The sequence below is a fragment of the Schistocerca piceifrons genome, chromosome 2 (assembly GCF_021461385.2).
Source record: "Schistocerca piceifrons isolate TAMUIC-IGC-003096 chromosome 2, iqSchPice1.1, whole genome shotgun sequence".
Classification (NCBI taxonomy): Eukaryota; Metazoa; Arthropoda; class Insecta; order Orthoptera; family Acrididae; genus Schistocerca; species Schistocerca piceifrons.
The window spans coordinates 1,054,035,643-1,054,179,821 of record NC_060139.1 but is presented as its reverse complement, the minus strand read 5'-3'; the positions used below and the strand labels follow the sequence as shown (position 1 = coordinate 1,054,179,821).

At 44.4% G+C, this 144,179-nt stretch overlaps 1 protein-coding gene across 1 annotated transcript; it reads right to left on the bottom strand.

Moving 5' to 3' along the window:
• Positions 1-32,624: 32,624 nt before the first annotated feature.
• LOC124776114 lies at positions 32,625-141,618 on the bottom strand. The gene is made up of 3 exons (XM_047250956.1): positions 141,426-141,618; positions 115,848-116,008; positions 32,625-32,861 (listed from the first exon to the last, which is right to left on the bottom strand). Exons 1-3 carry the CDS (start codon positions 141,616-141,618, stop codon positions 32,625-32,627), a joined length of 591 nt encoding a protein of 196 aa, XP_047106912.1.
• Positions 141,619-144,179: the final 2,561 nt, after the last annotated feature.

Genomic DNA, 144,179 nt, shown 5'->3' with positions numbered 1-144,179 from the left:
CCGCGTCGTTTGCACCGAAATCCTTTCGAGAATCGTGCCACCTTGTATCTACGTCTTCCAACACAGCTGACTCCACCGGCCAACGTCAACTGCCCATGCGGGGGCCGTGATAACAATCTGTCGACTGAACACTAGATGCGTCACCACCGCAGAGCCACCACGGTGCCGTCCAGCCAATGCGCTACAGCGCAGCATCGCTTCGCCATGGCCTGCGAATCTGCCGGCTGACCACGCCCGTGGTTGCAGTAACAAAGAGTTTACATGCACACCGTCTGTTTTGCGGCAGCTCCTTCATCTCCAACGGACTCCCGTGGCCTTTGCCAACCAGTCAAACAGACGATTCTGAGGCGGGAAAGCCATCGCCGTCCTGACCACCAGAAGAACGGCTCTTCTACCCACTCAACATAGAGGTCAGCATACTTCAATCTCTATACACGTAACTCTCAAAATCATTCTGTAGCACCAGAAATCAAATGCTTCGATTCACTCCCAGAGTCCTTGATTTACTACCACGGAATGCTGAGCTTCATGCATAAACCAGCCGCTGTGGACGAGCGGTTCTTATTCTAAAAGAGGTAATTACCAGCAGGATAACAAACAAAAGTCAAACGAAAAGAGAAATGAAGCACTTCGAAGACCTTCAGGTCGCGCCGAATTGGATGGCCGGCGAGATGGGTTCGGCTGTCTCATCAGAGCTCGACATGCAGTCTCGGATGACAGACATGCTGTCTGCCACGGTCTTAATCAGTTAAGACTTATTATCAATCTCTGGTTTGTAAATATGAGAGCTTTAGCAGCAGTCTCGGAGGACAGACATGTTGTCTGCCATGGTCGGCATTCGTTAAGATCTTAAATAGGAGTCTCTGGTTTTTTGGACATGTTACGGAGAACTAATCTTATAGTAATTGCATAAACACGCCTTTCATTATTTTGTTTATTCTCTGTGAAAGTGTGAAGAATGGATATTATTTGTGATTATAAAGTGGGCTATAATTATGAAGTCTCTCGTATTGTGCTAATAAAAAGTAAGGGGCATCCAGTTTAAGCAATGTAGTTCAAAATTTAAGTATCTGTACAATAACAGTTCCTCGCCAGCAGCATATTACATCTCCGAGGTAGCGATGAAGTGGAGATTTTCCCGTTACACCATTTCACTAGTGTACCGTGAATACTAGGAATCCGGTAAAACATACAATGTCCGACATCGATGCGGCCGGACAAAGATCCTGCAAGGACGGGACCAACGACAATTGAAGAGAATCGTGTTCAGTGTGACAGAAGTGCTATCCTTCCGCAAATTGCTTCAGATTTCAATGCTGGGAAAATGTCAGCGTGCGAACCATTCAACGAAACATCATCGATGTGGGCTTTCGGAGCCGAAGCCCCATTCTTCTACCCTTGATGAGTGCACGACAGAATGCTTAACTTCCAGAGTAGCTACAGAATGGCTCCAGGAACACTCTTCTGAGTTTAAACACTTCTGCTGGCCACCAAACTCCCCACATATGAACATTATTGAGCATATCTGGGATGCCTTGCAACGTGCTGTTCAGAAGAGATCTGCTCCCCGTCGTACTCTTACGGATTTATGGACAGCTCTGCAGGATTCATGGTGTCAGTTCCCGAAAGTACTACTTCAGACATAAGTCGAGTCGATGCCACGTCATGTTGCGCCACTTCTGCGTGCCCGCGGGTGCCCTGTATGATATTAGGCAGGTGTAGCAGTTTCTTTGGCTCTTCAGTATATGTTTTCCTTGCTTTGTCCGTAGTGTACTATTTTGATACCAAGGTAAGAGAATATGTGCTCGGTAGTAGTAACAGGAGAGGAGACAAACCAATTGAGTTATGCAACAAATTTCAGTCAGTAACAGCGAATACTCTGTCCATAAACCACAAGGGCAGGAGGTGCCATTGAAAAAGGATCGTAGACGTGTGAAGATATCGATATAAGGATTTGGATTGAAATGCGTTTTCTGAAGTTTAAGGAAACGATCCGAAAGATCAATGTGGAAAGAAGTGTGATACTGAAGTAACAAGGAATGAGAGGTGTATATTAAGTTCTCTAAGGCTATAGAAACTTGCTTTACTGATTACTACAATTGACAGCTCTGTAGACCAGGAATGGGCATTTTTAAAAAGGGTAACCACGGTGACTGGACAGACATGTATGGACACAGGTAAAGTAATTTTGAAGAAACCTCGGGTAAATGAAGAAGTGTTTCAGTTGCCCGATGAGAGAATTAAGTATCAAAAGCTTAGAGAAATCAAGGAGTCAAGCTCTATAAGTCACTTACGAATGAAACAGATGCTAAGTGCAAGAAAGCCAGGATGAAATGGTTGCAGGGAGAATGGAAAAAATCGAAAGAGACATGATCATCAAGAAAACTGAACTGGAATAGAGCAAGGTAAAAACAACCTTTAGGTGAGAAGGGGAACAGGAGGAGAGGAGGAGGAGGAGGAAGAGGAGGAGGAGGAGAGGAGACGAGGAGAGGTAGAGAGAGAAAGAGAGGAGGAGAAGAGGAGAGGAGAGTAGCTGGGGAGGAGAGTTGGTGGGAGTAGGACAAAGGAGAACAGGAGAAGAGAGGTGGAGAAGAGCTGGAAAGGAAACGAAGTGAGGATGTTAGGACGAGAGGAGGAGGATGAGGAGGTCAGGACGTTAGGAGGTTAGGAGGAGAGATTGAGGCGAAGAGGAAGAAAGGAAATGGAGATGAGCAAAGGGGTTGGAAAGGAGGAGAGATGGAAGAATGAAGGTTGAGAGGAGGAGAGCGCAGAGGAGGAGAGTGGAGGAGAAAACAAGAGGGAAAGAGAGGAGCAGAGGAAGGAAGGTGAAGACGAGGTGGAAAGGAGGAAAGAAGATGAGGAGAGCGAGCCTGTATGTGTAAGATGAGGATTAGGAAGAGGAGGAGGAATGGGACTTCGGACCTTGAAGGAATTTGAGTGGTAAGAGGATGTCAAGACGATACGTCCCTTGTTTGTCGTTCGATTTTTTTGGCATAGAATTACTACAGCAACACACCATACATAACCATAGCAGTAATGTGGACACTACTAGCCATTAAAATTGCTACACCAAGAACAAACGCACATGATAAACTGGTATTCATTGGACAAATATATTATGCTAGAACTGACATGTGATCACATTTTCACACAATTTGCGTGCATAGATCCTGAGAAATCAGTACCCAGAACAACCACCTCTGGCCGTAATAACGGCCTTGATACGCCTGGGCATTGAGTCAAACAGAGCTTGGATGGCGTGTACCGGTACAGCTGCCCATGCAACTTCACACGATACCACAGTACATCAAGAGTAGTGACTGGCGTATTGTGACGAGCCCGCTGCTCGGCCACCATTGACCAGACGTTTTCCACTGGTGAGAGCTGGAGAATGTGCTGGCCAGAGCAGTAGTCGAACATTTTCTGTATCCAGAAAGGCCCGTACAGGACCTGCAACATGCGGTCGTGCATTATCCTGCTGAAATGTAGGGTTTCGCAGGTATCGAATGAAGGTAGAGCCACGGATCGTAACACATCTGAAATGTAACGTCCACTGTTCAAAGTACCGTCAATGCGAACAAGAGGTGACCAAGGCGTATAACCAATCGCACCCCATTCCATCACGCCGGGTAATACGCCAGTATGACGATGACGAATACACGCTTCCAATGTGCGATGTCGCCAAACACGGATGCGACCATCATGATGCTGTAAACAGAACCTGTATTCATCCGAAAAAATGATGTTTTGCCATTCGTGCACCCAGGTTCGTCGTTGAGTACACCATCGCAGGCGCTCCTGTCTGTGATGCAGCGTCAAGGGTAACCGCAGCCATGGACTCCGAGCTGATAGTCAATGCTGCTGCAAACGTCATCCAACTGTTCGTGCAGATGGTTGTTGTCTTGCAAACGTCCCCATCTGTTGACTCAGGGATCGAGACGTGGCTGCACGATCCGTTACAGGCATGCGGATAACATGCCTGTCATCTCGACTGCTAGTGATACGAGGCCGTTGGGACCTAGCACGGCGTTCCGTATTACGCTCCTGAACCCACCGATTCCATATTCTGCTAACAGTCATAGGATCTCGACCAACGCGAGCAGAAATGTCACGATACGATAAACCGCAATCGCTACAATCCGACCTTTATCAAAGTCGGAAACGTGATGGTACGCATTTCTCCTCCTTACACGAGGCATCACAACAGCGTTTCACCAGGCAACGCCGGTCAGCTGCTGTTTGTGTATGAGAAAGCGGTCGGAAACTTTCCTCTTGGCAGCACGTTGTAGGTGTCGCCACCGGCGCCAACCTTGTGTGAATGCTCTGAAAAGCTAATAATTTGCATATGACAGCGTCTTCTTCCTGTCGGTTAAATTTCGCGTCTGTAGCACGTCATCTTCGTGGTGTAGCAATTTTAATGATCAGTAGTGTATAAAACGTTCTCGGATTTTCCGCGTCAGTTAGGGTAAAATCTCTAACTTTCGACTATTAACGCCTATGTCTTCGTAAGGAACAAATTTTCTGGTTCTGTGGTGGCCCAATGATCCCCTGTCTGACACTGTAGTTTTTAAAGTCAGATGATGCATTGGTCATGGGTGAGGCTACGAGAAAAACTTGCTTCCTTAATGTTACTATATTTACAGCTGACGTAGTGAGTCACTTGGGAATACTCGACAGTTCCGTCATTTACACTTGCACCTGCTTATCAACTCACAAGCGTTGCTCACAAGACAGCATCCCTCGTCAGCAGATGGCAGAGACCGCAGGCGGTGTTGACGGTGCCTAACAGCTAGGCGTTGTGTAACAACAATCCGGGTGGGCCAAATTAATTCTGTGCCTAATGATGCAGAGAAGTGTAAGACGTGCGCTGGGAGCTGTATTTGTGTGGCCGCGAACATGGCGTTGGTCGCACCAGAAATCACGGCTAAAGCCTGCCTGATTAGCTATTCAATAAATTAAAAGCTGTTTGGACTCCGCTGGTAACGAGTCGAGCATGCTGCATCACACGTCGGATTACGCTGGAAAACTGGGTGATCGCTGTATAGTTTACGCAGTAGACATCGGAATTTATTGAGGCCTCACGTTGACCTAGACAATGAATTTAAACATTTTTCTTCGTCTGCTTTGCAAATGGTTGGATTTATCTAATTTTATGACACTTAATTCACTGGTAAAGTCAGATTTTCCTCTTGCATCACATTTCCAAGATACACACCAGAATCAAAATCAGTACTGGTGAATATTAACAGAAAAAAATAAAGAAGAAACTCATATTCAGAACTTGGAACCCAATGCTATTTAATATGTATGTACACACGTGACGTCAATAGAAGGTCTAGCGTAGTTCACAAAATATTTTCAACTTGAATCTTCTTTGGTATTCGAAAAACGCTACAAAGATGTTCCTCTTTCATTCGCGTTTGATCATACTCCCTAACAACACCACGTCAATAGTTGCCCACCATCGAAATGTTTCAACGACCTTGACAATTACGTTCCATCGTAAGGATCTCTTGCTGAGAGCGGTCACCCTGCTCATCGCTGACGGCCCCAAAATTTTCCGGAAGGAAACCTAGGTAGGACTGTAAAAGGCGAATTTTAGGCAACATTCTCCACCCCATAATCTCTTAGCTGCCTAACAAATCATTCACAATGGATACATGGTTATCATCTCTTCGCTTGTCCAAAATGCTCTTCAGAGCCCATAAGCACAAAAAACAACAGCCTTTAATGAACACATCCTCTAAACCAGCAAGAACTTTAGCAACTCTTAAAACAGATCAAAGGCGCCATTCACGATGAGTAAAGTTTAGACTACCACATCTATCATCTATTGACGATTAGTAGATTTTCTACCACTATTGTACCAAAATAATTAAAAGACTAGGGATATGAAAAAAGAACAATAAACATTGTGGTAAGTAAAGATCAAACAAAAAGCTTAAAAACTCAAAAATCCTACGTGCCAGAAAATTTTGAAAGATAGATCCGGTTTCCACACACCAAAACACAAACGTATTCGTATGTCACATCCCAGATGCAAAATGGTTGTTTGAATAGTGTTATTCGGCACTGAAATACCTATAGATTAAGTTTTTGCTTCACTGTAGACGATGATGAAACTACTTTGTATTGCATCAAACCTTCAATTGATTTCCATGAAAAAATTGCGTGGGAACTCAACCGTAAATCTGCCCAGTAGCTCAGTATATTACGTTTACTCCACTCCGAGAATAGAATGCAATGATTATTTCAATTTCTTTTCCCTACGCCAGCCGGAGTGACTGAGCGGTTCTAGGCGCTACAGTCTGTAACCGCGCGACCGCTACGGTCGCAGGTTCGAATCCTGCCTCGGGAATGGATGTGTGTGTTGTTCTTAGGTTAGTTAGGTTTAAGTAGTTCTAAGTTCTAGGGGACTGATGACCTCAGAAGTTAAGTCCCGTAGTGCTCAGAGCCATTTGAACCATATCTTTTCCTCACGCCTTCACCAGTAAAACAGTCTAGGGACTGACAAATGAATTTATAGAAGGCAGTAACCGTATTTACTGAGAATGTGCGAGAATTTTGCGTCATAGACTGGAGAGCTTAAGAAACTGGTACACCTGCCTAGTATCATGTAGGGACACCGCGGGGACGGAGAAGTGCCGCAACACGACGTGGCATGCACTCGATGAAAGTCTGAAGTAATACTCGAGGGAACTGACACCACTAATCCTGCAGGTCTGTCCATAAATCCGTCAGAGTACGAGGGGGTGGAGATATCTTCTGAACATCTCGTTATAAGGAATCCCAGATAGCTCAATAACGTTCATATCTGGGGAGTTTGGTGGCCAGCGGAAGTGTTCAAACTCAGAAGACTGTTTCGGGAGCCACACTCTAGCATTTCTGGACGTTTGGAGTGTCGCATTGTCTTGCTGGAATTGCGAAGTCCGTCGGAATGTACAATGGACGTGAATGAATGTTGGTGCTCAGGCAGGATGCTTACATGCGTATCATCCGCCAAAGTTGTATATATACGTATCAGGGGTCCCAAATAACTCCAACTACATACGTCCCATACCATTATAAGTCCTCTACCAAGTTGGACGGTCCCCTGCTGACATGCAGGGTCCATGGATTCATGAGGTTGTCTCCATACCCGTACACGTCCGTCCGATCGATACAGTTGAAACGTACTTACACCAGTGGGCCTTCGGCTCCGAAGACCATATCGATGATGTTTCGTTGAAAGCTGCCATGCTGACACTTGTTGATGGCCTTGCATTGACATCTGCAGCAATTTGCGGCAGGGTTGCATTTCTGTCACGATGAACGATTCTCGTCAGTCGTCGTTGGTCCCGTTCTTTCAGGGTCTTTTTCCGGCCGCAGCGATGTGGGAGATTTGATGTTTTACCGGGTTCCTGATATTCACGGTACGCACGTGGTCATACGAGAGAATCCCTAATTCATCGCTACCTCGGAGATGTGGCCCATCGCTCGTGCGCCGACTATAACACCACATTCAAATTCACTTAAACCTTAATAAATTGCCATTGCAACAGTAACCGATCTAACTATTGTGTCAGACACTTGTTGCCTTATAGAGGCGTTGAAGAACGCAGCGCCCTATTCTGTCTATTTAAATATCTCTGTATTTGAATACGCATGCCTGTACCAGACTCTTTGGCGCTTCAGTGTATTGTGGCCCTTCGTCTACGTCACATCTTTGCAGTTCAGTGAAGATATACTGTAGACAGAAGTTTTTATGTAAAATAGCGAACCCGACAGTGCTTCGCAAATGCTTTGTATGTGATGGAAGTGGGTATACGTTCTAATACCCTTCTCGCCTCACTCTGTCGACCTCCTATTCTCCCCCCCCCCCCCCCCTCTCAATACCCAACTGCTCTCTCCTCTCTCTGTTCATCACCTCCTACTCCTTTCTCTCTGAAGTCGCCTAAGTGGGGTAGGACGTTAAACGGGCCGACTTGGAGGAGGAGAGGCACCATAGCACATTTTACTTTCCACTGTCTATACTTTTACAAATAAATTCATAGCACTTTGTCAGCATGACCAGCGAGGATTCAGGATTCACACTCATATCAGTGGAATTTTAAAAACATAACAAAATAAATTTTTTTACATGTGGAATGTCATTGCTTTCTCACGTACTATTGGCTGCATTTGTTGCTATAGGTACACTTTTCTTCATAAGCAAGAGCGATTCTTCGATGAATTTTGCGCAGCGTACAAACCATACTTACAGTTGTATGAAACTCTAGAATTTATATAATGTATGAAAAAGTGAATGAGGTGCTGCATTTTAAACTTCATGTTTAAAAAACTCAAATTTTATAGTCAATAATCTCAATTTTTACCACAGCTTTTAATAGATTTGGAATATTCTAGAGTTTTGCATTAAGGAGTTTGTGTTTAATATGCATACCAAGTTTTGAAAGTAAAGGATATTTATTTTTTATGTTACATGTACCTAAGTACCGAAATTTGTGTTTTGCGGAAAATGACCGTTAAAGTTTCTGCTTGTATTTGGCATTCTCTTAGAACTGTTCAGCACCATAAGCACGTTCTTTTTCATTTTCAGTTTTCTTCCGTTTCACATTCCTATGATGCACTCTTCTTGATTTTATCTCCTCCAAAAATGATTTGTCTGCTTTCACTACACGCTTTCTGTCTATTGCATACAAAGCTTTGATGCAGTTCACTCTTGGCTTGATTCCCGTTTTCTCTAAAACATATTTCCTGCTTTGCACACCATCACTAAAACATGAAACTGCGTCATAAACACCAATAGCAAGTGCATTTCTCCCCACAAAAGTGGTTTACGACAATCTTTCCCATACACTTTGGTAAAAATTTTAATTTGGGTTTTGGGTACCGCTATGAAGGCATTTCTCCAAATAAATCGGTATGAATAGTCCTTTGTTTCACGTATGACAATGTCTGCCGCAAGTATACACATTCGAATTCTACAGAGCGAAATACACTTACGTATGACAGAAGAATGCTGTGCAAAGGGGTGGGGCTTTGCATCTTGGTACACTTAAGACCAAATACAGTGCCTTATAATCTCTTAAATCGTATGTTTTATATATCAAACTATTCAGGAAGAAGTGCGCTACAAATCAGGCATATTTGTAAAGCGAGTGAGTAAATCAGTTGCCATGATTGGTACATGGGATTCGAGAGAACCTCTCCAGCTGCTGGACCTGTGAGGATAGCAGCGTCGATGTCAATCTTTCGTTTAGTTTTAATCTGCAACCGGGTAGGATTACAAAGTTGCGGACGATTCAGATTCTATAGTACTATTCTAATCGTAAGCTGATAAGCCATAACTACAACTTTTCCTTTTTCTGTTAAAACCGACTGTCCGGAAGAAACCAAAACACCACATTGTTGAGTATACAATTCTTGTTTAAAATTATATATAAGAAGAAAGGATACATATAGGTGCAACCACTTGTCTGTTCGTTTAAATGCCCTACTACAGCATTTAAGAATGAAAGCAACAAAAAGAAAACCGCAAATTTTGACAGCACAGCATAGCATTTTCTTTCTCGCAGTCAGCTTTAACAGGAAACTTCTGCTTTGTTGATTAAGTTTTTGTCTCGCGAATTTTGTGAAGAAAAAGTATTAAGTTACTTAAATTAGATGCATACGATTTCGTAAGCATTTTTACATCCATTTTTTGTAGATGTATGTGGCCACGTGAGGACTTTTGCACCTATTTTATTTTTCAACATGCAATATGTTGCCTTTAAGTATCGTTGCTCACAAAAGGCACATGAGTGCTACAATATAATTACTACAACGATTTTCTTGTGCCTGAAAAGCTGGTTGCGTTTTTTGCTATTTCATGTGTAATGTCTCAAAACAGTCTGTTTCTGGTACAAAGCAGAGAACAGTTATCTCTGAAGGCCAACTCCAACTCTTCCTATTTGGCCCATACTCTGGCCGATTGTAACGTGGGTCATGTCATTTTGATTTCTGAATGCTATCGATCTGCATGGCAAAGAGAGAGCAAGTCACGTCACTGTTAAACAATCTTTGGGCCTGTCGAGGCACACTCTTTGCCTCTGCGCTGTCCGATACATTCTTAGTTGAAGTATGGCAGGTGATGGACGTATTCTGTAGTGCTGTGTTGACTTGTGATTGTATCTGTTAGAGGAAGAAACATGTGTTGTAAAGGGTAGCAAGAATGAATATATATTGAAAGGCGAAAGGAATATAAACTTTGAATAATGATATTTTGTGAAGAGAAGAAGTTTGAGGTAAGACTGCATCACTGCGCACCTAATTTGTGGTAATGATTATTAGCAGCTAATGAACTTTGTTCACTTTTTCAGAGCTGAGAGAATTTCCACCCCACTTCCCTGAGCCTTGCATTAAGATATTAACTGATTAAGCTGTTCGATTTTTATATAAATTCTCTGTTAACATTGTACCCTTTTTAAATCATTGTTCACTTTGTTAAGCATAGTATTGTTCAGACCAATGTTATGTGTGAAGGTCACACGTAGTATTACTCTGTATTTCTGAATATATATTTCATTATAAAATCGTTGTCTTGGAATATCAATTCATAGGAACAGTTATTCTCCTCACCCCACTGTCTATTATTACGCATTACCACTTTACACCATGTGGTATACAACAGCTTGAATATTGATTTACAAAAGGAAACCTACCTTAGCCGCCGCCTGCTTGTTTGCTATTGTGGTCCGAGAAATCTGCAACAATGTTGTCAGGACGTGAGGTAAGGGATATTAGGGCCAGATAATTGTTTTACTTCACTTGAGCCTTTAGAATAAAGGCAAGTTGTATTCAGATCAGTTACAGTATAATTCAAATTAGGTTCTGTTTAGTCAAAGGTTAGGATACGAGTTCAAGTTGGACAGCAGTTTGTGGGTATTGGTCAGCCAAGGGTGAAACTCGAAACGTATTGCAGAAAACAGCATAAAATTTTGATGTTGCTGAGAGCAACATTGGCAAATAAAGGGTTAAAAATATATATACCCTATGCCCGTCTGGATGTTGCTTCAGAGTAGCGTGTAAAAAGTTGAAGTAGATAGATCTTTTCGAAGTTATTGCCAGCAATGTGTTTATTAGAGCATCGTGCAAAAATTTGAAGAAAATCGGTCTAGAACTTTTCGAGGTTTTTTAATATCAATGTTAAACAACGTCTTGTCTTTATATCACAGTGTAGGTAAGCAGATACCAATGAGTGCGAAAGCATTACCAGTCTTAAAAACTGGCTGTCGCCTTCGGTTAGGACACGCCCCAGCATTCACTTGAAGTTCTTTGGGAGAACTATGACAACGTTAATATAGATGAATACGTCACTATAAATGAAATTGGTGGCAGACCATGATGCGACGACGAACCTCTTGCCTCTTGTATGGTGTCACCCTGAACGCTAGATTATCTGGCCACGTCCTCGAGCTCGACACAAATTTTGATTCACGCTACTGTTTCCTTCTTCCAGACACTACGATTAGAGGTTTCGCCAATGTATACGTGGAGGTAGCGGTAGTCGCATCACTGGATGAACTGATATAGTGAGGGAACATGACCTGTCCACAGGTACCAGAAAAACATGTAAAAGAAATCTTCGTAGAAGAAAACCGACCGTTGCGACGAACCGGTGACGGTGGGGATCATTAAGACTAAGATCAGCAATGGAAGTGTGAACACACACATGTGCACAGTCTGTTTCAATTGAAGTTAGCTTTGAGTAAGTTGGGATAATTAACAGATATGGCAAGGCAAAATACATATAATCAAATGATTTTATTAGCAAAGCCTAAGTGAGATATCCGAGAGCCATTGACCTATGAACTTCTTTACTTCCGTACTGGATTTCGTGAAATCTGTGGCTGGCAAACTGGTAACAGGTCCAAAAATAACAGACGTGAAGTGGCTGGTGGCTGTGTCGCAAGCATGAGCCTTAATTCAGTATTACAGGTGGAATGGGAATGCGCATTTCTTTCTCTTACCCGAGTGTACTTTCACTGTGTGTCGCAGAGTCAAATTCTAGTGAGTAGAAATCATCTCTACCACAATGTGTCACTGGCATCGGAAAGAGGTTGTTCCAGCCGGATGAGGTAACTTTTAATACTTCTGCAGAATCTATACACCCTATTTTTAATCCTCGACGTTGGATTATACGCTGCTCAAAGTCGAAATTCAAATGTGTCTTGAAATTTTTACTCAAGAAATAAGGGTGATTTTTCTGTTCACAGCACAGCAGAGTAAAGTAACCGTAAAATTCATTATGCCTGCCTTTAGAAAAAAGTGTGTTTTGCTGTGACACATTAGAATGTGAATGTGAGTTTCGGTATACTACATTTCAGCAATACAGGATATAATTGCCAGATGATTTCACATGAACTCTTATTTTTTTACACGTATGTTTAGCCGCCGGTGGTCGAATAAGCATATACAGGGCGTTACACAATTCCTATTACATATTTCTGGAGGTTGTAGTAGAGTTTAGGGGGCTAAACTCTTACGTGGAAATACATTCCCGGAAACCGTCTGTATCAATGTAACAAGAAAAACAAAATCGAATCAGAGCTTTAAATCTCGTTTTTTTTTTTTTTTTTTTTGAGATGAATACAAAAGCAGCCCAATGCGATGATGACCGACTTGTTCTTTGCACAAAAGTACCTGCTCAGAGTGTTCTAATACATTGGATCACCGGATCATCATTAACAATTGGTGTGCAAGGAAACATTTTTGCCGCACCTCTCATCAGTATCACCAAACTTTCTTACGGTTGCATACAGCTCTCTTAACCGTTATGCTTCATGTAGTGGCAAGCAAAAATTTATAGAAGCCAATCCTGGGACTTGACGACTAAGTATGTAGTCCTCTTCCTCCCCCTCTTCATTACTCTTCGAATTTTGCGTCTACATGTCTCTGACTAGCATTGAAGCATGCTCTGGTGCGTGGTCATGCTTGATTGGGATTGTTTCCGCAGTTGTTTTCACATATAGTTTGTTTTCGACGCTGTTTTCACATATGTTCTCTGCCACATTTTCTAAAAACCTGCCAGTACTTCTTCTAGAAAAACTTTTTACATCTGGAGGAAGATTTCCCATCCAAACCAATCCATCATAGCATCAGCTTATAAACGGAGACGTCATCTGTTATCAGGTTATCGTATCATGCAAGGACACAATGTGGATAGTATATCAGACATAAGAACTAAGTAAGAAATTTCGATATTACGATGAGAGTTAAAGGTATGTATTTTTTTAGCTTTTAACATGAAAGCTTGTCGTTTCGCTACGTACAATTCTACATGTAAAATATTATCTAGTAACACTTACTGCACTGTGCAATAGGAATAGTCTAATATCCTGTTTATGAACTGGAGGCGCAGATTCAGATTTTTTTTTTAATTGACTCATTAAAACATTTGCATTTCACTGTGAGGTGCAGCTGGACAGAGCAAAGGTCAACAATTCAAAACCACGAAATTAAACACTAACAACCAAATGAGGCAATGGACACAAGTGCGGTTAATCATGCGCTACTGTGACGTTAATTTCCGTTTGTGTCACGGAGCCACATCGCTCCAAGCGAGGTAAGCCAGAACAATGCTGTCGACTCAGCAAAGTCATCAAGAACAGAATCCATCAGCGTCGGCGGTTTGTTTTCCAAGAGAGTCGGTTAGCTGAAGACGCAAGCAGGCTCGCTACCTCAGCTGGGATCCTTATCGCAACATCTTTGGGATTATTAATCTCCTCTGGTGCAGCTAACTATGACGCAGATGGCCCGCGGAGATAAAAGGGACAAGATGTATGCGCAGCTGGATGGATTCTCCCTGTTTCTTGTCATCTCTTCGTGAAATGAGTGTACTGTGAACGTTGAATGGTCGCAAAGGTACTAATTAATGGCTTTAAAATGATCATCACAGAACAGCAGCAACAGACGCATTTCGGCATTTTTATGTTTACTCATTTCGTCATCATGAGATTGAATGTTGAAACTGAGGAATACTCCCGTATACTGGATTTTTAGGTTTTTGTTATATATTCTTCCTGAGGTATTTTAGATGTGACTACACCTGCGAATGCTGCGTATTGTCAGGGCGATATTGTCATGTAAAGCGGAAACACGTCAGTTGTCTAGTACAAACGAAGAATAAATAGTAGAAAACTATTAACGTAGCACTCATTTTTGCCAGCTGAACCGGAAATAAAGAATGACTTAGGGTGGAAAGGAGACTGGTTTTGTTGATTCCATGAGTATTATAAAAATATATGCACATGTGTGTGTGTGTGTGTGTGTGTGTGTGTGTGTGTGTGTGTGTACGTATGTTCCACGTCTGCTAAATCAAAGGACCGATTTCAATCAAACTTGGTACACATATCACTTACTCTCTGAAAAGGATCGTTGTGTGAGTAAGGACTGCCTACCTATCAAAGAGGTTGGTGTGGGTTTAAAACAGAAGTTAGTCCACGACTCACGAATGTCCATATTTTAGTCATCCTGTGGTTAAGAAAGAGGGCACTTACAGACTTGCAACCAACTCTACACACAATTTAAAACCCTCATGAAACTTTTCTGGCTGAAGACCATCACAAAATGATGAAAGGATATCAGTTTATTCCTTACTATGTTTTCTGCCTTTTTGCGGTCAAAGTGCCGCGTGAAGAAAGACCTTTTAGTTTATTACTCCTTTATTACTCACATATATCACCAGAAGAATTACATCATTGTACAGTATATAGTTCTCGACATATGACGTCATAAACACTGAGTTGTGTGAAAAACTTCCGCATCATGCGTGACGCTTTAATTTATTACTTCTTTACTAGTAATTCTACTCACGACACATTTTACTGAATTTACCTGCAAAATTATATCATTGTACAGCTTATAGTTCTGGAGGTACAGTGTCATAAACTTGAACTGCGTGAAAATTAAAATGCAAGGTAAATGCTCTAGAGATACAGGTGACATATGTGTAGTGTACAATAAAATAAGTTAAATTTATGTTACATATATTTGATATGTGTGTACGTGTGCAAATCCATGGGTAAAAAGGTCAGCCTAAACTCTTGAAACGATTTCAACCTAATTTGAGTTACATATTAGTTACAATCTGGAAGTAAGTACTGTGGGGGTAAGAACCACACGCCTTATATTGAGATGAGCTTGATAACGCGGAGAGAGAAGGCAGAAGGTGGCGATGGACAGACAGCGAGAAGGAAAGAGGAGATGGGAATAAATAGGTGGGAGGAGGAATTGGACATACTAAGAGGAGGGGAAATGAGCAGTGTGGGGAGAGGAAGAAATGGACACAGAAAGAGGAGTGGATGACAGGGAGAGAGAGAGGAGGAAACAGGCAGAGAGAGTGGAGAGGAGGGATGGACAAGGCGTGGTGGAGGAGGAGATGGAATTAGAGGGGGAGGATGAGATGCACAGTGATGGAAGGAACAAATAGAGGGGAAGGAGCAGATTGACAGAGAGGGGAAGGATGAGGTGGACATAGAGACAGGCAGAATGAGATGGAGAGGGAGGGGGGTGGAGATGGACAGAGATTGGGGATGAAGGAGATATACAGAGAGTAGGGGGGGAAGAGGTGGGCAGAGAGAGAGACTGGAGAAGATGGACAGAGAGTGGTTGTAGAAGGAGATGGACAGAGAGAGGGGGAATGAGGAAGTGTACTTATAGAAGATTGGAATAAATACGTACCTGGGCAACGGCCAGGACTCAGCTGGTGACAACATAAAAGCATCGATAGTGGATGACAAAGCAGATGATTTCCTCAGAACAATTCAGGTAATAAAAGCACTCATCACGATGATTACCAAAACTTTGAGACAGGGGCTGGCAAACAGCAAAAATGCAATGGATGCAAGGAGTGAAAAACTGGTTTCACTTATACACTCCTGGAAATTGAAATAAGAACACCGTGAATTCATTGTCCCAGGAAGGGGAAACTTTAAACTTTATTGACACATTCCTGGGGTCAGATACATCACATGATCACACTGACAGAACCACAGGCACATAGACACAGGCAACAGAGCATGCACAATGTCGGCACTAGTACAGTGTATATCTACCTTTCACAGCAATGCAGGCTGCTATTCTCCCATGGAGACGATCGTAGAGATGCTGGATGTAGTCCTGTGGAACGCCTTGCCATGCCATTTCCACCTGGCGCCTCAGTTGGACCAGCGTTCGTGCTGGATTTGCAGACCGCGTGAGACGACGCTTCATCCAGTCCCAAACATGCTCAATGGGGGACAGATCCGGAGATCTTGCTGGCCAGGGTAGTTGACTTACACCTTCTAGAGCACGTTGGGTGGCACGGGATACATGCGGACGTGCATTGTCCTGTTGGAACAGCAAGTTCCCTTGCCAGTCTAGGAATGGTAGAACGATGGGTTCGATGACGGTTTGGATGTACCGTGCACTATTCAGTGTCCCCTCGACGATCACCAGTGGTGTACGGCCAGTGTAGGAGATCGCTCCCCACACCATGATGCCGGGTGTTGGCCCTGTGTGCCTCGGTCGTATGCAGTCCTGATTGTGGCGCTCACCTGCACGGCGCCAAACACGCATACGACCATCATTGGCACCAAGGCAGAAGCGACTCTCATCGCTGAAGACGACACGTCTCCATTCGTCCCTCCATTCACGCCTGTCGCGACACCACTGGAGGCGGGCTGCACGATGTTGGGGCGTGAGCGGAAGACGGCCTAACGGTGTGCGGGACTGTAGCCCAGCTTCATGGAGACGGTTGCGAATGGTCCTCGCCGATACCCCAGGAGCAACAGTGTCCCTAATTTGCTGGGAAGTGGCGGTGCGGTCCCCTACGGCACTGCGTAGGATCCTAGGGTCTTGGCGTGCATCCGTGCGTCGCTGCGGTCCGGTCCCAGGTCGACGGGCACGTGCACCTTCCGCCGACCACTGGCGACAACATCGATGTACTGTGGAGACCTCACGCCCCACGTGTTGAGCAATTCGGCGGTACGTCCACCCGGCCTCCCGCATGCCCACTATACGCCCTCGCTCAAAGTCCGTCAACTGCACATACGGTTCACGTCCACGCTGTCGCGGCATGCTACCAGTGTTAAAGACTGCGATGGAGCTCCGTATGCCACGGCAAACTGGCTGACACTGACGGCGGCGGTGCACAAATGCTGCGCAGCTAGCGCCATTCGACGGCCAACACCGCGGTTCCTGGTGTGTCCGCTGTGCCGTGCGTGTGATCATTGCTTGTACAGCCCTCTCGCAGTGTCCGGAGCAAGTATGGTGGGTCTGACACACCGGTGTCAATGTGTTCTTTTTTCCATTTCCAGGAGTGTAGAAGTCCCTTTCCTCTTTATTGTAAACTGCAAGTTGCAGTGTTCTCATTCCATGCACTATATCAATGCAGACAGATCAGTGTTTATTGTGTCTTTCCACATAAATTGCCCAATTCCTTCATAAATGGAGTAGTGAAAGAGTGTCAAGGTATTCGGTATGAACTGAATTCATTACATCCTCCCGCATAGCTGTTATTTTCTGCAGCTTCTCTGTATCAGTTTATAGCATTGCCTGGATCTTGGCTCTGAGCACTATGGGACTTAACTACTGAGGTCATCAGTCCCCTAGAACTTAGAACTACTTAAACCTAACTAACCTAAGGACATCACACACATCCATGCCCGAGGCAGAATTCGAACCTGCGACCGTAGCGGTCACGCGGTTCCAAACTGACGCGCTTAGAACCGCACGGCCACACCGGCCGGCGCCTGAATCTTCCTTCAACATTTGGAGCTCCTTCCTTCTTCTACAAAGACCTTGCCGTTGACAGTCCCTGAACGCTTAAACATATCATCGCAGTTCTGTATGTGTACCTTTAGTGGTCGAATTTAACTGTTGCCGAATTTACCCACACGATCTCTGAAATAACGTAAATAACATATGGCCAATAATTGTGATCATTTTCCTGCTTTACTCCATGGAAATTCTTCGGCAAGAGTTTTATGAGTTTTGTAGGTGCTGCGCGCATATTTTAATGACCAGCGTTCTAAAACAAAAGACCATTAAAAATAACATATAAGAAAGTAAGTTTATTCTTGGAACCACGAAACTTAGCTGCAGCGGCTTCCATTTCTTCATCATCCACGCCTCCTGGGAATGCAAGTACAGCCTACAATCCTAACGTCAATGGAAATACTCAAATCACTTTCTATGGAAGTCGCTCTTTCTATGAAAGCATTTGCACAACATGTTCTCCGTGATAAAAAGAAAGCAGTAAACGTGACGGACTGTAGGAGATGTCTCCCGTTACTTACGTTATTCACTCTATTTAGTTGTATGAAACACTGTCTATATCTTAAACTTGGAGTTCGACCCAACTTCACACTTTTAAGACATTTACATCTAACTTTTGGAATATTTTCTGTCTCTTATTTATCTCAAACTCTACAAATTATTTAAGTTTCTAATGTCTTCTGGACAACCTGTACTACAGCACATTTTTGCGATACAAATAAGGATTAAGCTTTCGTTTATGAATAAAATGAATTGCTTTGGAGCTCTTGGACATAAAATGTAAAAAGAGAAATCTGTTGTAGTTGCTGCACAACAAATACTTTTAGGGAAGTTTCGTAACTATTGTTCTAACCTGATCTCGATGCATCGACCACAACCGAGCGAGGTGGCACAGTGGTTAGACACTGGACTCGCATTCGGGAGGACGACGGTTCAATCCCGCGTTCGGCCATCCTGATTTAGGTTTTCCGTGATTTCCCTAAATCGCTCCAGGCAAATGCCGGGATGGTTCCTTTCAAAGGGCACGGCCGACTTCCATCCCCGTCCTTCCCTAATCCGATGAGACCGATGACCTCGCTGTCTGGTCTCCTTCCCCGAAACAACCAACCAACCAACCATCGACCACAGTGCAGTATGAGCTGGACAACGACCACAGTCGTGTCGTGCTGGATCTCGCCACTGTCGAAGACGATGCCGGGAGGCTGGCAAACACACATGCGTTCACAGACTGGGAGAGGTATACCTACCTATCTGGTGGGAGAGAACATGCAGGAAATTCCCCTACTACAGACGGAAGGAGACATGGACGAGGCCGTAGAGCAATCCACTGGCGTCCTCCACGCCTGTGCTCGTGCAGTTAGCGTCAGGATGACCACTGAACCTAACACCAGGGCCCTGCCCCTTGACATCTCGGACCTCATAGGAGGAGGCGCACGCTGTGGCAGCTCTACTGCGACCCAGCCGACCGCCGCCTGTTGCGGAGTCTAGAGGACCAGGTGACACAAAGATTACAAGAGAACAGTAGTCCCTGTTGGGAGGAGAAACTAAGATCCGCCGAAACAAACTTATGCAGACGCAAAATCTGGGAAATAACCCACCAGAGAAAACCACTTCACGGCGATATGACGATCAAGAAAGGGCGGAAATTATGGCAAAATCATTGGAGTCACAATTAGGAACTCACGTCATCCACGATGACGAGAGCGACAGGCAGGAGAAAACGGTTATCGGACGACTGACTCAGATAAGAAATACGCTCCCAATGGCAAAATTCGTGCCCTTTACCGAGCCGACAATACGTGCACTCATCAAGCGACAGGGTAATCACAAGACTCCTGGCCCCGGCCGAATCCGTACCGCACTCCCAAAATACCTCCCCCCTCCCGCCGTATCCTACTTACCAAGCGTTTATAACGCCTGACTGAAACTCACAAACTTCCCCTCAGCCTGGAAAACTGCGAAGGTCATTCCCCTTCCGCATCCTAACAAAAGCCTGCTCCTTCCCGAAAGCTGGAGGGCCATTTCCCTCCTAACTGGCCTCAGTAAAATCCTAGAATTAATAATGCTCTCACCTTTCCGTCAATTCCTGGCTAAAACATTATCCTTATGACTGAGGACTTAATTCCGCGCTGCGCATTCCACAACCCATCAATCCCTCCACTTGGTAGACCACATTTGTATGGCCAGGGTAAGGAGAGAAGCAACGTGGACATAGTGAAAGCATTTGAGCGCGTCTGGCACGATGACCTAATTTATAAGCTAGGTCAGATATGGCACGCAGTATGTATAATGTGGGTGACAGACTCCTTCATCACAGGACGGCAGTTCATAAGGAACGGAGACAAGTCCAGCCAGATACGGCAGATTGCGGCAGGAGGCCCACAAGCCCCGGGTTTAGGTCCCATAATTTTGTATCATACATACGAATGATATTCTTAAGAACATAGGCGGAGAGATTGCTCTCTATTCCGATGATACCGCAATACACAGAAGTAGTCGTGGCCTCCTCCACAGCCATAGCCACCTATAACAACATTTCGAAAAGATTATACAGTGGTGTAATGGTTGGAGCGTAAAAATGAACCCCACAAAGATTCCAGGCGATCTGTTTCACCTCAAAATCAAGCTCCCTGATCGCCAACTCACCATTGACGGCAGATAACTTACCTGCAGAAACACAGTTATTTACCTGCGCCCTGAAACAGATCGACGGCTAACGCGGAACTGGCATCTCACCACCGCAGCAAAAAATGGCTGCCCACTCTTCTGTAGGTTGTATCCCCTGCTGATAGGTGACGGATTAACCATTCAGCGTAAACACCTCCCCTGGCGCCAGCTCATACTGCCGGCCATCCCGTACGACTCGGAGGTGTGGTGCATGGGGTCTGATACAGCTCTAGCCCGACTGCAACGTCTCCAAAACAAAGTTTTCCGTATCACACACGTAAGAGACTTTTTAGGCCAGCCCCCGTTTTACACACTAATCAGCACAAATCTACAAAATTTTACGAAACAACCAAAACTTCGCCCCACATTCTCATTTGAAATTTAATACACGAACCACCAGAAGCTTCTCACAAGCGCAGAAAATAAACCCTTTCAGGCCGCTTTAGACACCAATAAAAAACACAGACGCACACAAACACGAGCGCGCGCGAACGCGCACGCGCGCACACACATATTCACACACAACCCCAATCCCTCATCTAAACCCCTAGCGCATTCAGAAGTCAGACAGGCACAGTCCAGTGGTACTTCGTACACAACACAAACGACATGTTTACGATTTAGTAACATATATTCCTCTTCAGCGGAAGAGATAGGAAAACGTGTAAAAGTCATTGAAAAATATGACAAATATGTTGAATTACAAATTGTTTATGAATTAAAACTGATCATAATAGGCGGCCGCTGTGACCGAGCGGTTCTATGCGCTTCAGTCCGGAACCGCGCTGCTGCTATGGTCTCAGGTTCGAATCCTGCTTCGGGCATGGATGTGTGTGATGTCCTTAGGTTAGTTAGGTTTAAGTAGTTCTGAATTTAGGGGATTGATGTCCTCAGATGTTAAATCACAAAGTGTTTAGAGCCATTTGAACCATTTTTTTTATCATAAGACTGGTGTTTGGCATTATTGGTGAGGACGATGGTGCACGATTTGATACTGACATGGTGTTGAGATGGAAGTGATACTACTTTGTTGATTCTGAGAAAGAAGTAGGTAGCAAATGATGTACTTCATTTAACAATAAGACATTTAAAACGTTTTTGCAAGGTTTTAATTTATTGCGGTGTCTCAATTTCCTGCAGTTATTAAATAAGAAAAAAATGATATTATTTTTATTGAAAACTGGCTGCTGCACGCTGCCAGTAGTTTTTTTTTAAGAAGAGCGATCGTCAGTAAAAAAGCTGTTACATGTGCAATAATGTCTGCTGTCCTTAAGTGTCTGTTTCAGTAAGCATAGCTTTTACATTATGTCAGTTTAATACCTTGGCCTACATTTTTGTAAGTATTAGTGTGCCACAGGTCCATTACATACATCATCTTCTGATAACCCACTCCTGTATTTTTAATAGTTACAACATTATATTACTGGGGGTTTTATTTTAATGGTGACAAGGACCTTCAAATCTCCCGCAGTGAAGATGATAACTCCATCTAAAAGTCACTTGGCGACTGCACCGGCCAGGCCGAAATGAGACGTCAGACAACGAGTATGGAAACGACAACAGCCCAGCCCCCTCACGCTATACTTTAAGCAAATCTAGAACATCCTTCTAACCACACAGTGTGACACTCATACCTCTAGAAATCTAGGATATTAACGAACGATGCAAGCTTAAACTTCTGAACAGCAAGTTCCCTCGTCTCCACGGCTTCCAAATTTGATGAACTTTTTGTGTTTTTGAGGTTGATACTAAATTCAGGAACTTTATTCACGAAATATCTCGTTCAAATCCCAAAAGTTTAGATACTTTTGCTCTACTACTGAGGCTTGCAGCAAAACACTTGGGGTGGTGTAGTACGTATTTTACATGTAATGAACCTCTGCCACTTTGACTCAAATACCAGGCCACTGTAGGTTCCTTAAAAAGAAGGAAGGGCGTTTAATATTACCATTAAATAAATCTATCGTGTCTACTGTTCGCCAGCTCGTTCAAAGTTGTCTTTCTTGGAAAGTTAACAAACCAGTTAATTAATTCAAGAAAATACACTTTACAGCAAATGAGAGAGAGAGGAGAGAGAGAGAGAGAGATAGCGAGAGATAACGAGAAGGATTTATTTGTGTGATATGAAGCCCTTCTCTCGGAAATTTCCTTGCTTCATACTTCCTCTCTGTTACGACAGATTACATATCACTGATTTCATTTGTACTAAGACTGCAGTACACGCGAGATGCTCAGTTGCTTCCATCGCCCTGATCGGAACGCGTAAGTTCTGATTAATGTTCACCAAGTTGCAGTCTCCTATAGTTATTGTCCCCTACGCAGAAAACAGTACGTAGATCGTGAATTTGCTATCTTTAGGCTGCAATAAACTCTTAGCAAGGAACTGATAATACATAATTAATTAAATTACGAACTGGTTTGTTTAAAGCGGATGTTACTCTACTGTAATAGCAGAATACTAGAACCTGCACGGTTATAGTCCATTTCATGAATCATAAATAATTTTCATTCTTCCGAATTTCACAGAGAATAGACAAGATAATGAACTGCTTCTTTGTGTAGTTACTATCAAATCAGTTCTCAGTTACATGTCCAAAAAACCAGAGAGCCTAAATAAGTTCTTAACCAACACCGACGGCGGCAGACACTACCGAAAAAGTGCCCATATTTACAAACCAGAGATTGCTAATTAGTCTTAACTGATACCGACCGCGGTGGATAACATGTCTGTTGTCCTTCGAGACTGTCTATCGAGCTCTGATCTTACAGTCGAACCATCTCGCCAGGCATCCACGTTAGGTGCTACCCGAAGATCTCCGAAGTGCTTCGTCTGCTTTTTCATTTGGCAACTGTTTATTATTTTGGTGTTATTAACACTTTTGAAATAACGGAATGATATCCTACTACTGAGAGATACTTTTAGATGAAATGCAAGTAAAGCGATGTGGCGCAGTGGTTAGTACACTGGACTCGCATTCAGGAGGACATCGGTTCAATCCCCCGTCCGGCCATCCTGGTTTAGGTTTTCCGTGATTTCCCTAAATCGCTTCAGGCAAATGCTGAGATTGTTCCTTTGAAAGGGCACGGCCGACTGCCTTCCCCGTCCTTCCCTAATCCCATGAGATCGATGACCTCGCTGTCTGGTCTCCTCACCCAAAAAACAACAACAACTGTTTAGTTTTTGTAATATTAATAACAGATGCTTACCATTTTGGCGCACTACCTCCGTGCAGATCAGCCAATCGTGAAGAAGGACCTCAATTTAGGGGGTCTTCCTCATGGTACCCATAACGAATAAACTATCTGTGACCGGTACCTCCCACCAACTACGTCATCTTCAGATCGCTGCCTTCTCACCTGCTCTGAGAAGAGCTTCTGTAGCTAAATATAATTATTTTACAATTAGCAAAGGTAATTTTTACCCTCAATAAATTTTTTCATAAACTTATAATGCAAAACCATTAACCTATAGTTACACATTATATAGTAGTTATATCACTCTTCTAATAGTCAATGTTTTCAAACTAGTATTATTCTTTACCTTCATGTTATTCGTGGTCTTTTGTCAACTTACAATCTCTTATTTCTGCTAGACTATAGTATATCAGTCCACTATCTCCTAGCCATGTTCTAATCCTAAAATTTTACTCTGCTGTGCAGCTGCTATCGGCGTATTGTCGTCCTTTAAATTGACCAACTATTTGTCATAAAATATTACACTGCTATACAATTGCTATCGACGCTTTGCGTTCCTTTCAATTCGATGACAGATCTGCATCATCAGATGCCTTCAGCATTGCATTCTTTACACTTTTCCTCACTATTTTGTTGCAGCGTGTCGTTCTGCACTCATTTATATCTAAACGCGTCATAAAGACGTCCAATTAACATGGTTACAAACAGAACAAACATTTGACAAATACGTGGAGATGGAAGATCGTTGCACTCACACCAAAACATACACAAGTAGCCCGCTACAGCAACCCATACAGGTGATTCTGTTGTCCAAGATGTGGTGTTACACATTGAAACTCCAAACTTTACCAACAGGTGTTGGTTCAACTACTGTCAGTCCATTCTCCCATCTCCAACCGTAGCGCACAGTTCCAGTATAGTTCCAAGTAACAATACAGAATGTTTTAAATTACTCTCCTCATAAGTTTAAACAAATTTTAAATATACTTATTATCATACATTATTGTAATATAAATACATAGCAGGTAACTTTTTCAATGTTGACTGTTTATAACCGATGTACCTGTTTAAATCCTATCAAGAGAGAGGTCTATCACTATTTTTGTTTTGATCACAAAATGGTTAAAATGGCTCTGAGCACTATGGGACGTAACAGCTGAGGTCATCAGTCCCCTAGAACTTAGAACTACTTAAACCTAACTAACCTAAGGACATCACACACATCCATGCCCGAGGCAGGATTCGAACCTGCGACCGTAGTGGCCCGCGGTTCCCGACTGAAGCGCCTAGAACCGCTCGGCCACTCCGGCCGGCCTTTGATCACAAATGTAGTCACTGTTTACCTACAGGTGGGCCAGGCCCAGATCTAGGGGAAAGGGAGGGAGGTGGCAAACCAGGGTATCTGCCCTGAGCGCCAGTTTCTGCGACCGTCAAATTCATATCTTTGAAGGAAAAAAACCTTGTTTCACGAAGCGCCTAGCATACAGCGCACGTTGGTCTATCGTTTATTTATATGACTTTGAAACGCATCCCTGTTGGTTTTGAACACATTCTAAGTTGATTTCTGAACGAATCATAAGCTGATTTTTGAATGAGTGCATAATGTATGTGATGTCTCTGCCAGGGGAATCCCCGTCGCATCTAGGAATAATTTCAGTTAAAGAAATAAGACATGATTCGAGAGTATGCCATGCACAAGGCAAGAAAAATTCCATATTTGTAACCATACGAAAGTTTTCGGCTGCTGAGATTTAATTTGCTGATTGCCAAATATTTTACATAGTGTACCCGATCTTGTGCTCGCCACTATCTTTGTGATTTAATATGTGGTTAATAATGCTGATAAGAAGTCAACATGCGTGCAAGTAAACTGCTTTATGACGTTAAGGTAGCCAAAAATAACAGCACTATTTACGTCTGTTTTGTTTAGCTTGCTGTTAGCCAAATACTTACCATACCTGTTGCTATGTTCTGTGATCTTATGTGTTTAAAATGTGGTACCTATGATTTTTGAAAGTAGTGTTTAATTTAGTCAGAGCCCTTGGCTTCGCTACATGCCTCGCAAGCCCTTTCGATGAGCCTGACCACAACTTTGTTCAGCGGCGCTTCCGGAAATCGTGGGTGTGTAAGAGGCCTAAATCTTACATACGTAGGCTTGTAATTGCGATTCACAGAGACATCGAGAGAAAGTTGTAGAATCTTGCTACAGGCATAATGCACAAACACTCATTCACCAAATCGTTGCTTCATTCCACAGGAGAAGGTATCATTACTTCTGTATTTGGCATAATTGCTAGAAGCCATACTGGTTTCACTGTGTTCGTGTAATGACTGTGTATTTTCTACTGACTTTCATGTACGAGCGTTATGTGACTTTGTAATATGTAGGGCATAATTATTTTATTCTAAGCTAGACCTTCCCTTTCATATTTATTATCAGATTGTGTCACTGCTCCCTGCACATCATATTACGTTACCTATTTAAACCTTATTAACTACTTTTATGTCTTTTGTGAGATTTCCATGTCAGTGTTTTGTCTTAAGTCGACAATATGTCTACTGTCTTGTACTTCATAAAATAGTTGGCGGAAACCACTTCACCCATAAATGTTACTTAATAGCCGATTTACACATCGCCTTTTGTCTCCCCTCCCCACTACTCATAAACGATTGGCCAACTTTCCTGTCACCCTGCATCTACACTACTGCCCATTAAAATTGCTACACCACGAGGATGGCGTGCTACAGACGCGAAATTTAACCGACAGGAAGAAGATGCTGTGATATGCAAATGATTAGCTTTTCAGAACATTCACACAAGGTTGGCGCCAGTGGCGACACCTACAACGTGCTGACATGAGGAAAGTTTCCAACCGATTTCTCGTACATTAACAGCAGTTCACCGGCGTTGCTTGATGAAACGTTGTTGTGATGCCTCGTGTAAGGAGGAGAAATGCGTACCATCACGTTTCCGACTTTGATAAAGGTCGGATTGTAGCCTATCGCGATTGCGGTTTATCGTATCGTGACATTTCTGCTCTCGTTGGTCGAGATCCTATGACTGTTAGCAGAATATGGAATCGGTGGGTTCAGGAGGGTAATACGGAACGCCGTGCTAGGTCCCAACGGCCTCGTATCACTAGCAGTCGAGATGACAGGCATGTTATCCGCATGCCTGTAACGGATCGTGCAGCCACGTCTCGATCCCTGAGTAAACAGATGGGGACGTTTGCAAGACGACAACCATCTCCACGAACAGTTCGACGACGTTTGCAGCAGCATGGACAATCAGCTCGGAGACCATGGCTGCGGTTGCTCTTCACGCTGCATCACAGACAGGAGCGCCTGCGATGGTGTACTCAACGACGAACCTGGGTGCACGAATGGCGGAACGTCATTTTTTCGGATCAATCCAGGTTCTGTTTACAGCATCACGATGGTCGCATCCGCGTTTGGCGACATCACGGTGAACGTACATTGGAAGCGTGTATTCGTCATCGCCATACTGGGGTATCACCCGGCGTGATGGTATGGGGTGCCACTGGTTACACGTCTCGGTCACCTCTTGTTAGCATTGACGGTACTTTGAACAGTGGACGTTACATTTCGGATGTGTTACGACCTGTGGCTCTGCCCTTCATTCGATACCTGCAAAACTCGCCCTTTCAGCAGGATAATGCTCGACCGCATGTTGCAGGTCCTGACGGGCCTTTCTGGATACAGAAAATGTTCGACTACTGCTCTGGCCAGCACATTCTCCAGCTCTCACCAATGGAAAACGTCTGGTCAATGGTGGCCGAGCAACTGGCTCGTCACAATACGCCAGTCACTAGTCGTGATGAACTGTGGTATCATGTTGAAGCTGCATGGGCAGCTGTACCTGTACATGCTATCCAAGCTCTGTTTGACTCAATGCCCAGGCGTATCATGGCCGTTATTACGGCCACAGGTGGCTGTTCTGGGTACTGATTTCTCAGGATCTATGCACCCAAATTGCGTGAAAACGTAATCACATGTCAGTTCTGGTATAATATTTTTGTCCAATGAATACCCGTTTATCATCTGCATTCCTTCTTGGTGTAGCAATTTCAATGACCAGCAGTGTAACTTTGCATTTAACTCTTTTCTCTCTTCGTAAATAGTTCGTCGACTTTCCTGTCACCTAATCACCATAACTCTCCATGTACCCCAAACACCTCTGGCGAGACTATACCTAGCCTGTAAGTGTATCATAATTCACTACGGCAGAAGCCACTTCATTTCAGTTCATACCAAAGAGTAACGAATGTCTACTTTGATACAATCTGTACATCATCTGAAGACAACATTTAGTTACGTCCATGATTTTTATTCTATTGTACATTGTCATTTTCACTTACCTGGTTTACCATCGTCCTTTAGCTTACTTTTATGCGTTATTTCAACTGTGTTACATATAACAGCCCTGGTCTTGCTTTCCTGTTCTTAAAATGTTTTCAGACGCAAAGTTTGCTTTATATATTAAAAAGTTGTTCCTCTACGTACTTCATAATATGTTTTTTATGTGCATTAATGTAGTACTGGTTTCTTGTTTTAGCTATATATTGTGCTCCCTCTCTGTTGATTCTGTAATCCTGTACTTCGTGTATTCTGGCCTGTCCACATATACTCACATTCCGTCAAATTTCTGCTGGATTACTTTGTTTTAGTCATAGCTTATTTCTTTGTTGTCGTATTCAGCGTAAGGAAATTTTCTCATCTTACCCTTGGTAGTGAAGAGTATTAAAGAAGACAGATCTGATTCTGAATGAAAGAAGGGGAATAACTAACAGCAGGAAAAGGAACTGAAATATGCTGTTGATTAACTCACGTACCTCGTAATCCGCACATACCTAGCAACACGTACAAAGAACGTTATTGCCCTTGAGCTTTTCTATTCATAATATTTTATTCATGTCATTGATTGATATTTCATCTAATAATTGTTATGCCTATCTTTTCGTGGGAGAACAAGGCAGTTCGCTCACAACTTTCTCAGAATTCATCGCGCAATATACCTCCATTTGATGCTTCTTAGAACTGAATTGATAGCTTTTCCTCCCATAGACGAATGCGGTACGCATTTGATCACTTTTCGCTTTCAGTTTCTGACAGAATCTCGCTGTGAAGTCTACGTTTATTGACATTACTGACAACTTCTAAAACAGGTCAAAACCGACGTATCACAGTTCATATACAGTCCTCTGGCCATTTGCATTTTACACATATTACAGTCCTTACACAGTTCGCTCGTCAGTTAGAGTCCATAGTTCTTGGTAATAAAACCTAACCTCATAATTCCAAAATACTTCGGCTTCAAAGATTTCCCCACCAGAGATGCCATGTATGGCAAGTGAAAGAGAGAGAGATATAACGAGAGATAAAGAGAGGAATTTATGTGTGCAGTATAAAGCCCTTCTCTCGAAAATTTCCTTCCTTTATACCTCCTCTGTGATACCTCATATGATGTGTCACTGGTCTCATCTGTGTTAAGACTGCAGTTCAAGCGTGGTACGTGAGTGTTTTCACGGGCCTGAGTGGAATACATAAGTTCTGAATAATATTCAACAACTTGCAGTCTTCTACAGTTGTTGTCCCCTGCGCAGATCGTGAATCCGTTATCTTGAGTCTGTAATAAGCTGTTAGCGAGGAACTAGTATTGTATAGATAATTAAATTTTGAAGATGATTGCTTAAACCGGATGCCACTCGCTTTTTATTAGCACAACACGAGAAATTGCACAATTATAGTCCATTTTATATTCACAAATGGCAGTGACCTTGCCGCAGTGGACACACCATTTCACGTCAGATGACCGAAGTTAAGCGCTGTCGGGCGTGGCGGGCACTTGGATGGGTGACCACCCGCGCCGCCATGCGCTGTTGCCATTTTTCGGGGTGCACTCAGCCTCGTGATGCCAATTGAGGAGCTACTCGATCGAATAGTAGCGGCTCCGTTGAAAGAAAACCATCATAATGACCGGGAGAGCAAAGTGCTGACCACACGCCCCTCCTATCTGCATCTTCAGCTGGGGATGACACGGCCGTCGTATGGTCCCAATGGGCAACTTTTGGCCTGAAGACGGAGTGCTTATTATTATAAACACAAATATTTTTGATTCTTCACACTTTCACAGAGAATAAACAAAATAATGAAAGGCGTGTTTATGCAATTACTATCAGATTAGTTCTCCGTAACAAGTCCAAAAACTAGAGATTCCTAATTAAGTTCTTAACCAATACCGACCGCTGCAGACAACATGTCTGTCCTCCGTGACTACTGCTAAATCTCTCATATTTACAAACCGAAGATTGATAATTAGTCTTAACTGATTATGACCGTGGCAGACGGCATGTTTGTCATCCGAGACTGCCTGTTGAGCTCTGATCTGACAACCGAACCCATCTCGCCCGCCATCCAAGTTCGGCGCAACCTGGAGATTTCCGAAGTGCTTCTACTCTCTTTTCGTTTGGTGTTTGTTTGTTATCCTGCTGGTAATTACCAGTTTTGGAATAATGGAACGATAGCCTGCTATTGGAAGATGCTTTTAGATAAAATTCAAGTAAATTAAATGTCTAGTTTTTCTAATATTAATAACAGAGGTTTATCACATTGCCGCGCTACTTTCGGACACAGCAGCCGGTCGCAGAGAGGGATCAAAATTATGGCTGTGTCCCTCACGATACTCTACGGAATAAACCATCTGTCGCCGGTACCTCACACCACTACGTCAGCTTCCCACTACTGCCTTCTCAACTGCTCGAAGAAGAGTTTCTTGTAGTTAAATATGACGGCTGTAAAGCCTAAAATACTAAAATTTGTTTTCACGCTAACGATCACCGATTTATCATTCATAAATATCAGCTCTGGGTAATGCCACCAACTTCAGATGTTTCCCATAGTGGCATAGTAACTATCTTCTAAGAAACTAAAAATATAAATGTCATTGGTGTAAATGGCAGTGAAACTTAACGATGTGTCTTTTAAGACCGGTTAGTATGTACCTATGAGAATTATCTGAAGATGGGTGACACTGCCCGAAACGGATAGTTCTGAAACATTAAAACAGCTATCTGCAGACTGAAGTTAAGTGTTTTTTTCTAGAAATAAGGTTCGCAGATCATTCCGTACTACATGTATTGGATAAAAAATAGTGGCAACACTAATATAATTCATACAAGACTTCATTGGCAGACGTTAGTGTATTACATACCCTCAATATAACCGCATCGGATCTCGATTATCTTCCCCCATGCGGATGGAAGGAGTCGTACTTCGTCAGCGCGCCCATTTCTGTCCATGTCTCGCATGAAGCGCAATATGTCACTGATGATGTGTTCTCTTGTGTTGTAGCGCGTGTCACGATGAGATTTCTTCACTTTAGCGAACAGGTCGTAATTGCAAGGACTCATATCGGGTGAATACGGTGGATTTTCAAGTATCTACAGTCCCGATGTACGCAGGAGATCCTGCAAGTTGGTCCACCTTCGGGCATCGTGCATTGCCACGAAGGATGATAGAATGTAGTGCCAGAAGGTGCTTTCGGGTGCTGTCGATTTCGGGTGTAGGACGAAAGTGAGGTCACAAGACACTGCAGGAGTAGGCTGCAGTGGCAGTCTACCCCTGCGATATAACGTCATGCAGGACTAACCTGTGAATATCGTAAGCCACTATAACCACCACTTAAGTACCAGCTCGTTCAAGGCGCAGATTTTGTAGGTGAGGAGAACTAGAGCGTTTTCATTCATTGGATTGCCGTCTAAATCTTGGTTCGTACTACCGATCCGATGTTTTACCCATAGTGACAATCTTTCCAAGACAATCTTGACTGTCGCTGTGCTAGCGATTGGGCAGTTCCTCTGCAAGTGCATCACGACGCCAATGTTGCACCTCGGTCGATGCACGGAAGCCACAGTTTTGCAGAAACCAAGAATATCCTGCAAAATGTGGGGCATTGTTTTGTGCTAAAGGCCTACCTCTGCCTCGGGCATGGATGTGTGTGCTGCCATTAGATTAGTTAAGTTTAAGTAGTTCCAAGTTCTAGGCGTCTGATGACCTCCGCTGTTAAGTCCCATAGTGCTCAGAGTCAGTCTACCTCTGCGGCTAACTCATGCGCAGTCCATCGGTGATTGGCATCCACGGGGAGGCAAAGAGCTCGATTGTCAGGTTTTCTTTCAGGTGTTAACCCAAATGGGGCCGAATTTGAATGACATCTCTGCCACCCGGAAACACTTTCACCCATCTCGCAACCGTACGCTACGACAAATCTGCATCACCGCAACCCTCATGCCGTCCCTGAAAATATTGTTGTGCCCTCCGATCACGTGCCATTTGAGTCTTTATCCAAGCACGTTGTTAGTATTTCCTAAACACACTGTTAGGGCGTTCGAACTGGCCACCGGCACTTTCAGACAACATACACTGTAAGTGACTCAAATACAGCCGCCACCGCTCCCTGCACTACTTCAACTGAACTTCTGTTATCACCTATAGACAGCGCGCATGACATTTGACGCATGTGATCCATGTTACTGTGGTGTTACCACTACGTTTTATCCAACCCTCGTATACGCCAAGTTTTGATCAGTTCTTTCAAGAGAAAATCAGTGAATAAGAAGGCAGTAAAAAAATGATTATGTGAAAGAGTCTCTCACGACAAAGTTCCATGCCACAAGTGTGATGAATTAATGGAAAGGAGTTGCTGTTCCATCCATGCATTGAAGTCACCAATTTGTTTTTCTTTTTAATTTCGTTTTGTCCTGCATTAACACTTTACAAGGCGTCAATACGTGTTGTAGCATTCGCTGTAGGTCACGTACATGTTAGGACATTACGTCCAGGAAATGCCTGGCAGGAAGAGTTAGCCCTGTGGACAAATCGGCCGAGAGCGCCTGCGACTGCGCTCGCCAGAGCGGTCCGCGGTCCGCGGCCAGCCATTAATCTCAGCGGGAAGTGCGCGGCGGCCGTCATCGCCGGCAGGTAGGCAGCCCGCCCGGCGTTTCATTAACTTGATTGGCACATTCAATTAACGTGCTGATCGGCCGCGGGGTCGGCCGGGCGCGCGCCGCCGCGGGGTTACCGTTCCGAAACAAAAAGGTTAATTTGGAGGAGTCAGCTCCGGCTCGGTCCGCATTTGTCTGCGGGGCCGCCGCCGCCGCCTCGCCGAGGACCTCTGCCTCCCGCGGACTGCATAGTGGCCCACTCTGTTTGCCAAGACGCATAAGCCCACGGAACAAAAAGCAATCACCCCCAGGAGACTTGACGCTATTACGGTGCAAACACCGCGTTCGGTGTTGATAATGGTCTCAGCGGGAAAGACGGTCGACAAGTTCTTACAAGTGCGCCATACCCAGTTCAAGAAACTCATTCATTAGTAGATCCTGTACAACTACTAAATTGCGTGGATATTCCTTGCTACGTCTCATGCGGTGTTCCAAGTAGTCTCAGGCATTCTATTTGCGATTAAGATCGAGTGATTTAGCGGGAAAGACGGTCGACAAGTTCTTACAGGTGCGCCATACCCAGTTCAAGCCACTCATTCATTAGTAGATCCTGTACAACTACTAAATTGCGTGGATATTCCTTGCTACGTCTCATGCGGTGTTCCAAGCAGTCTCAGGCATTCTATTTGCGATTAAGATCGAGTGATTTAGTTGGGCAGTCGAGGTGCTATAGGATGCTTGAGTTCTCGTCAAACCAGGAATGTGCAGCCCGGTAAACACGGCTGTTGACGCACTTTCAATCGCCGCTTTGCGCCGAGGATGTAGCGCTGTTTACTCACAGCAAGAACGTACGCGATGAGACGCCACCTACAGCTCAGATGCGACTCTTTAGGTTCATGGTCGACGAAGTGGTTACCGCTAGATATTCCGCAATTCGAGATCGTGAGAGTATCCCATGGAGCAGGACGGCGAAGTACCTAGAGGTCATCCTAGAACAAAGACTCTCCTGGGCGCCAGACATTCGCGACAGCAGAGACAGAGCATAGGCGACTTCGCGCTCTATACCCTCTGCTCAGCCCGCAGTCGACGCTGTCACTGCACAACGGTGCCACGCCGTACCTAACACTGGTTCGACTGGTGCTGGAGTACGTAGCCGTGGTGTGTGGAAAGGCCGCAGGTACGCTCATCTTAACGTTGCAAAGGAGCCAGAACCGAACTTTACTGACGGCTTCGCGTCTTCAGAGGGAGCACTCCACTCTCCTGTTGCAGAAGGATATCGGAATCCCTCTCCTACAGCACACATTCCGCATCTCCGCGAGGTCCTTCTACGATAAGGCGGATCAGTTTCGCAACGGGCTCTTCCGTGAACTGGGTCATGAACCGCACCACAGTACAATGACGCATTTGTCTGACCTGCTGCAAAAATAATTTTTATTCTCCCAGCATACAAAGGCCGATTCATGTAGGTCAGGTACTTGTTTTCTTTCTTCCCCACAGTAACAGCGGAACAGCATATTAACACTTCACTGCTAAGCATGCCGAACAAGGAAACCTCGCCAATGGAGCTCCACTCGTCAACTCTTCTCATACTGGAAGGGTCCACAACATACTCATCAAGATAGAGAAAGAAAAAGAAGAAAAGAAAAAAAAACAGAGCTTGGTCACCAAGAGTGATAAAACAAACATTTCGTTCAAGTTCACAGTAACCTTAATCAATAGTCCCACAGTACATCATGGTACAAAATCCACCCGAAAACATAACAGATTCACATCCGGCCGGGTCACATTCTCCGCAGGCACCGGCTTAAAAGTCTGACTGGGCTGTCAGTGCACTCAAAGTCTTATTTTGACAAAAGCTGAATAGCGACGTGGATCAAACTACGCGCTCCCAGTCAGTTACATTCCAGTTTCTGTGCTTTATGGGCTACTGGAAACGTGTAGCTGCATGTCTCGCTGTGAGAAATGGCATTTTGCGAGGAATCCGGTTCTAAAAGTTCACTGGCTGCAATTGACTTTGCGATGTATGCTCAGAAACAGGTTAACATGTACCTTCGTTAACTGATTCTTAGAAAACTGGAAACACTGGAAGTGTCTAAGGATCAGCAGTAACTGAGATTTGAAACCAATTCAAACTGAAGAGGCGTGAGACTCGTCCACTTTCACTGTCCTTCAGTATGATCATTCTACCACTGTCTTTACGCCATGCGTAGCCAACACCATCCTTGTAGACACCCTAAACAGTGATACTCCAATAAATTGGGCAGCTTCATTCACGGTGTCGACATGCACACGTGCAAATACGATAGCTCCTTTCTGCCATTCTGCAATATCTCCACGTCGACCCATCTTAAATAGGTGGTACTGTACAATGGACTGGTACCCAGACACCACTTCAGCGCCATGACGTAGTAATGGGTGGATGATCATATGATGGCCTGGTAGGTTTCTGCGTCATCTACAGGGCTATAGAATGACCAGTGTTCTGTTTTAAGGAGAAAGTAATATCTTTGAATTTACATGCCAGCCCCATTACATCAGGACAGAACTAATGGAAACAGGCACGGTGTATAATGTTAGGTATTGGCTGCTCTTCAGTGATAATGTCAAAAAGCTATTCTTGGCTCTTTAAGTATACGTACTGGTGTCTGTTCAGCAACAGAGTTCTAAGTTATATGTAGCAACTGCAGAAGCAAAACAAAAAATAAATAAAATAAAATAAAATATTTAGGTGTATCTCTTATGAAAGTTTGACAGACGTGCTCAAGGCATTTAAACGACAATCGTTATAACAGAAATGAAATTATCCTGACTAAATTCTTGCCTGTAAATTAAGAAAATCAGCATTCCCTTTATGTTTTTCTCTAACTCTACTGGTTTCATCTTATATCTCGCACACGGGTCATGTGAATAATGTAAGACAGATTATAGAGGTTTTTTTCTCTAATTCTATAAGGGAATGGAACTGGACAACGAGTGGCTAATCTTGCTCAGATTATGCTCCAGCAGTCACCCTACAGAAGATAGCGGGGTATATGTATAGACCTCACCATGACAATGTACAGAATTAATTGTAGGTTTCAAGGCAACATAGAAGACAAGACAAAACTTGCAATGAGGAACAGCAATCCTTGTGAATTAATATATGCCCGCTTGTTCGTAAGCTGAAACGAGGCGCCTCGTGCTGTTAAGTCGAACTGTCTCCCTTTCATACTAATCAGCTGGTGGAAGCGCTAGCACCGTTTGGCGAGCAAATCCGAACCTGGTTGCTGTGATGCACAAGAGCAATTTACATGCATAACCAGATATGAGTAACTGTTGGAAGAATCGTATCCGACGCTGAGTTTAGGATAGATATAACGAATCGCCACGCAGTTCTGTAACCTACAACGCGAGATACCAAAGTTGGCATAGCTGATGCTCTATGAACAGGGTTTAGTTGCTGTGGTTAGATGAATGTCTCTCCAGAGATTACCAAATAGACTGAAAATATTTAAGGTTTTCTAGCGGCCTTTATTTCACTTTTTGGACAAGGTAAATTAAATTATTGTTTCAGATGGTGAATTTTGTAGACATAGAAAAAAATCAGATACAGAAATTCATTGTGAAGAAAAATGAACATCTTTAAATTTTTAATAGCTTTTGCTTTCTTTTGGAGAGCCAGTTTTTTTGGTATAACTGAAAATACGCTTCTCACATTCAAGAAAGAAAATAAGAAGTAAACGTGGCTGTTTATTATAGTAGGTGTGACGGTGGTTCTGGGAGGTCATTTTGCGTGATATAAACCACGAAAACAAAAATGCTCAGAAGAAACAACTTATTTTTAGTGAACTGGAGAATGAGGAGCTAAGAACCATTCCAACAGGAGTATTCGCGTCATGAGACGAAACGATATTGACAAGCGCTAAAGAAAACCGAAGAGGGTGAAGTTATACTAAGTTATATAACATCACTAACATTATTGAAACAGTACTCTCTATGCATTGAGAAATACTGTCTATGGAGAGAACTCCTAAAAGGACGCCTAGTTATATAAGGAGTGGACTAGACGCCATAAACTCGCCAGTTAAAGTAAATGCAGGAAGGGGTGCCTAGTCTTTCTCATCTCAAGGAAATATATTTAAACAATACCATTGACCGGTATTTGGGCTTCGAAAACAGCCGAAAAGACATTTGTATGTCCTCGGAGAACAAAGGATGAACACACACTACAGATCCGACTAGTAAAGTTGGGAAGTGACGCATCACTTACTCCTTGTACGATTTAAGAAGAAATTTTCAAGGTGAATAAATATTACCATCAGAAGTAAAAAATTAATAGTTTACGCCAATAACAGTGGTGGAAGAAAAGAGAAAAATAAGTATGAAAACTATTATTATTACGGGGAGATATGAGTGCAGCATTGGAATCCTGCATGCTTCTGAAGCAAATATACTCCAAATCGTTGTATCATATAATACGATGAATCTAAGCCCAGAAAAATTCGCTTTGTTCTTGTATTAGTGTCGTAGTACAAACAGTTACTTGATGTTAAGGTAACAGCGTTTCAGACATTGTTTAACTAATATAAATTGTGGGAGAATCGAGTAGGATTTCGGAATGATTCAAACCATCGAAGTTCTACAAACAAATGAAGAGCTTCGCACAAATATTACGCTTTTAATTTCACGGAATGAAATGATGAATTCTTAACCCGTGCCGATATCACATACGGAGAGCGATAGAAAGGTTTTTGATGATGGTAGTCTTGTAAGTATGAGAAAAAGCTGAAGAAGCGAAGTACGATGGTTCTGTTCCATGCACTGAGCGTTTTCATGGCTTCAACCTAAGAATCAGCACTTATGGACAGTTACAAGTGACTCATAGCTAAACAGGAAATGCAAATCAAAATCAATTAGCAAAGGTCTGTGACATAGGTGGAAGTCAAGTTAAATAACAGAACACCATAATCTTACGGTATGCATTTTGCCTATCTGTTTCTCACTTAGTACAGTGAGATTCTATGCCAATGGTAATGATAAAATCATAGAAAAATACTTATTGAAGCGTGAAAAAGCAGAATCCCTATTCCCATATACAAACAGACGGGTCATGAAACCGAACACAGTAAATATAAGCTGTAGCCGGAGATAACAGCATTATTGTATAAAATTTAATACGTAATGTGGGAAATCGTTATAGAGTATAAAAACCAAAGTTGATTTCTAAACGGTTCATATGAAGCAGGTAAAGTACAAACAATAAGGATATTATATTCGTTAGCTATCTTTTTTTATCACGCTTAGTGAAAGGGCTCAGCTGTACTTCACCTATGGGGTAATTTACTTTTAATTAACGTAGCGGTTGGATGCCGTTCCTGTCACTGCAGTCGTCAGTTGCCTCGGAGACGGAAGGACGGAAGTCGCCTGCGTTACCTGTGCGTAAATTGTGTAAACTTTGATCTGTCATCGCATTTTAACTGTTTGCGTACCGTGTTTTCTGAGGTGGAAGTAAAGGACCAGTCGAGCAGCTGCATAAAAATGCGTGGGAAACCGAGTCAAACCACACAGACTGCCCGGTGTACCAGCCACGGTTTATTAGCCGCACTGGATCGGTCCTGAGCTTGCTTATTCGTTGAGGGCACAAACGTCATGGAAGAGCGATATGCATCTATAAAGGCGGCGGCAGTACCTCGTACACAAAGTGTAAAAGTGCAGTGGATTGGCCGAGCTGTCATTTGTGATTCATGTGAAAAGGTTTCCAACGTTATTGTGGCCATACGTTGGGAATTAACAGACTTTGAACGTGGACTGGTTGTTGGAGCTAGACACATGAGACATTCCACTTCGGAAATCGTTAGGGTTCAAATGGTTCAAATGGCTCTGAGCACTATGGGACTTAACTTCTAAGGTCATCAGTCCCCTAGAACTTAGAACTACTTAAACCTAACTAACTTACGGACATCACACACATCCATGCCCGAGGCAGGATTCGAACCTGCGACCGTAGCGGTCACGCGGTTCTAGACTGTAGCGCCTGAAACCGCTCGGCCACACCGGCCGGCATATCGTTAGGGAATTCAATATTTCGAGATCCGACGGTTTTAACGACCGAGAGCAGCGGCGTTTGCGAAGAGTTGTCAATGTTAACAGAGAAGCATAACTGGGTGAAATAACCGCAGAAATCAATATGGGACGTAAGACGAACGTATCCAATAGGGCAGTAGTTGTGTTGGCAGAAGAGCCAACACCGGGTTACTAGTGGAGGCCGAAATGCACGCGTCTTAGCTCACGCAGGCTGGCGTGAGGAGGGAAGAACTATACTGACGTGAGGTCTGAAACATGACAAGGAATTAGAATTCAGAAAGCGGACGTAATTAGTCTGATACTTAACTTTAATCCATTAATGACGAACGTCGCTCTTGACGGTACATGATTCACAGTATTGTCTGTTCAGAAGTCATTCTAATTACTCAATATGGCGCCTTGCTAGGTCGTAGCAAATGACGTAGCTGAAGGCTATGCTAAACTATCGTCTCTGCAAATGAGAGCGTATGTAGACAGTGAACCATCGGTAGCAAAGTCGGCTGTACAACTGGGGCGAGTGCCAGGGAGTCTCTCTAGATTACACCTGCCGTGTGGCGGCGCTCGGTCTACAATCACTGTTAGTGGCGACACGCGGGTCGGACGTATACTAACGGACCGCGGCCGATTTAAAGGCTTTTTTTTTTCTTTGGTCATCAGTCTACTGACTGGTTTGATGCGGCACGCCACGAATTCCTTTCCTGTGCTAACCTCTTCATCTCAGAGTAGCACTTGCAACCTACGTCCTCAATTATTTGCTTGACGTATTCCAATCTCTGTCTTCCTCTACAGTTTTTGCCCTCTACAGCTCTCTCTAGTACCACGGAAGTCACTCCCTCATGTCTTAGCAGATGTCCTATCACCCTGTCCCTTATCATTATCAGTGTTTTCCACATATTCCTTTCCTCTCCGATTCTGCGTAGAACCTCCTCATTTCCTTACCTTATCAGTCCACCTAATTTTCAACATGTCTATAGCACCACATCTCAAATGCTTCGATTCTCCTCTGTTCCGGTTTTCCCACAGTCCATGTTTCACTACCATACAATGCTGTGCTCCAGACGTACATCTTCAGAAATTTCTTCCTCAAATGAAGGCCGGTATTTGATATTAGTAGACTTCTCTTGGCCAGAAATGCCTTTTTTGCCATAGCGAGTCTGCTTTTGATGTCCTCCTTGCTCCGTCCGTCATTGGTTATTTTACTGCCTAGGTAGCAGAATTCCTTAACTTCATTGACTTCGTGACCATCAATCCTGATGTTAAGTTTCTCGCTGTTCTCATTTCTACTACTTCTCATTACCTTCGTTTTCCTCCGATTTACTCTCAAACCATACTGTGTACTCATTAGACTGTTCATTCCGTTCAGCAGATCATTTAATTCTTCTTCACTTTCACTCAGGATAGCAATGTCATCCGCGAATCGTATCATTGATATCCTTTCACCTTGTATTTTAATTCCACTCCTGAACCTTCGTTTGTTTCCATCATTGCTTCCTCGATGTACAGATTGATGAGTAGGGGCGAAAGGCTACAGCCTTGTCTTACACCCTTCTTAATACGAGCACTTCGTTCTTGATCGTCCACTCTTTATTATTCCCTCTTGGTTGTTGTACATATTGTATATGACCCGTCTCTCCCTATAGCTTAACCCTACTTTTTTCAGAATCTCGAACAGCTTGCACCATTTTATATTGTCGAACGCTTTTTCCAGGTCGACAAATCCTACGAAAGTGTCTTGATTTTTCTTTAGCCTTGCTTCCATTATTAGCCGTAACGTCAGGACTGCCTCTCTCGTCCCTTTACTTTTCCTAAAGCCAAACTGATCGTCACCTAGCGCATTCTCAATTTCCTTTTCCATTCTTCTGTATATTATTCTTGTAAGCAGCTTCGATGCATGAGCTGTTAAGCTGATTGTGCGATAATTCTCGCACCTGTCAGCTCTTGCCTTCTTCGGAATTGTGTGGATGATGCTTTTCCGAAAGTCAGATGGTATATCGCCAGACTCATATATTCTACACACCAACGTGAATAGTTGTTTTGTTGCCACTTCCCCCAATGATTTTAGAAATCCTGATGGAATGTTATCTATCCCTTCTGCCTTATTTGACCGTAAGTCCTCCAAAGCTCTTTTAAATTCCGATTCTAATACTGGATCCTCTATCTCTCCTAAGTCGACTCCTGTTTCTTTTTCTATCACATTAGGCAAATCTTCGCCCTCATAGAGGCTTTCAATGTATTCTTTCCACCTATCTGCTCTCTCCTCTGCATTTAACAGTGGAATTCCCGTTGCACTCTTAATATTACCACCGTTGCTTTTAATGTCACCAAAGGTTGTTTTGACTTTCCTGTATGCTGTGTCTGTCCTTCCGACAATCATATCTTTTTCGATGTTTTCACATTTTTCCTGCAGCCATTTCGTCTCAGCTTCCCCGCACTTCCTATTTATTTCGTTCCTCAGCGACTTGTATTTCTGTATTCCTGATTTTCCCGGAACATGTTTGTACTTCCTCCTTTCATCAATCAACTGAAGTATTTCTTCTGTTACCCATGGTTTCTTCGCAGCTACCTCCTTTGTACCTATGTTTTCCTACCTAACTTCTGTGATGGCCGTTTTTAGAGATGTCCATTCCTCTTCAACTGTACTGCCTACTGCGCTATTCGTTATTGCTGTATCTATAGCGTTAGAGAACTTCAAACGTATCTCGTCATTCCTTAGTACTTCCGTATCCCACTTCTTTGAGTATTGATTCTTCCTGACTAATGTCTTGAACTTCAGCCTACTCTTCATCACTACTATATTGTGATCTGAGTCTATATCTGCTCCTGGGCACGCCTTACAATCCAGTATCTGATTTCGGAATCTCTGTCTGACCATGATGTAATCTAATTGAAATCTTCCCGTATCTCCCTGCCTTTTCCAAGTATACCTCCTCCTCTTGTGATTCTTGAACAGGGTATTCGCTATTACTAGCTGAAACTTGTTACAGAACTCAATTAGTCTTTCTCCTCTTTCATTCCTTGTCCCAAGCCCATATTCTCCTGTAACCTTTTCTTCTACTCTTTCCCTACAACTGCATTCCAGTCGCCCATGACTATTAGATTTTCGTCCCCCTTTACATATTGCATTACCCTTTCAATATCCTCATACACATTCTCTATCTGTTCATCTTCAGCTTGCGACGTCGGCATGTATACCTGAACTATCGTTGTCGGTGTTGGTCTGCGGTCGATTCTGATTAGAACAACCCGATCACTAAACTGTTCACAGTAACACACCCTCTGCCCTACCTTCCTATTCATAACGAATCCTACGCCTGTTATACCATTTTCTGCTGCTGTTGATATTACCCGATACTCATCTGACCAGAAATCCTTGTCTTCCTTCCACTTCACTTCACTGACCCCTACTATATCTAGATTGAGCCTTTGCATTTCCCTTTTCAGATTTTCTAGTTTCCCTACCACGTTCAAGCTTCTGACATTCCACGCCCCGACTCGTAAGAACGTTATACTTTCGTTGATTATTCAATCTTTTTCTCATGGTAACCGCCCCCTTGGCAGTCCCCTCCCGGAGATCCGAATGGGGGACTACTCCGGAATCTTTTGCCAATGGAGAGATCATCATGACACTTCTTCAAATACAGGCCACACGTCCTGTGGATACACGTTACGTGTCTTTACTGCAGTGGTTTCCATTGCCTTCTGCATCCTCATGTCGTTGATCATTGCTGATTCTTCCGCCTTTAGGGGCAATTTCCCATCCCTAGGACAAGAGAGTGCCCTGAACCTCTATCCGCTCCTCCGCCCTCTTTGACAAGGCCGTTGGCAGAATGAGGCTGACTTCTTATGCCGGAAGTCTTCGGCCGCCAATGCTGATTATTTATCAAAATTTAGGCAGTGGCAGGGATCGAACCCGGGACCTAAAACGTTTTGATTAAGAATGAAAGACGCTACCCCTAGACCACGGGTACTTTAAAGGCTACGACGTAGCAAGTGTGGTGTCTGGCAGTGACACCACAACAGTGTCTCTCCTATGCTAGTGACCGTATCGGTTGTACCCTAGACGACTGAAAAACCGTGTCCTCGCAGATGGGTAGTGATTTCAGACGGTTGGTTTCGAACGTGGCGCGAACCCCACTAGGCCATGAACCCAAATTATCAACAAGGTAGCAAGCTGGTGGGGGCTCTGTAATTGTATGGGCTATGTTTACATGCTTCATTGATTGGAAGTAGTTATGTTTCTCTACTTGAGAGCATCTGCAGCTGTTCATGGACTTCATGTTCCCAATTAATGATGGGGTTTTACGTTTGATAATGCGCCAAGTCACCGGGCTAGAATTGTTGTCGATTGGTTTCAAGAATACTCTGGGCAATTCGAGCGAATGATTTGGCCACCCCAATTCACCCGACATGAACTCCATCGAACATTTATAGGACTTAATCGAAAGGTCAGTTTGTCAACTTAGTGTTGAAGACGCAACACTATCGCAGTTATGGATGGCTTTAGAGGCAGCTTGGCCCTGTATTTCTGCAGGTGACTTCCAACGACTTGTTAGAGTCGACGCCACGTTGTGTTGCTTCACTAGGCCGCGCAGACGGTCAGACACGATATTACGAGGCATCCCATGACTGTAGTCACCTATGTGTGTAGCTGCCTTCTAATATAATGCTGTTCGAGCAGATCAATTATGCACCAAATGATACCGGGGACAAAATGGAGAAAGGAACTCTCAAGGTTCTATAGAGAATGCTGTTAGAAAGCTTTTTATTTAACTAGTTAAACGCCTGTAGGGCATCCGAGCGGCAACACAACACGTTTAGTGAATGTTCCGGCCAGCTTATACGACACAGCAACAGTGTATCATGAATTCAGTACTGTTTGTTCAGATAATCGAGTTACGTAATATTGACGTACAAGGACTGCTATCCCTTAAGTCCGTAGTATGCAAAATACGTTTGAGTTGTTTCAGTAATCAAAGACATACAAAATAGTTAAATATAATATCAGACTACAAGCTAACCAGAATGTGAACGTCAGTGTTGTGCAATAGAAGATAAACGGAGAGAAACCGAACGGAATGCAAACCCTACCTAAACGTCTATCAAGCATTTAATGTCGTAAACTGACTCTCAGTGGTCCACCTAAGTGCAAAAGGTTACATCCATAAAGGGACGAAGCTGTAATCGATTATTAAACAGAGCTATAAACAGACGAAACAATTATTTTTGGCAAAATGTCATTTAATTGTCAATTCAATTTTGTGTCCTGCGTAGCAAGCTCGTTAAGGCTCGAGAGTAATACGACTCAATAATGAAATAAGCATTGGTATCAAACACGGTTAGTTCTTATCGACGTTGAAAATACAAAATAAATTTTAAAAGTAAAGTGCGCAAGGAGAGTACTCACAGTGTAGTGGAACCACTGACTTAGTGTGGCTATTCCAACATCTTCGTCCTGAAAACCTCCGTTTTCAAACCCGTGTTAACGATTGTATTGGGAAACGTTTCCACGGAAACGGGACCCGATTCGCTGCAATGGGCTGCTATGAGCGTAAATATCATTGTGAGTCACTTTCCTAGCAACGGACGTAGAGCTGAAGTCGGTCTTAAGTCCGCTACCAGATAAACAAGCAAACAGATGGGTGGAACAAAGCTTTCCGTATAAATACCCGACGTAAATCATTGGTTTGCGTCAGTACATCGTGTTCGAGAGCTATCGACAATTTCAGTTCTGCAACAAGGCCACAGCCTTCCTTGTCGTCATCCGCTTTTTTGGTGGGTGGTCTGAACGATAACTATACGCCACCACCACCACCACCACCACCACCACCACTATCGCCGCCACCAAAGATGTGAGGGACACCAACCACACTCTTCCAGCCATCGGCGCTACATTTGGCACCATGGACAATGCGGGATCCCCTTCGACAGCGAGACCTGAGCAGCTATAGCGTGAAAAATTATTGAACTACATGAAGTAAACTCGTCATAGCTTCAGAACGGTTTGCTTTAGGACGTTCAAACTGCACAGTTGGCCGCGGGGAATGATGTGAATTAGTATGTGCTGTACTGTTTGGATTAGCGACGAAGCCCACATTCATTTCGATAGGTTCGTCCATAATAAAAATTGTCACATTTGTGGGACTGAGAATCAGCATTTGGCAGTGGAGAAGTCTCTTCACTCTCAACGGGTGACAGTGTTGTGTGCAATGTCCAGTCGCGGAATAATCGGAGCGATATCCTTGATGGCACAGTCACTACCGAACGGTACGTGAAACTTTTGGAAGATGATTTCATCGCCACTATCCAAAGTGACCCTGATTTCCATAAGATGTGGTTCATTCAAGGCATGCAAGACCGAGCTCGACACCACCGAGGCAGGAGAGTGTTTGATGTCCCGGAGGAGCACCGTGGGGACCGCCTTCTGGCTCAGTGGCACCCAGAGGCCACTGGCATGGGCCTCGATTTGCCGCCATATTCCCCGGATCTGAACACATGTGACTTCCTTTTTGGGAGCTATATTAAAGACAAGGTGTACAGTAATAACCGCAAAACCATTGCTAACCTGCAGACAGCCATTCAGGAGGTAATCGACAGCATCGATGTTCCGACACTTCAGCGGCTCATGCAGAATTTCGCTATTCGTCTGCGCCACATCGTCACTAATGATGCGATGATTGTCGAATGTGTCATAACTTAATCCTGATGTCTGTAGTGACATTCTCACGTTGAATAAAGTGTGCTCACGCTGTGGTTTGTAACTGATTTACGTTGTTTTTTTTATATAGTTCAATAATTGTCACCCTGCACCTGCATGCTGGAAGATGGAGATTGGAAAGGACATATATTACAATTAACGTTATCACCAATAGTGGAACGTCTCAACTTGTAAGCAGATGACAAATATACCATGACAGCGCGTCTGAACTCTACATATTGATTCAATACGAAGGCACATACATTCCGTAATGAATCAATCGCCAGCGACATAGGTGTGACTCACGGTCTAAATTGCTATGTAGAAAGCAAATGTAAAAGATGGGTCCGTACTATGGAGATACTACACTTAGTTCACTTGATCAGTTCACAAATTATGAAATGAGTTGGACACGTCACCCAGGCTGATTGAAACAGGACCAACTGACAACAGCAGCACTGGGGGTAGCTACAAAGTTTCAGTTACCCCTCGAAAAAATGAGTTTGCGACCTTAAGTCTTGGTGCTCGTGTTACTCTTTGTCTATGTAGCCTTCAATACGATTCATATTTTCCAGCAATCAACACAGAAATGAACTAAAGATATTAACTCCGAGAGGGTATTGATTTATTTCAATGGAGCAGGTTGAAACTTTGTGCCTGAACGGGATTCGAATCTGGGTCTCCTCCTGAAGAGGCAGATGCCCTGATCACTACCCCATATGGACACAGTGGTCACCACAAACACGCAGACTAGCCTATCGTGATTCCCTTCAGATCAAATGGATTACTTGGCAGTGTCTTTGGGTGTAGATATCTGCATCCATCCCAAAAATCACACCTCACCGTCATTTTAGAAAAATGTCTGTCACGCATTGGTTTCTTCATATGAGGACAGAGGAAGAAGTTACTGGGAGCTATGTGGGGGTAACGTGAAATATAAGGCTAAATTTGACAGCCCGAAGAAGTAGTATGTGTGACTGTGTGCCTTGTGCAGAATGAGCTGAACATTCTCGTGGAGCAAGAATAACCTCATTGTACCTATTGTAACAGATGTGTTACTAAATGTGACACTTCTGTCACTCAATGTAACTGGGTTTTCTCTTTTGATGCTGTCAATTGTCAGGATGAGCATTCTAAAGCATTCTGTCAGGGTGAAAATATTAAATAAACTAAATTTTCTCTCTTAACAACATGTGGGCAGGGTGGGTTCTTCCTTGGCTCGGGTATGAGGTAGAATGAAACATCATTTTTACATAAGATAACTTTTATTGAAGATTTGTACAACTGTATCTTACGGGATGTTCTGGTTCGGAGAGCGGCAGCTGTGTCGTTTGTGAAGTCTCCTGCTGCGGCAGCGGCGGCGGCGGCGGCGTCTGATTACGCGTAGCGGTTTGTATCTCGTGTCGCCGTCTCGCCCAGTTGACTGGAGACGCGCAGCGCGAGGTGGCCCGTTTAATTATTGCGAGCGAAGTCGTGCATCGGATGGTGATACCTTGGATGTGGCGTCCCAGTGTTTCTCTTCTCTAAGCGGCCGCGTGTGTTGTGCGTCGACCAGCGGAGCGGCGCGGCGGGGCAAGGCCAGTGTCCCGAACTCGAACCACGGACTCCCGCTTGCCAGTCTTCGGCTGTCACATCTTCATCCCAGCTCACAGGTGACTGCTGAGGTGAGGCCGTCTCCTTCCCGTCCTCACGAGTCACGCGGGTACGTAAAAATCAGACTTTAAATACCTTTTAACTTCTGTCTTCTGGCGCCGCGGCTGCTGCTTGCTATTCCATTACAGCGGCGGACTTGGTGCGTCTGTGCATGATGCGGTCTCTTCTTGCATGACGGTCTTCAGCACCGAAACTGACTGAAAACTACTGCTTCTCTTCTTTTCTTCCTTCGTCTCTTGTCTTCGTGTCCGTCCCCATCTCCGTCTTCGTCTCCGTCTCCGTCTTCATCTGTCTGGCCCACTGCGTCTCGAGTATTTATTCACTTCAACTTACTGGAGGTGAACGACTTCATGGTCATTGCCTCTTCTGTCACGTTGAGATGCTCCTCGAAGAATCTTCTTAACGTCGGTCATTGGCTCTTGGTATGTAGGCGAGGGCCTTTGATCACATGTGACGACTGAGAAACACGTGAGCCGGTCATTGCCTCTTCTGTCACGTTGAAAAGCTTCTCGAAGAGTCTTCTTAACGTCGGTCATTGGCTCTTGTGATGTAGGCCAGGGCCTTTGCTCACATGCGACAACTGAGAAACACGTGAGCCGGTCGGGCGATGCCCTGACGGCTGAATCGACAGCGCCCGCTTATGTGGAACTTGCTGACTTCACGGTCATTGTCTCTTCTGTTCTGCTGTTCTGCCCGCTGTTTGCGAGTATGTAACTCTCTAAGCTAAACCAAGTTTTTCATTTATATTCTAATTTCTAGTTCACTTTGATTTCACTAATTTATTTACTTAAGTACCACTCAACACTATGTCTGGGTTGCAGGAAGGATCCCTGTTTTGCTTTATGTTTAGGTGCTATTCTAATACGTCTAGAGAGCTTATGCAATGCTGTTCGATTTTAGTGGCTTACCAAATGGCCTGAAGCGTGAATGGGAATGTGGATTGAGCAGGAAGGCGTGCTAGGAGAGTCCGTGCAGTTGTGCAAAATATATAGTCTATTTATTTATTTTTGAGGTGAAAATAACTGTCTCTCATAGCTGTCAATGTGCTGGCCAAACATACGTCTGAAGTAACAGAAAGCTACATGCTTACATACGCGTTTCTACCAGCCATCAATGTATCATCAGAAATTGAATGACAATTTTATCTGAACAAGATATGCTGACACTCATTCAACCCCACTGCAGAGTGCTGCAAGTCAACTGCTCCATGTGCAAAATAACGGAAAGCGACTGTGTCACATAAACATAGCTACCAGAGTGTTTAACAACTTTCAAAGCTTTTCGAGTGTTGCCCATTCCCTGGATCGTCTTGCGGTGGTGAACTCCTTTGTGGTATGATCCAGTCAGTAAGTAATATCGCAGCCAGACAAGATATTCCTCTTTAACTAGACCGAATGACGTCCGTCATAAAAAGTGAGGAACAAGGAATTTCAACCTGCGTATAGTACTCGTACCATCCCGTGTGCAACGACAGAAAATGTCGAAGATACACCGCCGGCGGGCAGTGGAACAACTAATTACATTCCAAAGTACATTGCCTGACAAAAACAGAGAAACAACCAGAAGACATGGCGGGGTGTCAATGTAACTTCATACACGTTCACACCAGCGGCGGATATGTAAATCTTTGGACTTGCAGTTCTCTGTGCCAGGTAAATGGCCACCAGAGTGCATTAGTGTTGTTCGTGTTTAGTGTTGAAACCAGGCCTCGTACGGTATGTAAGGCACGTGAACAGCGCCAGAGATTCAGTTTATCACTGTGAAAGACATGGAGATGCAGTTCACTCGTGTGAGACAGCTCCTGGCAGCGTTTGAAAGGGGCCTTGTTGTGAATATTGATTTGGCCGACAGGTGGAATCGCGAATCATGTTCTGTGGCATTCGGATGGTCCGATGATGGACTCCATGGGAACCTGAGGGCATACGTACTCGTCTTCAGCGTTATGACCGACTACGCAAGACCACGGTAAGGTAGGATTGCCGAATTGTGAATCAAGTACATCGTAGCCCCTTCACTTATGTGCCTGCCATTCGAGAATTAGCTATGGACACCAGTCTGTCTCATCCCTCACCACTGGTTACAGACTAGAAGGAAACTTACCAGCGAGTTACCATCCCATGCGTGGCTACTGCCAACAAATAGTGCCACCAACGGGAAGCATGAACCGCACTGTACTCAGCGACTAATCGCAGTTCTGCACTATCCCGGATGACAGCGTCGGCGAGTATGGAGGCGACCTCGGGAGAAGCACCAGCCTTCCAATGTCTTGGGAAAGCAAAGCGGTGTTACTTCTGGCGTCATATCATGGGGAGCCGTCTTGTAGGACTTCAGGGGCGGCTCGCACTGACCGAGGGAATTCTGGCTGTATAAGGTACGTCACGGACATCTAGCGTCCTCATCTGCTAGCTCTTATGCGACACTGTGGTGGTGCCATTTTCCAGCACAACAATATTCGTCCACACGTAGCAGGTGTCTCTATGAGTTGCCTGCATGATGCTGAGGTACTTTCGTTGACAGCAGTATCCCCAGATGTGTCCCCGACAGAACATGTGTGGTACGTCAAATTCGTCCTAGTGGCGGCATCGAGGACAAGGACCGGTGGCAACAACTGTGCATCATCTTGGCTCAGAAGAGGACACAACGGCTTCATGACATGGCGCATGCAGGCCAGAATTGGTTCAACGTTATAACTGTAAATGGGTTCATACTGCAAAGTTTTATATAAATCCGACTCGCTATTTTAATAACTGAAAAAGACATCTCACATCCTCTTAGCCCGTAATGTTTCATTTCCTTTCCTTCTGCCGTTACGGCTGCTTCACTTTTCTTGCTAGGCGGTTTACGGCCTGTGAGAAAGCGTCATACTAGTCAACGTAATAGGGGCAACTTTGTGACACTGCTGGCGTTTTTCGAAGCTTGATTTATACAAAAGCATATTACGTCACTTAATTCCATATGTATGGAATTTTATAACCCTTCTGTCTTGACAGAAATATATTGAGGTGACAAAATTCATTGGATAACGATATCCACATATGCAGAATGTGACGGTTTTGCGTACACAATATATAAAAGGGCAGTCCATCGGCGAAGGTATGATTTACACTCAGACGATTCACTTGAAACGGTTTCCGACGTGATTATGGCCGAACGACAGGAACTAACATTGGAAGGGTAACTGGAGCTAGACGCAGGGAGTGGCCGAGCGGTTCTAGGCGCTTCAGTCCGGAACCGTGCTGCTGATGCGGTCGCAGGTTCGAATCCTGCTTCGGGCATGGATGTGTGTGATGTCCTTAGGTTAGTTAGGTTTAAGTAGTTCTAAGTCTCGGGGGCTGATGACCTCAGTCGTTAAGTCCCTTAGTGCTTAGAGCCATTTGAACCGTTTTAGACGCAGGGAGCATTCCGTTTGCCAAATCGTTGGGGAATTCAGTATTCAGAGACCCACAGTATCAAGAACGTGCCATTACCTCTCACCACGGACAACACAGTGGTGGACGCTCTTGACTTGACGAACCACACAAGCGGCGTTTGCGTAGAGTTATCAGTGTTAACAGACATGCAACACTCTTGAAGAAACTGCAGAAGTCAATGTGGGACATAGGACGATCGTGTCCTTCAGCAGAGTGCGGCGAAATTTGGTGGTCATAAGTTATGGCAGCAGACGACGGACGAGAGTGCCTTCTCTAACAGCACGACATCGCCTGCACCGGCTCTCCTAGACTAGTGACCACATTGGTTGGATCCTACCTGAATGGAATACCGTGGGCTGGTCAGATGAGTACCGAGTCAGCTGTTAAGAGCTGATGGTAGGTTTCGAGTGTGCCGCAGACCTCACGAAGCCATGGAACCAGTTGTCAATAAGGCACTGTGTACAGAATGAGATTTTCACTCTGCAGCGGAGTGTGCGCTGATATGAAACCTCCTGGCAGATTAAAACTGTACGCCGGACCGAGACTCGAACTCGGAAACTTTGCCTTTCGCGGGCAAGTGCTCTACTGGCGAAAGTAAAGCTGTAAGGACGGGGCGTGAGTCGTGCTTGAGTAGCTCAGTTGGTAGATCACTTGTCTGCGAAAGGCAAAGGTCCCGAGTTCGGGTCTCGGTCCGGCACACAGCTTTAATCTGCCAGGAAGTTTCTAGGCACTGTGTGAATTGGTGGTATCTCCATAATGAAGAGGGTGGTGTTTACATGGACCGGACTGAATCCCCTTGTCGAAACGAACTGATAAGTGACTCGAAACGGTTATGCTCGGCTGTTTGGAGACCATTTGCAGCCATTCATGAACTTCATGTTCCCTAACAATGATGGAATTTTTGTCGATGACAATGCGCCATGTCCCCGGCTCACAATTGATCGCTATTGGTTTGACCAACATTCTGGAAACTTCGAACGATTGATTTGGAAACCAATATCGCCCGATATGGATCCCATGGAACATTTATGGGACATAATCGGGAGATCAGTTTGTGCTGAAAACCTGCACCAGCAACTCTTTCGCAATGGATGGCAATAGAGGCAACATGGTTCAGTATTTCTGCAGGGGACTTTCAGTGACCTGTTGAGTACATGCCACGCCGAATTGCTGGTCTACGGTGGGAGAACGGAGATTTAACAGGATATTAGAAGGTACACCACGACTTTCGTCACCTCAGTGTAAAGCTTTTACGTGCAGTGATGTATTAGGAAACCAGAATATTAATTGACACGAATTTACTCTCAGCTCAGGACAACAATGTGACGTGAAATCTAAGACAGAGAAAGCAGAGTTAAATTCAGACTGTCACAACGATGTTCTAGAATCGTGTTTATTTATAACACACACAGTTATGACCTCGTTGCAAATCTGCTGTGTTGTGTGAGATTTCTTTATCTATACACAGAAAAATATTTGTCACAAAAGTCGCCAAAGTGCAGAGATTGGTTTTTTGTGAATTTATTTAAATCCATTTAATTATCGGCCTGTCCTCGTTTAAACAAAATATGAGTGGAAAAAAGTAAACTGCACAAATCAAAGTTAATTAAAAAAACCTTTGCCCTTTTATTTACACATCTATTCGATGGAGCTATATGAGAAGGTAACAGGTCACAACACTTACAGGGTCATATAAGCAAGATAATTAGTTAAAACTGTTACACACTTACTTACACTTTCAGTGGTATGAGTAAAACTTAAGTTATGACATATTCAATACAATATTCTGAGCAGCTGTATGTTAACTATAGAAACAAATGTGAAATAAAACTTTTTTTTACCAAACCATTTAAAAATGTCCCTAATTTCATTAGAGAGACTTGTTTTCTATAATTTCAACTGTCGCAATTGTTTCTGCAGATACATGTGTTCCGTCACAAAGGTACCCCTATAACCTGCAGAAATAAATTTTTCGATTATTTTTAACAACTTGCCTTCCTTCAGTTATCTCCTCAAAGCTATCAGCAGCAGAACAAAGCTTCTAAGAAATCTATAAACAAGTTTTTCCAACTTACAAAGAAAAGGTTTCGCGAACAACTCAGGCGTAACGCACCTACTTGTAGCTGAGATTGAAAATATCGCTTCAGTTCTAAGGTGCTTAGATCACGACCGGTTTCGGGCTATTACATACACATCATTAGCTGTGGTACTGAAAATACAAAAGAGACCGAAGGTAATAATAATTTTTACACGCTGTACTACACATGAGAAAACAAAAAAGAAGTAACACATAACATTTTTACAAAACAGCAGTCTGGGCTCGTTGTGGTAAAACTTAAGTCAATGCTAAAGTGATAAGGGGCAACTGCCCGGGGAAAGAAGTAGGGACTGTAACACTAGGACACTTTCATTTTGTCTGTGACCCCAAGCGCCGGGAGGGACGAGTATAGGAGGCAGTGTGCCACGAAGGAGGAAGCAAACTGGCAAGCCATATTGGCAGTAGTACTACCAACTAGCTCGGCAGTTCAAAATTTGAATTAGTGGTTTACATGCAAGAGGGAAAAAAATTAAAAGGATATGCACGAAAAGCATTAAAAGTACCTAACGGATGATAAAGGAACATATTGGACAGGGGCGTTACAGAACTGTAATAAAACACCCAACTGGAAGCAGATGACTTAAAGGTTATACATAGACCGTAAAAACCAATGAAATTTTGTTTTCCTTGCGTGGAATGCATATTTTAGTTTAGTGGCGACGCCTATGGCGACGACCAATAACATGCCACAGTCATGCGGTAAAGCAACATCTTGCTACTTTGCAAAATGGAAGGTAACTAAGCCTTACAGCCGACATCGTAAAAAGCCCGTATAACATTTTACAGCTAGCGATAAAGGGACTCATTAAAAGTAGGAGCAATTCAAATTGCTTCTAACTAAATAGGGCTTACGTAAGATGCGAGCCAAAAATTTACCTCATGAATGACAGGCAAGTTTTAATTTAGAGGACGCAGATAATGACGCACAATAACACGACGTAGTGGTAGGTTAACAAACTAAAAGTGTGTAAACGACTATTAAAAGAGGGCATTTTGCGGTTATGCAAAATAGAAACTAGGTGGATCTTGGTCTTTTATTACAGTTACGTACTGCCTCCCTTGAATATGTTTTATTACAGTTCTTTACTGCCTCTGTTCAGTATGTTCCTTTTAATGCTTTTCATGCAAGTTTTTTGTAATGTTTTTGTTGTGTTGGCAGAAGCGCCAACACCGTGTTACTAGTGGAGGCCGAAATGCACGCGTTTTAGCTCACGCTGGGTGGCGTGAGGAGGGAAGGACTATACTGACGTGAGGTCTGGAACATGTCAAGGAATTAGAATTCAGAAAGCGGACGTAATTAGATTGATACTTAACTTTAATCCATTAACGATGAACGTCGCTCTTGAAGGTACATGAGTCACAATATTATTTGTTCAGAATACATTCTTGAAGTAACTGAATATGGCGCCTTGCGAGGTCGTAGCAAATGACGTAGCTGAAGGCTATGCTAAACTGTCGTCTCGGCAAATGAGAGCGTATGTAGACAATGAACCATCGCTAGCAAAGTCGGTTGTACAACTGGGGCGAGTGCTAGGGAGTCTCTCTAGACTAGGCCTGCCGTGTAGCGGCGCTCGGTCTGCAATCACTGATAGAGGCGACACGCGGGTCCGACGTATACTAACGGACCGCGGCCGATTTAAAGGCTACCACCTAGCAAGTGTGGTGTCTGGCGGTGACACCACAGTTTTTTTCCTTTTGCATGTAAAACACTAATTGAAATTGTGAACGGCCTGGCTAGTTGGCCCCGCGTTGTTCTTTCCCTCAACAGATGGCAGTACTTTCTCCAGTGTGGTTTACCAGTTTGGTTATTCCTTCGTGGTTTGAGAGACCATTACTTTCAGTCATCTGATGTTTCAAGGTGTACTAATTACTTTGTTATTTTAGATTGACACTGCTACTTCGTGCACCGCGTCCTGTACTCTCCGTCCAGGCGGTCGGGGTTGCAGCACAAAAGCTAAGTGCACTGGTGTTCATTCCACACTTCTTTACCCAGACAGTCGTCCGTTGAGTTGTCTGGTGCCGCTTTGACACTGGCTTACGTTTTACCGCACCTAGCCCGACCACTGTTTTCTGAAAACTTTATATGGTACTTCCTTTTTTCCTTTTTCGTGTGTACTGCGTGCAAACATCGTTATTAGCTCCGGTCTCCTGTTAACCTTTAATATCACACCTGAAGATAGCCCGAAACCGGTCGTGGATTAAGCCCTGGATTTTTTTTAAATAGCTCTAAAAGTGAAGCGGTATTCTCAAACTCTACCATAATGCTCAGTTGCGGATGTTCCTCAGGCCGGTTTGTTTGTAGGCTCTTACTTGTAGCTTCTATCACTTACGGCAGTAGTATTCTAAAACATACTGTAACAGAACTGTATGTTGAATGTTGACTCGAATTACAATATTTAAGAATAAAAAGCTGGAGCACCTTCCGCCAAAACGTAGTACCTCAGACGCCAAATGGTCCAAACTTACGTCAAATGATGGATCATATTTTAACGTTGTAACCAAATCTTTGAGATTTCCACAGATTAAGTGGATACACGGCCCAACGATCTGTAATAGAAAGACACGGCTTGTGCACCTGAGACATAGAGCGATTCCAACGACTCTCTGCATCATCCAACATGCAGAAGGTGGACAAAAACGTGGAAACCAAAAAACACAGTACAGTACCATGTCGATTATATTGAAGGAAATCCACTAGAATTCAAAAAGTTTCGAAATGGATAATACGCTCCCTTCTCTCCAAAGTGGACCACAAGTCTCGATAATACTGGGATCTGGCGACTGTTCTGGCCAGGGAAGATGCTACAGTTCTTCCTCGTGTTCACAAAATCAGCTCTTGATGGTGTGAGCTGTGTAAACAGTTGTCGTGGCATCTAGGAAAACAGTATCACCACTGGGGAACAAGCATTGTGCCATGAGATGGACCTCATCAGCCAAAATGGTCATGTAATCCTTGGCCGGAATGCGAACTTGCAGAGTAACCATGGAGCCCATCCAATACCATAACATGGCTGCCCAAATGATCACCGAACCCCTGCCGCGTTTCACTCTTGGGGCGTGGGGCGTAAACTCGGCCAGCAGTTGGGAACACGGTAAGACAAAACTCGTCACACGAAATGACTTTCTTCCAGTGCTCCATAGTCCAGGTTTTATGGTTTCGGCACTACATTTCCCTATTGCGGGCATTTACATCACTGAAGAATGGTTGCTGAAATTCCCTGCTTGTGGAGCCATCTTTTTTTTTTTTTGTTGTTTTGGTGCTGACACGGTTCGCGAATGCGACATAGATTTCCGCTGTGACTTTCGCTAATGTCGTCTACTTATTCTTCGTCTTTAGCCTCTTCAGTAGCTCTCTTTCGTTCGTGTTGAGACATAGCTGAGGCCGTCCGGCGTGGCCGAGCGGTTCTAGGCGCTTCAGTCTGGAACCGCTCGATCGCTACGGAGGCAGGTTCGAATCCTGCCTCGGGCATGGATGTGTGTGATGCCCTTGGGTTAGTTAGTTTTAAGTAGTTCTAAGTTCTAGGGGACTGATGACCTCGGATGTTGTCCCATAGCGCTCAGAGCCATTTGAACCATTTTTTTGACTTGGCTGATGATGCTTTTCCGCTTTCGTTGTACGCTGTATAAATCTTCGATATGGTGCCTCTCGAAACACAAACACTTCGGCCACATTGCTTACGGAAACACCCACCACACGAACACCAACAAACTGGCCACGTTTCGATTCACTTAGCTCAGACATAGTGCGCTCACAGCTTCACAGAACGCTGTCCTGATCACTCTGACATTTGTAATGTATTGAGGACATCGCGCTTGTGCCGCTCATGCTGTAAAACAACAGCACAGCCTGTAGACTCGGGTAGCATGTCCATTTATGTTCAAACATTCATTTCTCGTGGTATTTCCATATTTTTATCCAACCCTTGTTCGTGTGGAAAAGTGATCCCAGGCTGTTAGTGATCACAATGGATGGAAAGTCAATACTTAACATTCCGTCGACGGCGATGTCATTAGAAACAGAGCACAAGCTCGCATTGGGAAAGGATTGGGAAGGACACTCACCACATTCAACACTTTGCCATTATCACAGATGAAATTTTGCTGAACGGTTGGTTTCCCTCTGGGGCCACCGCATATACCTCTTGAGCCAGAACAACGTTTTGTGTTTAGTTCGGCTCACTGGCACTATATTGTACTTTGAATGAGATTAAGAACTGTTGTAGTCAAATTGTGTAGCATCCAGAGACGATAATTTGTGAAACTAATGGGTACTTTTAGTCCAACGCCAGTGAGACATTCTTGGTGTTGTTAAGCATTGGTCTCGTCATCACAGAAGTACAGTCTAGACCAGCTTATCACTGGCTGCACAAAATAAATGTGATAAAAATATAAAACTTTACTGTCCCGACCATCGGAGACATAAAGAAACTACACTACTGGCCATTAAAATTGCTACACCACGAGGATGACGTGCTACAGGCGCGAAATTTAACCGACAGGAAGAAAATGCTGTGATATGCAATTGATTAGCTTTTCAGAGCATTCACACAAGATTGGCGTCGGTGCGACACCTACAACGTGCTGACATGAGGATGGTTTCCAACCGATTTCTCATACACAAGCAGCAGTTGACCGGCGTTGCCTGGTGAAACGTTGTTGTGATGCCTCGTGTAAGGAGGAGAAATGCGCACCATCACGTTTCCGACTTTGATAAAGTTCGGATTGTAGCCTTGCCGTTTATCGTATCGCGACATTGCTGCTCGCGTTGGTCGAGATCCAATGTCTGTTAGCAGAATATGGAATCGGTGGCTTCAGGAGGGTAATACTAAACGCCATGCTGGATCCCAACGGCCTCGCATCACTAGCAGTCGAGATGACAGGCATCTTATCCGCATGGCTGTACCGGATCGTGCAGTCACGTCTCGATCCCTGAGTCAACAGATGGGGACATTTGCAAGACAGCAAACATTTGCACGAACAGTTCGACGACGTTGGCAGCAGCATGTACTATCAGCTCGGAGACCATGGCTGCGGGTACCCTTGACGCTGCATCACAGACAGGAGCGCCTGCGATGGTGTACTCAACGACGAACCTGGGTGCACGAATGGCAGAACGTCATTTTTTTCGGATGAATCCAGGTACTGTTTACTGCATCACGATGGTCGCATCCGTGTTTGGCGACATCGCTGTGAACGCACATTGGAAGAGTGCATTCGTCATCGCCATACTGGCGTATCACCTGGCGTGATGGTATGGAGTGACATTGGTTACACGTCTCGGTCACTCGTTGTTCGCATTGACGGCACTTTGAACAGTGGACGTTACATTTCAGATGTGTTACGACCCGTGGCTCTACCCTTCATTCGATACCTGCGAAACCCTACATTTCAGCAGAATAATGCACGACTGCATGTTGCAGGTCCTGTACGGGCCTTTCTGGATACAGAAAATGTTCGACTGCTGTCCTGGCCAGCAAATTCTCCAGATCTCTGACCAGTTGAAAACGTCTGGTCAATGGTGGCCGAGCAACTGTCTCGTCACAATACGCCAGTCACTACTCTTGATGAATTGTGGTATCGTGTTGAAGCTGCATGGGCAGCTGTAATTGTACACACCATCCAAGCTCTGTTTGACTCAATGCCCAGGCGTATCAAGGCCGTTATTACGGCCAGAGGTGGTCGATCGCGGTACTGATTCCTCAGGATCTATGCACCCAAATTGCTTGAATATGTAATCACATGTCAGTTCTAGTATAATATATTTGTCGAATGAATACCCATTTATCATCTGCATTTCTTCTTGGTGTAGCAATTTTAATGGCCAGTAGTGTAAATGAAAGAATTCTCACTTAACTATAAAGTGACTGGAACTCAAGAAGAATATCGTGGTGGGGGCGTGGTGGTTTCCAGATTTCTGTGAAAAACTGCAATTGAAATATATAAACCACACTATAGGGATACTTCATTTTTTAACAGGACATGGTTCATATTCTTCGCATTTCTGTACAATTAATATGATTAGGATTAGAAGTGCAACTGTGAACTGGGAGACAAGCGAGAGTAGACGTTGTCTGAATGGGACAAATATAATGAATTTCAGCAGATACTGGACGCAAGATCTGATAGTGCCTATGTTTTATTCCGTAGTGTAAAAGTGTCAGCAATTTTTTATTTTAATGAGTGATATTACCCAAAATGAATCAGTTGAGAAATATGTTACAAGAAGTGCCAAGCATGTAAGTGAAGCGAGCAGTAGCCAGAAAATATTAGTATGACATATTAACAAAATTTGACGACCGCTGCAGAGGGAAATACATTAAGAGTTGTGACCAGATAGAAACGTTGCTTTTCCAACGAGACCAGTTGCTAAGTGTCTGTACAACAGCACTGACAATAACTAGCATTTTTGTGAGTCTCTTTGATGGGGTGGGCGCTGTACCGTGTTAGCCGCTGACATTCCTGGAGAAATGTCTTCAGACGAGTCAGATGAGGATGCGGTGTTGGCTGCTGGCACCGAATTACAACCAAACTCTGAGGGTTTGTGGCCACGGATACGATACGTGAAAAACTCACCAGATCACGTGGTGGTCCCCTCACAATTGGAGAAAGAAAACAGTTTTGTAACTGAGATAATTCCAGCGGTCTGAATGTTGTCACTTGGATGAGAAAAAGACAGCACGACCAACAGGGGACAATACTATGAGAATATCAGCCATTGGTGCTGACAACAAGCCAGATTACGAGTCGAGAAGCCTTTGACGTACGGATTCTAAAGAGATGATTCCAGACAACATGTCAGTCGAACAATGGGCTCACAGCAGCAATGTAAATTCATAAAGCGCAGGTGACTCACGTATGTAAGAAGGGCTGGTCGAAGTAGAGAGGATATAAAATGTAGACTGGCAATGGCAAGGAAAGCGTTTCTGAAGAACAGAAATATGTTAACATCGAGTATAGATTTAAGAGTCAGGAACTCGTTTCTGAAAGTATTTGTATGGAGTGTGTAGTCATGTATGGAAGTGAATCATGGACGATAAACAGTTTGGACAAGAAGAGAATAGAAGCTTTCGAAATGTGGTGCTACAGAAGAATGCTGAAGATTGGATGGGTAGATCACATAACTAATGAGTAGGTATTGAATAGAATTGGGGAGAAGAGGAGTTTGTGGCACAACTTGACCAGTCGGTAGGACATGTTCTGAGGCATCAAGGGATCACAAATTTAGCATAGGAGAGCAGCGTGGAGGGTAAAAATCGTAGAGGGATACCAAGAGATGAATACACAAAGCAGATTCAGAAGGATGGAGGTTGCAGTAAGTACTGGGAGATGAAGAAGCTTGCACAGGATAGAGTAGCATGGAGAGCTGCATCAAACCAGTCTGAGGACTGAAGACCACAACAACAAAAACAAATGGACGGACCTGAAAATTATAGACCAGTATCTTTAACATCGGTTTGCCGTGAAATTCTAGAACATAATACATATCCTAGAGACTGTAACCTGAAGTTCACGAATAGCACGGTTTTAAAAACATCGCTCGCGTGAAACTTAGCTTGCTCTCTTATCACATGGTATACTGCGAAATATTGAAGAGGGGCAACTGCCTGATTCCATATTTCTAGATTTCCGAAAAGAATTTGACGCTTCAGCATACGGAATAGGTTCTCCGATATGTGAGTGGCTTGAAAAGTTCTTAAGTGATAGAACCCAGTACGCTGTCCTAGACGGCGAGTGTTCACCAAAGACAAGGGTATGGTCTGGAGTGCCCCAGTACAGTGTGACTGGACCGCTATTATAATGATCTGACCAAGACAGTGGGCACAATATGCGGTTATTAGCTGATGATGGAAGGTGTACGGGAAGAATGACGAACGTGAGTGACCGTAGTGTGATACAATATGACAGACCAAACTTCCAATTGCTGTGATGAATTGCAGCTGGCTCTAAATGTACAAAAATGTAAGCTAATGAAGATGTGTAGGAAAAGCAAACCGTTACTGTTCAGATATAGCGTTCTTGGTGTCCTACTTGACAGTCACGTCGTTTAAATATCTGGGAGTAACATCAGAAAGCATTATGAAATGGAACATTGATGTGACGTTTTGGTAGGGAACACGAGTGGTTGTCTTTGGTTTATTGGGACAATTTTAGAAAAGTGCCGTTCATCCGTAAAGGAGACCGCATATAGGACGGTAATGCGACCTGTTCTTGAGTACTGTTCAGAGGATCGGCACCAGGTCGGGTGAAGGCAGACATCAAAGCAGCTCGGAGGCGGGCTGCTAGATTTTTTGCCGGTAGGTTCGAACAACAGGCAGATGTTACGAGGATGCTTCTGGAACTCAAATGGAAATCCCTCGGGGGAAGGTGACGTTTTTCCGAGGAATTCTACTGACATAATTTAGGAAATGCCATCTGAAGCTGAGTGCAGAAGGATGCTACTGACACCAACATATATTTCACGTAAGCACCACGAAGATAAGATGTGAGAAATAGGGCTCATACGGAGGCGTATAGGTAGACGTTTCTCCTTCGCCGTACCTGCGAGTGGAACAGGGAAGGAAACGACTGGTAGTGGAAGGGTAGCCACCCCACACTTCATACGGTGGCTTGCGGAGTATATTTGTAGATGGAGATAACGCGTTACTTACTTATTCATTTACTAATATCAGTGGTACCAAGCGTTCTGAAGCTCCTTGCTGATGCTACAAGTCAGTATATGGTTTAGAAAATGCATATTAGAAAATTTATAAATGAAGGAACTAAGTAATTAACAGAACACCAAAACTTAAGACAGAGTAAACGAGTAAGTAACATGCCGTAGAGAAAAGTTCTCAGCAACTATATGGAACTCCTGTTCCGAATAAGAGTGTGCCACAAGAAAATCTATTAACTTAAAGAAGGTAGTTTATGGCTAATTTTCTTTCAATTTAGCTTAATGTCTATAGAAAATGAAGGCTGGTAAATACACTACTCCTTTCAGAAGAAGGACGTGTTACCCACGTTAGCCACGTTTCTGCGCTTAGTATCTACTATGTGAATGTTGTAGTTTCTTCTGGATGAGTCACCACTGTCAACAGCAAATCCCGTGATCCAATATGCGCACCTACACAGATGAAAGAGGTACAGCCCCGAGACACCTAAACAACGGCCTATACGAAGTTCGCGAACTGATACCTTAAGTCATTATGATCGACCTTTCTGGTCTAAGGCTATCTTTAGACAGTACACGGAGTTGTCCCAATAAATGGTGCCACAGAGTAGAAATAATGAAAGTGAACAAGCCTTCGCGTTTCAGTGTCAGATGCAGTGGAGATTATTCTTAAAGTGAAGACAGCATCATTCAGTTTCTGCAAAAGATCTAGACCTTGATAGCCCCGAGAAATCTTTTCGTCCATCCCCATTCCTAAACATTTAAAGCAATCGACTTCCCTGACCATTTCACCACCTTCGGACAAAATCTTTCCTTGCGGACGTTCTTTCGCCCTGAATCAAAGAGAGAATCAGACGGTGTAAGATCTGGACTTGATTACGGCCTTGGTCTAGTTTTTACACCATTTCACTACGGCTGTACGAGTCAGAAAAAAAAATCGCTTCTACTAGAGTTACGTGTCATTGCGTATTGTTTCAGTCTTTCACAACAACGCTTGTGTCATCTGCACAGAGAGATGTGTCATCTTTAGTGGCAGATCTTTGCTGTATATGGCGCTCCACAGGTGCGGAACCTTCATTCTAAAACAAAAACAGGTGGATAAACTGAAATTTAAAATCAAGTAGTATGGAATACCTGTAATGTTAAGTTACCGAAATTACAGTCTTCTGGATGCCGACGTACTAGATGTAATTCATTTTCTACTTGAAAGGGGCTCATGTGACATTCCAAAGAGACACTGGTGAATTGCGTCGAGGTATCTCGCGTTCTGTACAGTACAAGGCAATTTTGGCGATAAAAATAAATACTACAGGATGTACTCGACGTGTTGATCTGTACGTGGTAAGGTTGTTATGTGTTTCAACCATTCCTCATGGACTTCAACCAAGGAATGTACTGCGAGCACGAACACCAACAATGCTCTCCCTGAGTTGTGTGGGATCTCTGATCGTCACTGTGGTGTCACAGCCAGACACCACACTTGCTAGGTGGTAGCCTTTAAATCGGCCGCGGTCCATTAGTATACGCCGGACCCGCGTGTCGCCACTGTCAGTGATTGCAGACCGAGCGCCACCACACGGCAGGTCTAGAGAGACTTACTAGCACTCGCCCCAGTTGTACAGCCGACATTGCTAGGAATGGTTCACTGGCAAATACGCTCTCATTTGCCGAGACGATAGTTAGCATAGCCTTCAGCTACGTCATTAGCTACGACCTAGCAAGGCGCCATAGCATTTGATATTTATCTTGAAACATGTACCATCAAGAGCGATGTACTCCAATTATGGATTAAAGTTAAGTATTCTACCAGTTACCTCCTGTTTTGCTAGTCTTATTTCTCTGACCTGTTCCAGACCTCACGCCAGTCTGCGTGTAATTAAACGCGTGCATTTCGGCCTCCTCTAGCAACACGGTGTTGGCTCTTCTGCCAACACTTCAGTCACCGCATGCACAGCTGTCTTCATATGCCTCTAGAGACAGTTGTTACACGAAGATGCGCTGCCGTTGCTGCAGTATAAGGCGGGGACATCTCCAGCTTTCTTTCACCACGATGGTGCCACAACTAATTAAGATCGGAGGTGGACAGATTGCAAAGGTCCGGTGGGGTGGCCGCCACAGTCCCTGGGTTTATGTCCATTAGATTTCTATCAGTGGGTACATGTGAAGGTAATTTTATATGTGACAAAGCTTAGAACCCCTGCGCGCTTGAGGAAGCGAATTGTTGATCCTTGTGCTCTCCTTCCGCCAGATGTGTTGGTTACAGTCCATGAGGAATGTGTAAAGCGGATGACAGCCCTACCACATGCTGGAAAAAAAGTCGAACACATCCTGTAGTCTTTATGTGTTATCATCAGGACTTGTCGTATTCTGCACAAAATGCTACATAACTCCAGAATGAATAAAGCTATGCTTTTCTCGTGCAATTCTTTATCTGTCTGATATGACATGTGACTCACTTTCCGTTAGAAAACTCGAATGACATCCAAGATGGAGCCTTCCAAAATGCTCGCAATGATGGTAACATAGTCTCATATGTTTTTCCCCTTCTCCTTTCCATGCCACGAACTATTAAATTTCGGCCGCGTGGGGTAGCCGTGCGGTCTGGGGCGCCTTGTCACGGCTCGCGCGGCTCCCCACGTCGGAGATTCGAGTCCTCCCTTGGTCATGGGTGTGTGTGTTGTACTTAGCGTAGGTTAAGTAGTGCGTAAGCTTAGGGACCGATGACCTCCAATAAGACCTTACCACAAATTTCCAATTTTTTTTTTAATTTCCATTTATCCACCTGTTTTTGTTTCAAAAAAATGGTCTTGAGTCTTTTGTCCGTCCGTGACAGGACAGGAAACACTACACCAATGTCAGGAGATGGATCTCTTTGTGTACCATCTGCAACAGGTTAGAACAGGCCTGGAAAACAGGTACCCCTACCTACAGGGTGTGGAGCGGGAGGAAAGAGGGGAGACAGGAGGGGAAGCAAGACTGGTCCTAAGTTGTTTGGTCTGTTCTGGAACTTCCAGGTGAACACAAGGGCAGCTGCTCCCACTCTCTATTGGTGAGATCTATTGGGGTCAGTTTTTGTGGTAGTTGTGTTATTACAATGATTTTTTCTCACTTCCCAGTGCATGTGTTGCATTAGGGTCTGTTGTTTACATGTGGTGGTTTTTTCACAACAGTTTCAGTGTGTAATTAGAATAGTGGAGCATTTTCTGTCATTTGTGGTAGCGTGTATTGGCTTTGCTACACTTCAGTGGTACTTTGCTGTCCTATCCCTTCTTACCACATTTTTGTATACAAGTTCAGCAGCAGCTATATCACTTGTAGATTGGTAGGTGGCTACTCCTCCTAAAGTTCCTATCTCTTCTTACCATATATCTGTGTACAGATTCTTCAACAGCTATACACTTGTAGATCGGTAGAACGGTAATTTTCCGGCAGCGTCTGTAGAATAGTTTTCCGCCAATTTCGAGTGGTATTGTGGAATATGGCAAGGTTAACATATGCACACGCGCAATCAGAAAGGGAGGAAAAGAAAAGAAAAACAGTTTCAAGTGCCATCACTTGAGCACCATACACCAAGGCACCATACACCATACTCTGTTTCATTCAGTCTAAGGTAGTAGAATAGGATGAAGCTGTCTCTGTGCTGTGGACTGACCTGCCATTTCAGAAAATACGAACTAGTTCCAGCTCAGGCAGTAGTCTCTATGAGTTTGAAAAGCATCCTCAGTCCATACTGCTGTATCACCATTATTTTCTGAAAGGTATTCCCCCATGCTCATCCATTGTCTCCTCCTCCTATTCCTCGTGTAGCAGTCTATAGATGCAGTACTCAGCTGTATGCTTACAACTAATACACTTATTAAACTTCTCTCTGTCCACCACCAACATCTCGTCAATTGGACATACTTCCCAACAATTTAAGTAATTAATATAGTTAATGTTTAAATATAAAAACAATATGTTGCTCGAATTTAACGCCCATTCCGTGCCATGAGATTCACTTGTTCATGAGAGCATTTTTGTATCATCCCACCAATTTTCTAGCAGTTGCGTTTATTTGAATTTCAAACACCAAGGTTAACTGTTAGTTCGGTTTTCCTATCAACATTTATAACATTCTTCTAACAGGATAACAACCTCATAAATAAATAAAGCAAATAAAGAAAGACAGTACCTCACGTACTTCCTCTCTATTATCTCAGCACAGACTGAATCTTTTTCCTGCTAATTCACTAGTAGGAGAGAACGGAGGGAGGAGAGGGGGAAAGTTGTGCAGAGGAGAGGAAGTTAGGGAAGGGGGATATGTTGAGATTGTGACATCAGTAATGTGATGTGGCCCATCTAACCTCCCCCCAATCCCCCCCCCCCCCCCCCCCCCGCCACACACAGAACAAAGGTGGAGTGACCACCCAAGAAGAGCTGCCAGCTGCCATCTTGAATGAATTTGGCAATTATGCAGACTGGGGTCAAACGAACTTTGCCCCACGACTGCTGACGAGTGATAACAATAATTTTACGCTGCTCAGTTGACAGGTAGAAGTCTTTTAATTTCAAGCCACTTTCGCAACGTGTGTGTTCTGTATCTACTCCAGTTGTCGAGCGGCGGAATTTGGGCCAACAGTTTAAAGTGATATCCGATACATTTGACGTTCCTGATGACTCCCCATGTCACTGACAGGTGAAGACTAGATTAAAAGTAGACTGTGGTCCCACCAGGATTCTACTCCACACCCTCTCGACTTTCAGCACGTGCTCTACCGCTAGATCACCAGATCCCACTGCTTATTACTGAAAGTTCAATAATCAAACATTTTCTGCATCGGTAGTGTGAGTACTGGATGAACTCTCAAAACCGGCAGCGATCTAAATTCGTTTGAGCTGTAACATTGAATGTTGATTTCTCTTTCAGTCTGTCAGTACATTTATACTTCACTTCCATTGAGCGACTGCTCTATGAGAATTAAGTGAGTTAGGAAGATTTTGAATCAACGACCCATCCACTGTGATTTCCGTAGAGATGAAACCAGCATGAGGAATGATCCAGACATACCTAACTGACCACCAAGTATCACAAGAGGAGGCGGACGCAACAATATAAAAGGTGATGGGAGGTATTTTCTTGTCAATAGTAAAGCAGTAGCGGCAGAAACGCTTTGGAACAACCACAGTTAAACAAAGACCAGGGGGACCTCTTGTACTGACTGGGACGTCGAAATTATGGAAGGTGAGGATAAAAAATGGCATTAAATCATCGGAATGAATCACTCTTGAGTCCCAGAGTGCTACCAGCAGCCCAGCTAACACAGTAACTATGTACACATAGTTGAAAAGAATGGTGCACAGTGATCGAACAGCTCATAATAAGTCACACATTCTTTTAGTCAGTGCCAAGTTAAGATTCAGGTGGTGGAAGGAGCGACGCAAGTGGACACTTGATGACAGACAACGAGTGGTTACGTGTGATAAATCAAACTGTATCCTGTGGCAGTCCAATGGAAAGGTTTGGTATTTGCGAACACCTGCAGAACGTTATCTGTCATGATATTTACTGCCATCGGTGAGGTATGGAGAAGATGGTATTTTGTTGTTAGGGAGTGGTTCCGTTAGTGAGCTTAGTCAGTTACTATTGGTTGCCTTTTACAGTTATACACATTTATTTTAAACCAGTAATTCCAGACTTAACAATAAATAAAAAAACCACACGTTATTAATGAAGGAATGGACAACGGTGTAAAATAATAGTGTTTTCAGTGCGTTGCAATTTAGCAAATCACCATAAAATACAGATACAACAGACAATGCTTTAAAAACAAGCCACTGTGATCACGGCGGAAGGCCTTATACGCCAATAATTGCAATAAATTAAGAATGTTTAAGAACTCGCTGCAATTTACAACTTACAAATATTAAAATATTATAGGTAAGCAGCCACCAACACAGCAGAAGGCATCAGACGCCAGACATGAGAGTAAATAAGGTTTAAAGGCTTACTGCTAAAAATACCAAATTGGAATTTTAAGGCTAATTACCACAATTACGGCTGAAGGCGCCAGGAACATCAGTTATATAAATAATTTAGAAACCTGCCGTAGAACAGCATACAATAGCAAAGGTTATTTTTTTAAAAAAAGCAGCTGATCACCAAACAGGTGAGATAAAATGGTGGTAAACCTTGTAACACAACCCTTACACTACTATATTTATTCGAGAAGGCGACCAGAACTGTTAACTAGGCATACATAACCTTTAATGTGGGCATTACAAAGGTTTATAATAAATAATACAATAATAAAACACAAGCACCAGTCACAAACAGTGATCCAGGAATCTACCTCTGAGAACAAACACTTTCGCGACCGATGAGATAGGCAGCCAAGAGTTGCATTCATTTCACTACATGGTAACTCAGACCAGTGGCAGTCTAACGAATGACTAATGATAACTTGCTGAAGCTACCTGACGTCCGACAATCCAAATGCAACGATGGAACAATAGCCAAAGCCGGAACTGGCGGTCTGCACTACATCCCCAGAACACTATGTTTAGAACGCCCAGAAGAAAAATCACCAACCGGCCTAAAATCAAGAAAGCTGTCAAAACTACACGCCTTACCGGATAACAGTGGCAAGGCGAGGAATGTACACTGCCGTTAAATACACCAACCCCAGGGAAGGTAACTGGGGCATTTAGTGGCCACCAGGCACGAAAAATACCGCTGGTTGTACTTAACAATTGTGACAAGCTGAATGCAGCAAAATACTAATAAGAAGTCGAAGAAAGCATATCAAATCCGCCTTCCCCAAGCACTCCACTCGCTGCTCTTCGCCTCGGTGACGCTACCAGCAGCAATACGACCTAAGTCACTGGAAAATGGCGAGATGTCACAATGCTGGAGGTTTCTCTACTTGAATTTAAGTGCACCCACCTCAAAGCTTACAGGATTCGGTTTACGACGAGGTCGTGCACCCTCGTGAGCGCAGCCTTCCATCTGGCAGTCCTTGAGCCCCACCAGTGCTCCTGGCGTGTTCGCGCACTGTGTGGATCTGGCTCCTCCTCAGTCGCCAACCGAACTGGCCCACTCACACGACCCGGAAGAACAACGACGTCGCCCCAAAGATAGGGCAACAGTTACTACATATCGATAACTGCCGCTGCTGCCACTATCAGAGAGGCAACGCTTACGAAACAGAGTGGCGCCAGTCAACACGAGAAGAAGAGAAAAAACCGAAACTATGCCAACTAAACGATACAGTCTCGACTCCCAACAGAGGGCGGAAACCTATCAACAGCACCAACGCGTGCCGCAGCACGGCTCAACCTTCCCCTCTCAACCTCAAGGAGAAACCCGGTGTGTGTGTTAGGAGACCCAACTAGCGGCCTAACCAAACTTAATTTGATTAAGGTGGACCCAGTTTCGCTTACCGGTATGATTGTCCTTAACCAGAAGATTAACTGGGCCTAAAATCCGCATAATCATACACGGACCCAGAAAACGCAGAGTAAACTTATGAAGGTTGCCACTATTTTTTTTTTTTTCACTAGCTGCTTATATTTTATCACCCACCGTCTAATTTCTTACGGTGGGTCGTATGTTGCCACTTAGCCGCTGTGACTGGGTCCGGGGTCCGGAGTGACTGAAAGTAACACCACCCCCGCTCCCGTCCCCACTCACACCGTTTCCCATGCCCCGCCACGTGGAGGAGGGCTCTATTTGTTTAGATCCATTTGATATCTTTTTCTCTTTTGTGCAGCATTAGGAAAACTTATAACTAATACAAAATCAAGTAAGATATTAATAAACAAAACGAAATTAAATATTTAGAAAGAAGGAAGGAAGAGAACTGAATAGAGAAGGGATAGGTATAATATTGTAACTCTTCAGGCTTTCCCGGCGATCTAATGACATCTTGGGTTGTCGGGTGTTCTGCCGGATATCAGCGTCGTACTTGCACGATATTTCGGTCACGTAGCTCGAGACCTTCATCAGGTGCGACCTGAGACTGCTCCTCGAGTGGACCTGGTCCAGTATTTATGCCTATGGCCTTCCCCCTCCACCAACGGCTGCAGGCGCTTCCTCTGTGGTCCGCGCCCATTCCCTGTGACCTGCTGGAGCGTTGCTGCTCCGTTTTCCGTCCGCTGCGGATCTAGGTGTTCCCTCTGCGGTCCGTGCCCACCAAACCCGCTCCTGGGGGTTTCATCTACGGTCTGGGGTACCAGGCGTTCCCCCTGTGGTCCGCGCCCGCTCACCACGACCTGTTGGAGCGTTGCCGCTCCGTTTTTCGTCTGCTGCGGCTCTGGATGTTCCCTCTGCCCTCCGCGCCCACCAGTCCCACTTCTGGGTGTTCCATCTTCGGTCTGGTGCTCCTGGCAGTCCGTCACGGGCTCGTTTACCATCTCCATGTCTCTGGTTCTTCCGTTTGTGTAGTGTTGCAGCTGGCCCCGTTGCTCCTTTAACAATTCCAGAGCCGGATCCCAGGCTCTGCTTAGCTGGTTCCCTGTGTCACGATTCATAAGATCGTCAGCCATTTTAATCTCAATCGATTCTCTTATAACACTGTCCCAAAATCTGGGTGTTTGTGCTAGAATCTTGGTATCCTCATACTTCATGGCATGATCTAGTTCTAGACAGTGTTCAGCAATGGCTGACTTAGTCACTTGTCTTAATCTAGTTTGCCTCTGATGTTCTTTGCACCTGATCTCCACAGTTCTTGTCGTCTGGGCAATGTAGGACATGCCACATTGACAAGGTATATTGTAAATCCCTGGTTTTCGTAACCCCAGGTCGTCTTTGACACTCCCCAGCAGTCCCCCGATCTTGTTGGATGGACAGAGAACACACTTGATATTGTGTTTACGCAGGATCCTACTGATTCTGGCAGAAATAGAGCCAGCATAGGGCAGATATGCCACCTTCCTTGCTACATCTTGGTCTTCTTCAGGAACCTGTGGTATAGTGGCTGGTCGGAGTGCCCTCTCAATTTGTCTGTCCATGTATCCATTCTTGGAGAAAACTGTTTTGAGACGTTCTATCTCTATGGGTAGATTCTCTTGGTCTGATAGGGCCCGTGCTCTGTGGACTAAAGTCTTCAGAACCCCATTCTTCTGTGCAGGGTGGTGACAACTGCTGGCCTGCAGATATAAATCAGTGTGTGTAGGTTTTCAGTACACACTGTGGCCAATTGATCCATCTGCTTTCCTCTGGACTAGTACATCCAGAAATGACAGCTGGCCATTCTTCTCCAGTTCCATGGTGAACTTGATATTAGGGTGGCATGAGTTAAGATGTTCAAGAAAGTCATTGAGCCTGTCCATCCCATGTGGCCAGATCACGAAGGTGTCATCCACATACCTAAAGAAGCATGTGGATTTAAATGTGGCTGTCTCCAATGCCCTCTCCTCAAAACTCTCCATAAACATGTTGGCAACCACAGGGGACAGTGGGCTGCCCATAGCTACACCTTCAGTTTGCTCGTAATATTGGTTTCTGTACAGGAAATACGTGGATGTCAGTGTATGACTGAACAGGTCCAACAGAGCACCATCAAATTTCTCTGCAATCAGTTCTAGTGAGTCCTTCAGTGAGACCCTGGTGAACAGCGATACCACATCAAAACTAACCATGATGTCCGAATCTGTGATGTGCAGTTGCTTGAGGCCTCAAGCACTAACTTAACTAGAAGAGACTGGGGTACGTTAAAACTAGAAACTAAGACTAAGACCTCCATGTCCAGCCTGCTAAACTATTTAAGATATACAATAGAGAGGTAACTGATTTTGTGCTTGGCTCAAAGTTGCTAATTATAGGGTACTTGTGGTAAAAGTAATAAGGTAATGACGCTAACAGTTTGTGTTGAGCCTACAAGGCTCCTAGTAGAGTACATCAGGCGCAAGCACCTCCCGGCCCCGCCGACAACACGACCTGAACGGTGGCTTTTCCCGATCTACCATAGGTATCCGTTGGGTTGGGCTCAAAAGAGAGGAACCACAATTAAGATCCTTCCATCCAGGACGTGCGCCGCCTCTTACTAAGGGGGCGTAGGTCCCTTGAAGAGGTGCCTAACTTTAAGCTTCAGAAGTTATTAGTGTAGTGGAGGTTGAGGTATAGGCTGTGTAGGTTGGTTGTACAAACAGTTCACGCTGAGCCAATGAGACTTACAATGATACGTGGTGTGGCAGTTAGCACCTTCCGGCCCCGCCAGCAACACAGCCTGAACGGTGGTTTTCCCCGATCTACCATAGGTATCCGTTGGGTTGGGCTCAGAAGAGAGGGACCACAATTAAGATCCTTCCATCCAGACTGCCGCTTAACGGAAGGCGTAGGTCCCTTGAAGAGGTACCCAGCTTTAAGCTCTTATTAGACATGGAGATGCTGTTAACTATTTACATATAAGGTGCAATCTGTTTTTAGGATTGTGTGTGACTTGTGCACCTCTTGTCGGTTGTTCCACTCTGCCGGCCGCTGGTGGCCGAGCGGTTCTGGCGCTACAGTCTGGAACCGCGCGACCGCTACGGTCACAGGTTCGAATCCTGCCTCGGGCATGGATGTGTGTGTTGTCCTTAGGTTAGTTAGGTTAAAGTAGTTCTAAGTTATAGGGGACTTATGACCTCAGCAGTAGAGTCCCATAGTGCTCAGAGCCATTTTTGTTGCCTCTCTGTTCTTTGAATTTGACTTGGTTGACACTATAGATCAACCGCGCTGGACGCTTCAATATCTGTGTTGGTGCCCTGGTCTGTATCTGTTTCTTCTTCATCATTCGTGGTGCTAATCATATCTGCGTCCCCCTGGGAATCGTGAAGTCTGTTTGGACCGACTTGCCATCGGTAGGGTCTGTTGCGCAAGTATTCTATTTGTTGGATTTTCGAGATTTCGTCCGTTAGTTTGTTGAGTTCAGTCCACCTTTCCGGGTCGCGTATTATTGTATACAGTTCGTTCTGTGTGTTCAGGCGATTTATGTGTACTGTGTGTCTTATGTTCGTGCGTTGTCCGCAGAAGAAGACAGTATGTTCAGGGGAACCTTCTTCCCCGCATGTGCATCTATTAGTCTGCTGCAGACTCACGCGGTACAGGTGCGTGGGATAAGGGCCATGTCCTGTGATGAAATGTACCATACCGCGGCTGGGATCAATATTTGTTAGTTTTAGTCTTTCCCGGATGTCAGGGAAGAAGTTGTATACACGGCGGCCCTTATCGCTGTTGACCCACTCGCTCTGCTAGGTATCCACTCGCCATGCTCTGAGTTGGCGTGTTGTCTCACACCAATGATCTGCCGAACCTGGTCTATTCTCCCCATCCTAAGCCAGTACATTGCTGCGCGGTACCTGATGGTGATATCTATGGGGAAAATTCCCATGACGACACATAGTGCGTCATTTGATGTTGTGTTGAATGCCACTGTTAGTCGAAGTAGAACACTTCTTTGGCCTCGACGTACAATGAATGGTTCTGTTGGTTGAGAGATTTAACCTGTGGGCCCACGTACTGGCAGCAAAGCATAGTACTGACTCGAAGAGAGCGCAATGGTATGTTCGTGTCACTGACAGGGGTAGTCTAAATCGTTCCGAATTTAGCCTAGCCAGTTTGTGTAGTATCTTTTCTGATTTGTTTGTGCATATTCGCATGTGTTCGTGGAAGTTCAATCGTTCATCAATGTATACTCCTAGATAGCGTGTGACTGCTAGTCTTTTTATGTTTGTGTCCCCGATTTTGACTATTGGGTTCCTGCGCAGGATACCCATTAGCAATGTATAAGTTGTTTTGTTTCCTGCTATCTTTAATTTATTATCTGTGCACAATTGGGTTATTGTCCTAAGTGTTCCATTGGCTCTTTCTTCTAGCTGGGCACGGTTGTTTGCTGAAACTACGACGAGTAGATCATCAGCATAAGCTACAACTCCATCTATCAGGATGTGCTCCTCTAGTAACTGTAGGAGCGGTTCTATAACTATGTCCCAGAAGATGGGGCTGCAGATCGACCCTTGTGGACATCCTTTTGTAATTTGTTTAATCACTTTCTGGTTGTCCATTTGCCAAACGACCGTTATGTCTCTGCAGTAGTCCATGAAACTATTATACAGAGACTCCGGTACCTGCAGGTGTCTGAGCCTCTTGAACAAGGCCGGTCACCAGAGGTTGTCGAAGGCACCTGAGATGTCTATCATATTTGCAAGTGTGTATTTGGAGGGTGTGTCGTGTACTATTTGGAGTGCTCTGTTAATTGCGTCGACTATAGATTTCCCTTCCCTGAAGCCGTATTGGTGTGGTGTCAGTCCCCGTAGTGTTCGGTGTGCTTGTAGTCTTTTGCAGAGTAGTTTTTCTTGTACTTTACCGAGTGTATTGACAAGGCAAATTGGTCTGTATGACTTGGGGTCTGATGGGTCTTTGTCTGGAGCCTTTTTGATGATAACCGCCTTCGAGGTCTTCCACACTCCAGGCACACGGTCCAGCGTTAATGCATCGTTTAACAACGTTGTGAGAAACGGGGTGATCTGCGGTGCAATTTGTTTCAGTACCTCAGAGTGGATACCATCCGGTCCAGACGGCTTTTTGTTTCTGAGTTCTGAGATAGCTGTCGCCACTTCTTCCTGCGCAAATGGACAGGTGACGGTTGGTGTGGTGTATACTGTGTCTACTTCTCGTCTCAGTGCTGCATGTTGTGGTATGTCTGTGTCTGCGATGTCGTCGGGCAGGAGTTTGCTCAGCAGGAACTCCGCTGTGCGTCTCCAGCCCTTAGACATCTCACCATCCTCCTGTCGCAGCGTTCCCAGAACTAGTGGGCCCTTAATTTTCTCTGTCACGATTTTGCATGGTTCCCCCCCAAATGTTTCGTTGTGTTTGTGCTGCTACATGGCTGTTCCAATGGTCTTTCCTGGTCTTATTCAGCTCAAGTTTATATTTGTCCTTGGCAAGCCGGTAGTCGTGTAGTCGTAACTGTCTTTCTCTATCTGAAATTGCTCGTTGGTAAAGCTTACGTTTACGGTTTGAGTCTTGTTTGAGTCGTGTTAATTGTGTAGTCCAGGGATTAATTTGGTGTTTTGTCATTCTTTGTGTGGGTATGCAGGCGTTCTGTGTGTGTGTGATGATATCGGTCAGCATGTGTGCTCTGTAATCAACACTGCCGGTGATGTCTTGCGGTATGTGCTCATGTATTTTTTGTCTGACCCTGTCCCAGTCTGTTTTGTAAAATAATAGTCTTTTTGGTAGTGTTTCTGTTGACATTTGGTGTACCACTTAATGTTAGTGTGATGATGTTGTGGTCGCTAGCAGTGATCTGGTCATGTACGGTCCAGTCTCGTACGTGGTTGATGGCGGCATTATTAACGAGGGTGATGTCTATGTTTGATTAATGACCGTTGTGTCCGATGTGAGTTGGGTGATGTCCTTCCTTGTCCCAGTACGTGTAGTCTGTTTTCTTGGATGATGTCATTTATTATTCTACCTCTGTCGTCAGTTCTGTCTGAATGCCACAGGGTTGATCTGGCATTTATGTCTGCACAGATGAGAAGTTTTTTGTTGCCAGCGTATTGCGCAACATCTCTGATGAGGTCTGCGTATGGTTTGATGCAATGACAGAATTGGGCGTACAGCGACGCGATGCTCCAAGTATCCCCCTTGTGTGTGACTTCAACTGTAACTAGGTGCTCGGAACAGAGTTCTGTAATTTTGACTGGATGTATTTCTTTGTTTAGGGTTATGACAGATGCCATGCAGCCTGTCCCCTCCGCAACTGTCACCGCACTTGGAGGAAAGTTGCGGACATGCCCTTGTCTAGTGTAGGGCTCCTGTATGCACAGAATGTCACTTTTTAGTTCACGTAGGACCCGTGGGAGCTCCGAATTTACAAGTATACTCCGCATAGCATTAAGCTGTGCTACTAGCAGTTTGGGTGTTTAACGGTGGCGTAGCACTTGCAGCCAGTTTGATTGTAATCGAAGTATGTTCTCCCATGAGCCCTTACGTGATCCTTGTAAAGCTTGTCCATATCGAATGGTTCCTCCCTGCGGGCGCACACCTGCATGAGCAGGTCTAGTAGGCTGTCTGGATCTGTTGGAATATTCTCCGTTCTGAGAATCAGTCTATCGGTTTGCTCTGATGTACGGAAACAAACAGATTGGCCGTACGGGTGTAGGGTGCGGATGAGCATCCGCTGTGCCGTCTCTAAGATGTCTCTTTTTTCTAGCCTACTTAATTTTACATTTATGTCAAGCTTGTCGTAACTAAAACTATCGGTGTCGATGGCGTGTGTTGGCGTCTCTGCAGCCGTGACGTGTCGTGATGGTGTAGTGGCGTTGCTGTGCACCTCTGCGGCGGGCGCTGGATTGACTGCCTCGATGGTTGTTGTGGGGGTTTCCTTGGGCGTCGGCATTGAGGTTGTTGGTTGGGGGGCTGCGAAGGTGTTGGTATCATCAGGGGTATGCACTTTCGTATCACTAGGTTTTGAGGCAGCCTGCGACTGCCGCGATTGGTCGTCACACGCTTTCACTTTCTTGACTCTCTTAGGCTGTTTGGGTTTTCTATGCGGTTTTAGTTTCCTAAAGGCTGTGATGATTCGTTTGTTTTTTGTGTGTGTATCGTTTGTGCAGTCTTGATGTGTATCAGATGTGTTGGTTGTTTGTGCCTCCATTCTGCATTGATTTGACGTGATTTGGTTCCCACTTGGCTGCTCGTCTACGCTATCTGTGACAGACATAACAGCTTTTGGTATGTTATGCGCACTGTCGCCTCTATTGCCAAACCCTCCGCAGACTTTTGTTGCGGTTGTTGCTGCGGCTTTTTGTGTGGCATTCGTGGTGTCTGCCGGTGCTGTGGCCTGTTCAAGGTCGGTATTACGGTTTCGAATATCATTGTTATGAACACTGCAATATCTGGCGTAAGGGCAATAATAGACGTCGTCTTCTTCCTCTGTCAGTGAGTCAGAGAGAGTTATTTTGCGTTTGATTTGATTACAGTCTGAGGTGTCTGATTTGCCACTATGGACCTCCCTCCTGGGAAAATTACGGACAGGTACCTGATCTCTCGGCTTACCCCTGAAAGCTCGCCGATCACGGTTGTAATGGCCAGCTTGTCTGTTGTGGGCCCCGAGAATATTGCGCTTCGCACGATTCCAGTTTTCTATGACGACCTCAGGGGTGATCTCGGCAGGAATTAGATCTTGAATCCCCCATAAGTTCGAAAGGGGGGAATTAAAAGGATAAGCAAACATCAAAGAAACCGGAGTAGCCTTCAAAGACTCATGGCTTTCGGTATTGAAGGCAAAGCGAAGCCAAGGTAGACTAGAATACCACTTACTGGGAGACTTCTGATGAAAGATAATCAGTGCGGATTTAAGGTTACGATTGACTCTTTTCGCAAAGGACCCCTGCGGATAATACGGAATGGTGGTTACATGCTTAACACCGCTTTGAAAACAGAAGACCTTGAAAGGGGCCGAAAGAAAAACTAGCGCATTATCACTAACGATTTGCTTAGGAGGTCCTAAAACAATACGTTAGTTAAATGCGCAATGGTGGTGGCAGCTGTCACATTACGACTCGGAAGAAGCCAGGTGAACCTCGAAAAGACGTCAATAATAACTAATACATACCGATGGCCTCTTTCGGTGCGAGATAAGGACCCCACATAATCAATATAGAGTTTGTCCATGGAGCAAGATTCACGCTCGGAACTAAGGAACTCCTGTTAAAGAGCGTTATTCAGTTTGGTCACACGATCCAACTGACACCGAGAAATCATTTCTCTAACGTCTCGGTCAATAGACGGCCAAGTCAGATGCTCCTTAATCTTCTGCAAGATCTTATGGGTTACTAAATGCCCGCCAATCAACTAGTTCTGAAAATAATGGGAAACGGGGCGTACAAGGGTGCGTGGTAGAGAGATCTTACTCTCCTTGGTATGTCCCACCCTTTTACACAAAACGCCCATCGTCGGGCCAAGCAAACAAAATCTGCTATCATGTGGTGACAGTGGAATTCGTGACAGACCAAGCACAAATCTATGTGCTGGTTCAAGTCCTTTGCAAACGACCACGCATGGCATAGATGTTTCACCATACATCTTCATCCAGTATGTTGAGAAAGCCGGCCGAAGTCTGGAACCGCAAGACCGCTACGGTCGCAGGTTCGAATCCTGCCTCGGGCATGGATGTTTGTGATGTCCTTAGGTCAGTTAGGTTTAACTAGTTCTAAGTTCTAGGGGACTAATGACCTCAGCAGTTGAGTCCCATAGTGCTCAGAGCCAGTATGTTGAGAAGCACTAAGGATGTGCAGGTAAGGAACAGGGAGGCACTGCTACTTTCTGAGCAGGTGGAAATGTATTCTTTAGTGTTAATGGAAGAACTCCATTACTGTCCAAGGGATCAAGTGATCCTGACTGCAATGGACAGATGTGACATTCAATTTTTTTTAAATTACAATGAAATGAACACCCTTAGCTGCTTACAGGCGCTGACATACGTCAACGGTGACAGATGGAAATGTGTGCTCCGACCGGGACTCGAACCCGGGATCTCCTGCTTACATGACAAACGCTCTATCCATCTGAGCCACCGAGGACACAGAGGATAGCGCGACTGCAGAGATTTGTCTCTGGCACGCCTCCCGCGAGACCCACATTCTCAACGTATTGTCCCGCACTACATTCGTAGTGTCCCCGCCCATTATACTCATTACTCGCGGCGTGTTGCCGATTCCCGTAAGAGTTCGGGCACTGTCCGAAACAACAGATACCATTTTAGTTTATATCAATTTTTTTAGACAAGGTGGACGTCCAGGAACGCGCTTGAGACATTCTGGAGCCTCAACCCTATTTTCAGCCAATGTGGCTACATTGGCTGTACTCGCTGTTCAGTGCCACAGTAGTGATATGAGTTGAGGAAACTTCGACAATAGATGTGACTGGAACTGCACAGCAGTGTGTTGCTGATCAATGGGACAACTTGTGACATAATGGACGAACAGTCCACATTTCAGACACTGTTACAGGGATCATCAGAAGGAACATAACTCAGCCAGGACTGTCTTGGCCAGATAAACCGCTAGAGACTCCCAGCAAGAAACCTCCCAGCTCATTTCAGCCCAGAAGAGACATATTTCCGCAGATAAGATGTTCCAGTACATGAGGAAATACCGGGATACCCAAGGTCATACAGTTCTGATCATGTGAATCACAATGTCTGGCACCATAATAGTTCTGACTCTCTTCTGTGCCTACTTCATCTATCTTATATGTACTCACCTATGTGACCTTAGAGTACATCAACTACCAGTATGATGCACTACCTGTCAAGAAAGTCCCGGTCGGGGCACACATTTTCAACATGTCCCCAATGAAGTGTATCAACGCCTGCTTGCAGCTAGGGTGTCTATTTAATTATCATTTCATTTCTAGTAAAGCTGCATGGTCATCCACGGTAACTGTTCTTTCGGGAACAGATACTACCGTCATATATAGTTAAAAATATGGGTTCCCGGCCTTTGACCTTCTTGTGCAAACGCACACGCTATGCCCGAACTCGTACGGGACTTGGTAGATTAATCTGCCACGGGTAATGAGTATGATGGGCAAACATCTATCAGGCGCACTACGAATGTAGTGGTGTGGACATGTTGGGAATGTGGATCTCACGGGGAGCGTGCAAGGGATAAGTCCCTGCAGACGCACTATCCTCTGTGCACGCGGTGGCTCAGATGGATAGAGCGTCTGCCATGTAAGCAGGAGATCCCGGGTTCGAGTTCCGGTCGGGGCACACATTTTCAACGTGTTCCCAATGAAGTGTATCAACGCCTGCTTGCAGCTAGGGTGTCTATTTAATTATCATTTCATTTCTGTTAAAAGGGAGAGTTTTCCAGTGTTATTTGTATTTTGCCACATGAAGATTCAGCTAAGTCATTTAGGTTCATACGCTGTTCTGACAGGTGTAAGAACATTCCCGGTAGATTTGTTATTAAGTGATGATCGTTTTAAGGGGCGAGAAACAAGAGTGAACAATAATCCGCTAGTTTGTAAGAGGACATTTCAGGAAGTTATCGGTTGCGGGAAAGTGTACAAAGCCGATTAGCAAGGACTGTACGTTAACATGCAGTTTATGGACATTGTGGTTTAAAATAACTAGTGTCAAGGAAAATGTAGTGTATAAAAGTTTGTGGAGGTATGTTGAGTCCTTTCAGACTTAGCCTGAGCTAAGATCTTGAGACCAGATCTACCAGACTGAGGACATATGTAACGCCACCACAATTTTCAGCTCTACTGAGTAAAATAGTGATGCTGCTATGGTCGCTGCGACAGGCCATAGGAGCAGGCGAGTGGAGAGTCGACCGAAAAACCGTTATTTCAAACTCAGTAACGCCACTGGCTACTTTCCACTCTGCGGGCTGAGCCAGAGACTAGCACTGCAATAACGACGACACGAGAGAAAGACAGTGCTAGTGCGGCATCGGCTGGCCAGTTATGGTTGAAGCGGTGTTTTGGCAAAACAAAAAAGCACCGAGCTAGTCGTCTCATCAGACGACGTGTATTTGGTCGCCGACCGCTTCCGGGTTCCCTGTGTGTGTCGACTAGTGATTTCTCCTAGTTGTTCCACAGTGACAGGTTTTAGTATTGTTCGAGTTGTTTGTGTAAGTGTTTCGTAGAACCGTGGGTAACTTGTGTGGTTTTGACTGAGCAGTTACTTTAATGCTGTCTGCTTGCTGGATTTGGTCGGTCAGCAGGGACGGAGCAGCGAGGAGGTCCCCACGGTGCAAGGCTGTTTCTGGATGATTGCAAGTTTGCTACAGACAGTGTTCTAGATTTTTTCTACGATACAGCCAAAGGATTTTGTTGTTGTCAGCAAATATGTGTCGAGAACTAGGACGTTCTTTGTCAGTCTCTTTTGGGCTTTGCTGTTAAAGAAGCGATATCGACCTGATTGAAAAATTTCTTCGTGAGTATAGCCAGCTTCTTACCATGCTGTTATTACATTTCAATTTTTATTCAGTGCTTGAGTCAGTTGTTTAAACTTAGTTGCGTGCATTAATTAATACACGTTTAAAGTGATCACAATAAGATCTAACACTAGGACTTCATTCTGTGACACTCTTTGGGATTTCCAAGATACTCCGACAAGCCTTTAATATGATGTAGGCTGCAACCGTATCTCACCCCACTCTTAACAACAGCTTGCCTTTCTCGTCCATCGATTCTTGTAACTGCAGTCTGCAGGGCCTGTTCTAGGACATTTTTGCACTCAGACTTGCTTTTGGCGTCCTCCCCTGCCCCTCACGTTTTTCTCTCGTTCACCTGTGTCACTTTTCACCACTAAACGTGATTCGCATTTCATATACACCTCGCACTTTGGTGTCTCTGGCACACCTCTCACCTATGCCCTCGAAGAGACGGCTTGTGATGGTTCGGCCTTAACCCGGCCCAGACAATTTGGTTGCTTTAAAAGTTGTAGATAACGTTTGGCTCCTTGTATTTTGTTACTGTTACCTTCACAATTTCCTAGCAACATTGTGAATGCATACATTTTGGTTTTTCCTTTCTTCAGTCCATTTTGTAAGTTAAGTCGTAGTTCAGTACAGCTTCTTGTGCCCCTTCATTTCTTTTCAGTTCTAACTCATCTTCAACAAGATCGACTTGTGCTACTTTTACATTCTTCCGTAAATAACAGGCTCTGCGATTAGCACACTAGACTCGCATTCGGAAGGACGACGGTACACACCCGCGTCCTGCTATTCTGATTTAGATTTTCCGCGATTTCCCTGAATCGCACCAGGCAAATTCCGGGTGCTTCGTTTGAGAGGCGACGGCCTGTTCCCCTCCCCATCGTTGAATCAGTCCGAATTTCTGCTCAGTCTCTAATGATATCGATGTCGACGGGACGCCAAACCCAATTCTTCCTTTCTTCTGCAAACAGTTAATGATACTAATTGCAACCATGAGTCTTTGAAGAAGTAGTTTGGTAATATTGTTATGTATTAGCACATGCCTTCTGTGGAACTAGACTCGGAGAATGAAGGTACTGTTTCACATACACCGAAGCGCCAAAGAAACTGGTATAGGAATGCCTATTAGATACAGAGATACGTAAAAAGGCATAATACGGTGCTGTGGTCGGCAACGTGTATATGAAACAAGTGGCACAGTTGTTAGATCGGTTACTGCTGCTAAATGGCAGGTTATCAAGGTTTAAGTGAGTTTGAACGTGGTGTTATGGTCGGCACACGAGCGATGAGGCACAGCATCTCCGAGGTAGCGATAAAATGGGCATTTTCCCGTACGACCATTTCACGAGTGTACAGTGAATACTAGGAATCCGGCAAAACATCAAATCTCCGACATCGCTGCGTCCGGAAAAAGATCCTGCAAGAACGGGACCAGCGATGACTGAAGACGATAGTTCAACGTGACAGAAGTGCAACCCTTCCGCTAACTGCTGGAGATAACAGTGCTGGGCCACCAAGAAGTGTCAGCGTGTGAATCCTTCAACGAAACATCATCGATATGGGCTTTCGGAGCCGAAGGCCCACTCATGTATCTTTGATGAGTGCACGATACAAAGCTTTATGCCTCACCTGGGCCGTCAGCACCGACATTGGACTGTTGATGACTGGTAACAAGTTGCCTAGTCGGACGAGCCTCGTGTCAAATTGTATCGAGCGGATGAACATGCACGGGTGTGGAGACAATCTCACGAATCCATGGACCCTGCATGTCAAGAGCGGACTGCTCAAGCTGGTGGAGGCACTGTAATGGTGTGGGGCGTGTGCAGTTAGAGTGATATGGGACCCCTGATAACCGCGCGGGATTAGCAGAGCGGTCTAAAGCGCTGCAGTCATGGACTGTGCGGCTGGTCCCGGCGGAGCTTCGAGTCCTCACTCGGGCATGGCTGTGTGTGCTTGTCATTAGGATACTTTAGCTTGAGTAGAGTGTAAGCATAGGGACTGATGATCTTAGCAGTTAAGTCCCATAAGATTTCACACACATTTGAACATTTTTTTGACCCCTGATATGTCTAGATACGACTCTGACGTAAGTATCCTGTCTGATCACCTCCGACTATTGATGTCCTTTGTGCCGTCCGACGCACTTGGGAAATTCAAGCAGGACAATGCGACACACCACACGTCCAAAATTGCTACAAAGTGGCTCCAGAAACACTCTACTTAAACACTTCCGCTGGCCACCAGACCCACCAAACATGAACATTAGTGAAGATATCTGGGATGTATTGCAACGTACTGTTCAGAAGAAATCTCCACCTCCTCGTAGTCTTACGGATTTATGGAGAGTCCTGCGGGATTCATAGTGTCAATTCCCTCCAGTACTACTACAGGCATTATTCGAGTGCATAGCACGCTGAGTTGCATCAATTCTGTTTGCTCACGGGGGCCCTCCACGATATTAGCCAGGTGCACCAGTTCCTTTGGCCCTTCAGTGTATTTTACTTAGGAAATGGAATATTTGTTATGACTGGAACTGCAGAAGCTGTCAGTATGCCTGAGGCTGTCAGTAAGCCTGAGGGGATGTCCTCAACTCGGGGACTTTCAGCTTAAGTCTGTCGAATTTTTCTCGAAGTGTAACGTCTCCCAATTCCCTCTATTTCTATTTCTTATTCGCTTTACGTAATATTGTTTTCGAGTTTATTTCATATATTTAGCCTTTATGTATTAATTCTTTCCACTTTTCAGCACCGAGGGGGGTGGCGCAGTGGTTTGACTCGCAATCGGAAGGACGACGGTTCAAACCCGTGTCCAGCCGTCCTAGTTTATGTTTTCCGTGATTTTCCTAAATCGGTTCAAGCAAATGTCGGCATTGTTCCTCTGAAAGAGAAAGGCCCATTCCCTTCCCCATCCTTCAATAATCCGAGCTTGTGCTCCGTCTCTAATGACCTCGTTGTCGACTGGACGTCGAACACTAATCTCCTCCTCATCTTCCTCCCTTCCTTGCTTAGTACTGGCTTGTTATCCGAGCTCTTGATGTTCATACAGCAGCTTCTCTTTTCTCCAAAGTGTTCTTTAATATTCTTGTATGCGGCATGTGTCTTCCCCATAGTAACATATGCTTGTAAAGCTTTTAATTTCTGCACTAGCAATCCCTTCTTTGCTATTTTGTACTTCCTGTCAACCTAATTTTTTAGATGTACGAGATCCATTTTGCCTGTTTAAATTTCCGTATCTTTATATTTTTTCCTTTCATTAGTTAAACAAATTTATTTATTTATTTATCAACATACCTACTAAACACAAAGCTGTGACCGTCCAAGAACTACTGGACAGTATATTATTGATCGGGCTCAACATAGTACAGCAATCAGCTGTTTTACTCAATCTGTCTGGCTGATACAGTGGAGAGTTACAGGAAATTTGCAGACGGCTGTAAAACCCGACAGTAGACGCTGCAGGCGAGAAGACGGCGGTGAAGTGAATCCACCCCTAACGCGCCGGCCTACTGCCGCGAGACGAGACCTTCGCGCACGGTGATGGCCCGGCATGTTTTATAGTTAACGTGATAACCCATCATAACAATTATATCGCCTATTCAGAAATTATAAAGATTGCTTTCGGCCCACCGCCCGCCTGATAAACCCGTTCGGCAGCGATGAAAATTTGTAACTACTGTAGCAAATTTGTCCGGGACCCGGGACCCGGTCGTCAGAAGCGCCGCTGCCCAAATTGCCAATAGACTAAAAAGGAATTTGTAGTGTCGGGACTGCTCTGCGGGACAGGAATGGCGGCAGGGGGGAGGGGCGGGGGGAACGAGGCGGAGCGGGGTACAAAAAGAGAAGGAGCTTAATGGGCGGCCATTAAAATAATTACGGGTGGCAGCCGAGGTGCGCATGCGTGGGCAGACGAGCTACCGGCACGGCCCGGCCAGAGGAGCTGGGGTGAGGAGGGCAGCAGACGTGACGCTATGGGCTCTGCCGGAGGAAGAGGAGGGAAGCAAAGATGAGGGCCGAGTGTGGCCCATAGCTTGGGACACGGTATAACCAGACGCGAGCCACCACCGCAACAAAATCTCTTCTCTCACTCTGGCCACACCATCGTTGCTTTTTATCTTGGCATAAAATTCTGCCTAAGAGCATCTGCCAGCGATTGTGTATGTGCAAGGAAGAACTACTAGAAGAGAAATTAGCAGTGGATGCTTTATTCAAGAAAAGAGCACAATTTAAGTCAACAGCGCGTTGGTCCACTTGAGGCCCTTATGCAGGCAGTTATTAGGCTTGTTATTAACAGAGTCGAATTAAATCGGGTGATGCTGCGGGAATTAGATTAGGAAATGAGACGCTTAAAGTAGTAAGAGTGTTTTGCTATTTGGGGAGCAAAATAACTGATGATGGTCGAAGTAGAGAGGATATAAAATGTAGACTGGCAATGGCAAGGAAAGCGTCAGGAAGTCGTTTCTGAAAGTATTTGTATGGAGTGTAGCCATGTATGGAAGTGAAACGTGGACGATAAATAGTTTAAAGAAGAGAATAGAAGCTTTCGAAATGTGGTCCTACAGAAGAATGCTGAAGATTAGATGGGTAGATCAAATAACTAATGAGGAGGTATTAAATAGAATTGGAGAGAAGAGAAATTTGTGGCACAGCTTGACTAGAGGAAGGGATCGGTTGGTAGGGCATAGTCTGAGACATCAAGGGATCACCAGTTTAGTATTGGAGGGCAGTGTGGAGGGTAAAAATCGTAGAGGGAGACCAAGAGATGAATACACTAAACAGATTCAGAAGGATGTAGGTTGCAGTAAGTACTGGGAGACGAAGAAGCTTGCACAGGATAGAGTAGCATGTGGAGCTGCATCAAATCAGTCTCTGGACTGAAGACCACAACAACAACAACAACATTAACAGAGTAACTGGATGTCCTCCTGAGGGATATCATTCAACATTCTGTCCAATAGGCACGTTACACCGTCACAATCCCGAGCTTGTTGGAGGGCCCTACGCATGCTCCAAACGTACTCAATCGGAGAGACATTCATCCATCTTCTTGACCAAAGTAGGGTTTGGCAAGCATGAACACAAGCAGTAGCAATTCTCACCTCGTGCGGCCAGGCTTTTTTTTTCTGAAATGTAAGCCTAGGGTGGCTCGTCATAAAGGACACCAACACTGGGCGTAGGATATCGTTGACTCACCGATGTAATGCAAGGGTGTTGCGGATTACAACCAAAGGAGCCCCGCTACAAAAAGAAATTTTAGTCTTATGTCAAAGCGGTAGGTGGATCAAAACAAAATGTCCAGACACTCTGTGACCAAACTGATACTGAAACAGAGGATGACAGACTAAAGGGCGAAATACTAAACGTCTTTTTCCAAAGCTGTTTCACAGGGGAAGACTGCACTGTAGTTCCTTCTCTAGATTGTCGCACAGATGACAAAATGGTAGATATCAAAGTAGACGACGGAGAGATGGAGAAACAATTAAAATCGCTCAGAAGAGGAAAGGCCGTTGGACCTGATTGGATACCACTTACACAGAGTACGCGAAGGATCTTGCCCCCCTTCTTGCAGCGGTGTACCGTAGGTCTCTAGAAGAGCGTAGCGTTCCAAAGGATTGGAAAAGGGCACATGTCATCCACGTTTTCAAGAAGGTACGTCGAACAAATGTGCACAACTATAGACCTATATCTCTAACGTCGATCAGTTGTAGAATTTTGGAACACGTATTTTGTTCGAGAACAATGACTTTTCTGGAGACTAGAAATCTACTCTGTAGGAATCTACATGGGTTTCAAAAAAGACGATCGTTTTAAACCCAGCTCGCGCTATTCGTCCACGCGATTCAGAGGGCCATACACACGGGTTCCCAGATAGATGCTGTGTTTCTTGACTTCCGCAAGGCGTTCGATACAGTTCCCCACAGGTGTTTATTGAACAAAGTAAGAGCATATGGACTATCAGACCAATTGTGTGATTGGATTGAACAGTTCCTAGATAACAGATCGCAGCATGTCATTGTCAATGGAGAGAAGTCTTCTGAAGTGATTTCAGGTGTGCCGCAGGGGAGTGTCGTAGGACCGTTGCTATTTACAGTATACACAAATGAGCTTGTGGATAACATCGGAAGTTCACTGAGGCTTTTTGCGGATGATGCTGTGGTATATCGAGAAGTTGTAACAACGGAAAATTGTACTGAAATGCAGGTGCATGGTGCAGGGAATGGCAATTGAATCTCAATGTAGACAAGTGTAATGTGAAACTTCCTGGCAGATTAAAACTGTGTGCCGGGCCGAGACTCGAACTCGCGACCTTTGCCTTTCACGGGCAAGTGCTCTACCAAGTGTAATGTGCTGCGCGAATACGTAGAAAGAAAGATTCCTTATCATTCAGCTACAATATATCAGGTCAGCAACGGGAAGCAATTATTCCCATAAATTATCTGGGAGTAGGCATTAGGAGTGATTTAAAATGGAATGATCATATAATGTTGATCGTCGGTAAAGCAGATGCCACACTGAGATTCATTGGAAGAATCCTAAGGAAATGCAATCCGAAGAGAAAAGAAGTAGGTTACAGTACACTTGTTCGCCCACTGCTTGAATATTGCTCACCAGTGTGGGATCCGTACCAGATAGGGTTGATAGAAGAGATAGAGCAGATCCAACGGAGAGCAGCGCGCTTCGTTACAGGATCATTTAGTTATCGTGAAAGCGTTACGGAGATGATAGATAAACTCCAGTGGAATACTCTGCAGGAGAGACGCTCAGTAGCTCGGTACGGGCTATTGTTGAAGTTTCGAGAACATACCATCACCGAGGAGTCAATCAGTATATTGCTCCCTCGCGAAGAGACCATGAGGATAAAATCAGAGAGATTAGAGGCCACACCAAGGCGTACCGACAATCCTTCTTTCCACGAACAATACGAGACTGCAATAGAAGGGAGAACCGATAGAGGAACTCAAAGTACCCTGCGCCACACACCGTTAGGTGGCTTGCGGAGTATGGATGTAGATGTAGAAATGGCACCCCAGACTGTCCTTCCGGGGTGTCGGGTCGTATGGCGGGCGACAGTCGGTTTGGCATCCCGCCGCTATCCAGGCTGCTACCAGACACGTCTTCGGCCTGGAATCTCTCTTTGACAGTGATGAGCCCCGCTTCAAACTGAGCCCCAATGACCAGCAAAGACGTATCTGGAGACGCCCCGGTCAGAACAGGTATACCAACCTGACTGGCGCCATACGGTCCGACAGCCAGAAGTGATGTTCTGTGGTGTCATTCCATTTCATAGCAGCACCCCCTTGCCTGTCATCCGCGTCACCCTTACAGCACAGTGGTATGTCGCCTCGTTTTATTGTCCTTCATGCCAAGCCGTCCTGAGCTTACATTTCAGCAAGATAATGCCCGCCCGCACACGCCGAGTGTTTCTACTGCTTGTCTCCGTGCTAGCCAAGGTCTAAATTGGCCAGCAAGGTCACCGGACCTCTCTCCAATTGACAACGTTTGAAGCATTATGCGAAGGGTCGACCAACTGCCTTGGAATTTCACTGATGTAACGCGCCAGTTGGCCAGAATTTGGCACGATACCCCTCAGGAACACGTGCAACAACTGTGTCAATCACTGCCAAACCGAATAACTTTTTTCATAAGAGCCGGAGGTGGACCAATGCGTTTCTGACTTGCTCAATTTGTGAAGCTCATTCTCTTGAATAAAGCATCCAATTTTTTTCTGAAACTGTACTACTTTGTTTGTCTGTACATGTACATCACTTCTACCGACCCGTCCCACTTGGATAGTTTCCTCGTGGGGCGTCGTTTTTTTATGTGTTAGAGTGCATCTACGGTACATTATTAGATAAAACGAAATTGAATTTCACAATCACGGATACAAAGTAAAGTATCTGGTCTACATTACTTGATGACGTTTGAGTGCAGACTGACTCACTGTACACACCGAAGTATTAGGTGAAGCAACCCGCCAGATGGCACTGCTATACTGAAATTGTATGTTTTGCAATACAGAAGTTCTCACACATGTGACTGATACAATGTAATTTTAAATTACTAATAATATTGTATTGTATCTGTTACACCACGCAGTTTATCATCTAATAAATATCAACCTGTTGCAAGAAGACTCGAGAAAATTATCACCGCAAGATGACGTCAGTATATAAAAACGTAATTATGATAAGTAAACATCAAGCTGTTCAGTCATACATTTATTAGATAATAAACTGGGTGACGTAACAGATTCAATAGAACATTGTTTGTTACTTAAAAGTACATTGTATCAATCAACTCTATCAGTACTTTTACATTTGAAGAATGTAATTTTAATAAACGCCGTATAGTACGGCCATCTCGTTTTCTTCTTCACCAAGTCTTTCGATGTGTCCAGCGAGTCAGTTTGCACTCAAATGTCGTCAAATAATGTAGACGAGACACTTTATTTCCATATTCAACAAATTCAGTTTCGTTTTGCCTGTGAATGTGTTTCTGGTGAATACTACCTCCTTTCGTTCCCTGCGATATGCATTTCACGCATTTATCATTGTTTTCCCACTCATTGCTTGTTTCTTCCGTTCTTACGATGTACGTTTTATGTAACAGTAGCAAAACTTTCTCACTAATACCCTTTCATGTATTTCTCTTGTAGAGCCTTTGAGAATGACGCAAGGCCGAAACGTAAAAGGTAAAATAAAATTAATAAATTCAGTAGTCAAGGCTAATATCAGTTTTTGAGTACATTAAAAATAGCCGCAACATCTCACGAAGTATTTTGATGCGCCTTTGTTATCACTACACTTTTCTGTCAGTAACCGTTATTATAGCATCTGTGTACAGAAGGGAAAAAAAGACGTCTACACAGTACTATCATTTAACGTGAGGTAGTATAAGGTCAAACGGATATCAACTGCATTTTTTAAAATAGGAACCCAGCTTTTATTGCATATTCGTGTAGTACGTAAAGAAATATGAATGTTTTAGTTAGACCACTTTTTTCGCTTTGTGACAGACACGAACAGTTGGTAACAAGTAGTTTTTGTTTTTAATTAAAATATAGAACGTAGGTAATTTGAACATTTTATTTCGGTTGTTCCAATGTGATACATGTACCTTTGTGAACTTATCATTTCTGAGAACGCATGTTGTTACAGCGTAATTATCTGTAAATACCACATTAATGCAATAAATGCTCAAAATGATGTCCGACAACCTCAATGCATTTGGAAAACCGTGGAACGACATTCCTCTCAACAGCGAGTAGTTCGATTTCCGTAATGTTCGCACATGTATTGACAATGCGCTGACGCATGTTGTCAGGCGTTGTCGGTGGATCACGATGCCAAATATTCTTCAACGTTCGTCACAGAAAGAAATCCGGGGACGTCAGATCCGGTGAGCGTGAGGGCCATGACGCTTCGACGATCAATCTACCTGTCATGAAATACGCTATTCAATACCGTTTCAACCGCACGCGAGCTATGTGCCGGACATCCATCACGTTGGAAGTACATCACCAATCTGTCATGCAATGAAACATCTTGTAGTAACATCAGTAGAACATTACGTAGGAAATCAGCATACATTGCAGCATTTAGATTGCCATCGATAAAATGGGGGCCAATTATCCTTCCTCCCATAATGCCGCACCACACATTAACCTGCCAAGGTCGCTGATGTTACACTTGTCGCAATCATCGTGGATTTTCCGTTGCCCATAGTTCATATTATGCCGGTTTACGTTACAGCTGTTGGTGAATGACGCATCGTAGCTAGCGTGTGCAAAAAATCTGTCATCGTCCCGTAATTTCTCTTGTGCCCAGTGGCAGGACTGTACACGACGTTCAAAGTCGTCGCCATGCAATTCCTGTTGCATAGAAATATGGTACGGATGCAATCTATGTTGATGTAACATTCTCAACACCGACGTTTTTGAGATTCCCGATTCTCGCGCAATTTGTCTGCTACTGATGTGCGGATTAACCCAGACAGCAGCTAAAACATGTACTTGGGCATCATCATTTGTTGCAGGTCATGGTTGACATTTCGCATGTGGCTGAACACTTCTTGTTTCCTTAAATAACGTACCTATCCGGCGAACGGTCCGGACACGTGGATAATGTCGTCCAGGATACCGAGCAGCATACATAGCACACGCCCGTTGGGCATTTTGATCACAATAGTCATACATCAGCACGATATCGACCTTTTCCGCAATTGATAAACTGTCCATTTTAACACGCTTAATGTACCACGAAGCAAATACCGTCCGCACAGGCGGAATGTTACGTGATACCACGTACTTATACGTTTGTGACGATTACAGTGCCATCCATCACAAAGCGAAGAAAGTGGTACAACTAAAACATTCATATTTCTTTACGTACTACACGAATATGTAGTAAAAAATGGGGGTCCTATTTTTAAAAAACGCAGTTTGACCTATGGCAGCGCCATCTAGCGGGCCAACCATAGCGCCATCTGGTTTCCTCCTTCACGCTAGAGAGTTTCGTTCTTTGTAGTTTTTTCGTTTGATACTTATTTCGTGAGATATGTGGCCCGGTTACTATCAATGGACCACCCTTTTGTTTGCATAACACGCCACATTCATCAATATCGCCATGTTATCACGACAGATAAATGAGACCTTTCACATCTGTCACACTAACAGAAACTGTTTGTCGTTTTGATGGTCGGCAGTTCTTACGAGATTGCACCAATAACATTGCCACATCGATATGACGTGACTCGACACATAAGTAATACATACCACAGAAAAAATGTGAGACACCCAGAAGAAATTTGCGGATATCAATGTAACTTCGTACACGTTCACACAATGGTCAATGTAACACCATTGGCAGCTACTTACATGATTAGTTGAAATTCTCTGCGAACATCTGCCGGAATGTAGTTGTGTTGTCCGTGCTTACTGTTGTCACCAGTCCTAGTAGCGAGTACAAGAGGCGTGAAAAGCGTCAAATGTCGAGAGATGACTGGAGGATGTACTCAGGTGACACGGCGTTATCATCATCTGACAGTCTGAGAGGGGCTCCATCGTGGATCTCCATTTGGCCGACTGGTTGAATAACGCAGTACCCAGATTTGGGGGATGTCCGTGTGTGACACTGTACAGGTGTTGGGACTGCAAGGAAGCATGAGGGCAGACATACTCATCGTCAAGGTTCGACCACGTATGACCAGCACAAAGGAAGATCGCCGCGTTGTGCACCAAGCACATTGTGAACCCTTCACATTTGCGCCTGCATTCTCAAATGGATTTCCTGCAGCAAAAAAAAAATGGTTCAAATGGCTCTGAGCACTATGGGACTCAACTGCTGAGGTCATTAGTCCCCTAGAACTTAGAACTAGTTAAACCTAACTAACCTAAGGACATCACAAACATCCATGCCCGAGGCAGGATTCAAACCTGCGACCTTAGCGGTCTTGCGGTTCCAGACTGCAGCGCCTTTAACCGCACGGCCACTTCGGCCGGCTTTCCTGCAGCACTCTGTGTTATTCCACAGCATCTGTCGAAGACAAGCAGCTGCCAGACAAGGGAGATAACGTCCTATGCCTGGACTCCCGTTAACACCGCAACAAAATCGACTACATCTGGAGCGGTGCTGTGACCGAAAAGCATAGACACCTGATGAATGGTGTCGTATTGTGTTCAATGGTGAACTGCGGTTCTGCGCTACCCCAGATGATAAATCTTCAGCGATATTCGTCCTTACATGGCACATGTCTCTATGAATTGACTGCGTGATGTTGTGGTATTCCCGTAGCCAGCAAGATCCGCAGATCTGCCCCCCAATAGGAGATGTGTGGTACTAGCTACGCTAGGGTAACTCATTTCACAAGCAGGGTGCATCATTTGAAAATTTTAACTGAAAAGAAAGTCAGTAAAGATAGACTATAAGAATTACAGTGTAGGCTCGTTGGGATAGATGCAATGGTAAGTGATATGTTGTCGGCTACATTGTTACAGTTTAGTAGGGTGAGTTAAGATACGGTGTAGGCTACGAGCGTAGCTGGAGTGCGCAGTCGACGAGTAACTCACAGCAGTGCTGCAGTGCTAGTAGTGCTGATAGAGCAATGACGACGATAAAGAAAGCAAACATTGCATTATATCTACAACACTTGCCGGAGTTGACACTTCGTCAGAAAGAAATCCGAGGAATTTCGCAGATAAAATATTAGCATTTCTGCAACATGAGTCAGAAGTACCTTTGGTGTCATATACGCTCGACTGTGCGGACAATCTACACGAAGAGTTCAATGATGAAGATACAAGCTTAACAAGTGAAAGTTATATTGAAACAGGTGTCGAGATATACAGTTCATCATCCTTGTCGGACAGGGACCAACAAACCCCGTCTACAGTGAAACGTAGTAAGGGACAATCGTTGCCCAAGGACCGGGTACTGGGTGTTATGTGATGTCCTTAGGTTGGTTAGGTTTAAGTAGTTCTAAGTTCTAGGGGACTGATGACCATAGATGTTAAGTCCCATAGTGCTCAGAGCCATTTGAACCATTTGGACCGGGTTGTTGTTGTGGTCTTCAGTCCTCAGACTGGTTTGATGCAGCTCTCCATGCTACTCTATCCTGTGCAAGCTTCTTCATGTCCCAGTACTTACTGCAACCTACATCCTTCTGAATATGCTTAGTGTATTCATCTCTTGGTCTCCCTCTACGATTTTTACCCTCCACGCTGCCCTCCAATGCTAAATTTGTGACCCTTGATGCCTCAAAACATGTCCTACCAACCGATCCCTTCTTCTAGTCACGTTGTGCCACAAACTTCTCTTCTCCCCAATCCCATTCAATACCTCTTCATTAGTTACGTGATCTACCCACCTTATCTTCAGCATTCTTCTGTAGCACCACGTTTCGAAAGCTTCGATTCTCTTGTTGTCCAAACTAGTTATCGTCCATGTTTCACTTCCATAAATGGCTACACTCCATACAAATACTTTCAGAAACGACTTCCTGACACTTAAATCTATACTCGATGTTAACAAATTTCTCTTCTTCAGAAACGATTTCCTTGCCATTGCCAGTCTACATTTTATATCCTCTCTACTTCGACCATCATCAGTTATTTTACTCCCTAAATAGCAAAACTCCTTTACTACTTTAAGTGTCTCATTTCCTAATCAAATTCCCTCAGGATCACCCGATTTAATTTGACTACATTCCATTATCCTCGTTTTGCTTTTGTTGATGATCATCTTATATCCTCCTTTCAAGACACTGTCCATTACGTTCAACTGCTCTTCCAAGTCCTTTGCTGTCTCTGACAGAATTACAATGTCATCGGTGAACCTCAAAGTTTTTACTTCTTCTCCATGAATTTAATACCTACTCCGAATTTTTCTTTTGCTTCCTTTACTGCTTGCTCAATATACAGATTGAATAACATCGGGGAGAGGCTACAACCCTGTCTCACTTCTTTCCCAACCACTGCTTCCCTTTCATGTCCCACGACTCTTATAACTGCCATCTGGTTTCTGTACAAATTGTAAATAGCCTTTCGCTCCCTGTATTTTACCCCTGCCACCTTCAGAATTTGAAAGAGAGTATTCCAGTCAACATTGGCAAAAGCTTTCTCTAAGTCTACAAATGTTAGAAATTTAGGTTTGCCTTTCCTTAATCTTTCTTCTAAGATAAGTCGTAAGGTTAGTATTGCCTCACGTGTTCCAACATTTCTACGGAATCCAAACTGATCTTCCCCGAGGTCCGCTTTTACCAGTTTTTCCATTCGTCTGTAAAGAATTCACGTTAGTATTTTACAGCTGTGACTTATTAAACTGATAGTTCGGTAATTTTCACATCTGTAAACACCTGCTTTCTTTGGGATTGGAATTATTATATTCTTCTTGAAGTCTGAGGGTATTTCGCCTGTCTCATACAGGTTGCTCACCAGATGGTAGAGTTTTGTCAGGACTGGCTCTCCCAAGGCCATCAGTAGTTCTAATGGTATGTTGTCTACTCCCGGGGCCTTGTTTCGACTCAGGTCTTTCAATGCTCTGTCAAACTCTTCACGCAGTACCTTATCTCCCATTTCGTCTTCATCTACATCCTCTTCCATTTCCATAATATTGTCCTCAAGTACATCGCCCTTGTATAAACCCTCTACATACCCCTTCCACCTTTCTGCCTTCCCTTCTTTGCTTAGAACCGGGTTGCCATCTGAGCTCTTGATATTCATACAAGTGGTTCTCTTCTCTCCAAAGGTCTCTTTAATTTTCCTGTAGGCAGTATCTATCTTACCCCTAGTGAGACAAGCCTCTACATCCTTACATTTGTCCTCTAGCCATCCCTCATTAGCCATTTTGCACTTCCTGTCGATCTCATTTTTGAGACGTTTGTATTCCTTTTTGCCTGCTTCATTTACTGCATTTTTATATTTTCTCCTTTCATCAATTAAATTCAATATTTCTTCTGTTACCCAAGGATTTCTATTAGCCCTCGTCTTTTTACCTACTTGATCGTCTGCAGCCTTCACTACTTCAGCCCTCAGAGCTATCCATTCTTCTTCTACTGTATTTCCTTCCCCCATTCCTGTCAATTGTTCCCTTATGCTCTCCCTGAAACTCTCTACAACCTCTGGTTCTTTCAGTTTATCCAGGTCCCATCTCCCTAAATTCCCACCTTTTTGCAGTTTCTTCAGTTTCAATCTGCAGTTCATAACCAATAGATTGTGGTCAGAATCCACATCTGCCCCTGGAAATGTCTTACAATTTAAAACCTGGTTCCTAAATCTCTGTCTTACCAACATATAATCTATCTGATACCTTTTGTATCTCCAGGATTCTTACAGATATACAACCTTCTTCTATGATTCCTGAACCAGGTGTTAGCTATGATTAAGTTATGCTCTGTGCAAAATTCTACAAGGCGGCTTCCTCTTTCATTTCTTCCCCCCAATCCATATTCACCTACTATGTTTCCTTCTCTCCCTTTTCCTACTGACGAATTCCAGTCACCCATGACTATTACATTTTCGTCACCCTTCACTACCTGAATAATTTCTTTTCTCTCGTCATACATTTCATCTATTTCTTCATCATCTGCAGAGCTAGTTGGCATATAAACTTGTACTAGTGTAGTAGGCATGGGCTTTGTGTCTATCTTGGCCACAATAATGCGTTCACTATGCTGTTTGTAGTAGCTAACCCGCACTCCTATTTTTGTATTCGTTACTAAACCTACTCCTGCACTACCCCTATTTGATTTTGTGTTTATAACCCTGTAATCACCTGACCAAAAGTCTTGTTCCTCCTGTCATCGAACTTCACTAATTCCCACTATATCCAACTTTAACCTGTCCATTTCCCTTTTTAAATTTTCTAACCTACCTGCCCGATTAAGGGATCTGACATTCCACGCTCCGATCCGTAGAACGCCAGTTTTCTTTCTCCTGATAACGACGTCCTCTTGAGTAGTCCCCGCCCGGAGATCCGGATGGGGGACTATTTTACCTCCGGAATATTTTACCCAAGAGGACGCCATCATCATTTAATCATACAGTAAAGATGCATGTCCTCGGGAAAAATTACCGCTGTAGTTTCCCCTTGCTTTCAGCCTTTCGCAGTACCAGCACAGCAAGGCCGTTTTGGTTAATGTTACAAGGCCAGATCAGTCAAACATCCAGACTGTTGCCCCTGCAACTACTGAAAAGGCTGCTGCCCCTCTTCAGGAACCACATGTTTGTCTGGCCTCTCAACAGATACCCCTCCGTTGTGGCTGCACCTACGGTACGGCCATCTGTATCGCTGAGGCACGCAAGCCTCCCCACCAACGGCAAGGTCCATGGTTCATGGGGGGTTTGACCGGGTACCAAAGGTAATTAAGTACCTGGAACACCATACAGAGTATAGTAAAAAAACAATTATGAATTGATGTGACTGTTCAGGCTTTCTCGGCGAAATAGTCTTCACGGGTGTGCCGCCGGATGACGTTGTGTAAATCCCACAGTATTACCTCGAAGCAACTGTCCGACATCATTAGGTGGTTGAACCTCGCTGGTTCGACCGACAAGATCCGCATGTCGACGCCGCTGTATATAGAGCACGCGCGTGAAGATTGCGCAGGCGCGGGAACCACGCATGCGCAAAAATTTGCAGGTAGATGGCGCGAGACTCAAACGCCCTCTGCCGGGAACCGCAGAGCGGCCTTTCTGCGCGTGCGCTGACGTTGTGTTTACTAACATGCTGCCAAAGTTATGACGGGTCTATTATCGAAAGCTCTTTGCTTTCTCGTCGTGATTTAACAGCAGCCAAAGCAGGGTTCCAGGCTGTACTCAATTGAAATCCCGCATCCCTGTTGATAAGGTTATCAGCTGTACGGATATGTCCCAATAGTGACGTCAGATATTTGGCAACAAAATAAGTAGGTGCTCCAATGTTGCTTACGATAGGGGGCAGAGGCACCCCATTCATATGGATCTTGGGTAGGCAAGAGAGTCTAGGAGGAACTGCAGCTTGTTGACGTAAATCCTTAGCGACTTGCGCTGAGATTTGTAGATGAGGTAAATATTTGTAGATGAGGTAAACAAACGTATGCCATTGCTCTGTAAGGAATTTGTTTTCAATTCCGACCATTGTCGATTTGAAGAGGAACGCTGGAAATTTGAGGTACCAAAAGAATTTTATCAACTAACATCAATGGCTTTTCAAATCCGTACGCAAGTACGCCTACTATTAATCTAGATGGTAAACTGGCTGGAAAATTATCTGTTGTGTTGGGATAAGTTGGAGGTGTTCTGTCCCCTACGATCTTTTCCGTTGTGCGTGAGCTTACAAAGGCAGTAGGCTATCTTTACATCACACCAACGAAGAGTGGGTAAAAATGGTATAAGACGACTACAACTATGGTATGAACACTGCTTTTGGCCAATAGTTGGTGAAAATAAACTTGCTTTTGCTTCATTACTGGTCTACGTGTAAAAACCGTACTCCTTTAGTCAATTATCCCTCCTGAAAATTACGTGCATTGCAGTTCATACAACCTGGAACCGCTGAAGAAATTGAGGCTGCGGATGTTCGTTTATTTTCCGTGCCTCTAACACATATTGTAGATCTGCAGTTACCCCTTAAGGGATAGCCAATTTCAGTATAAAGTCCACAACAGACAGTTTCGTACTCGGTTGCATGCCATTACATTCCATCAGTTTTCATCACTCCGTTTCCCCAATATAATTATACCAACATGTATTCTTCAAGACTGGATGCCCATCTGAACGTCCTCCACGATTTGTAACTGTCGAAGGGTTTGTTTCCGATCTTGATGATGCGAACCCTTGTGAACACAGTGGCCCGTCATTTTGCGCTCGATGTCCACCGTGCAGGTTAACGGCTTCTTTTGAACATTTCCTGAATGTCGATGATATCCATTTTATGATGCGTAATTCATAGAATGAGTCCAAAAAGTAATCGTCGAGCTGCATAGTTTTTAGAAAACAAAGTCTGTGTAACATAAAAAGAACATGCCGAAATTCTGCGCGCAGTGTGATTAAACTATGACGCTGACCCACGGCACACACTAGAGTCAACAGTGCAGGGGCCACACCCTGTCGCCTGTTGTGATTCTGAACGGCGACGATACAGTGCAATTAGCACCATGGGCCGTAAGGGTAGTGAGACGACGCTGGTCGAAGGGAAACTTACTCTGGGCTTACATAATGAGTGCAAATCTTCTTACGAGACTGCTAAAGTAGTCGGTAGACCTAGATCGCCTGTTGTTGATAATAGATCGAATTTGCGCAACAAAATCATTAAGAAACCAACCACGTACCTCACACCCTCACACTTTGAGTGATGCAGACGTGAGATTTATCATGAGGGACATGAAGAAGAAACCTAAAATCAGCGCTTCTAAATTGGCTGGGGAGTTAGAGACTAGGAGAAAGAAGGTATGTGCCAATACAACCAGAAATAACTTCAACAGGTATGGGCATCACGGCCGGGTAGCGCACAAGAAATGTAGGGTCAGTGAATAGAATCGAAAGGAACGTCTTCATTTTGCAATGGAACTTAGATTCAAGAAGGAAGACGTCTGGAATAGAGTAACATTGTCTGACGAGAGTAAATATAACGTATTCGGGTCGGATAGCAGGCGAATGGTGTGGCGTAAGAAGAATGCGGAGGTGTTGCAACGCAGTCTTGTGCCAACGGTGAAACACAATGGTGGTTTCCTGATGGTGTGGGGCTGTATGAGACCTGCAGGTGTTGGAAAATAACATTTCACAGTAGGTACAATGGATCACCATATGCATATCAACATCTTAAAGGACAATCTAAATCCTAGAGCCGAAAAATTAGGTCTGCAAGGAATTAAATTTTTCAACAAGATAACGACCCATATCATACGGCTCTAAATACAAGGCTGTGGCTCCTGTACAAGACCCCAAATATTTTTCCTGTCATAAATGTTAACACAACACTTTAAAATGAGCCTTACTAAAGGTTGAGCTTGGAACTACCAACTCGAGGCATTCTTTCTTAAAAGTTACGTTGTTGAAGACGCTACAGTTGGCTGCGACAGCGACGCTGCCCCCTCCTCTTTTCCCACCCTGGCAGACTGCGACACGGCCGCAACACGACAGGAGTCGTCGCTGTTTCCCAAGCTCCGGTCGGCGGCGGCGAATTCAAATACACTCCTGGAAATTGAAATAAGAACACCGTGAATTCATTGTCCCAGGAAGGGGAAACTTTATTGACACATTCCTGGGGTCAGATACATCACATGATCACACTGACAGAACCACAGGCACATAGACACAGGCAACAGAGCGTGCACAATGTCGGCACTAGTACAGTGTATATCCACCTTTCGCAGCAATGCAAGCTGTTATTCTCCCATGGATACGATCGTAGAGATGCTGGATGTAGTCCTGTGGAACGGCTTGCCATGCCATTTCCACCTGGCGCCTCAGTTGGACCAGCGTTCGTGCTGGACATGCAGACCGCGTGAGACGACGCTTCATCCAGTCCCAAACATGCTCAATGGGGGACCGATCCGGAGATCTTGATGGCCAGGGTAGTTGACGTACATCTTCTAGAGCACGTTGGGTGGCACGGGATACATGCGGACGAGCATTGTCCTGTTGGAACAGCAAGTTCCCTTGCCGGTCTAGGAATGGTAGAACGATGGGTTCGATGACGGTTTTGATGTACCGTGCACTATTCAGTGTCCCCTCGACGATCACCAGTGGTGTATGGCCAGTGTAGGAGATCGCTCCCCACACCATGATGCCGGGTGTTGGCCCTGTGTGCCTCGGTCGTATGCAGTCCTGATTGTGGCGCTCACCCGCACGGTGCCAAACACGCATACGACCATCATTGGCACCAAAGCAGAAGCGACTCTCATCGCTGAAGACGACACGTCTCCATTCGTCCCTCCATTCACGCCTGTCGCGACACCACTGGAGGCGGGGTGCACGATGTTGGGGCGTGAGCGGAAGACGGCCTAACGGTGTGCGGGACCGTAGCCCAGCTTCATGGAGACGGTTGCGAATGGTCCTCGCCGATACCCCAGGAGCAACAGTGTCCCTAATTTGCTGGGAAGTGGCGGTGCGGTCCCCTACGGCACTGCGTAGGATCCTACGGTCTTGGCGTGCATCCGTGCGTCGCTGCGGTCCGGTCCCAGGTCGACGGGCACGTGCACCTTCCGCCGACAACATCGATGTACTGTGGAGACCTCACGCCCCACGTGTTGAGCAATTCGGCCGTACGTCCACCCGGCCTCCCGCATGCCCACTATACGCCCTCGCTCAAAGTCCGTCAACTGCACATACGGTTCACGTCCACGCTGTCGCGGCATGCTACCAGTGTTAAAGACTGCGATGGAGCTAAGTATGCCACGGCAAACTGGCTGACACTGACGGCGGCGGTGCACAAATGCTGCGCAGCTAGCGCCATTCGACGGCCAACACCGCGGTTCCTGGTGTGTCCGCTGTGCCGTGCGTGTGATCATTGCTTGTACAGCCCTCTCGCAGTGTCCGGAGCAAGTATGGTGGGTCTGACACACCGGTGTCAATGTGTTCTTTTTTCCATTTCCAGGAGTGTACATAAGAAAAATAAGAATTCCAATTTTCTTGCTGTAAAAAATACTGTATATTAATGCAACAAAGTTACATCGGCTCCCAGAGTTAGTTTTTCGATACAGATTCTCCTTTTACTTTAAAAAATTGAAAAGTATCTCTTCCGGTTTTGCGTGTTTTTTTCGCTGTATATTACTTCTCTATCAATTGTGAGGAAAGTAAAAGGCACAAAAAATTGATGTTTGCGTATCTTACAGTTTCACATCACAGCTTGATAATGAGGTGTCTATTTTTCTGATATTCGTCACAGTTATTCCGATACTTAATTTACAAGTAATCTACTGCATAAAATTTGAATTGTGTACAGTGAAAAATGTGGTCGCTGGCTACTTTACGTATGGTTCACGTTAGGTCATACATCGTTGCCGATGAAACGAAGCTAACATATCGAAATTATTTGTAAAGTTAAGATCAGAATGATATCGATCTCCGTTTCCGAGATTTGGGCTCATATATCTCCGGGAGCGTCGCGACTAGCCTCCAGTTCTGTCGACGCGCAACGAGAATCGTGTGGTCATCACACGATAGAGAATGCATTTGTTTTGTTTCGCTGACACATTTGGACCTAATGAAACCATTTTGTCATATTTCTCCGGTATGAGTTACTAATGTTTCTCCATATGCTCTTGACAATTTCATTTAAAATGCCACGAAATGTAGGTTTCTTAAAGCCAATTGATCAAGCAGAACCCATTTTCTTGGTTTTGCTGAGGCATCTGAACATGTTCCAAGCTTTCTTTCTCGTTTATTTCTCTGATACGAATCCCGAATATTCCTCCATCTGTTTTTGCACATTTCACCTAAAATTCCAATGAAAGATAAGTTTGTTAACAATAAGCGCACGCTAGCGTCATTGCATTGTTTCAAGTTCTTGACAACAAGATAGGGTTACACCTTAAACATCTCTAGAATTTTGATTCTGAACGTCTACAGTATACACTGGCAGAAACGTGGAAGAAATAATGTCCGTGCTTGTTCACAAAATTTCCCCAAATTATACTTGTCAGTTTCTCCCATGCAGAAACTTTTGGAACAAGCTAAGGCAACTTTCTTAACGGACTGAATCTTTATTCCCATCCAAATGAACTTCCATATTCTTATATTCTCACAGCATACATCGTTATGGATGACATGAACATTTAATCTTGCCAAGCTGCACTCAAAAGATGACTCCAGGATTTACAAAAGACGAATTTCAATTGTGAACTGTGTCAGACCAGAAGGGCCTTGTAAAACAGTAGTGTACTTTTGGCACAAGTTTTTTGAGCACCATCTTCTACCAATGAATTGAAGTGAATGTGACAAATTACTTATTGCAGCATACTGTTTGCGCAATCTATTGAGAAACGCCTTCCTCAAAAACGAACATCTATTGATTACAGAAAGCTGTACAACAATCTGGTGGTGGTTTTTCACAACTAGAAGGTATCATCAAGACACCAATCTACCGTTTACTTTCAAAGTGAAGGTATTGTAAAATGTAGCTTTCTCGTTGTATTAGATTGTTCATTTTATAATGTACTTGCCGTTTTCAATTTTTATCGTCACAAAAAAGAGTAATGCGAAAATTGACCTTCAAGTTCATTTTCATCATTCTAATTCTACATCTGCATGGATTATACTGATTTTCATAACAGGCCTGAAAAATTTGCATTAATGGGAAAATATTATATATTTCACTCACCTGACAGTTTCAACTGTGCACCAATTTCTTCCCAAATTCTGTCTCTGAACATAGTGTCTCTATATTTAGGGTTCTTCATATCGTAAAGGCAAGGATGTTACGAGACCAGCTCACAGAGCATCACATCCTGTGAGTGGCTCATTTCAGTTTTCCTTGATTGGCTCGACATCTAAGTCTTCAGACTCGTCTGTAGCCGTCGTGTCGCACAACAGCGACCACGGGTGCAATGGGGCAGGAGCAGGCGGTAGACGTTTGGTGCATCGAGCCCGCAGCTTCCCGCTGCACTCGTACAGCTTGACAGGAGCAGTCGTCATATGCTCGATATTTATCACGCAATACTAATATGTCAGCATATTGCACTGAAGTGGAGGACCAAGAACAGCACAAAATTATTTTGCATGCTTATGCTCTGGACGCGTCAGTTAGAACGCTGTGTTCGTAGCGAACGGGTCAGCGCTCCATTATTTGGAACTCGTATGTATTGCGATAGAGTTGCTTGAATCGCAAGGCAGTAACGGAAATTATGAAGAACGGATGAAATAAGTCTGAAAAGCTTCGAGTAACCATTTTTATGTAGCAGGGGATTATTCAATGCGGCATAGACTGTAAACCACAGCAACTAATCACAAATCATATAAGTGAACTGTGTTATTTAGCATGTACCTGTGCAGCTTTCTCTGCACTGCTCTGCTATAACAACTGTTTGTGCCGTTATGAACGTCACCCTCCGCGCCACCTCTTAAAATTCCTGCAGAGCATCGCGGCTCTGTTGCACGAGTCCGCGACCTCCGTTCGTTAACGAGGGCGTTGCGACTGTCAGCGGCGGAAGTCGGTGGGAGCAGCAAGAGGTGTCTCGGTCTTGCGTTTTCACCACCGAGCGGTGAGGAGGTGTATGCCGAGGTACACAGCAGTGGCGCTGTGGTGCTATCTTCATCGTGCTTTTGGTCAGTATTAGCTGACAATTGCCCAGAGTAAAGGACGTACAGTGGGTTGTAACGAGGTGTGGAATAGGAATTGCGGACTTTGTGGAATTTCTGCGTTTATATGTAGCATAGGGAACAGAATAAATGCTAGGCTAACTGCATTTGATGGATTGTTTATCTTGGGCGATTAAACTTCACTCAAGAGGCCAGTCTGGGCGCGCGGCATTCATGGTTTTACTTGTCATTTAATTATGACTGGTTTAGTATAGTTCAAGGAATTCTAATTATGTACGTGAAATGTTGAGCTCGAATAGGGCTGAGTGTGAGCTAGGAAGGGCTTGTAATTTTGTGGCTTGACGCCGTACGCTGAATTCGTGACAAATATTTATTGGCAAGTTGCCTGTTAAAATTGTGGGTGGACTATAGGCGTTTCAGAATTTTTCTGTCAGTGGATATTTATCGATTATTTGTTCTTCATTTACGGCGACACTTCATTGCTTTTTTAACTATGCTAAGTGCGACGTGAATTAGTCGCAATCATTAGCCGTGCCCGTTACCTGAATTCTTGCGACTTGTTGTCAATAAGGGGAAGAACTAAGTGTTTTGATGGAAGACAAGGACTGAGATTTGTTCCTTTAACGAAATGGGAAAGAAATGTTCTCCGTTCTAAATGGTTCTGCAGTAGTGACAGTTATTTAAGTTTCTGGAGAATCTGAATGAACGTTAAGTTTCTAATGAACATATAGCTAATGAAGTTTCGTAGAGAAAGAGGCAAATGTAGCGGACCTGTTTTGGAGCTTTATGTATATTCTATTTAAGTAAATGTCTAGATAAGTGTAACAGGTTGTACGCCAGTTGCTGAAGCATAACAGAAGCTATGATCATTTGTGTTTGGCTTGCTCGAGTGTTTTGATTGTGCTAAAGAATCTTGGTAATTTCTGAATGAAAATTCAATTAGGGAAGCAACTAAAGCGTTAAAACGTTCTTGGAATGTGCTAATGGTCGGATTTTAATAAGTGTTTTCAGTGATATCTAAATTTAGGTATATTCACTCTCACCCAGCACCACGCATACCTTCAGTCCGGAACCGCGCTGTTGCTAGGGTCGTAGGTTCGAATCCTGCCTCCGGCATGGATGTGTGTGATGTCCTTAGGTTAGTTAGGTTTAAGTAGATCTAAGTTCTAGGAAATATTGAATTTAATTGATGAAAGGAGAAAATTAACTGTCTTGAAAATTGTCACATGGCAGAGAATATTCAGAGAATATCCAGTATTATAATCGATAACAGTTTTTTAAAATTAATTCCGAGCAAGCTACTAAGTTTTTGTAGTGATGTGAAGCTAAACATTAATGTATCAAACACATTTAATTATGCATGATATAAGTAAATTTTCCTTGAAAATTCCTCATCTTTATCCATTTATCTTTTTCCTCATCTTTATCCAACAGTGACAATCTAAGAAGGGAAAACAGAAAATAAGGTGAAGACATGAACTGAAGTTTGTGTTAGGGAGAGTATTGGGCTAGTACAGTCCGTGCAGCTGTGTTAGCTGTAGTCTACTGCTGTAGTAGTCTACTGCTGTAGTGGTATAGTGGCTATCACGCCTGTCTAACAAGGTAAACCTCACGTGAGGAGGAAGTGACCCAAACAAAACTCACTAAATCTCACCACGGGGAGTAGTGGTCCAAATCTTGTAAAAAAAAAAAAAAAAATCTTCGCGTAATTAATGGACGTTCACTTTCACGGTACAGTATATAGAGCGAGCGTCAATATCTTTCAAGTTCTGCAGTCCTTTTACAGGCCTTGTAGACAGGTTTATCACACCAAGGAAAAAAGTCTAGTTAACATGGACTTTAAACTGCATCGGATAGGAGGGATTTCATCTGTCAACAAGATGTTGCCCCTTCACATATTCACACTTTTGTACGAGATTATCTGAGTAAGATGTTTCCAGGTCGTTGGATCCGTGTTGCAGGAGCTGACCTAGCACCATACTAGTCACCAGTGTGGACACAAAATTCGCATTACCACATTACATTCCCTTATCATAACTGTTACCTCCGGAGGTAAAATAGTCCCCCATTCGGATCTCCGGGCGAGGACTACTCAAGAGGACGTCGTTATCAGGAGAAAAAAACTGGGGTTCTACGGGTCGGAGCGTGGAATGTCAGATCCCTTAATCGGGCATGTAGATTAGAAAATTTAAAAAGGGAAATGGATAGGTTAAAGTAAGATCGAGTGGGAATTAGTGAAGTTCGGTGGCAGGAGGAACAAGACATTTGGTCAGGTGAATACAGGGTTATAAATATAAAATCAAATAGGGGTAATGCAGGAGTAGGTTTAATAATGAATAAAAAAGTAAGAGTGCAGATAAGCTGCTACAAGCAGCATAGTGAACGCATTATTGTGGCCAAGATAGACACGAAGCCCACGCCTACTACAGTAGTACAAGTTTATATGCCAACTAGGTCTGCAATTGATGAAGAAATTTATGAAATGTATGATGAGATAAAAGAAGTTTTTTAAGTAGTGAAGGTAGACGAAAATTTAATAGTCATGGGTGACTGGAATTCGACAGTAGGAAAAGGAAGACAAGGAAACGTAGTAGGTGAATGTGGACTGGGGCTAAGAAAGTCAAGCGGAAGCCACCTGGTAGAATTTTACACAGAGAATAACTTAATCATAGCTAACACTTGGTTCAAGAATCATGAAAGAAGGTTGTAGACGTGGAAGAACCCTGGAGATACTGACAGGTTTCAGATAGATTACATAATGGTAAGACAAAGATTTAGGAACCAGATTTTAAATTTTAAGACATTTCCAGGGATAGATGTGGACTCTGACTACAATCTATTGGTTATGAACTGTAGTTTAAAACTGAAGAAACTGCAAAAAGATGGGAATTTAAGGAGATGGGACCTAGATAAATTGAAAGAACCAGAGGTTGTACAGAGTTTGAAGGAGAGCCTAAGGAAACGATTGACAGGAATGGGGGAAAGAAATACAGTAGAAGAAGAATGGGTAGCTTTGAGGAATAAAATAGTGAAGTCAGCAGAGGATCAAGTAGGTAAAAAGACGAGGGCTAGTAGAAATCCGTGGGTAACAGAAGAGATAAGAAATTTAAGTGATGAAAGGGAGAAAACACAAAAATGCAGTAAGTGAAGTAGGCAAAAAGAAATAGAAACGTTTCAAAAATGAGATCGACAGGAAGTGCAAAGTGGCTAAGTAGGGATGGCTACAGGACAAATGTAAGGATGTAGAGGCTTATCTCACGGGGTAAGATAGATAGTACCTGCAGGAAAATTAAACAGACCTTTGGAGAAAAGAGAACCACTTGAATGAATATCAAGAGCTCAGATGGAAACCCAGTTCTAAGCAAAGAAGGGAAAGCAGAAAGGTGGAAGGAGTATATAGAGGGTCTATACAGGGGCAATGTTCTTGAGGACAATATTATGGAAATGGATGAGGAGGTAGATGAATATGAAATGAGAGACACGATACTGCGCGAAGAGTTTGACAGAGCACTGAAAGATCTAAGTCGAAACAAGGCCCTGGGAGTAGACAACATTCCATTGGAACTACTGACGGCCTTGGGAGAGCCAGTCCTGACAAAACTCTACCATCTGGTGAGCAAAATGTATGAGGCAGGCGAAATACCCTCAGACTTCAAGAAGAATGTAATAATTCCAATCCCAAAGAAATCAGGCGTTCACAGATGTGAAAATTATCGAACTATCAGTTTAATAAGTCGCAGCTGCAAAATACTAACACGAATTCTTTGCAGACGAATGGAAAAACTGGTAGAAGCCGACCTCGGGGAAGACCAGTTTGGATTCCGTGGAAATGTTGGAACACGTGAGGCAATACTGACCCTACGACTTATCTTAGAAGAAAGATTAAGGAAAGGCAAACCTACGTTTCTAGCATTTGTAGACTTAGAGAAAGCTTTTGGCAATGTTGACTGGAATACTCTCTTTCAAATTCTGAAGGTGGCAGTGGTAAAATACAGGGAGCGAAAGGCTATTTACAATTTGTACAGAAATCAGATGGCAGTTATAAGAGTCGTGGGACATGAAAGGGAAGCAGTGGTTGGGAAGGGAGTGAGACAGGGTTGTAGCCTCTCCCCGATGCTATTCAATCTGTATATTGAGCAAGCAGTAAAGGAAACAAAAGAAAAGTTCGGAGTAGGTATTAAAATCCATGGAGAAGAAATACATACTTTGAGGTTCGCCGATGACATTGTAATTCTGTCAGAGACAGCAAAGGACTTGGAAGAGCAGTTGAATGGAATGAACAGTGCCTTGAAAGGAGGATATAAGATGAACATCAACAAAAGCAAAACGAAGATAATGGAACGTAGTCGAATTAAGTCGGGTGATGCTGAGGGAATTAGATTAGGAAATGAGACACTTAAAGTAGTAAAGGAGTTTTGCTATTTGGGGAGCAAAATAACTGATATTGGTCGAAGTAGAAAGGATATAAAATGTAGACTGGCAATGGCAAGGAAAGCGTTTCTGAAGAAGAGAAATTTGTTAACATCGAGTATAGATATAAGTGTCAGGAAGTCTTTTCTGAAAGTATTGTATGGAGTGTAGCTATGTATGGAAGTGAAACATGGACGATAAATAGACAAGAAGAGAATTGAAGCTTTCGAAATGTGGTGCTACAGAAGAATGATGAAGATTAGATGGGTAGATCAAATAACTAATGAGGAGGTATTGAATAGAAATGGGGAGAAGAGGAGTTTGTGGCACAATTTGACCAGAAGAAGGGATTGGTTGGTAGGATATGTTCTGAGGCATCAAGGGATCACCAGTTTAGTACTGGAGGGCAGCGTGGAGGGTAAAAATCGTTGAGGGAGACCAAGAGATGAATACACTAAGCAGATTCAGAAGGATGTAGGCTGCAGTAGGTACTGGGAGATGAAGAAGCTTGCACAGTATATAATAGCATGGAGAGCTGTATCAAAACACTCTCAGGACTGAAGACCACAACAACAATATCATAACGTCTGATATGTTGCATCAGGTATTAGTAGAATGGGACTACCGATTATCCGTGTGCGGTTGTCTTGTGACAGCCAGAGCGAGAGCACCAGCAGCAGCGAGTACTGTTTGTATAAAGCGTATATTTTGCATTTTGTTTATGACCTTCCACTAAGGAAGGGATTCTATTTGTGTTTACCTGCTCTGCATAGTAACTAACAGTTCTTGATAAAACTATACGTAGTTTTCGTGTTAGATTTCTTAGTGTTTTCTTGATCGTTTAGAACAGAAAGCGCCTTAAAACCGTCTTTTGTTTGTTTCGCGGCCGTTAGCCACTAGTCACTTGAATCAGCAGTTGTCTTGTGACAGCCACAGCGAGAGCACCAGCAGCAGCGAGTACTGTTTGTATAAAGCGTTTATTTTGCATTTTGTTTACGACCTTCCACTAAGGAAGGGATTCTATTTGTGTTTATCTGCTCTGCATAGTAACTAACAGTTCTTGATAAAACTTTACGTAGTTTTCGTGTTAGATTTCTTAGTGTTTTCTTGATCGTTTAGAACAGAAAGCGCCCTAAAACCGTCTTTTGTTTGTTTCGCGGCCGTTAGCCACTAGTCACTTGAATCAGCAGTTGTCTTGTGACAGCCAGAGCGAGAGCACCAGCAGCAGCGAGTACTGTTTGTATAAAGCGTTTTTGTACTTATTTGCTGCGCTTAGCTTTTAAATAGTTTTTCTGGGAAAACCTAGCGTAGTTTTCGCGTCTCGTATTTCAGTGAGTGTTTCTTGATTATCAGAGTAGCTCATCAGAAGATTATCTTGGGAATTTGTCACCGTATAGAGTAGGGTAAACATAGTCATGTGTAGGGACTGTGGTTGTTGTGAGCGGACGCAAGGAGAATTAATTGGCCACTCTTCGGGGGCAGGTGGAGGCTTTGTCTGTTAGGCTCATCGAGCTCGAGGCGCAGGCGTCGGCTCGTAGTGGCGTTGGGGCAACTGTGGTGAGACCTATGCCTACTTCGGTGGCCTTGGAATCACATGGAACCCCTCATGTCGCTGCGTCTTCCGGCAGTGAGCATCTTACCGGTCAGCCATCACTCCAGGGTGAATGGCGGACAGTGGTGGGCTCGCGCGTGCCTGGCCGAAAGGCGAAGGTGGGATCTGGCCGCGTGGCAGCTGCCTTACCCCTTTCCAAAAGGTACGGGGTGCTTCCTAGTGGTGATGACATCGTCTCCGAGCCACCACAGGATGCCTTGCCTGTTGGGCCAGTGGCCGATTCTCCGGCAAGGTCCCGACAGTCACAGAGGGCGGGCCTATTAGTTATAGGGAGCTCCAACGTTAGGCGGGTTATGGAGCCCCTTAGGAAAATAGCGGGTAGGTCGGGGAAGAATGCCAGTGTGCACTCGGTGTGCTTGCCGGGGGGTCTCGTCCGTAATGTGGAGGAGGCCCTTCCGGCAGCTATTTAACGCACTGGGTGTGACCGGCTGCAGATAGTAGCACATGTCGGAACGAATGACGCCTGCCGCTTGGGTTCTGAGGCCATCCTTGGTTCCTTCCGGCGGCTGGCTGATTTGGTGAAGACAACCAGCATCGCACGCGGAGTGCAAGCTGAGCTTAATATCTGCAGCATAGTGCCCAGAGTCGATCGCGGTCCTCTGGTTTGGAGCCGTGTGGAGGGTCTAAACCAGAGGCTCAGACGACTCTGCGACTATAATGGTTGCAAATTCATCGACCTCCGTTATTGGGTGGAGAACTGTAGGGCCCCCTAGACAGGTCAGGCGTGCACTACACACCGGAAGCAGCTACTAGGGTAGCAGAGTACGTGTGGCGTGCACACGGGGGTTTTTTAGGTTAGAGGGACCCCCCCCCCCCTTGGGCGAAACGATAAAATACCTGACGGCTTACCAGAGAGGACATTATCATCGTTGATAAAGAACGTCCGTCCTCAGAGACCAAAAACAGGAAAAGTTAACGTAATATTGGTAAACTGCAGGAGTATCCAGGGCAAGGTTCCTGAATTAGTATCTCTTATTGAAGGAAATAGTGCGCATATAGTATTAGGAACGGAAAGTTGGTTAAAACCGGAAGTGAACAGTAACGAAATCCTAGACACAGAATGGAATATATACCGCAAGGATAGGATAAACGCCAATGGTGGAGGAGTATTTATAGCAGTAAAGAATTCAATAATATCCAGTGAAGTTATTAGCGAATGCGAATGTGAAATAATCTGGGTTAAGTTAAGTATCAAAGGTGGGTCAGATATGATAGTCGGATGCTTCTATAGACCACCTGCATCAGCAACCGTAGTAGTTGAGCGCCTCAGAGAGAACCTGCAGAACGTCGTGAAGAAGTTTCGTGATCATACTATTGTAATAGGGGGAGACTTCAATCTACCAGGTATAGAATGGGATAGTCACACAATCAGAACTGGAGCCAGGGACAGAGACTCTTGTGACATTATCCTGACTGCCTTGTCCGAGAATTACTTCGAGCAGATAGTTAGAGAACCAACTCGTGAAGCTAACGTTTTAGACCTCATAGCAACAAATAGACCGGAACTTTTCGACTCGTGAATGTAGAAGAGGGTATCAGTGATCATAAGTCAGTGGTTGCATCAATGACTACAAGTGTAATAAGAAATGCCAAGAAAGGAAGGAAAATATATTTGCTTAACAAGAGTGATAGGGCACAAATCGCAGAATATCTGAGTGACCACCATCAAACGTTCATTTCTGAGGAAGAGGATGTGGAACAAAAATGGAAAAAATTCAGAAACATCGTCCAGTACGCCTTAGATAAGTTCGTACCGACTAAGGTCCAAAGCGAGGGGAAAGATCCACCGTGGTATAACAATCATGTACGAAAGGTACTACGGAAACAAAGAAAGCTTCATCATAGGTTTAAGAGTAGTCGAATCATAGCTGATAAGGAAAAGCTGAACGAAGCGAAAAAGAGCGTAAAGAGAGCAATGAGAGAAGCATTCAACGAATTCGAACATAAAACATTGGCAAACAATCTAAACAAGAACCCTAAAAAGTTTTGGTCATATGTAAAATCGGTAAGCGGATCTAAATCCCCTATTCAGTCACTCGTTGACCACGATGGCACCGAAACAGAGGACGACCGAAGAAAGGCAGAAATACTGAATTCAGTGTTCCGAAACTGTTTCACTGCGGAAAATCGTAACACGGTCCCTGACTTCAGCCGTCGCACGGACGCCAAAATGGAAAATATTGAAATAAACGATATCGGAATTGAAAAACAACTGCTATCACTTAGTAGCGGAAAAGCATCCGGACCAGACGAGATACCCTTAAGATTCTACAGTGATTATGCTAAAGAACTTGCCCCCTTTCTATCAGCAATTTATCGTAGATCGCTGGAAGAACGTAAAGTACCTAGCGACTGGAAGAAAGCGCAGGTCGTTCCCATTTTCAAGAAGGGTCATAAATCAGATGCGAATAATTATAGGCCTATTTCTCTTACGTCAATCTGTTGTAGAATAATGGAACCTGTTTTGTGTTCTCGTATTATGACGTTCTTAGATAATACAAATCTCCTTCATCATAACCAACATGGATTCCGCAAACAGAGATCATGTGAAACTCAGCTCGCCCTATTTGCCCAAGAAATTCACAGTGCCGTAGACACTGGCGAGCAGATTGATGCCGTATTCCTGGACTTCAGGAAGGCATTTGATACGGTTCCGCACTTACGTTTAGTGAAAAAAATACGAGCTTACGGAATATCGGACCAGGTTTGCGATTGGATTCAGGATTTACTAGAAGAAAGAACACAACATGTCATTCTTAACGGTTCAAAATCTGCAGATGTAGAGGTAATTTCGGGAGTACCGCAGGGAAGCGTGATAGGACCTTTATTGTTTACAATATACATAAATGACTTAGTTGACAACATCGGTAGCTCCGTGAGGCTATTTGCAGATGACACGGTTGTCTACAAGAAAGTAGCAACATCAGAAGACTCGTACGTACTCCAGGAGGACCTGCAGAGGATTAATGCATGGTGCGACAGCTGGCAGCTTTCCCTAAACGTAGATAAATGTAATATAATGCGCATACATGGGGGCAGAAATCCATTCCAGTACGATTATTCCATAGGTGGTAAATCATTGGAAGCGGTAACGACCGTAAAATACTTAGGAGTTACTATCCGGAGCGATCTGAAGTGGAATGATCACATAAAACAAACAGTGGGAAAAGCAGGCGCCAGGTTGAGATTCATAGGAAGAATTCTAAGAAAATGTGACTCATCGACGAAAGAAGTAGCTTACAAAACGCTTGTTCGTCCGATTCTTGAGTATTGCTCATCAGTATGGGACCCTTACCAGGTTGGATTAATAGAAGAGATAGACATGATCCAGCGAAAAGCAGCGCGATTCGTCATGGGGACATTTAGTCAGCGCGAGAGCGTTACGGAGATGCTGAACAAGCTCCAGTGGCGGACACTTCAAGAAAGGCGTTACGCAATACGGAGAGGTTTATTATCGAAATTACGAGAGAGCACATTCCGGGAAGAGATGGGCAACATATTACTACCGCCCACATATATCTCGCGTAATGATCACAACGAAAAGATCCGAGAAATTAGAGCAAATACGGAGACTTACAAGCAGTCGTTCTTCCCACGCACAATTCGTGAATGGAACAGGGAAGGGGGGATCAGATAGTGGTACAATAAGTACCCTCCGCCACACACCGTAAGGTGGCTCGCGGAGTATAGATGTAGATGTAGATGTAGATGTATGACGAAAGGTGGGCACATAGAATGTTTGTAAACATTGTAACAAAGAACCGAAAAAAATTAAGAGATCTTAGATATTTTGTTTTTTACAGCCTGTCTCATTTGTTATATTATTCTTGCCAACTTATCTGCACCGAGTTGTTAACATGTTTCAGACCGTTATAATAACAATTTCATTTAATTTGTAGTATCACATATCGAGACTATAGCACAGGCGTCGCAGAGCTGGTAACGGAATCGCGAGTCTCGGTTAGATGCCGATAGTGGGCGTGCGTTATCTTTTGGACCCTCTGAGCCACACCTTCAGCCACTCCATGCCACAAGCACCCTCTGCTGCCGCGATACAGGGCGGTCGGTGGCAGCCGTTCATACACTTGCACTTGGAATTCCTATGCTATGACACCATTGCTCATGCTTAGTACTGTATGCCTCTTTCTAGCTGACATTGTGGTAACTGGACTTGTTTCTAGCTGCATTATTTGTAATGGGTCTTTATACACTTGGAGAAGTACAAGTAAATCTTCTATATGCTGTATTAGGTTGCTCGGTTATCATTTACGCTCCTGTCCAGATTTCCTAAGACGAAATTTGTGCACAATACTATTTTTATTACTATTTAATGCCAGGCAAATGTTGTTCACTAACGAGTGACAGCGACAGTACGTTATACAGGGTGTAGTGGATATTAGAGCATGCATCTCTATTGGTGACCGAGGACAGTGTACTGAACGAAATTACTTCAGTATTTACTTCATTTAAAAACAAATAATTGTAACTGTTACAAGTTGTATGTTTTTAGGTTGATTAGTATCTCCACTTACATGTGGGAAGAGCAAAACATTAACGCTTATTTTCCTCTGGGCAGCAGGTCAGATGCTGAAGTGTGGGCCGGTCGGAGTGGCCGAGCGGTTCTAGGCGCTACAGTCTGGAACCGCGAGACCGCTACGGTCGCAGGTTCGAATCCTGCCTCGGGCATGGCTGTGTGTGATGTCCTTAGGTTAGTTAGGTTTAAGTAGTTCTAGGTTCTAGGGGACTTATGACCTCAGCAGTTGAGTCCCATAGTGCTCAGAGCCATTTTTGAAGTGTGGGCGCATGGTCGCCAAATGGTTCACCTCACGGCCCAGATACAGCTATGCAGGAAAGATCAGGTCGTAGAGTATCTGAAGTGTTTGTGGGAAGACTGCTCGACGCAGAGGTCAAACAACCAACACAGTTATGTGTGTAATGTAATGAGGTGACGAAAGTCATGGGACAGCGACATGCACATATACACTGAGGTGACAAAAAACATGAGATACTATATATATATATATATATATATATATATATATATATATATATATATATATGGAGAGAGAGAGAGAGAGAGAGAGAGAGAGAGATGGTGGTTGTATCGCATGCCCAAGGCACACGAACATTGGCGGAGCTGCCAGTATTGGTGGGTTGATTCATGTGAAAAGGCTTCTGAATTGATTGTGGCGACGTGGCACACTTTGAATGCAGAACGGTTGTTGGAGCTAGGCATCGAGGACATTCCATTTCGGAAATCGTTAGGAAATTCTTATTGCCACAGTTTCAAAGGTGTGTCGAGAATACCACATTTAAGGCATTAGCTCTCATCACGGACAGCGCAGTAACTCGAGGCCTTCACTTCCCGACCAAGAGCAGCGGCATTTGGGTAGAGCAGTTAGTGCTAGCAGACAAGCAACACTGCGTGGGATGACCGCAGAAATCAATTCGGGACATACGAGGGACGTATCCGCTAGGACAGTGTGGCGAAATTTGGCGTTAATGTGCTATGGCAGAGAACGACCGATGCGAGTCTGTTAACAGCATGACATCGTCTGGAGCGTCCGCCCCGATAGCTGAATAGTCAGTGTGACTGCCGTCCAAAGGGGTCTGGGATCGATTCCCGTCTGGGTCGGGGATTTTCTCCACTCAGGGACTGGGTGTTGTGTTGTCTTCATCGTCTTTTCATCCCCATTCGGCGCACAGGTCGCCCAATTTGGCGTCGAATGTAACAAGACCTGCACTAAGCCGGCCGGACCTGGCCGAGAAGGGGCCTCCCGGCCAATGACGCCCACGCTCAATTCCATTTCCATCCTCTGCAGCGCCGCTCCTGTGCTCCTCGCCATATCGGTTGGACCCTAGACGACTGCGGCCTGATCAGATGAGTCTCGATTTCAGTTGTAAGAGCTGATGGTACGACTGAAATGTGGTACAGACCCTATGAGGTCATGGCACCGAGTTGTCAACAAGTCACTGGGCAAGCTGGTGGTGGCTCCATAGTGGTGAAACTGAAAGGTTCCTTAGCTCTAAATGATGTTTGGCTGCTTAAAGAGCATTTTCAGCCATTCGTCTACTGCATGTTCGCAAACAACGATACATTTTTTATAGATGACAAAGCGTCATGTCACTGGGCCACATTTGTTCGTTATTGCAGTCAATAAAAGTTTTCTGGGTTTGTGACTGCATTGTTAATATTTACAACTACCCATGTTTCGGTCACTGTTGCAATGACCTTATTCAAGTTGCTTTTGTTTACTGACGAATGAGAAACCTTAGTATCTTTTATACCTGCAGACGTGGCTGTTATCTCATTCTGACAGGCTGTTAAGGATGAAGGGGAGGGATGTTAGAAGCAGGAAAACAACGCCACGTCACAACCGCCGCCTGTTTTCTATTCGCCGATTTCCACTAATCACAAGCAGAAGTGCAAACACCAATCAAAATGTCGGGTTTCCGCCAATGAAAAGAAATGATAAAAACACCAATAAAGAAGTTTTAACATCCCTCCCCTTGGCCGCGGAAGCCTATGTCTGTGTTCGTAATTGGTTTGAAAAACATTTTGGACAATTCGACCGAATGATTTTGCCACCCAGATCGCCCGGCATGAGTCCCACCGAATACTTATGGGGAGGTAATCGAAGGGTCAGTTGGTGCATATAAACCACTATTGGCAATTGGTTCATAATCATGGACGGCTACAGAGGCATCATGGTTCAATATTTCTGCAGCAGACTTACAACTTGCTGAGTCCGTGTTACGTCGAGTTGGTGCACTACGCAGGCAAAAGAGGTCCGACAGGATTTTAGGATACATCCCACGACTTTTGTCACCTCATTGTAAGGTGTCGCATATAGAATTATCTGCGCTTGTATCGTTACAGCTCATATTTACCCTAGGTCTGTGCCAGGGTCGGGAGTTTGGTAAGTGGGTTTTGAAACGGGGGCAGTCCACGCTGGAAACTAGCCATCAGGCTGGCTGGGCACGGGGACCGCGGGGAGCAGCTGTGTGTACCCGGGGCGTCACGGCGGGGGGCGGGCGCCCGTCGCGGTCGATTACAGATGGCGTCGACGCCGCGGCGCGCTGCCCGAGACGGCCCACTCTATTAGGCTGCTGCAGTTTATGGGACAGGCGGGCGCTCGAGCTCGCTGCAATGGCGGCGGCGGCGGCGATACCTGAAATACGGCGGGCGGCCGCGCCGATAAACTCGTCCGCGCTTCCGAAAACCGGCCGCGACCAGCAAAACGGAACGTGGACATCGCCGCCGTAAATAATAACACACTACCCGCTGTGAGGGGCGAACTCAGCGCCCGAGCTTTAAACGGTTCGGAAGGGGCCCCGTGTCGCCGTCCTCCTCTGGCCACTACAACACAGCGCAAACAAATCGTTAAGACGATGTTTTATCGCGGCCCGCTCTCGCGCCGGGCGCTGTGTCGGTCGCGGGATGGTCCGGACGCACAAATTACGAGCCCATTGTCTGTCGCACCACGGATGAGTGCAGGGGGTGGCGTGGAGAGCTGCGCACCTCAGCTTCGCAGTCACCACCGCCATCTCGCCCTCCACCTGGCTCTAGTTTGACCGTGGCAGTTTTCGTAAAAAATGAACCACCAACTCTATTCACACGATCGGAACGGGTCATAAGAAACGAGCACACAAAATTCCAAACAGCGTAGTAATGCTCTAGTGTTCCTGGATCTCGAATGTCATTGTCAAGTAGGTTCCCACAGTATTCTAACAGAAAAGACGATGGAGTTTGTTGGTATACAGATTCTTTAAACAAAATGTGTCAGATATCACCACAGAAATTAACAATGGCCAAAACTAGAACAACATTTCATGTAAATACGTCTCCAGGGACCAATACCTGTTGAGCTACTCGCCAATATGTCCCCTCAATCACATGTGTCTGTTACGTAGAAGCAGGCCCCACGTGGTTACCACCCATCCTGACACATTACTCAACCTTTCTTCGCAGGGAATCACTCAATCTTTCAAATACATCTTCCTCCATTCTGGCTGTTTCATGTGCAATGGTCACACACTCCTGAATCATCTGCACATTGTAGATGGGTTGGACAGCCAACGGATTCAGATCCCATGTATTGGGAGGACATGCTACCTGATCCCCTTTGCCAGTCCATACCCGTGAAACGTTGCGGTGAGGTACTGTGGCACGAGCTGTAGGAAAGGATGCGCTGTTGCATATAAACCACTGCTGTCTCTCTGCAAGGATAACGTTGGTAACGTGACAAGGCTGAACGAAAAGCCTCAGGTTGCCGTTAAGAGTTATTGGTTAAAGCGGGGACCGAGCGAGGTGGCGCAGTGGTTAGCACACTGGACTCGCATTCGGGAGGACGACGGTTCAATCCCGTCTCCAGCCATCCTGATTTAGGTTTTCCGTGATTTCCCTAAATCGCTTCAGGCAAATGCCGGGATGGTTCCTTTGAAAGGGCACGGCCGATTTCCTTCCCAATCCTTCCCTAACCCGAGCATGAGCTCCGTCTCTAATGACCTCGTTGTCGACGGGACGTTAAACACTAACAACCACCACCATCTTAAAGCTGGTGTAATCACCAAAGGGTCCACTGCTGCGGTAAGGCCCAGAAGCCTAAGCAATGACAGACGATCAATAACGAGTGGAAAGACCAGAGCAGCGAAGGAGCTTAACAACTAGTTTCACCTCCTCAAGAATGCCAGGGCTGGTTCTCTTTCGGTAAGCCCATGCAACACAGAAGTGTTATAGAAAACTGTTCATTGTGCTGTGCGTATATGAAGGATGCTGAGGAAATGGTAATGGGTGCCGCCGAGGTGGGCAAGACGAGGGTCTATGAACAATGGAGCGATTAGCAGCAGCGAATGTCTTGTCTAAAATGCTAAGCACCAACATATAAGCCCTGAGAGGGTTGCTAATAGCTGCAGATGTCATAAGCTGTTTCGTTTGGAAATACCAAGGCTCTGAACAGAACAAACATTTTAATAACTTAGAATGATACAAGGAATATTGTTGCAGCAAGCTTAATCGTTATATGTGAGTTCAAGAAAGACAGTCCTATGTACACAAGCAGCAACTGTAATTACAAGCATAACTAGATTGTACACTGGAAGGTTTACCAGGTGTACCGGTATGAAATGGGCCCTTTTTATGAAAATGAAACACTAATTTTGAATGTAAAAGTAAAAACAAAGTACTGACCATTGCTTTCTATACATTTTTATCACCTTTCTGGCAATTTGTGGACACCACGCCAATAGAAATGTTCGTCTTTGAAGCAAACCATTCAGACACCAAATTTTCGACTCCTTCGTAGGAATCGAAGTGTTCCTCAGCCAATCCGTGTCCCATTGATGAAAAACAATGGTAGTCGGAAGGGGCCAAGTCTGGTGAATACGGCGGGTGAGGTAGTAGCTCCCAGCGAAGTGTTTTGACTGTATCCTGAACCACTTTTGCTTTGTGTGCAGGTGCATTGTCGTGTAAAGAAATTACTTTGCCATGTCTTCTGGCCAATTCTGGGCTTTTTTCGATCAATGCGTAGTTCAAATTGATCATTTGTTTTCTGTAGCGATTATTATTCACAGTTTCACCGGGTTTTAGAAGCTCATGATACACCACACCTTTCTGATCCCACCAAACACAAAGCATTGATTTCTTGCCGAATCGATTTGGTTTTGCAGTCAATGTTGATGGTTGTCCCGGATTAACCCATGATTTTTCCCGTATAGCATTCTTAAAATAAATCCATTTTTCATCACCAGTAATAATTTGATGCAAAATTGATTTTCTTTCATGTCTTTGAAGCAAAATTTGACAAATGGTTTTTCGGTTTTCCATCTGTCTTTCATTCAATTCATGTGGCACCCATTTTCCACACTTTTGGATCTTTCCCATAGCTTTCAAATGGTCATAAATTGTTTCTTGTGCAACATTTAGCATTGCTGCCATTTGCTTCTGACTCAAAGTATCATCTTCATCCAATATTGCTTGCAATTCACCGTCTTGGAACATTTTTGGTGCTCTTCCACGTTCTTCATTTCGTACATCAAAATCATTATTTCTGAACCGTTGAAACCATCTTTTTCATGTTGATTCTGATAGAGCATGATCACCATATGCCTCGACAAGCATTCGATGCGACTCTGCACCACTTTTTTTCAAATGAAAACAAAGAATTAATGCTTTCCGCAAATCATCACTTTCTGGTACAAAATTCGACATTGTTAACACGGTGAAAACATATGACGTTGTTTGTTCCATGACCTGAAGTATACTAAATATCTTTGACAGATGTCATACCAACCAAACAAAAAACAATTAAGGCTCGTTCACAACAAATGTTCCCTATCGACACATTTGTATCTTAACGCTCATTTCCTACCGGTACACCTGGTAAATAACAGCCAAGGCTGTCTGACTAGACAGATATAAAATGGGGCAATGGCATTGCACAGTAGCCATTAACACCAGTGACAGCGAAAGTTACATTATTATTAAATATGGTATGATGATAAGTGATTACATTGTGTCTTACCAGAAGGTACTCCAAACATGCACTTATAACTGAACACTATTTGATTTAGAGTGCGATTAACACACATCCATGTGTATGTATCGAACACCTATGTTTAAAGGAAGAGTAATTAATCTCAGCAGACAAGGTATCAAATAATGTTTCATATAGCGTATCATTTAATTGTGGAATAGTTATGTAGGAATTCAATTTACATTCACACTTCTAGTTCATTTTCATTCAGTTGCACAAGGTTGAATAGAGACTTATGGCTGTGACCTCAGCTGTATTTCGTTATACATGGACTTTACTTAAAGCATCTGAGCGTGGGATTAAAAGAAATAGTGTATAAACGCTCTTATTACTTTGAGTATATTAAGTGGAGATTATCATCACTCGCGCGCTGCTGGTTAATTTGAAAATGGGACTTTCTTCCTAGATGAATTCATATTTTATTTCGTTAAAGACCACCATTCAGTAGGATGCTAAATCTTGTTGAGTAAACCAGTCACATAAAATATAAAATATGAAGTGTGTTGTACTTTGTTACTGAGGGTTCCCCAATCTCTTTGATTTAAAAATCTTTTACTTGCATTACTTGTCTGCCCTCAACCGTTGGACCACAGCATCATCAGTATAGTAGACTGTCTAGTCACTACTATGTAAGGGCGTCAAGCAGACGGCGTACTGCTCATCCGTGAGACATCTACGAGCCCTGTTTAAACGAAGAAAGTCCTACATTAGCACAAGGAAGTTCAGTCAGACGTTCTCCAATAGCACTGAAAAGTCATCCTGTACACATCGCTGAACAAGCACCTGTTACTCTGTTTGGTAAAGCACATGTATCAACAGTTCCTGCCCAAACATTCATACTGGAGCGATCCCTATGCCTCAACGCCACGACTGCTCGAGGGTTTACATCTTCGCATACGATGTATTGTGGTAATTTACTGTCCCATCTCTTGTCAATCTTGCCTCATCTGTAAGTAAAATGTAGCCTGTGAATTGCGGTCCAAAAACAGACCATATCTCAACAGGTATTGGTTTCTGGATATTTCGTTAGAGCAACTTTTCTTTTAGTCTTGACCAACACTAACTCCTACAGGAATATAACTCACATTTTTCTTACACACCCTGTAAAAATGGAGCTGTAACTTATGGAGGAGGCAGTACACTCTCTTCCCAAAAACTGTTTACATTGGTGAAGTATGATGGTAAATGTCAGGTGCTCCTAGCTCTTTTGCATAATGCACTGGGACAAATTCTGTTTTTCACAAACTCCTCTTGGAGTATACGTTCCCTAAATTCCATCTCTCCGTCATACACAATGCCCCTCTTGTAGCTTTTGTAGAGAATATCCGTAACGCTCTTACGATCCCTTGATGAAACGCACTGCTCTTTGTTAGATCTTGTCTGTCTTTTCTACTGCCGGCCATTGTGGCCGATCGGTTCTAGGCACTACACTCTGGAACCGGGCGACCGCTACGGTCGCAGGTTCGAATCCTGCCTCGGGCATGGATGTGTGTGATGTCCTTAGGTAAGTTATGTTTAAGTAGTTCTAAGTCTAGGGGACTGATGTCCTTGGATGTTAAGTCCCATAGTGCTCAGAGCCATTTAAACCATTTGTCTCTTCTATTCAAATGGCTCTGAGCACTATGGGGCTTAACACCTTAGGTCATCAGTCCCCTAGAACTTAGAACTACTTAAACCTAACTAACCTAAGGACAGCACACACAGCCATGCCCGAGGCAGGATTCGAACCTGCGACCGTAGCAGTCCTGCGGTTCCGGACTGCAGCGCCTAGAACCGCACGGCCACCGCGGCCGGCGTGTCTCTTCTATTAATCCTTCCAGGCTGATGGGCAGTTCGGGAGAATGAGTGGTCGAATGAATGTTTTGTAAACCATTTGGTTCGTGTATGAATTACATTTCCTTAACAGTCAGCCAGTACAATTTGTTGTGTACGAATTCGTGTACAATGGTAAGGAGAGATGGGCCACAGAATGGTGTGGCACCTATTTTTAGAGAGATGGAGAGAAGCAGAAATGATCAGCAAAGAAGTTAAGACAGTAAACAGAAGATTTACTTAACTTTTATTTCTCCAAGCGAACAAAGCACCCATTACAAATATTGCAGCAAGAAATAAAGTTCAGCTCTCAGTGTCAACAAGGATGAGGCTCGCTGAACAAACAATGGGGTCGGAGTCACAGCTAGGCGGCGTCTGCAGTGCTTCACATAGCGAAGAGGCTCCAAGCACGTGTGTGTCGAGAGCCTGCCGGCGGCCGCCCTCCACTGCTGTGACAGAGGGCGCTCGTTAAGCCAGAGCCGCTGGAGGCGTGACTCAGCGGGAGCGCACCATTGGGTCCACCTGACCATACACGCCTGCTGTCGGCGTCTGATGGAAACCCGCAATTCCGCTGCCAACCTAAAGACGCAATAGCGTGGAATCGATATGCGATACCACAAACCTCAGCGTTGCATCTGTTTTTTCTACAATTTGTTTTACATGGTCATTCCAAATTAGGCCGCGCCAAATAGTTACTCCTAGTTATTTTAAGGTAGTACTGTTTCTAGCGATTGTTCGTAAATAGCAGAATCGAAAAGTAGTGGCTCTTTTACCCTATTTATGGGAATTGAGCTACACTTGTTTACGTTGAATCCCTGCACTAATTGTCGATGTTCTGCGCGTCTTCTTGCATTTCGCTACATTCTTTTAGCGCTGTAAACATCCTATGGACTACAGCGTCATCTACGAACAGTCTCATTGAATTGTCTGCATTATCCACTAAATCTTTTACATACAGGGTGAAAATAAAGTTCCTATACATCTCTGTGATGTTATAACTACGTCCATTCTTATTTAAGATGATCTGAGAGTCTAGAGAAGTTTTTGAAACATTGACTGTGGGAAAACAGTGATAGATAAATCTGTAAAAAAATTATTTCAATATAAGTAGTCTTCATCACAGGTATGTTAGTTATCTCTTACCGGTTACGATCTAGATTCTTGGGAAAGAGTTGTACTCATTCCCAGAGGTCAAAGGCATTGAATACAACCGTAAGAATAATATGATATAATATAAAGAGTGGCTGCTATACCCTTGGCGACAGCAGAAGACGGTAGCGTGGAGCAAGCCGCTCTAAAGAGACTTGAAGAACACTACCAAATACAGCTCAGTTGCTAGTAGTTACATAGCTAAAGCTCCACCCACTGTCTCCGACGTAACGTCATTAATACCCATTCCACGAAATCCATTTATAAAAATATATAATTGTAAGAAGTTTTGTCATATAATAAACAGCTGAGGATGTTTTAATTATTATGTACAACGTAGATATATAAAAATCTCAAAAACAGAGAAAAAGCCGTTATCCAATGACAATGGCTCATTTAAATGTAGGCTTCCCTCTACAGGGACTTATGGTAGTCGTAAGCGTAGCAAAGATGGTTGGTAAGGGTAACTAAGGAAACCAAATGCGACTCGATATGTTCCGACGTTAGTCAAAGACGTCGTGGCACCAGTTTGGAAGAAAGGACGCCAACAGGTAAGCAAGAAAAACGATACCGGTATCGATAAGTACCACCATCAGTCAAGATTATGCGGACCTACTTGAAGCTACAATCTGACACGCAACTAGTTCTCTGTTGTAGTGGTCTAGTTGCAGCCTATGGAAAATGAGAATCTCATTCAGTGATACGGCAACAATCAACGCCTGTTGGCATGTCAGTAGACACAACTGCAGAGTCTGACCAATTGGACACCAACACCCAATGGAACAGTAGCAATGATACCCCCCCCCCCCCCCCCCCCCAAAGCGAATGAATACTTAGAGACAACAAGGACCCTTTACGTTTTCAGAGAAAACTATTACCGGAGGCACATATCACAATATACTGGAAAAATTCTGAAGCCGAAGTTAGTTAAAGATGGTAGTAAGGACTCAGATGTTTTCGGAACAGAAACCACACTGATCAATGGGAAGGAGATGGTGCTGATTCAGGTGTTGATGGATGCGTCGGGAGAGGATGGTTTCAAAAACTGCGTTTACTGTGAAGTACTGGTTTTATGTTACGTGCTGTGGTTGGGACGTCCAATTATGCTTCTGCTATGCTGTCTAGGGGTAGGATCTTTGATCAGTGATCAACATGTACTCTATCCAGGCTTTGAAACCCACAATTTTGATTAACAATAAGCACTGGCGGCCGAAGGCTTCCATCATAAGAAGTCAACCTCATTCTGCCAACGGTCTTGTCGAAGAGGGTGGAGGAGCGGACAAAGGTTCAAGACACTCTCTTGTCCTAGGGGTGGGAAACTGCCACTGACGATGGAAGAATCTACAATGACCAACGGCATTAGGATGCAGAAGCCAATGGAAACCACTGCTTTAAAGACACGTAACGTGTATCCACAGGAGATGTGACCTGTAATTGAAGAAAGTGTCATGATGATCTCTCCTTTAGCAAGAGATTCCGGAATAGTTCCCCATTCGGATATCTGGTAGGGGACTGCCAAGGGGAAAGTTAACGTGAGAAAAAGGTTGAATAATCAACAATATAATAACATTCTACGAATCGGGCGTGGTGGAATGTCACAAGCTTGAACCTTGTAGGGAAGCTAGAAAATCTGAAAAGGGAAGTGGAAAGGCTAAACCTAGATATACTAGTGGTCAGTGAAGTGAAATGGAAAGAAGACAAGGATTTCTGGCCAGATGAGTATAGGGTAATACCAACAGCAGCAGAAAATGGTATAACGGGAGTAGGATTCGTTATGAATAGGAAGGTGGGGCAAAGAGTGTGTTACTGTGAACAGTTCACTGATAGGGTTGTTCTTATCAGAATCGACAGCAAACCAACACCAACAACGATAGTTCAGCTATACGTGCCGATGTCGCAAACTGAAGATGAAGAGACAGAGAAAGTATATGAATCAATACGCAAAGAAGTGGGGTGCTGAAGTACTAGGAAATGACGAGATACGCTTGAAATTCTCTAAGGCCACAGATAAAGCAATAAGGAATAGCACAGTAGGCCTTACAGTTGAAGAGGAATGGACATTTATAAAAAGGGCAACCACAGAAGTTGGAAAGAAAAACATACGGTATATAAAGGGATATGAAAATCTAACAGTCATGGGGGATTGGACTGCAGTTGTAGGGGAAGCAGTAGAAGAAAAGGTTACAGGAGAATATGGGCTTGGGACAAGGAATAAGAGAGAAGAAAGACTAATCAAGTTCTGTAATAAATTACACCTAGTAACAGTGAATACTCTTTTCGAGAATCACGAGAGGAGGAGGTTTACTTGGAAAAGGCCAGGTGATACGGGAATAATTCAGTTAGATTACATCATGGTCAAACAGAGATTACGAGATCAGATACTGGATTGTAAAGCTTGCCCAGCGGCAGATAAAGTCTCAGATGACAATATAGTAGTGATGAAGAGTATGCTTCAGGAAGAATCAATACGCAAAGAAGTGGGGTGCTGAAGTACTAGGAAATGACGAGATACGCTTGAAATTCTCTAAGGCCACAGATGCAGCAATAAGGAATAGCACAGTAAGCAGTACAGTTGAAGAGGAATGGACATTTATAAAAAGGGCAACCACAGAAGTTGGAAAGAAAAACATAGTTACAAAGAAGGTAACTGCGAACAAATCGCGGGTAGCACAAGAAATATTTCAATTAATCGATGAAAGAAGGAAGTACAGAAATGTTCAGGGAATTTCAGGAGTACAGAAATACAAGACACTGAGGAATGAAATAAATTAGAAGTGCGGGGAAGCTAAGACGAAACGGCTGCATAAAATATGTGAAGAAGACGAAAAAGAAATGATAGTCGGAAGGACTGAGTCAGCATACAGGTGACATTAAAAGAGTGGTAACATTAAGAGTGTAATGGGAATTCCACTGTTAAACGCAGAGGAGAGCGTGCATAAGTGCAAAGAGTACATAGAAAGGGGAAAGATTTGTCTGGTGTGATAGAAGAAGAAACAGGAGTCGATTTAAAAGAGATAGGGGATCTAGTCGTAGAATTAGAATTTAAAAGAGGCAGAATGGATAGATAAAATTCCATTATAATTTCTGAAATCAGTATGGGAAGTGGCAACAAAGCGACTACTCACGTTGGTGTGTAAATGTAGGAGTCCGGCGGCATACTATCAGACTTTCAAAAACATATCATCCACCAAATTCCGAAGACTGTAAGAGCTGACAAGTGCGAGAATTATCACACAATCAGCTTAACAGCTCATGCATCCAAGTTGCTGACAAGAATAATATACAGAAGAATGGAGAAGAAAATTGTGTATGCGCTAGATGACGATCAGTTTGGCTTTAGAAAAGGTAAAGGGACGAGAGAGGCAATTCTGACGTTGCCGTTGATAATGGAAGCAAGACTAAAGAAAAATCAATACGCTTTCATAGGATTTGTCGACCTGGAAAAAAGCGTTCGACAATCCAAAATGGTGGAAGACGTTCGAAATTCTGAGAAAAATTGGGGTAAACTATAGGGAGAGACGGGTATTATACAATATGTACAACAGCCAAGAGGGAATAATAAGAGTGGACGTGTGTCCACATTCTTGTGGTTCTTACTGTAAATATTTCACCAAACCTTCGTGACCCGTTACTGTATTATACGATTTCATTGAATTATTGCATTTCAAAATTTCACATGAGTAGATAAAGCCTTGTACTGTGTGTACTTGAAACTTTGTCGTTGTAACGTGACGTTGGATGTCTGATTAGCCTACAGTCAATATTCCTTACCAGGGAAGAAATTTATGCGATAAAACGCAATGGCTGCGTTGAACAATCACCGTCAACATAAGTCAAGTGATATATATGTCCTAGCCGGTTTTATGGAGTTAAATCAGTAAAGTTTTTCGACGTGCGGACGCAAGAGAATACCACCAACCACCTATCGTGTTTGGGTGTGCCCATGCCGACACCCTGAATGAAGTTGACGTATTAGTTTGTCTGTTGTAACAGTTGTGATACTAAATGTAACTGGGTTTTCTCTTTTGATGCTGTCAATTGTCAGGATGAGCATTCTAAAGCATTCTGTCAGGGTGAAAATATTAAATAAATTGACTTTTCTCTCTTAACAACATGTGGGCAGGGTGGGTTCTTCCTTGGCTGGGGTATGAGGTAGAATGAAACAGCATTTTTACATAAGATAACTTTTATTGAAAGTTTCGTACAACTGTATCTTACTGGATGTTCTGGTTCGGAGAACGGCAGCTGTGTCGTTTGCGTAGCCTCCTGCTGCGGCAGCGGCGGCGGCGGCGGCGGCGTCTGATTACGCGTAGCGGTGTGTATCTCGTGTCGCCGTCTCGCCCAGCTGACTGGAGACGCGCAGCGCGAAGTGGCCCGTTTAATTATTGAGAGCGAAGTCGTGCATCGGACGGTGATACCTTGGATGTGGCGTCCCAGTGTTTCTCTTCTCTAAGCGGCCGCGCGTGCTGTGCGTCGGCCAGCGGAGCGGCGCGGCGGGGGAAGGCCAGTGTCCCGGACTCGAACAACGGACTCCCGCTTGCCAGTCTTCGGCTGTCACATCTTCATCCCAGCTCACAGGTGACTGCTGATGTGAGGCCGTCTCCTTCCCGTCCTCACGAGTCACCCGGGTACGTAAAAATCAGACTTCAAATACCTTTCAACTTCGGTCTTCTGGAGCCGAGGCTGCTGCTTGTTATTCCATTACAGCGGCGGACTTGGTGCGTCTGTGCATGATGCAGTCTCTTCTTGCATGACGATCTTCAGCACCGAAACTGACTGAAAACTACTGCTACTCTTCTCTTCTTCCTTCTTCGTCTCTCGTCTCGTCTCCGTCTCCGTCCTCGTCTTCGTCTCCGTCTGTCGGGCCCACTGCGCCTCGCGTATTTATTCACTTCAGTTTACTGGAGGTGGACGACTTCACGGTCATTGCCTCTTCTGTCACGTTGAGAAGCTTCCCGAAGAATCTTCTTCACGTCGGTCATTGGCTCTTGGAATGTAGGCGAGGGCCTTTGCTCACATGTGACAACTGAGAAACACTTGAGCCGGCCATTGCCTCTTCTGTCACGTTGAAAAGCTTCTCGAAGAATCTTCTTAACGTCGGTCATTGGCTCTTGGGATGTAGGCGAGGGCCTTTGCTCACATGCGACAATTGAGAAACACGTGAGCCGGTCGGGCGATGCCCTGACGGCTGAATCGACAGCGCCCGCTTATGTGGAACTTGCTGACTTCGCGGTCATTGTCTCTTCTGTTCTGCTGTTCTGCCCGCTGAATGCCAGTATGTAACTCTCTAAACTAAACCAAGTTTTTCATTTATATTCTAATTTCTACTTCACTTTGATTTCACTAATTTATTTATTTAAGTACCACTCAACACTGTGAACGCGGATGAGCCAATGTGTCTACAACGAACGGTGTCCCACTCACAGGTTTGTAACACAAGAACTATGGGCGTACAAAAATCCTAACTCTCTGGGGTCGGCAACAAGTGTTATGCCTTGGCAATAATGCTGACAAGAGCTGATACTGTCAAGGAATACAAGTTGGTCTTAGTTTCGGAGTGAACATTGCGAAGGGAACTGCATTCAGTTGACGTTTTGAGTCGGGTACCTGAGAAAGGGCCATTAGTTACTGTGGTACCACGTATTGATACCACTCCATGGACGTCGCAGTTGGCAACAAAATAGCAAGTTTCGTCAGACACTGATAGCAGTTGTGCGGGATCCGGCAGACCAAATGGACCACGCCTACTGAGTCACGCCTCCAGCGACTCGGTACCGCAATAAAGGCGCTGCAATAAAGGACGACCAGTGGCAACCAGACGCCCCACTCACGTTAAGAGTCACTTTGGTACACCTCATCCTTGTTGACATTGAAATAGCTGGACTCTGTTTCTTACTGTTATTTGTAATGAATCCTTATCTGCTTGGAGACATAAAAGTCAAGTAAATGTTCTGTTTACTGTGTTGACATCTTCCCTAATCTTGTCTGCTGCAGTCCAGCTCCCCTATGACGACGGTTGCCGAGTCACTCTGTCTCTTACCTCTCCTTACCATTCTGTACGAAGACGTACGCAACTGCTAAAGAGGCACATACAGGGTGTGTTAGCTGCTCCTGCTCATGGGTTGTGTGCAACTCTCAACACCTCAAAAACCACGTGCATGAACTTCATATTTTCTAGCACGCTATATGCAAACTTTTAGTCCTCCAGAAAAAAATGATCAGGACCTTGCTGTAGGAAATGTAATGTAGATACAGTTTGAAGTGGAATACGTTTTTACTAAAGGCAGTAGTTTCTGACTTATTCAAGATAACCGTACAAAAGTTACATTGAAACGCATTTTTCTTTATCAGCGAAACGTATCCCAGTACAAAATTTAACTACATTAAATTTCCTACAAAAAATCCCTGTTCATTTTTTTCTGTAGGACTAACAGTTTGTATGTAATAAAAGAATTAGAATGTCTCGTGCTTAGTCTTTGAAGATGTGAGGGTTGCATAGCTCCTGTTGGTAGGGGCAGCTGAATAACCCTCTATAGCTGACTATCTTGAATTGGTTAAAGAGCAGAAACTAGACAATACCTTACCGGAGGTGTGTGACTTAGCCTCTTTTCAGATCTCGCAAAATGTCTAATGCACTGCACATGTGGTTCTGCTACACTATGGAGTGTTTTTCGTGCTATGACTTTGGCCCACACATCCACGTTTCGAGCACATGGAAAGGGAAGTTTATTTCAATGTTATCAGTCATCAGGTGGTGCCCTTTCTTCTGCGTCTTCGTTATGAATTTTCCGTCGACATTTTAGTGTCCACTGGGCTGCACGCAAGTGTTCCTCTACTAGTACGCTAAACTAGCCGATCTTAATCACACAGAAAAATGTCTGAGACTATTTGGAACAATGGCTAAAATACAGGGTGTCCCAAAAAGAATTACCCGATTTTAAATTGTAATAATACTGAGAGAAATATCACTAGGTAACTGAAACAGCGCTAGATGTAATCGGCATGGTCTAGAGTTTTAGAAAAAATCCGCTAGATGTCGCTACCAGCGCTGACCTGGAGGGTGCAGCCAGTCTCGAGCAATACGACGCCCGCGCAACAGAAGGCCTACTGTGTTATTGACTTTAGCTATACTCAGTCAGTGATCGGAGTTCAGCGGGCGTTTCATATTCAATTTCGTGCTAAACCACCTTCACCAAAGAACATTCTACGGTGGTATAAACAGTTTGAAGAAATATGGTGCCTCTGTAAAGGCTAATGTCCTGGCCAGCCACGAGTTCCTGAACAAACAGTGGAACAAATACGACGAGCATTTGAGTGGAGCCCCCGCAAGTCTACGCGTCGTGCTAGCCGTTACCACGCATGACAGTGTGGCGTGTGTTACGGCGTCGCTAAGCCCTCAAACCATACCGATTGCAACTGGTACAAGCTCTTCGAGATAATGGCAAAGTGAAGCGAGTGGACTTTAGCAATGCTACTCTAGAAGACACGGAGGATGACACTTTTATGTCATGGTTGATATTTAGTGACGGGGCAACTTTCCATATTAGCAGTAAGGTTCACCGTCATAATGTGTGTATATGGGGGCTCGAAAATCCCCATGAAACAATTGGACGTGATTCATCAAAAGTGAATGGCTTTTATGCTGTTTCGCAAAGCAACGTTTATGGACCATACTTTTCTGAGGAAGAAACCGTAAGAGGACAATCATATCTTGCAATGGTACGGAACTGGTTATTCTCACAACTTTGACAATTTCATCTACGAGCAAAGTGGAGCACCACCGCACTGGCACAACAATATGCACAGTTGCCTCAGTGCCAATATGCATCAACGTTGGATAGAGCATATAGGACCGCGAGACCAGGCTTTACACTTTTGGCCTCCTAGGTCCCCTGACTTAACACCATGTGATTTCTTCCTTTGGCGACGTGTTAAACAATGTGTTTACGTTCCTCCCTTACCTCGTAACATAGATCAACTAAAGACCAGAATATCAGCTGCTGTAGCTTCAGTGACAGAAGACACCTTATGCTTAGTTTGGGATGAATTCGACTGTTGGCAAGATGTTGTGCGTGCAGCCAATGGAGGATATATTGAACATTTATGATGGATTTTTATAAACGTCTGTCTTTTCTGAGTAATTTAGTGTGCAATTTCTTGGTGTTAAGCCCTTCTTCCTAATAAATAATTCTATTTACAATCGGGTCATTCTTTCTCCCTGCAGTTTGTCCGGCCTACAGGATCTAATCACCAGTGAGTGCTTCAGCAGGATATGGCTCTCCTGAAGAAACATGTAAATTCTCTTTCTGGCGAGTCCGTTATCAGTGCTAGAGGTGGTGTTACACGGTATGAGTGAGACGTCACCAAGTGTAAAATAGCCTCTCCTGGCAAAACCTGGATGCTCTCGAGGTGGAAATTTTGTCCACCGTAGCTGTTATCATGAGGAAGGGGGCATACTCCGGCCTGCAGATGATACGCTGGTCTTTTCCTGATCCTCATAAAGGGGTTGTGTATGGAGTTCCTAGCCGGTAATTTCCGAGAACCTTGTAAAAGTCCTGGGAGGGAGCAGCATCGTATAGAATCCCTGGCAGTGGGGGCAGGAAACGGTCAATGAAGATGCCTACATTCTGCTCCTGATTCTGGCTGGCAGGAATGCTTAAACGTTTTTCATCTTTGAAGGTTAAATAACTCCGCGGTTCTTGTAGCTTGCGAAATCGAAGAGTCGACCGGCAGCCGCAGGGGGGACGGGGAAAGGGGAATGGAGGGGGGAGAAGTTCTATACCCCCTGGGGCGGAAATGTTCTAAAGTGTGTTTCTGAAGTCGGTAGTTGGTGATTCTGAGTGTTGAGGTATTCTACCAGTACTGAACGTCGTTCCCGTGATGCACTTTGGAATTTTGCTCTGCTCCTTACCAAGCTTTTCAAGTGAGGGATGCATGTAAGCAAAAGCGCAGGTGACTAGCTGGCAAAACCCTTTCAGTGAACAAGACGACCCTAGCAAGGTTAAAATAGAAACAAATAAATTACGATTGTTTCCCCGGAAATTTGACAGTGATGGTTTGTGCGAGTCCTTCCATATTAGATTTCAAAAGTGCTCCTATCTTCCTTTAACGGAAATCATCGACGGGAGATGCCAGTGGCCAGATTGAGAACGTGTGTTGAAGTGTTTGCGGAAAACATTTTCCAGTCCAGTCTTCGGATATCCTAATCGTTCCTGCAAGGAGTTATGTAGCTACATAGTCCAGTCAACTGGTACTCAAAACTGTTGTTTTCGTAAAAGATTGCGCAAGTCCTTTTATCAAGGCTTCTGTATGTTTCCTGCGCTTGTGAATCCAAGTCATGTTTGCTGTCTTGTAACAGATCAGCTTCACATTGAAAAACCCCAACAAAAACGTCAAAATTTTCGCTCTTCTTTCAGTTTTTCCCTTGTATCATGAAAATAATACATTTTTGAAGTCGATCAGTCTATACAGCACCAAAGGGGACACAATCTCCTACAAAATACACTAGGCAGATTTGTTTTCTGATGAGCGGTATCGGCGCTAGAGTGCTCTGAATAGCAGCGACTTTTTGTCCCCCCCTGCGACAACGCCAACAATGACTACAACTCGAAAAATGTACATCTCACCACGTGAAAGCACATTACATTTCATACAAGAGACCTCTGAAATATTCAATTATCTCATAAGGGAAAAGGAACAAATGGAAAGATACGAAAAATGCCATCTGCCCCCTATAACCAAAAGACTACTCGGCGCTATACTTTCACCGAATTACATTTAGAAGTGGTTTTTTCATTACTAAATTGTATTTACGACATATTACATACATGACTCAGAGTAGAAAAATGAGGATGAAATGTGTATGTAGTAATATAGATGTGTCATGAAATGAGTGGTTTTTGAGCCGAGAAATGTGTCATCGCATCGAGTATGTATTCCATCTGGTAAAGAAAGGAGGCATTTAGTGATAGAATGTGGGTAAAATAGGTAAGTTGTGAACAATCGATGTATGAGGAAATACCTGTACTGATGTCATGTGCGTCGTTAAATCACTACTGTTTGGCTCTTGGTGGCCCAGGCCATGTTTCGTGGTCACTAGGACGTTCCTCGGCAATGGAAAGTCCAGGCAGAACATCAGAGGTTATGGAAGGTGCAGCTTGAATGAAAAAATTATAACTGACTGACTAATGTTGATAGGGAAAAAATTGATTACTGGAAGTCCACTAGGGTGCAAAATATTATATGAAGTAAGACGACCTGTCACCACAGTTGCCTGAGACAGTAGTACTGCAGGGGCCCGTCTAGGCCGTCTACGCCTTTTGTATCAAACATATCGTCGATGTTGAAGCACGACTCTTCACGTTGCTGGCACAGTTCACTGTGGAACAGTCCTGCTAACCTACACCTAGAATGAACTCGACAGTCTGCCTTGCATTTGCAAGACGTAAGCTAAAGTGGCCTCTTGGGAGTCAATGGCTTTAGCGTGGTACAGGGGGCCCACCGATTTTTGTCAGGTGCTCTGGACCCAAGTAGTACGGTATAAGTGTTTGACGGACACCTTCTGTTGCACAGATTTGAATGGATGAGTGTGCAAACCTTGTAACAATTTCACAACTCATATATCAATTATATACGAAGTAAGTACAATCAAAGTGCAGCAGTTATGTTCGACAGGTACTCACACGGACAGAAGACCGCCGAGTTCATGGAGTGCTTGAGGAGGTCAATCAAAAAGCAGTCCATGCATATAGAATTTAGGAGCACCGTGAAACCAACAATTTCACAAGTAAAGTTTCTATTGAATGCGAAAAACAACGACAGACTAATCCCCATGCTGATGACAAATTGCAATGAAAGTGGAATCACCTCCAGGCAGAAAGCTGATCTCGCACACATGCTCTACTCACCCTCTACCATCTGGGGAGTACAGTGCTGACAACCACATGCTCTTCGTCTATACACTGAATGCATGCGACTGTATATGTCATTCAACCAAAGCAAGGTCAGATTTTTCAGGATCCTCTCCAAAAATCCGGATCTTGAATGGTACATTACTGGAACCACTAATCCTTATATGCTTCGATAGAAAATAGCAGATGCTGAGAAATTTTTGATTGCCTTGTACTGTGGTAACCACTCAAACACAACACTCAACAACGTGAGGGATAAGCAATACGTGACATCATCAGAAAACGCGTCTTTCATAGCTCACTTGCACACCTCCCACTGAAGCGACAGCTCAACAACACACCTTCAGACTTTTCCATAAGATGCCGCAGTGGCTCGGAAATTTCGTGGATCCAGAGCACTGGGGGGTGGGAGTTGACAAAAAATGGGTTGATTTCCACTTTTACCCTGAAACTCCCGGCTCCCGAGCAGCTTCCTCAGCTAATATCTTTCTAATGCTAGACAGATTGTCAAGGTCGGTGGATGTGTGTATGCAAGCAGGGCTGTTCTGCATGAATCTGTGCCCGTGAATTGAAGGGTCGTGGTGCAATATAGACGACAATTTTGACGTACAACACAGAGTCGACTTGGACAAGCCCCCTGCAGTGCCACTGTCTGAAGCAGCTGTGGGGACAAGCGGTCTTACTTCATGTAATATTTTGCCCCATTAGGGACCTCAACTAATCAACATTTTCTCTACCGTAATATTAGCCATTCGATTATAATTTTTTCAGTTAGGACACAGCAACTTACTGTTCAACCAGGACCTTCCACAGCTCCTACATCTTTATCTGCACATTGCATTGTCCAGGAACTTGGACCTTCTAGTGACCATGAAACATGGACTCGGCCACCAACAACCAAACAGGGGCGAGTAAGCAGATCACGTGACATCATTACAGCTATTTCTTGATATATCGATTGTTCACTATACAACATACTTATCTATTGTATCAATATTCTATCACCGAGTGCCTTCTTTCCTTTCCAGATGGAGTATCAGCTCGGTGTTATCACCCATTCCTCGGCTTAAAATTGACTCATTTCATGACACATGTACGTTAGCACACACAAATTTCATTTTCATCCTTCTGTTTGGTGTGACGTACATAATACGTCGTAAATACAATTTGATAAAGAAACAACCTTTTTAAGTGTAATTCGCTGAGAGTTAGTGCCGGATAGCAATAGAAACGTGGGAGCGCTCTTTTGGCTGAAGGGCGCAGAAAGCATTTTCCGAATATTTCCGTTTGCTCCTTTCCCCTTGTAAGAAAAATGAATATTTCAGAGGTCTCTCATACGAAATTTATTGTACTTTCACGTGTTGCAGAGGTTTTTGTTGATAACGTTTATATTTTTGGAGTTGTAGTGGGCGGGAGTGGGCAATTTTGACGATTACGTAAATACCGCTCGTCAGAAAATAAATAAAAAAATGGCTCTGAGCACTATGGGACTTAACATCTGAGGTCATCTGTCCCCTAGAACTTAAAACTACTTAAACCTAACTAACCTAAAGACATCACACATATCCATGCCCGGGACAGGATTCGAACCAGCGACCGTAGCGGTCGCGCGGTTCCAGACTGAAGCGCCTAGAACTGGTCGGCCACCCCGGCCGGCAAAATCAAACCTGACTAGTGTGTTTTGTAGTAAATTGCATCTTCTTTGGTACAGTACAGATTGGTCGTCTTCGAAAAACGCGTACTTTTCGTGACAATGGAAAAACTGCAAAAAGGGCGAAAATTTTGAATTTTTTTAAGTCGACCTCCTACAAATATTATATTCGGATTAAACAAGAAACATATACTACCGTTGAAAAAACTTCCACAATTAGTGACTTTGGAGTTTGGAGTTTTCAGGGTCTAACAGAGGCAGGCGACCGTTATCTACCTGTATTACTATCTAAAATCGTCCAGAGGCAACAATAACTTGACTTTCTCTCTCTCATACAATTACTGAACGAATTTAAAAATTAAATGTGCTGTCTGAGTCTACTTATTAAGAGGTACATTCTTCATCTTTGGATCTGCAGCTCTTGTCCTTTCTCCTCATTTGCTGTTAAATTATTGGATATGGGTTCCGCCATAAAAACACACTGGTTTTTCTTTTTACCCAAACATTTTCATCAGCTCTGTGCCGTCATCAGTGGATTTTTGTTTATTGAAAACTGCAAAAGATGGAAATGTTTTGGATTATAACTCACTCAACGAAGTGAGGCCCAAAGAAAGTTTTTGTTCATTTTGCCTCTTGCCGTGATTTTACATTATATGGTTTTGTACGAAAAACTGCATGGTGTCCTGCACTCATAGCTTGACATCTGCAAACTAAGCGACATAAATATAAATTTCATCGGCGAGTTAACACATCCCTCAATTTTTAAAAAACGCGACTTCGGCGTGCCGATGAAATTTACATTTACATCGTTTAGTTTGCAGATGACAAGCTATCATTGCAGGACACCATGCAGTTTTTCCTGCAAAACCATATAATGTAAAATCACGGTAAGAAGCAAAACGAACAAAAACTTTCTTTAAGCCCCACTTTGTTAAAAGAATTATAATCTAAAACATTTTCACTTTCTATCTACCTCCACTTCTTCTACTGGCTATTGATGGCGGAGACTTGTCATGAGTACGTACAAGTGATAATTTGCGCAATGGATATTATAACGCTACTGAAGTCGCCCTGACACTTGTACGTCCCTCAGTAGGAGTACGTTATTCTCATTAATTATGTAAACTATCACGTGATAACCTACCCTTTTCCTAATCGTATCCTGTGGATACGACAGAATGTCAGGATAATCCGACAAAATCCTGCCCCCTTTTAACGAATAAGTTATAAAATGTACACAGGAGACAAGATTAATTAATACAGGAAAATACTATCTTTTAAAGGATAAATGCCGAGATTTCTGTTTTATTCATCATAAAAGCAATTTGAAGAAACTAAGTAATGATTACAAATGTCAGGTTCTCCCTGTATTAATACTGGCCCTTAAACTGCCTGGCTCTGCCCTATAATGTACTCGCGATCTGTGATTGCGCGCGGAGTAACTGACTTCCCCCGCTGTACTAAAGAGCAAGAAGGAACTACTATCTCAATGAGCAGTGTGAAACCTCAGTGCAGAACGGAGTAGACCACGTGATTCAGCATTGTACATTTACTTTCCTACGCGCTGGTGCATAAGGAAGATCACCGTAATGATTGGAAGCTATAAGCACAGAACTACTCGCCTCAGCGAGATAATAGCGAAATTGAACATCACCAAAATTACGCCCGTGGACCTCCAAGACGGCTCTCTTCCTCCATGAGCCCCCAGCGACTTCCTTTTCACTTCTCTTTTCGCTGCACAAAGTCTTTTCTCTCACTTAAATTTGGGTGGCGAATCATCTTTCCGAAAGGCACTCACTTCTGAACGCATACCAATCGCAGTTTAGAATCAAGATCGAAGTTTCTGGAAGTTCTTTCTATGTCCGTAGGAAAGTACTCGAATACCTGCTGCCATGTGTTTTTGCCTGACCAGGCCGTTTTCTCACGCTTGCATGCAGGCCACGTGTTCCCATTTTGCAGGTGGTCCAGCTCAAGGGCGGGGTCTCGAGATTAGCGCCGGGATTAGCTTCCTGTGTCCTTCCGTTCTACCACGAATTTCACAGCTCTGCTTGTTCCTCTGTCACCCAACATGCAGACATTATACAATAAATTAAGTGTACTAGGCGATGTCAGTTGCATACATGTTTTTAATGAGCGAGCACAAACCTGCCTTTTCTATCATTTAAGGGGCTTACTTATGTCGTATTGTATGCAAACGCGGTTTGTAAGTTGTAAAATAATGCCACCTTACAACTTTTTACAGTTTTCAATAAACAAAAACCCAGTGATGATGGCACACAGGAACTGAAACATGCTTGGGTAAAAAGAAAAAAAAAACATTGTGTTTGTATAAAGGAGGAACCCGTATCGTGGAAGGTGTATTCTTACGATTCAGGTTTAATTCAATAAGGCGAATACCTAAGTTAGAATCTGTTATGTCTTGAGGCAGCATTCCTCAAAAAAATGGTTCAAATGGCTCTGAGCACTATGGGACTCAACTGCTGAGGTCATTAGTCCCCTAGAACTTAGAACTAGTTAAAACTAACTAACCTAAGGACATCACACACATCCATGCCCGGGGCAGGATTCGAACATGCGACCATAGCGGTCTCGCGGTTCCAGTCTGCAGCGCCAGAACCGCGCGGCCACTTCGGCCGGCCCAGCATTCCTCATGCCACACAACTTACCCTGAATACATTCACCCAGAATTTGAGAATGAGGGAACCTAGAGAGCCAGCCGCGGTGGTCTAGCGGTTCTAGGCGCTCAGTCCGGAACCGCGCTACTGCTACGGTCGCAGGTTCGAATCCTGCCTCGGGCATGGATGTGTGTGATGTCCTTAGGTTAGTTAGGTTTAAGTAGTTCTAAGTTCTAGGGGACTGATGACCTTAGAAGTTAAGTCCCATAGTGCTCAGAGACATTTCTTGTATTTTGGAATCGAGCTGAGGAGGCAACACAGAAAAAGGGAGATCTGGACGCACTCTTCTACAAGTCTCTTGTACCGGCGCTTCGCTAGTAAAGAACTGCAGGTCGCTATCTAAACGGTGAGACTTGTGTCCTTCGCTAGGGCGCGACTTAGAGCCTGTGCCAGTCATTTTCTGAACCGTCAGAGGTACTGCTTATATCATCACGGCCACAACGAGTGATGCGTGGGTGTACTTATTTGTCTTGAGTCGACCGTCTAAACATTTGACGTGTTTCGAAACGCAAAGTCGTGGCACGGAGTCAAATTGGTTTGGCAGACCAGCAAACGGGTCCACCTGCACACTGGAATAGGTCGTGTTTTCAGAGGCTCTTAGGGAAGTACCTGCAATCTGAATTAACCTAACGCGAGACCGCGTAGGTGCATTTTTCGGGAACGCGAATTTAATAACAGATTGCCGCCGTCCATGACTTCAGTCGCCGAACGCATCGTAGTGTGCCCCCTTGACCAGCAGGATGGTAAGGTATTCGCTGCTGAGAAGTAGGGCTATAATATCTGTTTCTCAGCACCCTGTTCTTTCGAACCATATTTTTCTTTTTTTTTCTTTTGTATGGTAGAATAAAGATGTTTGGTGGTGGCGTCGTAACCTGGATTCACGTGTATGAAGTGAGATAGAGCGAGTAATATTCTGGTTAGTGTTGTGTGTCTATTCCCAGCAGATCACTTTGTCCACCATAGATCACATTTTAGTAAGGCTTTTGTTAAATAAATATTTTTGCATGATGTTTCTTTAATAATTTTGTTGTCTTTTCTTGTTTAAGACCAATAAATCGATTGTGAATTACACTACAACTTCTTCCTGAGTTCTGATTAACAATTCCTTCGCATTTTTATGGCAGTCTAGATCAGAAACATAAGGCATAGCTTTTTCAGTTGGTGTCCACTGCGTGGATCATTCACTACATTAACAGTAATCTTCTTTCAACTCGATTAACAACAATAAATAATTTTCCATACTTTCAAAATATGAACTACATGACGAGATTACGATATTTTCAAGATGTCGGCAACAAGTCGCCCTCGAGCCCCCCCCCCCCCATCTCCACCCGCCCACCACCCCCACCAACTCCCGCCCTTGGTATTGCGAAGATTAGGAATGACGATTTTAATTTATAAAGTTTTTACCAAAGACTGTATTCGCAAGGATTTTGCAGAGAATGTCCACATGTACCATTGAATGTACACTACTGGCCATTACAATTGTTACACCACGAAGATGACGTGCTACAGACGCGAAATTTAACCGACAGGAAGAAGATGCTGTGATATGCAAATGATTAGCTTTTCGGCGCCGGTGGCGACACCCACAACATGCTGACATGAGGAAAGTTTCCAACCGATTTCTCATACACAAACAGCAGTTGACCGGCGTTGCCTGGTGAAACGTTGTTGTGATGCCTCGCGTAAGCAGGAGAAATGCGTACCATCACGTATCCGACTTTGATAAAGATCGGATTGTAGCCTATCGCGATGGTGGTTTAACGTATCGCGACATTGCTGCTCGCGTCGGTCGAGATCCAATCACTGTTAGCAGAATGTGGAATCGGTGGGTTCAGGAGGGTAATACGGAACGCCGTGCTGGATTCCAACGGCGTCGTATCACTAGCAGTCGAGATGACAGGCATCTTATCCGCATGGCTGTAACGGATCGTGCAGCCACGTCTCGATCCCTGAGTCAACAGATGGGGACGTTTCTAAGACAACAACAATCTGCACGAACAGTTCGACGACGTTTGCCATAGCATGGACTATCAGCTCGGAGACCACAGCTGCGGTTACCCTTGACGCTGCATCACAGACAGGAGCGCCTGCTATGGTGTACTCGTCGACGAACGTGGGTGTACGAATGGCAAATCGTAATTTTTTCGGATGAATCCAAGTTCTTTTACAGCATCATAATGGTCGCATCCTGGTTTGGCGACATCGCGGTGAACGCACATTGAAAGCGTGTATTCGTCATCGCCATACTGGCATTTCACCCTGCATGATGGTATGGGGTCCCATTGGTTACAGATCTCGGTCACCTCTTGTTCACATTGACGGCACTTTGAACAGTGGACGTTAAATTTCAGGTGTGTTACGACCCGTGGCTCTATCCTTCATTCGATCCTTGCAAATATAATGAACGACCTGTACGTCCTGTACGGGCCTTTCTGGATACAGAAAATGTTCGATTACTGCCCTAGCCAGCACATTCTCCAGATATCTCACCAATTGAAAACGTCTGGTCAATGGTGACCGAGCAACAGGCTCGTCACAATGCGCCAGTCACTACTCTTTATGAACTGTGGTATCGTGTCGAAGCTGCATGGGGAGCTGTACCTGTATACGCCATCCAAGCTGTGTTTGACTCAATGCCCAGGCGTATCAAGGCCGTCACTACGGCCCGATGTGGTTGTTCTGGGTAATGATTTCTCAGGATCTATGCACCCAAACTGCGTGAAAATGTAATTACATGTCAGTTGTAGTATAATATATTTGTCCAGTGACTACCTGTGTATCATCTGCATTTCTTCTTAGTGTAGCAATTTTAGTGGCTAGTAGTGTACATGGAAAATAACATCGTTGTACAACACATAGTTCAGGAGGTGTGACATTATGAGCACTGAGATGTGTGAAAAACTAGGTTAATACGTAAAGTCAGTTGCAAAGTATTCAGGCTTTTCAAGCTGTTTTGTACTTGGAAGTTCGATTCTTTAAAAAATCGAGGACGAGTGTGAAGAGTGGCGGTGGAGGGAGGAGGGAAGTGTTAATAATTCAGATTGATTTGATAGTATGATGGAACAGACAATTAATGTGGCTCCAGCAATAAACCTTTGAGATTAAATCCGAGGAGCTGTGTATCGTGCAGTTTGTCTTGCACGTCACGCACCGCCAAGAATCCGTGGTTCATGCCGCGGCGTCACGGCAGCTCCGAGGCACGTACGAAAGAAACGTTTTCGCTGGAGGTAATTAATTTTACGCCCAGAGTGTTTACTAGGAAGCAGAAATAGAAGCATGTTGGTTGGTTGGTTGATTTAGGCTATGGCTCTGAGCACTATGGGACTTAACATCTATGGTCATCAGTCCCCGGTTGATTTAGGGGAGGGGACCAAACAGAGCGGTCATAGGTCCCACCGGATTAGGAAAGGAAGTCGGCTGTGCCCTTTCAAAAGAACCATGCCGGCATTTGCCTGAAGCGATGTAGGGAAATCACAATAAAGGTAAATCAGGATCAAATGGTTCAAATGGCTCTGAGCAGTATGGGACTTAACTTCTAAGGTCATCAGTCCTCTAGAACTTAGAACTACTTAAAGCTAACTAACCTAAGCACATCACACACAGCCATGCCCGAGGCAGGATTCGAACCTGCGACCGTAGCGGTCGCGCGGTTCCAGACTGTAGGGCCTAGAGCCGCTCGGCCAACCCGGCCGGCAAATGAGGATCAGAACCCCTGGAATCGGGTTTTAACCGCGGTCCTCCCGTATGCGAGTGCAGTGTGTCAACCACTGCGCCACCTCGCTCGGAAGAAGCACGTAAGCAGAGGCGGTAGCGCGGTCTTTTTACAGTGAAGCCGATACACCCGGGGAGACCGACCGCGTGCGGCGCTTCTCCGGTGACGTCACGGGGCGGCGCGGCGGCGCGGCGACCAGCTGGTGGTAGGGACCCCCGCTGAGCGGCCCGCGTCACGGCGGGTGCTGGGTAGGCGGACAGCGGACAGCGGACAGCAGAGAGCGGCGCGGCGCGGCGGCACGCCCCTCCAGCTGCTGTATCGCCCACCGCCATCTGGGCGCACGCGCGCTCGGCCGCCGGCTGCACTCGCGCTGCCTACACTCTACATGATTCATCCTCCGAGTCGCAGCAGATGAAATATCGTACTGAGAGCCCCGGAAAGCTAACTCACTCTGATCTCGATGTGCTCTCCGTGATTCAGGCTACACTTGTCTCACAGTGTCATGATCTGGAACGCCAAAGAGCTAGACATCCAACACGAACAGTGGAAGCACAATTTTTTTAAATAATGCAATGTCGACTCACAATATTACAAATTAATGAAATGTCCAGTCACAATATTACACTACCTGAGCAAAAGAACCAAGTCATTAACACTGGGTGAGTCCACCCTAGCGGTTATGACGCCCAAAACTCTGCTCGGGACACTTTCAATGAGGCGTATGAATTTCTGCAGACGAATGGCAACCCAAGTTTCCTCAAGAGCCTAAACCATCGTCACTGACCGCACCACGGTGCACAGTGTTTCGCGGCCGGGAATCAGACGGCGTTCAGCTCACTGGTGATAGTCGGCCGAACCACCGCCGGTAAACAGCGCAGGCGCGCCCATCCCTGTACAGCTTCCGCAGTAACCCCAGCAACGCCTGCCGTCGTACGTATGGAAAATACAACCTACCGGCTACGGTCCAATGACGCCATGCCACACCAACGCCGGCCCACTGGCGGCCTGTGTACTGCGCCCCGAACTACGCCCATGCTCGTAAATTAAGGATAATAGTGATACATGGTGAAACAACGCTCTGGTGGGCGGTTTGCAGGTTTAAATCTCCTCGGGGTATCAGCATGCGGTGCATTTGACCTGCGGTCGTCGCACCATGACGCTGGCAGCAGTCACACACGCAGAGGTGTGTTGGTGCATGTCAGAGTACGGTGCAGCGAGTAAATGTGCAGAAGTTTTCATACGGGCGAATGGTGACTGTATCTTGAAAATGGCTCAGAGAACACATATTGATCACGTTATGAGGGGTAGAATACTAGTGCGACGCCGGCCACTGTGGCCGAGCGGTTCTAGGCGCTTCAGTCCGGAGCCGCGCTGCTGCTGAGATCGCAGGTTCGAATCCTGCCTCCCGCATGGATGTGTGTGATGTCCTTAGGTCAAATTTTTTGGCAACATAGTTGCGTGGAGATAACAGCGATTGGTTTACTTACAATCCATTATTTAAAATGACAGTCACATTCGCTTTATTTATTTTGTCACCAACCGGTTTCAACCCGCGAAGGTGTCATGTCATCTTCAGAGCAATTTACACCATTTGGTCACTCGCTGGAGTAGTCACCCTGTCTGTGCACGGTAACTATAGTTACCAACCGAGCGAACAAATGGTGTATATTTCCCTAAACTAGGGCGACAGGAGGCTGGTCAAACACAGCAGGTCGTAGCACGGGCCATCTGTGTGCCACAAAGTGTGATCTCAAGATTATGGCAACGAGTCCAGCAGACAGGAAGGCTCTACAGTATGGGACGTCCACAGTGTACAACACCACAAGAAGACCGATATCTCGCCAGCAGTGCCCGCAGACGGCCACGGAGTACTGCAGGTATCCTTGCTCGGGTCCTTTCCGCAGCCACTGAAACAGTTGTCTCCAGACACACAGTCTACAGACGACTGAACAGACATGATTTATTCGCCCGGAGCCCTGCAAGGTGCATTCAACTGACCTTGGTCACAGGAGAGCCCTTGAAGCCTGGTGCCAAGAACATAGTACATGGACATTGGAACGGTGGTCCCAGGTTTTGTTCAAGGACGAGCTCAGATATAGTCTGAACGGTGATTCTCGCCGGGATTTCATCTGGCGTGAACCAGGATCCAGATACCACCCCCTTAATGTCCTTGAAAGGGATCTGTATGGAGGTCGTGGTTTGATGGTGTGGAATGGGGTCATGACTGGTGCACGTACACCTCTGCATGTCTTTGGAAGAGGAACTGTAACAGGTTAGGTGTATCGGGACGGCAGTTTACACTAGTATGCTCGTCTTTTCAGGACTACAGTGGGTCCCACCTTCCTCCTGTTGGATGATAACGCACGGCCGCACCGAGCTACCATCGTGGATGAGTACCTTGAAACAGAAGATATCAGGCGAATAGAGTGACCTGCCTGTTCTCCAGACCTAAACCCCATCGAGTACGTCTGGGATGCTCTCGGTCGACGTATCGCTGCATGTCTTCAAACTCCTAACACACTTCTGGAGCTCTGACAGGCACTGGTACAAGAATGGGAGGCTATACCCCAGCAGCTGCTCGACGAACTGATCCAGAGTATGCCAACCCGTTGTGCGGCCTGCGTACGTGTGCATGGTGATCATATCCCAAACTGATGTCGGGGTACACGCGCAGGAAACAGTGGCGTTTTGTAGCACATGTATTTCGGGACGGTTTTCTCAACTAATCACCAATACCGTGGACTTACAGATCTGTGCCATGTGTGTTCCCTATGTGCCTATGCTATTAGCGCTAGTTTTGTGTAGTGCCACGTTGTGTGGCATCACATTCTTGCAATTATCCTCAATTTATGAGCATGACTGTACTTTAAAGCGCACGCCCGGCCACAGACGC

Bases quoted from the DNA above. Each gene is read 5' to 3' on its own strand.
- LOC124776114 (XM_047250956.1), bottom strand. From the start codon at position 141,618: ATGGCGGTGGGCGATACAGCAGCTGGAGGGGCGTGCCGCCGCGCCGCG. The intron at 116,009-141,425 runs GTCTCCCCGGGT...GCCGTATTTCAG, and splicing joins AGAAGCGCCGCACGCGGTCG to GTATCGCCGCCGCCGCCGCC. The intron at 32,862-115,847 runs GTACACACAGCT...CTTGGCAAACAG, and splicing joins CCCCCGCCGTGACGCCCCGG to AGTGGGCCACTATGCAGTCC.